The following is a 116,374-nucleotide window of genomic DNA, read 5'->3' as shown; positions in this document are numbered from 1 at the left end:
TGAGAGGGAAACTAATAGGCTTTTATTCACAGAGAACAGGAGCACACCCTTGTAGCTGACCTGGTCTAGACTGAGGCAAGGAGGAGGGACCATCACCTTTATACCCCACTCTGGGTGGAAAGGGAGGGGTCTCAGGTGGAAAGGGAGGAGTCTCGGGCCAGGTGCAGCATGGGTGTGTCCAGGCATATACATGTAGTAACAGTGGTTCACCACAGGATGACAGGAATAAACCTCCACCCCACCCACCATGGAGGTCTCAAGGGCTCCCCTCCCCCTCCCAAACGGAGTCGGCACTTCTCTTCCCCCTGATCATCAGCCCCCTTCCCACCCAGTCATCATCACCGCCCGACAAATATCCGGTGAGGGTGGAAGTCCCGGAGAGAGCGCTCGCTAATAACAAGTTAACGTATTAAAATGAGCGTATTAAAATGAACTTCCTGGGATCCCGTGGCATGTCCCATGCTACTCTGCCGCCAAGGGGGCTGAAAGATCGGAACTTGGAAACTCGGCGGCACGAATCATGCTTTCCCAGTCTCCAGGTGCTGAGCATGCAGACAGAGAGTGTAGGCTCAAAATCACCCCCATTGTTTGCTTTCTGGCAGGCCTACCAATGAACCAAACACTTCAGTGTACATACCCATCAGCTTTCTTCTGTAGCCTGCCCCATCAAAGCGCTCATCTCTCATGTGTGACTCACCCTCTGTCATCTACGCTACTGTTGACCCCTGCCCTTTGCTGCAGGCCACCTGTGCCCAGGGTCTCACCACGTGTATATCTCATCTCTAAGCTATGACTGAAGTAATTGTAATATCAGTATCTGAGCTGATGACTGTGAGTGTGATACTTAATAATGATATCACCTCTGTCTTCTTGCACCCAGGTTCTCTGGGCTTGACACCTGGTGTTGGCTATTAGGGTTGTCATGTCCTAATACCTTCTGAGGGTTTGTCTGGAAGGCCCCGTGTGAATAAATAACATCTACTCCTCTGCACCTCTTAGATCAAGGCCTCCAGTACAGTGCCAGAAAATCTTGGAGCCTGCTCTTTCCCATATTGTGCCATTCTTGCATCTTTCTCACGTCAGAAGAAATTGTAGATTGGCCTCTAGCATTTGCTCCAGCCACAATGCATCTCCCCTTTAAGAGGTGTAAGTTGATTTTAAGTACTGTAGGTGTGAACCTCTCATGATTTTGGGCCCCCTCCTGAACTCATTTTTGGTGTCATCAAACTTAGTCCTCAGTATCTCACAAAATCTGATGAATAATTATTGCAGTTGTCAAAGATATTTCCATGGCTGCATCCATCGTTTCTTCAAGTTCTCTCTAACTTGTCAGGGATCTCATGTGAATGTCTCCTTTGAAGACAAGATTGTGGATAAGGCAGTGAACCATGATAATCCTTGAAATTTTGGCTGCTCTGCTGCATATCTGCAGGTCCTGCTCCAACACGTTAACTGGCTTGATCATAGCCTTCATGGTAAATTTGAACCTGTGAAGGTGTTTTTCTCTAAGGTATAAACAGTACCTTTGTACACAACAGAGCAGACATTTGACCTCTGCCCAGGTGTATAACTTGTGTTTTGAATTGGCTGCTTATTAGAGAAACCGCTTGATTTTCATTTTTCCATTTTCCCATGTCTCTGCGGAGAATCCTTTCCCTGCACCTAGCAGCTAGAAGTCTTATTCCCAGGCAGCTTGGAGCTGTGAGTGATGCGTGAATTGATATGTCTGAGAGTGAGAATGATCATTTTTGATAAGGTTTGGAGGAATATAGAATAAAGGCAGATGAATGAAGTTAAGGTACAGATCAGCCAAGGTTAAATTAAATGGTGGAACAGCCTCAAGGGACAGAATGGCTTACTCCTTTTAATGTTTCCAGAACTTGTCCCGTCTCCTAGGTGTCTGAAGGAGAGAAATAAATCAGGAAGATAAGAATAGCAATATGATCATTTTTCTCATCTTGTAAGATAACTTTGAGCATATTAGAAAATTAACGCAGAAGCAAAATATTGCAGATAACAGAAATCTGATCTAAAAAATTGAGAAAATTGGAAATGCGTACCGGTCAGGCAGCATCTGCAGAGAGAAACAAAGTTAACATCTAAAGTCAATGACTTGCTGAGTCTTTTCAACATTTCTATAAGAAAATTAACAGCCTCATGTTTTGTTATTGCGCAGAGGGTTCAATACTTAGGAATAACCTTTTTTGTGTGTTGGGAGAAGGGGGGACATCTTTAATTGCTCCACTTTCTTGATTTCCACTACTCTTGTAGGGAACCACCAGGTAAAGCGTGCGTGCTTCCTCTATGGGGTTGAAGGCAGACAGGAAAGAAAACAGATGACATATTTTTGTTCAGGAAGTAGCGGAAACTTGGATACGTAGCTGGATACATAGTGGTGTCAGCCAGTAATGCATCTTGAAAAGGAGTTAGTTATTTCTGACTGTATGGAACTGCTTACTGATATCTGCTGAGTGAATCCCTGTTGAGATAAGTCTGAAAAGAGAGGCTTCAGGAGGCTTTGCAAATAAGATTAAAATTAGACTATGGTAGGAGACATTTTGATAAAGAGGAAGTATACTTCACATTGAGAGTATCACACCATGCAATTACTTTTAACTTTGTCACTTTGGATTTAATTAATACCCGTAGGAACACAATAACAGATTGTCAGCAGTGCTGAAACTCATACTGTTTTACCAGATTTATTTTATTTCTAATTAAGGAAGGCGTTTTAAATCTGAGTTCTGCTCTTCAAAATGGAAACAGAGCAATTTTCAACTGCTGCTCCAGTTTTTCAGCTGAACAATGGCAACTCAGGCAGCAAGGTTGGGTGGGAACCATGGATGCTCAAAGCCTGCCAACAACAACAATGCCCCCCCCCCCCCCCCCCCCCCCCCCCCACCCAGATCAGCTTTGCAAGTAGAAATAGCTGATTAGCCATATGTGTGGCTATGGCAACACTATTTAATTATATACTCTACTTTTTAGTAGAAAAAGACTTGTGTACACTTAACAATACTGGCAAAGGTATTTCCTGTGTGTGTGATTACGTAACAAACATCTATTGCCATCCAGTAACCTAAAGATCTCAATGATCAGAAGTATTGACATACTCAGCTTTTCATCACCATTTACCAACAATGTGTAAAATAGGTGAAAGTACAGATGGATATGCTTTGTGACTCTTGAGTATTGCAGTTTGCATTAGTTGTGAGTTAGTTGTCTATTACTCCATTTTTATTTACTAATAGGCAGTATAATCCATCACATCTGGATTCCCAGTTCACCACATGGCTAATGACCAATGTATTGGATGCCACTGCTTAAATATGAAAATTATTGGTTGTGAAATCCTGATTACCATTTTCATGTCCAAATGGGCTGAATGCATGCAATGCATGGTAGGCCCAGCTGTTTATGGCCTAACTGTCTACCTTTAAAAGGATTGTTCCAAAAACAGCTTGGAAAGATCCTTTTGTATTGCTGGAGTAAGTTTATTCCTTCAGTACTCCTCTATGTTGCAGTAGCTTGCTGCTGGGCTATTCTTAATCTTTAGATGAAACAGTCCACAATCACTCTCAGCTTCCAGTGAGTTCACTTCTCTCAATTTTACTTAGTCGAAACATTTTGTGATTGTCAAGGGTCCTCTAATTCCTGAATGGACTATCAGCAGTTTACTCGATTCCAGTGATTCCTCCTTGTCATGACAACCACGAAGGCCACAAGAAATCATTAATGGATCTACACCTCATGGGCTTTGTGGAGTATAAGCTGCCTTATTGAGTGAGCGTAGACTCACCTGATGGGAAACAGCCAGCAAGGGTTTTTAAGCCTGTAACTTTACCCAAACTGGGACTGTATGTCCCGAGGTGAAAACGACCTGACTGTAAGGCACAGGAACTGTCTTTTTCTTTGGTGTACAATAAAGGCTGTTGGTGACTGGAAACAGTCATGCGGCTGAATTACTACATTGGTGACGAGGAGGGAAATAAATCTTTTTTCCTCCATCTTTCCCTCCGGTGATAAGTCTGACCTATCCAGATACCCAGATTTAAAAACGCAATTAACTGGTAGACCTGATAAAAAAACTACTACGATCTGAAGCCCACGGCAATTCTCCAGCGATATTGCTTCAACATGGCTGGAAGAACCCCTGGGGAACCTGTCAATAAATTTTTGACTAGGTTGCGGAAACTAGCTGAACACTGCAAATTTGGACTGCTTCTTAATGAAAAATTGTGGTACAGATTGGTATGTGGCATAAATAATCTAACCATCCAAAAGAAGTTGTTGGCAGAAGCCAATTTGGACAAAAACGCCTTGTCACTTGAGAACACAGAGAAAGGTGCTCAGAAGCTACAAGGGGTATTAGGCAGCAATGTCTTCTAACTAGGTGTGGGGGGGGGAACCTCATGAAACCAGTCCTTAATGCAGAATGCTTGTGTCAATCAGGTATTAAAGGGTTATATCCGATATAGGAACCCTAATGTCACCACCAGTTAAGGAATCGCAGGGCCAACTCCAAGAGTACTAAAGAACATACTCTTGGAGGGTGTAGTTGCCAGCTGATGGGAAACAGCCAGCAAGGGTTTTTAAGCCTGTAACTTTACCCAAACTGGGACTGTATGTCCCGAGGTGAAAACGACCTGACTGTAAGGCACAGGAACTGTCTTTTTCTTTGGTGTACAATAAAGGCTGTTGGTGACTGGAAACAGTCATGCGGCTGAATTACTACATTGGTGACGAGGAGGGAAATAAATCTTTTTTCCTCCATCTTTCCCTCCGGTGATAAGTCTGACCTATCCAGATACCCAGATTTAAAAACGCAATTAACTGGTAGACCTGTCGAAAGACAGCCACAGTGATGTTTCAGGAACAGGCAAACTGAGTGCTACCTAGGAGGAAAACCGAAGCTGGTACTGGAGTGTACCATGCAGGTAGCCCCTCTTCCAGAGGTCGGGACATGACAACTGAATTGTATTGTAACAACTAAAGGAACCCTGATAATGGTGAAATTACTAGTGAATGGTCATCCCTTAAAGATGGAGGTGGACACGGGAGCCGCAGCATTCATTATCAGAGAACAGACCTATAAGCATCTCCAATTAGGCTTCCAACTCCTGAGATTGGAAGATACAAAGGCCAAGCAAACTACCTACACAGGGGGATCTTTACAAATAAAAGGCACCAGAGTGGCCCCAGTGACTTATAGACAGCAATCAGCTTGCCTCCCACTCATTGTTGTATGAGGGAACGGACTAATTCTTATGGGGAGAGATTGGCTCAAGAAGATTCAGCTCAACTGGTTCAGGCTAGGCATGGGGGGACTGTATGAGGTTATCAGTAGATACCCTGGAGTTTTTCAGGAGGAATAGAGGAAAATAGAAGGTGCCAAGGTCAAGATCTATGTTGACTCCTAACACTACACTAGGTACTTCAGAGCCTGGCCAGTCCCTTATGCCATGCTGGAGAAGATGGAAACTGAACTAGGGCGCCTTGAAAGCTTGGGTATAATAAGGCCTGTGCAATTTGTGGAATGGGCCGAGCCTGTAGTCCCTGTTCCTAAGCCTGACAAATCAGTTCATCTTTGCGGGGACTATAACGTGATGGTCAATCAGGACTCCAAACTCAATAGGTATCCAATGCCCTGGATCAAAGATCTGTTCTCCAAGTTAATGGGTGGCAAGATGTTCTCCAAGTTGGACATGAGACACACCTATCTCCAGTTTGAATTGGATGAGTCCTCCCAGAAATATGTGACAGCCAACGCACGCACAAGGGATTCTATGAATATACCCGTTTGCCTTTTGGGGTCCTGTCAGAATGTGCCATCTTCCAAAGGGTTATGAACTAATTGATGGGGTGGAGGATGCAGGGGTAAGGGGAATTACAAAATTAATGGTAGAGGAGAGGGTGCAAGTGAATGAAGGCGGTAATTTAGATAAGGGAGTAGAGGGAGAGGGTGTTCGCGACTCATCAAAGCGGGTCCAGATAAAAGCTGGAATAAGGACACTTTGCCTGAATGCACGAAGCATTCGGAACAAGGTAAATGAGTTGATGGTGCAAATCAGCACGAGTGGGTACGATCTAGTGGCCATTACAGAAACGTGGCTGAAAGGTGACCAGGACTGGGAGATGAATATCCAGGGGTATCAGGCGTTTAGGAAGAATAGACAGGAAGGAAAAGGTGGTGGGGTGGCGCTATTAATAAGAGATAATATCAGGGTAGTACTGAGGGATGACATAGGCTCTGAGGAACAAAACGTGGAATCATTATGGGTAGAGATGAGGAATAGTAGAGGGAGAAAGACACTAGTAGGTGTGGTATATAGGCCCCCAAATAATAATGTTGAGGTAGGGAGGGCTATAAACAAGCAGATAAGGGATGCGTGTAAAAACGGAACGGCAATAATCATGGGGGACTTCAACATGCACATTGACTGGCAGACTCAAGTCGGTAAGGGTGGAATGGAGGAAGAGTTCTTAGAATGCTGTCGGGATAGTTTCCTTGAACAGCATGTTACGGAACCGACGAGGGAACGAGCTATTTTGGATCTGGTATTGTGTAACGAGGTAGGTAGAATTAAGGATCTTATTGTGAAGGACCCTCTTGGGTCTAGTGACCACAATATGGTCGAATTTCTGATTCAGATGGAAGAGGAGAAAGTTTGGTCCCAAACCAGTGTCCTCTGTTTGAACAGAGGGAAATATGATAGGATGAGGGATGAATTGGCTAAAGTAGACTGGGAGAGCAGGCTGGCAGGTAGGATAGCTGAGGAACAGTGGAGGATTTTTAAGGAGATCCTTTTCAGTTCTCAGCAAAAATATATTCCAGCAAAAAACAAGGATTGTAAGAAAAGGGAGAACCAGCCGTGGATAACGAAGGAAATAAAGGAGAGTATTAAAATAAAAACAGCTGCGTACAGAGTGGCCAAAAATAGTGGAGAAACAAGTGATTGGGAAAAATTTAAGAAACAACAAAGAGAGACTAAGAAAGCGATAAAGAAAGGAAGGATAGACTATGAAGCTAGGCTAGCAATTAATATAAAAAATGATAGTAAAAGTTTTTATAAATATATAAAAAGGAATAGAGTGGCTAGAGTGAATGTTGGACCCTTGGAGGACGAGAGGGGGGAGTTAATAGTGGGAAATGAGGATATGGCTGAGTCTTTAAATAAGTTTTTTGTGTCGGTCTTCACGGTGGAGGACACAAATAGTTTGCCAAATATTAACGATAGAGGGTTGGCAGCAGGAGAAATACTTAATACAATTAATGTTACCAGAGAGGCAGTGCTGGGTAGACTAATGGGACTGAAGGTGGATAAGTCCCCGGGTCCGGATGGAATGCATCCCAGGGTATTGAAAGAAATGTCAGAGGTAATAGTGGATGCGTTAGTGATTATTTATCAAAACTCGTTGCATTCTGGGGTAGTGCCGGTTGATTGGAAAACGGCTAATGTTACGCCGCTGTTTAAAAAAGGAAGGAGACAAAAGGCGGGGAACTATAGGCCGGTCAGCTTAACGTCTGTAGTAGGGAAAATGCTGGAATCCATTATTAAAGAGGAGATAGCAGGGCATCTGGATAGAAATGGTTCGATCAATCAGACGCAGCATGGATTCATGAGGGGAAAGTCGTGCTTGACGAACATGTTGGATTTTTATGAAGATGTGACTAGGGCGGTTGATGGAGGAGAACCGGTGGATGCGGTGTTTTTGGATTTCCAAAAGGCGTTTGATAAGGTGCCCCATAAAAGGCTACTGAAGAAGATTAGGGCACACGGAGTTGGGGGTAGTGTGTTAAAGTGGATTGGGGACTGGCTATCCGACAGGAAGCAAAGAGTCGGAATAAATGGGTGTTTTTCCGGTTGGAGGAAGGTAACTAGTGGCGTGCCGCAGGGATCGGTACTCGGGCCGCAACTATTTACCATTTATATAGATGATCTGGAGGAGGGGACGGAGTGTAGGGTAACGAAGTTTGCAGACGACACAAAGATAAGTGGAAAAGTGAATCGTGTGGAGGATGGAGAAGATCTGCAGAGAGATTTGGACAGGCTGAGTGAGTGGGCGAGGATATGGCAAATGGAGTATAACGTTGAGAAATGCGAGGTTATACACTTTGGAGGAAATAATAACAAATGGGATTACTATCTCAATGGAAACAAATTAAAACATGCTACCGTGCAAAGGGACCTGGGGGTCCTTGTGCATGAGACGCAAAAGCCCAGTCTGCAGGTACAACAGGTGATCAAGAAGGCAAATGGGATGTTGGCCTATATTGCGAAGGGGATAGAATATAAAAGCAGGGATGTCTTGATGCACCTGTACAGGGCATTGGTGAGGCCGCAGCTGGAATACTGTGTGCAGTATTGGTCCCCTTATATGAGGAAGGATATATTGGCATTGGAGGGAGTGCAGAGAAGGTTCACCAGGTTGATACCGGAGATGAGGGGTTTGGATTGTGAGGAGAGGCTGAGGAGATTGGGTTTGTACTCGTTGGAGTTTAGAAGGATGAGGGGGGATCTTATGGAGACTTATAAGATAATGCGGGGGCTGGATAGGGTGGAGGCGGAGAGATTCTTTCCACTTAGTAAGGAAGTTAAAACTAGAGGACACAGCCTCAAAATAAAGGGGGGTCGGTTTAAGACAGAGTTGAGGAGGAACTTCTTCTCCCAGAGGGTGGTGAATCTCTGGAATTCTCTGCCCACTGAGGTGGTGGAGGCTACCTCGCTGAAAATGTTTAAAGCGCGGATGGATGGATTCCTGATCGGTAAGGGAATTAAGGGTTATGGGGATCAGGCGGGTAAGTGGTACTGATCCACGTCAGATCAGCCATGATCTTATTGAATGGCGGGGCAGGCTCGAGGGGCTAGATGGCCTACTCCTGCTCCTATTTCTTATGTTCTTATGTTCTTATGAATAACATCCCTTAAGGGCTACCCAAGGTAACAATATACTTAGAAGATATCTTGGTCACAGGGGCTTCAGATCAGGATCACCTGGCCATCCTAGAAGAAGTGTTGCAGGAATTTTCCAAGGCGGGAGTTTGCATGAAGTGGGAGAAGTGTGATTTTCAGGCTACCAAAGAAACGTACTAGGCTATTGACTAGATGGCAAGGGGTTACATCGGGTAGAGGATCATTATTCCCAAACTTGGGAAGCTGGAATCCCAACAGGAAAACCAAAAACAGAAATTTTGATTGTACAAATGCCAGTTAAAGGGTTCTATCCGATATAGGAACCCTAATGTCACAACCAGTTAAGGAAAGAACTTTTGCCATGGGTGATCTGTTTCATGTAAGGAACTCAGGGGATGGTCCCAGATAGGTCCCTGGGATCATTATGGACATCAAGGAGGCACTGTCTCTGAGGAACACTACAGAGTTAAAATCCTTCCTGGGGCTGGCCAATTATTACGGAAAATTTATCCCAAATTTGGCTTCCACACTGGCCCCCTTGCATGCCCTACTATGAAATACCACAGATAGTCTTAGTAAGCTTCGTAGGCAGAGGCTTTTTCTAAGGTCAAACGTCAGCTACTGTCATCCAACTTACAGGCTCATTTTGACCCCAAAAAAGAATTTATTCTAACCTCTGACTCTTCCCTGTACGGGGTTGGTGCAGTGATGTCGCATTGCTGGAAAGATGGAATGGAGAAGGCTGATGCCTCCAGGACCCTTTCAGATGTAAGAATTCTACTGCCCCGCCTACCATGGAATCAGAGCAGGCGAGGGGCGGACAACGAAAATGCCCGTTGACCTCGGGTGTGAATTTTCAGTTTCGATCAAGCAAGGCCATAAAATCCCACCCAGAGCAAGGATATTCTCAAATTGGGAAGGAAGGGTTGGTGGTTGTATTTGGCATGAAGAAATGCCATCAATATGTATATGGTCGGAGCAACCCCCCCACATTGGTCTCCATTTGGATACAGTGCTGGACCTTGTTATTGGAGGCCTATGAATACATTGTGAAACACCGGCCTGGGACCTGGATAGCTAATGCAAATGCACTGAGTCGCCTCCCATTACCCACAAGCCTAGCTCCTGTACCAGCAGTGGAAGAGGTTGTGATGACTTTGAACTTTTCAGAGCCTTGCCAGTGTCGGCAAGGCAGATTAAAGCCTGGACCCAAAAAGACCCAACTTATCCAAAATTAGGCACATGATCTTACATTGTGGCTTCCAACGAAGACCTCTGAGGAAATGAAACTCTACATCCTTAAGAAGTCTCAGCTTATTGTTGAGGAGGGATCATTCTTTGGGAGTCCTGAGTAATTGTTCTGCCCCCAGGATGATACCTAATATTAATGGAACTACATAATGGCCACCTGAGAGTATCAAAATTGACAATGCTGGTCAGACGTTACATCGGTCTTGATTCTGACATCACAGACTTGGTAAAACAATGTGACCTGTACTAAAAAAAATCAAAACCTCCCACCCTCAGCCTCCCTACACCCATGGGAATGGCCTGGCAGGCCATGGGTGCATGTACATTTGGACTTTGCAGGTCTTTTTATGGGTTCTATGTTTTTAATCATGGTGGATGCACACTCCAAGTGGATGTAAGTGCACTGCCTGGGCTGCACGACCACTCAGGCTATGATAAAGAAATTGCGGCAAAGCTTCAGCACACACAGAATACCAGAAATCCTGGTTTCCAATAATGGCACTGCCTTCACTAGCGGTGATCTCCAGAACTTTGTGCTCTCTAGTGGTATATGACCCGTCCAGACTGCACCTTATCGCCCGCCATCAAATAAACTGGCAGAACGAGCGGTTCAAACCTTCAAAAGTAGCATGAAGAAACTACCGGCAGCATCCACAGAGACTAAACTGGCACGATTTTTGTTCAATTACAGGACCACACCACACAACACAGAGCTGTTGCTGGGATGTCATATTCGTACCAGATTGAGCCCATTATTCCCAAACTTGGTGGGGAAGCTGGAGTCTCAACAGGAAAACCAAAAACAGAAATTTTGATTCTGCAAATGCAGAAAGAACTTTTGCCACTGGTGGGTGATCTGGTTCATGTAAGGAACTCAGGGGATGGTCCCAGATAGGTCCCTGGGATCATTATGGAGAAAACAGGACCAGAATTCTAGTCAAAGTTTAGGGTAAAACCTAAAGAAACACATAGACCACCTCAGCACCAGGGAGTCATTGCCTGAGTCGCCCCCAAATTGGGGATGGTGGTGGCGGGGGGGGAGGGCTGGGAGAGATGCGGACCAAAGTGGGAGGGATGTTATGACAAGCACGAAAGCCACAGGGAGTCATTAATAGATGTACCCATGGCTTTTTGGACTATGAGCTGCCTTGTTAAGCGAGTGGAGGCTCGCCCAATGGGAAGCAGCCAGCAGGGATTTTTAAGCCTGTAACTTTACCCAGACTGGTGTTGTAGGTCCCGAGGTGGAGACCACCTGACTGTAAGCCACGGGAGCGGCCTTTTCTTTTGATGCACAATAAAGGGTGTTGGTGACAGGAAACAGGAGTGTGGCTGAATTACTTCAGTGCTCCTGACCCTTGACCTTTGTCAGGATGAAACTTCCAGTGTCCTTAAACTGTTGCAAGTTCCTTCTCTTTGACCAGTGGTCAAGCTTTCCATCAGCATTCTGTCTGATAGTTAACCACAGCAATGGCTTTTTCTGTTCTGTGGTCCCGAGGTCTTGGAACTCACCACCTGAAAAGGATGGGAGCAGCAGAAACTCAACATTATGTTTTTTTTTTTAAATTGAATATGGCATTTGAAATGTCTACAGGGCTGTGGACCAAGAGCTGGAATGTAGGATTAGTTGGATCAGTCTTTTTCAGTTGGCACAGAGGCTGAAAGGCCTCCCATGCCATAGATTTTTTATGTGCTGGATTTTAAAGGTAGGGACAGAGTGCCCATCTCTGAAAGGAAAGTCTAGCTGGCAGCCAATGAACCTGGGAGAAGGCTGCTCCACAGCCATAACACGCTGCCTGCAGGCTAAACTAGCTTGCAGTGGAACTTACACTGCCAGAAGACAGGAAGTCTTAACGTCAAGAGCTACTAGCCAATTTTTGGCTGGTACCTTTAGCAGCCCCAGCAGTGTCAGGACTCAGTAGTGAGTACTGCCAGGGTGGCAAGGAGGAACAGGAAGAACAACAATGGCTGCCAAAGACAGATTTGTCCTGGGCTTTTAGGGTTGGAAGTGATGAGGCCACAGGGAAAGAACTGGGTGGGGGGGGGTGCAATTTTGGGCAGGCGGTAGGAACGAAGTTGCTCCACCCTTCCCACTCTTAAAAATTGCCCCTAAAGGAATTGGCCTGTTCACGCCAATCGTATTTAGCCATGGACAGTGTAATATCCCACCTGATTAGCTGGCTTGATAAGATCCACTGACCTTCAATTATTCATTTAAATATGGTGAATGACTGCCAATTTTGGTGCCCATCTACCTACCATATTATGGCGGACAGCTCGGGTGCTGAGGGAAGGTGGTGTGTGGGCTAGCTGGTTACCCCTCACATTTCATGTGTCCTGACGCCCCTTCTCCTGCTGAAAATTTTATGGGGGCCATAAAATCAAGTCCTCTGCTTCTGTTATTCATTTCCTAAAATTTTCCAGTTGTTTGCTATTGAACTCTGTCGCAAGCTACTCTTCCTAAATATGTAAAACAACCAAATTGGTTTTGAGTTATTAAGTTGTACCATTAAAACATTATTTAATTTTTACAATATTTTGCAATTTCATCGCTTGTCTCCCAGAGATGCTGATTCTTGCTGCAATTTGGCTTCACAGGCACCAGGTGAGAGACGCGGAATCCTTTAGTGAGTAACTCACTTTCCGAGTCCCCAAAGTCTGTCCGCAAGGCACAAGTCTCCACTTGTCTGGATGGATGCAGCTCCAAAAACACTTAAAAAGCTTGACACCATCCAGGACAAAGCAGCCCGCTTGATTGGCACCCCATCCAGAAACATTCACTCCCTCCACCACCGCCACACAGCAGCAGCATGTACTTTCTGCACGATGCACTACAGGGACTCACCAAGGCTCCTTAGACAGCACCTTTCAAAACCATGATCACTCCCATCTAGAAGGACATAGGAAGCAGACACATTGGAACAGCACCACCTGCAAGTTTCTCTCCAAACCACTCACCATCCTGACTTGGAAATATACCACACACACTTCCTTCACTGTTGCAGGGTCAAAATCCTGGAACTCCCTTCCTAACATCACTGTGGGCATACCTACATAATCCGTTATGTACCCATAAACCTACATCATTCATACTGAACAGAACGGATTACTGCAAAGAAGTGTACTGACAACTGAACAACGAGGAACACTACAGACAGTTACCCACAGATCCGACCAAAGAACACACTCGTCAACTCAACACTCTGATCAAGACCTTTGATCCGGACCTTCAGAGCACCCTCCGTGCTCTGCAGGTGCAACAGGTGATCAAGAAGGCAAATGGGATGTTGGCCTATATCGCAAGGGGGATAGAATATAAAAGCAGAGATGTCTTGCTGCATCTGTACAGGGCATTGGTGAGGCCGCAGCTGGAATACTATGTGCAGTATTGGTCCCCTTATTAACGGAAGGATATATTGGCCTTGGAGGGAGTGCAGAGAAGGTTCATCAGGTTGATACCAGAGATGAGGGGTGTTGATTATGAGGAGAGACTGAGCAGATTGGGTTTGTACTCGTTGGAATTTAGAAGGCTGAGGGGGGATCTTACAGAGACCTATAAGATAATGAAGGGGCTGGATAAGGTAGAGGTGGAGAGATTCTTTCCACTTAGAAAGGAAGCTAGAACTAGAGAGCACAGCCTCAAAATACAGGGGGGTCAGTTTAGGACAGAGTTGAGGAGGAACTTCTTCTCTCAGAGGGTGGTGAATCTCTGGAATTCTCTGCCCACTGAAGTGGTGGAGGCTACCTCGTTGAATATGTTTAAATCACGGATAGATGGATTCCTGATCGGTAAGGGAATTAGGGGTTATAGTGATCAGGCGGTAAGTGGAACTGATCCACTTCAGATCAGCCATGATCTTATTGAATGGTGGGGCAGGCTCGAGGGGCTAGATGGCCTACTCCTGCTCCTATTTCTTATGTTCTTATGTTCTCTCATCCCACGTACTCCCCGCGTTGGAGATCTCTACTGCCTCCCGAAGATACACAAGGCAAACACACCCAGCCGTCCCATCGTATCGGGCAATGGGACCCTGTGCGAGAATCTCTCCAGCTATGTCGAGGGCATCCTGAAACCCATTGTACAAAGAACCCCCAGCTTTTGTTGTGACACTACGGACTTCCTACAGAAACTTAACACACATGGAGCAGTTGAACCAGGAGCACTCCTCGTCACAATGGATGTCTCGGCACTCTACACCAGCATCCCCCACGATGATGGCATTGCTGCAACCGCCTCAGTACTCAACGCCGACAACTGCCAGTTTCCAGATGCAATTTTACAACTCATCCGCTTCATCCTGGACCATAATGTCTTCACCTTCAACAACCAGTTCTTCATCCAGACACACGGAACAGCCATGGGGACCAAATTCGCACCTCATTATGCCAACATCTTCATGCACAGGTTCGAACAAGACTTCTTCACAGCACAGGAGCTTCAACCGATGCTATACACTAGATACATCGATGACATTTTCTTCCTTTGGAGTCATGGTGAACAATCACTGAAACAACTATATGATGACATCAACAAGTTCCATCCCACCATCAGATTCACCATGGACTACTCTCCGGAATCAGTTGCATTCTTGGACACACGCATCTCCATTAAGGACAGTCACCTCAGCACCTCACTGTACGGCAAGCCCACGGATAACCTCACGATGCTCCACTTCTCCAGCTTCCACCCTAAACACGTTAAGCCATCCCCTACGGACAAGCCCTCCGTATACACAGGATCTGCTCGGATGAGGAGGATCGCAACAGACACCTCCAGATGCTGAAAGATGCCCTCATAAGAACAGGATATGGCGCTCGACTCATCGATCGACAGTTCCGACGCGCCACAGCGAAAAACCGCACCGCCCTCCTCAGAAGACAAACACGGGACACGGTGGACAGAGTACCCTTCGTCGTCCAGTACTTCCCCAGAGCGGAGAAGCTACGGCATCTCCTCCGGAGCCTTCAACTTGTCATTGATGAAGACGTACATCTCGCCAAGGCCATCCCCACACCCCCACTTCTTGCCTTCAAACAACCGCACAACGTCAAACAGACCATTGTCCGCAGCAAACTACCCATCTTCAGGAGAACAGTGACCACGACACCACACAACCCTGCCACAGCAACTTCTGCAAGACGTGCCGGATCATCGACACGGATGCCATCATCTCACGTGAGAACACCATCTACCAGGTACACGATACCTACTCTTGCAACTCGGCCAACGTTGTCTACCTGATACGCTGCAGGAAAGGATATCCCGAGGCATGGTACATTGGGGAAACCATGCAGACGCTACGACAACGGATGAATAAACACTGCTCGACAATCACCAGGCAAGACTGTTCTCTTCCTGTGGGGGAGCACTTCAGCAGTCACGGGCATTCAGCCTCTGATCTTTGGGTAAGCGTTCTCCAAGGCGGCCTTCACGACACACGAGTCGCTGAGCAGAGATTGATAGCCAAGTTCCACACACATGAGGACGGCCTAAACCGGGATGTTGGCTTTATGTCACACTATCAGTAACCCCCACAGCTTGCCTCCTGGACTTGCAGAATCTCACTGGCTGTCCTGTCTGGAGACAATACACATCTCTTTAACCTGTGCTCAATGCTCCCTCCACTCACATTGTCTGTATCTTTAAGACCTGGTTGGTTGTAGAGATTCGCATTCTAATCAGTATTCTGTAACTTGATTTTGTGTCTCTGTGCCCTGTTTGAGAGCAGATATCCACTCCATCTGACAAAGGAGCAGCGCTCCGAAAGCTAATGGCATTTGCTACCAAATAAACCTGTTGGACTTTAACCTGGTGTTGTTAAAACTCTTACTGGGCATACCTACACCTCAGGGACTCCAGCGGTTCAAGAAGGCAGCTCACAACCACCCTCACAGGGGTAATTAGTGATGGGCAACAAATGCTGGCCTAGCCAACAATACCTACATCTTATGAATCATGCTTTTAAAATTGCAGCATCTCAATTACTGCCTGAATGAGATTAGTCAATTTGTCGCTGACCATTGATGGAATGTGGGATGTTTTGGTCTGTGTGACAGTGCTGCTGTATGACAGTATCTCTAACAACCTGAGCTATTTTTCTCAAATTAAAAGTTAGAAACAATGGGCAGTCAATTAATCTGGAAAAGTAAATATCAGCATGAATCTTTTGATTGTGAGTTTCCAAGCTTAATTATACAGGTGGGAAATAATTTCCATTTTAAAAAATACGACAACTGGGCCCATTAAGAGCTTCTGATGACAATATGTTAATTGTTGCATTTTTTGATATTTTTCTGGAGTTATAAAATAAATACCGTGATTTTAAATGTGCTATTTATTCTAGGTTGACCAGTTGCACTCCTACCATAAGTGTCTATTTCATTAGGGGCATTTATCACAAATGTATTATATCTTGTAATTAATCCAGGAGATTTATCTTGAATGGATTTCCATTTGTCAAGATTTGTATTTGGTCATCCAGTGACTTGCTAACTATGTTTGGGGGCTGGAACTATATAATGTTGTGGTTGAAAGATACGTGAATGGTATAACTAAAATCCATTTTAATTTTAAAATGTTTTTCAGTAGCTTTAAAATCATACAACTGTATATTGCATTACGAAGAAGACCTCAATATTTTTAGAACTTGTGTTCTACTATATTTTGCTGCCATATATTCATTTTTTGTATTTTTAGGGTCTTCTAGCATTTGCAGAATTTATGAATCTTTCTCTATCAATCCATTTTGGAACAGCTGGAAGGTAAATTTGTTTTCTACAGTTTTCTGGTAACACAAAATCTAAAAATGTACATGCTCATTTGCTGGTCAGCGAACCATGAGCTTGTTAATTCTTAAATGTAGGTCATTTATGTTTGTGGCTGATTTTAGCAACTTACATCTATCTGGCAACTTTAATCCAAAAAAAGTCCCAGGATACTTCACAGAGATAAATTCAGAAAAAATAGTTTATGAAACCACAGAAAGAGCTCCTAGGACTGGTCGAGGTGAAGGTGTGGAGTTGGTTGCACAAGAGGCTAGTGCTGAAAGAATAAAGAGTTCAGGAGAAAGGCAATAGGAAGTTATAGAGATAGGTAGAAGAGTGTGTGAAGGGATATAAATATGAGCATGAGAACGTTTAAATTTGAGGCATTGGCAGCTCTGAGCCAACCCTGTCAATAGAGACAGGTAATAAGTGTGTGGGACTTCGTATGGGGTAGGATCCAGGCAGCCAGATTTTGGTTCTGAAGTTAACCGAGGGCAGAGGGTAAAATTTGGTTGGTTAGAAGAGCATTTCATTAGCCAAAATTGAAGTTGACCAAGGCATGGCTGAAGATTTCAGCGGCACATGAGCTGCAGTAATGCCAGAAATGTACGATGTACTGGAAGTGGAAGGAAGCAGTTTGAAACTCAATGGGAGGAGGATAGAATTGGGGGCAAAGGGACAGTGTTTGTCATAGTGTCAAAGATGTAGGCTTTGGTCTTCACATTCTTATGTTGGAGGAAATTGCAGTTCATCTAAGAATGGTTATTAGACAAGCAGCCTGACAGCTTAGAGTGGTCAACAGAGATGGTGGAGAGATAGAATTGGTTATTGTCACTGAATATGGATGTTGACCACAACTTTATGGCTAATGTTGCCAAGGGTGTAGCAAAACAGTGCATGGCCAGAAAGAGAAGTAATTGCTGGAAATACTTGGCCCATGATTGGATAGGTGAAAGTAAAACCAAAGTGTGAGCAGATCTGTTCAATTGGACTGTGAAGAAGAGAGCTTGGAGAAGATGATGTAGTTGATGGCAGGGAGGAGAAGAAGGCTGAGGAGAAATAGGCTTGGAAATTGGTTTGGGTTAGCGATTATTATCCCCATTTCTTGATTAAGTCACTGGAGAAATCTGAAAACAACAACACTTGTATCAGGGCAAGTAGAAGGAGTGATGTTTTGTCAATCTGAGGTATAGGAATCTGGGTGGTAGTTAAAAAAACCTGTAGGAGTCTGTTTTAGCTCCAGCTCCAGGCAACTCTGTTTCTCAGTGTTCATATAGGTCTGTCCCAGTTCCAAGCAGTTCTGTAGGAGAGATACTTTTAAGACAACAGAAAAATAATTGTAATGTGTATTTACATCACCTAATCTAAAATAGAATTTACCTGAAAATGTCATTTCCTCATAATGAGGATCATAAGAAAAGTTGTAAATGAGAAAATGCCATTCAGTTCATCTGAACTTATTCCTCTACAACCAGCACTGCAATCATGGGTTAGAATCTTGTGCTGCTGTGGCAGTGGGAAACAAGACAGGCAGATGTAATTCATTGTGCAGGAGATGAAATGTTAACTTCCTGATGACAGGATGAAAATAGGGAATTAGCATACAGCTGATTGAAGGCAAATTGATCTTCCTAATGGTGAGGGGCAGGGGACCTTTTTGTAATTCATTGGCGTGCATGCACACTTATTAAAACACCATTTCACCAGATTAAATGGCACCTTAGCAATTAACTTTGTTGTGAATGAGATTCACAACTAGCGGCAGGCTTCCTGGTAGATTTGGACAAAGCAGGAGCTGCTTTTCTTTCATCGGGAGCTTTGATACACCTGGGAGAGAAGGCATTAATGCATTGAAATTGGATGGTGGGGGTGCCGGGGGCTTGAGTGATTGATTAAGAGAAGGGTGTTATGGTGGGCTTATGAAGGCTCGTGGAGCACTGAGAGGAAAATGGACTATACATAGAAGGTCAATTTATACAGATGGGAGGTTAAGCATGATTATGGGGAGATCCAGGATTATAGAGGGAAAGCCACTGGTGAGGTCCTGAGAATTGAGAGTAAGAGGGGGCAGGTCAGGGGTGGTAGACCCTTGATATTGATGGACCCTTGATGTTGACGGACAGCAGGTCAAGGGTAATGGGGCAAGATCAATGGTGACAGGAAGGACAGCTCTTAGGATGATGGTTGGTAGCTCAAGGGTCAACAATGACAGGGTAATGGACGGAAGGTCGAAAACGACTTGAGGAAGGAACTACAGTTGAGGTTATGGGGGTGAGGGGGGGGGGGCGCAAGGGAGAAGAGCAGATGGTAGCAGCAGTTTTATCTCAGGGATTGGGGGGAGGATGGTGGGGAAAGAGGAGAGGGAGATCACAAGATTCTAGCAGCAGTTGTAGTCTCGAGGCATCCACTTACACAGCCAGACTAATGCTGCTGGTTTGCAGTGAATGAATGCCTGTTCAGGTGCCCTTTAAGTATGGTGACTGGATCTTTGACCCTGTGAGGTAATGGCAGGGTCAGCAACTCTCTACCACCCCTGTCGCACAATTGGCCAGGCACATGTGCATGAATATCTAATTAGCTGGCTGCCACATAATTGTTCATTGTTTATTTTTATGAAATTGCAAACATTTTTGTTTATGTGATTCACAGGCCAATTGCATTTAGCATTGATGATACGGTGTTTGAAGTTATTTTTGTACTGGCTACGTTAGCTGACACAGGGAGTTGCTCATCATCACAGCACACTCAGACTTTTACCAGTAAGAGGTACATAACAGCAAATACACTTTTGAATGTTTATCCTATTTATTTAAAGATATATTGTCTCTTCAATTCCTATTATTTTCATAATATAAGATCCTTCTGTTTAAGGGAGACATTGTACACTCTTGCTTAATTTTAAACTAGAGACAATTTTAAACTGAAGTGATTTCAATGACATCTGTTCAGTTAAAGTACCACTGGTGTTGATAGAAATATAAACTGTAAATATTTATTCTTTAGTGTTAGTCATGTGTCTTTTTCACATATAACGTAGAAACAGGGCAGGTTCCATTCCAGGAAGCCAGGGGATGAAGACTGGAACTTAACCGTTACACATTATAAGTTTTTATTTACAAAGTATGTTACAAACATACACATCTTGACCCAACAATCATGTGGACCAGTGCTACAAAAGGCCCCAAATGGCAGGATGGGAGACAGAGAGGGTTGGTAAAATGCTGTGGAGCTGTGGCTCCTCAATACAATCCCACTGCCAGGAGAGTTTCCCGGTAGTGGCAGGTTGCTGATTTGGCCAACTAAAGTCACAACTGAGGCAATCTTTCTTTGCCTTGTGAGGCATGTCCCCTGCATGGAGATAGATTCCCTGCTTCCTCCTTGAGGGATGGGGACATGGGAAACAGGCACCAAGGCCCAAGGAAGTCATGGTCAACTCCACAGCTCTGGTGTGACCGCTGAAGGGGTTTCTCCCACTGTAATGACTTTAACAAGATCCACGAGGTGGACCTATTGAAATATGAGCTCCCTGTTTGAGGCAGTTAATGCTGTTCAATCCAGGAGCCCTGCAGAGGTATATAATATGAAGTGTCCAGGTTACTGGCAGTCAGGGTGTATACTCTGTACTGTGGAATACCTGGCTGAGTATTACTAACTATTGTAAATAAATCTAAGTTTGGTGAAGGGACACCGGCCTCTGGAGTTATTTCACTGGTGATGAGGTAAAGCACAGTTCTGAAGGAACTTGCTCGCAACAGTTGGCCTAAGTTGGGGTAAGCCATTCTTATGCATCATTCCTTTATTTGGATGACTAGACTCATTCGACCCTGCCTTCAAGGACTGGGCCCAACCTATGTCCCTGTCTCCTATGAAAGGCAGCTGGTTCGGTTACCAATGATTGTAGTGGAGGGCACAAGCCCAAGGCTTATGGGGCAAAATTGGTTGCGAGAGATCCACCTAGATTGACTCAACATCTTTCAGCTACAGTGAAGGCCTTGGGACTATCAGAGGAGCCACAGAGATCTTATAAGTTGACCAGGAAGCGATTCAGTGATTGTGCAAGGCCCGCCCAGTATCATTTGCCTTTCGGGAAAAAGTTGAAACTGAAATCCGGAGACTGGAGTGTGAAAGGATCATCAAGCCAGTCCAATTTGCAGAAAGGGCAGCATCGGTCATGCCAATTTTGAAGCCAGTGGATCAGTCTGCCTTTTCAGGGATTTTAAACAAAAGGTAACCCATTTCTCACAGCTGGATAAGTACCCAATCCTTCGAATCAAGGACTTGTATGCAAAGTTGGCAGGAGGACTCAGGTCTACCTCAGGTGGCTATTTACCTGGATGATGTCCTCATAACAGGAAAAATGAATAAGGAATACCTAGACAATGTCGAAGAAGTTCTAAGTTGATTTTCCAAGGCAGGCATAGGCCTAAGAAGGGGGAAATGTGTATTTCAGGTCCGCTAAGTGACCTATCTGGGCTACAGAGTAGAAAAGTCTGGGCTACACCCTTTGGAAGACAAGGTGCGGTTGATCAAAGGTCCATCCAGGAGCTAAGATCATTTCTGGGGTTGGTAACCTATTACAGGAAATTTATACACAACCTTGCCTCCATCCTAGCCCCATTACACCAACCACTAAAAATAATCAGCCTTGGGAGTGGGCTTCCACTCCATCCTTGGCTTTCCGTAAAGTAACAGCTTTCCTTGTTGAATGTTCTGGCACATTATGATCCCAGGAAAGAACTACTACTGACCTACGATGCGTCCCCATATGGAATCGGGGTGGTATTGGCATATAGGTGGCCAAAAGGAATTGATATAAAATTGTATAAAATTATGAAAGGCATAGATAGGGTGAACGGTGGGAAGCTTTTCCCCGGGTCGGTGGTGACGTTCACGAGGGGTCATAGGTTCAAGGTGAAGGGGGGGAGGTTTAACACAGATATCAGAAGGACATATTTCACACAGAGGGTCGTGGGGGCCTGGAATGTGTTGCCGGGCAAGGTGGTGGAGGCGGACACACTGGGAACGTTTAAGACTTATCTAGACAGCTATATGAACGGAGTGGGAATGGAGGGATACAAAAGAGTGATCTAGTTTGGACCAGGGAGCGGCGCGGGCTAATTGTTCCTGGTTTCTCGTTTCAAGGCTTCATTCTACGATCATCTTGCTGGTGCCAGTACAGAGTGAGACTGCGGATAGTTGGGAACCTGTCTCGGGGGCAGGGGATTCATATGGTGTTCGTGGAAGTGGAAATGACTAGGGTTGGGAAGCATTTTCCGATCGGGGCCATTGTGATCTCCTGGACTCGTTTCGATCGCCTCAGGGGGTCGGAGAGGAATTTCCCAGATTTTTTTTTCCCCATATTGGCCCTGGGGTTTTTCACTCTGGGTTTTCGCCTCTCCCTGGAGATCACATGGTCTGGAATGGGGGGGTGGGGGTAAGTTAATAGGTTGTAATGAACAAAGCATCGTAGCTGTGAGGGACAGCTCGGTGGATAGGATATTGGTATGTAGATAGGCTGGAAAATTGGGTGGGGATCCTGGATTCAGGATTCAATCCTGGACCGGGGAGCGGCGCGGGCTTGGAGGGCCGAAGGGCCTGTTCCTGTGCTGTATTGTTCTTTGTTCTTTGTTCTTTGTTTGAACACCCAATTGTGTACACTTCTAGGATCTTGGCTATTGCGGAACACAAATATGCCCACATTGAAAATGAAGAGTTGGCGGTGATATTCAGGGTTAAGAAATTCCACCAGTACCTGTATGGGTTAAAATTCGTCATTATCACAGACCACAAGCCATTATTAGGACTGCTAAAGGAGGACAAGGCGCTGCTGCTCTTAGCATTGGCCCGAATCCAGCTTTAATACTGGCTGCCTACAATTGTCGATTAGAACAGCGCCCAGGAGGCAGGGTAGCTAACGCAGATGCGTTGAGTCGGTTTCTGTCAGCAGACACCCCACTGGTGGTACCCCTAATGGAAGAGACGGTGGTGACAATGAACTTTTTGGAAACTCCCAGTGGCAGCAAATAATATTCGGCTGTGGACACAAAAAGACCCAGTCTTCGCAAAATTGAAACAGCTAATACTGACAGGGAAAACAATGACCATTACAGCCCACATTCCATGCATCCTGGAGCCGGAGAGAACAGCTGACTATGGAAGATGGCATTCTCATATGGAGCTCCAGAGTTGTCAGTGCGAACCAGGCTTCCATCCCAATCTGGCTGAACTTCACCATGGCTACCCAAGAGTGACAAAAATAAAAATACTCGCAAGGTGCCTGGTGGCCAAGAATGGATATGGACATAGCTTCTGCCCTTGTTGGCATTGCTGACACTGAGCCACAAGCGTGGCTATCACCAGCAGCTCCTCTGCACCCTTGGGAATGGCTGGCAAGGCCGTGGACTCAGCTACACGTCAACTATGCCGGTCCATTCATGGGTTCAGTACCCCTGGTAATGGTAGATGCCCACTCAAAATGGATGGATGCACACAATTCAAACAACACAAGAACGACAGTGAAGAAACTTTTGCTTCTTTTGGGAAACACGGGATTCCGGACATGCTGGTTTCCGACAATGGACCGTCCTTTACCATCCAGGAATTTGTTTATTTTAGGAAGTCGAACAGAATTCAACATATTAGGACGGTGCCATATCACCCATCATCTAAGGGCATGTCAGAAAGAATGGTCCAAATGTTAAAAGCAGGTATAAAGAAACAGCCCGCAGCCTCCTTGGACAACAAACTGTCTGGATTCCACTAGGATTACAGGATGATTCTCCTTGCAACTTCCAGAATAGCCCCAGCCAAGTTGCTCATGGGCAGATGACTCTGCATCAGGTTGAATCTGATCTTCCCAAACCTGGTTGTGGGGGGGGGGTGTGGAAATGCATCGAGAAGCACAGTGCCAAGCCCACGACAACACCAGTTGGGAGAGACACCTAAAGGCAGGCGATAGGGTGTTATTAAAGAATCGTGGGAATGGCCCTGCATGGTTACAAAGCAAGGTCGACTCAAGGACAAGGACTGGTTTTCTACAAAGTCTGCATGGGAGATACCACCCTCGGAAAAACCCTAGACCATTTAAAAGTTGTTAACCCCAGGCTGTGCTAGAACAATCTATACCCAGCACATCGGGAGCCTCATTAAATTCTGGGACCCGCTGGTTCCCGCTCTCTGGTAATTTTAACCTCCGAGTCCAAAAATGGACATGGCGGACTTAACTGGGTTGATCCCTTGCCACTCAACGAAGAAAGTGAACCTGTGCCTCGACGCTCGAGACAAAAGACGTGAGCTCCAGTCTGCTACACCCTACCTACTTCTGACGCAGAGCTGGAGGAACCGGACCCAGCGTTGATACACTGCAAGAGGCTCGAAAGGCAAATGACCCACAGAGGCTCCTTGGACCTAGAGAGGGAGGATGTAATGACTTTATTGACGTCCACAAGATGGACCTGTTAGAATATAAGCTCCCAATTAATGCTGTCCAATCCGGGAGCTCTGCAGAGATATATAATGTACAGTGTCTGTGTTAATGGCCTCAGGGCCTCTACTCCGTATTGGGAGTATAAATCTAAGTTTGGTGAAGGGACAGTGGCCTCAGTGGAGTTATTTCACCCTCCAAGTGTTGAAACAGCAGGAAAGCGACCTTGGAGGGTACCTCAAAATGGAGGCACCCTTTTTATTTGTTCTTGTGATGTGGTGGATACTGGGCAGGCCAGCATTTATTACCCATCTCTAATTGCCCTTGAGAAATTGGTGCTGAACTGCCTGCTTGGTCCTCTGCTCTTTGTGATTTTTATTAATGACTTAGAGGAGGGGGCTGAAGGGTGGATCAGTAAATTTGCTGATGACACCAAGATTGGTGGAGTAGTGGATGAGGTGGAGGGCTGTTGTAGGCTGCAAAGAGACATAGATAGGATGCAAAGCTGGGCTGAAAAATGGCAAATGGAGTTTAACCCTGATAAATGTGAGGTGATTCATTTTGGTAGGACAAATTTAAATGTGGATTACAGGGTCAAAGGTAGGGTTCTGAAGACTGTGGAGGAACAGAGAGATCTTGGGGTCCATATCCACAGATCTCTAAAGGTTGCCAGTCAAGTGGATAGAGCTGTGAAGAAGGCCTATAGTGTGTTAGCTTTTATTAACAGGGGGTTGGAGTTTAAGAGCTGTGGGGTTATGCTGCAACTGTACAGGACCTTGGTGAGACCACATTTGGAATATTGTGTGCAGTTCTGGTCACCTCACTATAAGAAGGATGTGGAAGCGCTGGAAAGAGTGCAGAGGAGATTTACCAGGATGCTGCCTGGTTTGGAGGGTAGGTCATATGAGGAAAGGTTGAGGGAGCTAGGGCTGTTCTCTCTGGAGCGGAGGAGGCTGAGGGGAGACTTAATAGAGGTGTATAAAATGATGAAGGGGATAGATAGAGTGAACGTTCAAAGACTATTTCCTTGGGTGGATGGAGCTATTACAAGGGGGCATAACTATAGGGTTCGTGGTGGGAGATACAGGACGGATATCAGAGGTAGGTTCTTTACGCAGAGAGTGGTTGGGGTGTGGAATGGACTGCCTGCAGTGATAGTGGAGTCAGACACTTTAGGAACATTTAAGCGGTTATTGGATAGGCACATGGAGCACACCAGGATGATAGGGAGTGGGATAGCTTGATCTTGGTTTCAGATAAAGCTCGGCACAACATCGTGGGCCGAAGGGCCTGTTCTGTGCTGTACTGTTCTGTGTTCTGTGTTCTGTACTTGAACTGTTGTGAAGGTATGCGCACAAGTGCTTTTTCCTGTAGTGGTTTCATATAATGGAGTGACTTGCATCCATTTCAAAGGGGAGATAGAAGTGAACCACATTGCGCTGGGTCTGGAGTAACAAGGCAGCCAATCGAGATCACGTTTGCAGATTTCCTCTTTTTAAAAAATCATACTCTGATCTTTTATTAATGCAGAGTTGTGTAGACATTCTGACCTCCTTCCTGTTGACTTGGCAGATTGTGATATTTTCCCCAACACTTCTTCATACATGAATTTCTGAGAGATTTTCTGTATCTTCATCCAGGGAGACAGATACAAAGTAATTGTTTATTTTCTCCACCATTTCCCTATTCTCAATTACAAGTTCCCCTCTCCCTTGTCTGTGATGGATCTATATTTGTCCTTGCTGATCTTTTTCACATACCAAAAGAAGTCTTTATGTTTCTACATTTATATTCTCTTCTCCCTTATTTATCAGTTTCTTGGCCTTCCTTTGCTGGATTCTACATTGCTCGCAAATCTCTGGCAACTTTATAAGCTTCCTTTGATCGAGGGAAATTTTTAAACTTTTGTTAGCCATAGTTGATTCACCTTCCCTTTTGGGATTGTGTTCTTTTAGAGGAATGTATGTTTGTTGTAGACCATGTAATACTTTGAATACCACCAAATGCCTGTCTACCATCAAATTTTCTAGTGGTCTCGACTACATTCTGTGGTAGTGAATTCCACAGACTCGCCACTCTCTGGGTGAAGAAATTTCTCCTCACCTCACTCCTATAAGTTTTACCCCTTATCCTCAAACTATGACCCCGAGTTCTGAACTTCCCTATCATCAGGAACATTCTGAATCTACCCTGTATAATCCTGTTAGGAGATCCCCACTCCCCCTTCTAAACTCCTAACCGACTTCGTCTGTCCTCATATAATAGTCCTGCCATCCCAGGAATCAACCTGGTAAACCTTTGCTGCACCCTCTCTATAGCAAGGGCATCCGAGATAAGGACATCAAAACTGCCCACTATACTCCAGGTATGGCCTCGCTAATGCCTTATACATATGCAGCAAAACATCCCTATTCCTATACTCAAATCTTCTCACTATGAAGGCCAGCGTACCATTTGCCTTCTTTACCTGTGCACTTACTTTCAGCCACTAATGCATAAGGATGCTAAAGTCTTGCTGAATATCCACCTCTCTCATTTTACACTCATTCAAATAATTTGCCTGCCTATTTTTGCTACCAAATTGGATAACCTCTCATTTATCCACATTATACAGTGTCTACTATGCCTATGCCCACTCACTCAGTCTGTCCAAATCATGCTAAAGCATCTCTGCATCCTCCTCACAGCTCACCCTCCCATCCAACTTTTTATCATCTGCACATAATTTAGTTTCCTGTTCCAAATGATTTATGAGAACAGTTGGGGTCCTAGCACAGATCCCTGCTGTTGTTTGGAAATTAGACATTTTGACCAGTTTGCACTAAAATCTGTTTACCTAGGTGCTCTGTGAGACAAACATCATAGAGGATCAATCTACAAAAATTCTTAAGGGCTGTTGTATCTTCCTTGGGTCCTTCATGATCTGGGCCTTTTTGGGATTTACTTTTAAGCCTTATGATGTAAGGAGGGTCAGCAACTTGGTTCTTTAATTTTAGATGTTCCCCTCTGGTGTCTGTCTGAGATCATTTATGTATTGGATCAAGCATTCAGGTTGTAAAAAGCCTTCAAGCCCTTTAACTTAAGTCACTACTTTGACTACAGCCTGTAAATTTGTACATTCTTCCGCAAGCTCGGCCAAAGTTTTGTGCTACATCTCGATCACGGATTGCATCCTACCCTTCCTGATAAATTCTCCACTTCCTTTCCACAGAATCGCTCCATACAACTGGCTATTGCTATAGCCTTGCTCAGTCTCGAAGTGCACTTCCACACGCTTCCTCCCAACATCGTTGTCCTGCTGGTCCTGCACTCAATACTGGCTTAATGCTCGACCTACTTGGGCCACTTATTTATATATTTCCTCAGTGTTTCTCCCACTGTGGGCAATCTGCCATTTTCCACTCATTCTTTCTAGGGTTTGTCACAGGGGTATAGGAGTCAACTAGGGTAGGGGTGCGGCTTTGGCTAAATTCCCACCCAGTCCCTCCAAGTCAACACACTGGAAAGTATGCCAAGCATCCCCCAGGGCTGATTTGCAGAGTTTCCCCTACTCCTTGACTAGCCTATCCTCAAATCCAGTTGTTTGTTCATCTCACTTTAAAGACACCTGGTTTATGGCCCAATTACCAGTCGAATGCCTGCACTCTCCTTCACCCATTTGGATCCTGGCCAGCACGTGGGCGACTGCGCTCTTAATTCAGGCTCAGGCTGGATGTTGAACAACTTTTGGTCACTTCTTGAAGCCTACCCAGGGACGCCAAATGTTGTCTGGAAATTACACATTTCAACCAGTTTACACTAAAACTCGTTTATCCAGGTGCTCTTAATTGTGAGACAGGAGTTGAGTACTTAAACTTTGGTCTTTATTTCAATACCCGTGGCACCAAACCTCTTGGAGGATAGCAAATGTGGTTCCATTATTTAAGAAGGGTAGCAAGGATAACCCGGGTAATTATAGGCCGGTGAGCTTGACGTCCGCGGTAGGGAAGTTGTTGGAGAAGATTCTTAGAGATAGGATATATGCGCATTTAGAACTGAATAATCTCATTAGCGATAGACAGCATGGTTTTGTACGAGGGAGGTCATGCCTCACAAATTTGGTTGAGTTTTTTGAGGTGGTGACAAAAACGATTGATGAGGAAAGGGCTGTGGATGTCGTCTATATGGATTTTAGTAAAGCGTTTGACAAGGTCCCTCATGGCAGGCTGGTGCAAAAGGTCAAATCTCACGGGATAAAAGGTGAGCTAGCTAGATGGGTGGAGAACTGCCTTAGCCATAGAAGTCATGATGTGGAGATGCCGGCGTTGGACTGGGGTGAACACAGTAAGAGTTTTCACAACACCAGGTTAAAGTCCAACAGGTTTATTTGGTCGCAAATACCATTAGCTTTTGGAGTTCTGCTCCTTCGTCAGATGGAGTGGAAATTGGTATTTGCTACCAAATAAACCTGTTGGACTTTAACCTGGTGTTGTGAAAACTCTTACTTAGCCATAGAAGACAGAGGGTAGCAGTGGAGTGGTCTTTTTCCGGTTGGAGGTCTGTGACTAGTGGTGTTCTGCAGGGCTCTGTACTGGGACCTCTGCTGTTTGTGATATATAGCAATGATTTGGAGGAAGATGTAACTGGTGTGATCAGTAAGCTTGCGGACGACACGAATATTGCTGGAGTTGCGGATAGTGATGAACATCGTCAGAAAATACAGCAGGATATAGATAGGCTGGAACATTGGGCGGAGAAATTGGGCAAGGCAGTGGACGTGGTATATATGGATTTTAGTAAGGCGTTTGATAAGGTTCACCATGGTAGGCTTCTGCAGAAAATGCAGATGTATGGGATTGGGGGTGATCTAGGAAATTGGATCAGGAATTGGCTAGCGGATAGGAAACAGAGGGTGGTGGTTGATAGTAAATATTCATCATGGAGTGCGGTTACAAGTGGTGTACCTCAGGGATCTGTTTTGGGGCCACTGCTGTTTGTAATATTTATTAATGATCTGGATGAGGGTATAGTTGGGTGGATTAGCAAATTTGCTGATGACACCAAAGTCGGTGGTGTGGTAGACAGTGAGGAAGGGTGTCGTAGTTTGCAGGAAGACTTAGACAGGTTGCAAAGTTGGGCCGAGAGGTGGCGGATGGAGTTTAATGCGGAGAAGTGTGAGGTAATTCACTTTGGTAGGAATAACAGATGTGTTGAGTATAGGGCTAACGGGAGGACTTTGAATAGTGTGGAGGAGCAGAGGGATCTAGGTGTATGTGTGCATAGATCCCTGAAAGTTGGGAATCAAGTAGATAAGGTTGTTAAGAAGGCATATGGTGTCTTGGCGTTTATTGGTAGGGGGATTGAATTTAGGAGTCGTAGCGTTATGTTGCAACTGTACACAACTCTGGTGCGGCCGCACTTGGAGTACTGTGTGCAGTTCTGGTCCCCACATTACAGGAAGGATGTGGAGGCTTTGGAGAGGGTGCAGAGGAGGTTTACCAGGATGTTGCCTGGTATGGAGGGGAGATCCTATGAGGAGAGGCTGAGGGATTTGGGATTGTTTTCGCTGGAAAGGCGGCGGCTAAGAGGGGATCTTATTGAAACATATAAGATGATTAGAGGTTTAGATAGGGTGGATAGTGATAGCCTTTTTCCTCTGATGGAGAAATCCAGCACGAGGGGGCATGGCTTTAAATTGAGGGGGGGTAGTTATAGAACCGATGTCAGGGGTAGGTTCTTTACCCAGAGGGTGGTGAGGGATTGGAATGCCCTGCCAGCATCAGTAGTAAATGCGCCTAGTTTGGGGGCGTTTAAGAGATCCGTAGATAGGTTCATGGACGAAAAGAAATTGGTTTAGGTTGGAGGGTCACAGTTTTTTTTTAACTGGTCGGTGCAACATCGTGGGCCGAAGGGCCTGTTCTGCGCTGTAATGTTCTATGTTCTATGTTCTATGTAGAAATGGCAGATGGAATTTAATCCAGATAAATGCAAAGTGATGCATTTCGATAGATCTAATGTAAGGGGAAGCTATACAATAAATGGCAGAACCATCAGGAGTATAGACACACAGAGGCACCTGGGTGTACAAGTCCACAGATCCTTAAAGGTGGCAGCACAGGTGGAGAGGGTGGTGAAGGAGGCATATGGCATGCTTGCCTTTATTGGACAGGGCATAGAATATAAAAGTTGGCATATGTTGTTGCAACTGTATAGAACGATGGTTAGGCCACATTTGGAATACTGCATCCAGTTCTGGTCGCCACACTACCAGAAGGACATGGAGGCTTTGGAGAGAGTGCAGAGAAGGTTTACCAGGATGTTGCCTGGTATGGAGGGTCTTAGTTATGGAGGAGAGATTGGGTAAACTGGGGTTGTTCTCCCTGGAAAGACTGAGAATGAAGGGCGACCTAATAGAGGTGTATAAAATTATGAAGGGCATAGATAGGGTGAACAGTGGGAAGCTTTTTCCCAGGTCGGAGGTGACAAACACAAGGGGTCACGGGTTCAAGGTGAGGGGGGCAAGGTTCAACACAGATGTCAGGGGGATGTATTTTACACAGAGGGTGGTGGGGGCCTGGAATGCACTGCCAAGCAAGGTGATTGAGGCGGACACGCTGCTTCCGTTTAATAGAATCTAGATAGCCACATGAACAGACTGGGAATAGAGGGATACAAAAGAATGGTCTAGTGGGCACATGAGCGGCACAGGCTTGGAGGGCATGTTCCTGTGCTGTATTGTTCATTGTTGTTCTTTGTTAACACAACTTTAAAAATTCATCTTAATTCATCCAAAACCAACATCCACCTAGTACAGGTCGCGAGTCTTTGCTGAGTTCCAAACTTCCTGCTTAACACTGGAGCAATTTAAACTTAGTAATTTTTAATTAAATGCTAAATGCAGACAAAACTACATTTGTAGGCAATTAACCTATTTTGCCCCTCACCCAAACTCCTAGCTGTTCATTGCGTACAATAATACAAATGGTGTTATTGTTCATGGTGTTACTTTCTTGCTATTTAACATTGAACTTCTATTCTCTCCAATGTGAATAGCTAGTTATATTGATTTGCTAACTACAGAATTTATATCCAGCTCTATACAATATGAAATGTCACAATTTTTTAAGGCAGCTATCAAGTCATGTGGAATAAACATTTATATCTGGCCAATATGAAAAAAAATTTATGACAGAGACAACATTACTAGTTTGATTTTCACAGCCCAGAGGTTCTTAGTGTGTATCCTTAACCACCTTTAAAAAGCAGGAATTCAGCTAAAAATGCACAATCCTTATTATGTAGTTATGCAGGAGCAACATCACTTAGTTTTACTTTCTAGTAAGCCACCAACTGATGTTAAAAATGGGAAAAAGTTAATTGTGACAAAAATAAATATTTATATTGCATTATTTTAACCAGATGCAATATCATTGAAATTAATGACTTTTTTTTTCTCTTCAGTGTTGACCAGTGAAGTCAAATACTTTGAAATTCTTTTCCTACAAGGTTAAAATTGCAAGTTATAAAATTGATTCATAAATTGGGTGCCAAATGTATTTCTAATAGAAACTCATAGCAATCAAGTTATGAATAAACTTTGTATAAAAATGTATATAGATGGGTAAATTCTAATCTGAAGACTCGTGCATTTATACAAGTTATGAAGTCATACATGTGCATTAATACTAATTCAAGACAACGGTCTGTTATTTACCAGTAGTGCAGATCTGAAAAACTGCACCAAATATATTAATGAGGAGATGACTTCACCTGTAGTAGCCATAACCACTTCACAGAAAGATGTGCAGTACAGAATTCAAGTAGTAAAAGATGACGGAAGAACCCCGATACTTAAAAACCAGACAAGAAATAAGGCTTCTATATTAAACAATGACTTCGAGGACAGATTGGAAAATGAGATAGTGCTTGGAACTCCACCAAATAAAAAGGTAACATATTGATTTTTAGTGTATGAAATGTCAAAATAAACTTTTAGCTAAATAGAATAAATGTATATTGACACCATAGATTCTTAAATATAATGTATATCAGTCGATATAAATTCATAGGGCTGATCAAGTCTCTATTATGGCCTTCAAATAAATGGGCACAATATTTAACACAAATAAAACAAGGTTATATATATGTAGGAAGAATTGGTAGGTTACTTATCACTTTGTAGGTGCAAGTCTAGACCGGTAGAGGAACAAAGGGAGTACAAAGGCATCGATACTAAAAGTTGTTAGGTCAGTAAGACCTTAAAGAAAACACCAAGCCCTGGGCTTTATTTCTAGTCACAGAATTGAAAAGTAGGGAAGTGATGCTAAACCCTCAAACCTTGGTTAGGCCACACTAAAGAGTACATGCAGCATGCAGTTCAGGTTGCTATAGTATATAAACTAAATACAATGGAGAGAGTGCAGAGAGGATTTACAAGCACGATATCAGAAATGTGTTGATTTGGGATTGACATGATTGGCCTCTTCACTTGGGTATTAAAGCTCTGAAAATGACCTAATAGGAGTTTTTTAAATTACAGAAGTTTTGAGTGTAGATTCAAATCTTGTAGGGAAGAGCATAACTAGAGGCTATCAGTACGAGATAGTCATCACGAAACCCAATGGGAATTTAAAAAAAAAATTATCCAGTGGTAAAAATGTGGAACTCAATACCACAGGCAATGGCTGAAGCAAATATATACATTTAAGGAGCAGTTAGAAAAGCATTTAAAGAGGATAAAAGATGATTACAATGGTGGAAGTTCAAATGGAACATAAACACTAGCATAGACAGGTTGGGCCGAAAGGCCTGTTTTTGTGCCATACAGACCTATGCAATTCTATTAACTTTAATGAAATTGAGGGATGAGTATCTATCAGACACCCCCACACCTCAATCATCTCCATTCTAATTATCAGAACCCGACTTTAGTCTCTTCATAACTAAAGGCTCATTCCTGGTATATTATTAATACTTTCTGCACCTGCCTTGACTTTGAAGTGGTCATTAATGCTGGGCTCAGTATTCCAAATGCAGCCTAATGACTGATGTATGTGGGTTCAGCAGTTCCTCTTTGCTTTTGTAGGCAATGTCCCTACTTATAAAACACAAGATCGCATATATATTACTTCAGGTTTATCTCCCCCATCAGCTTGGCCTCCTGTGTATCTGAAGTCTGTTCTACAATTTAATTTTCTTCCAAAATACATAATCTCACCAATACATTTATTTGACCTTTATTTTTCTAATCGAGTATCTTAGTGCTGTTCAGTAATTTCCACCATCTACAAATGTTGATGTTGTGCCCAGTTAATCATGTTCAGAACATTATTATATGTTGAGTAAAGCAATTAGGTGCCATAGTAAACAATTTTGCTTAAACTTACAGGCTCAGATGATTTTTCTGAGATGTATTAACCATATTTTTTTATAAAAATGAGCAGTTGTGCTCACTCTTCTTCAGTGCCGTGTTGTCCAAATATCAGAAAAACAGTTCTCAAACATTACTGACCCTAGCAGCTTGCAGTGAAGAGGAGGAGGATACGAAAGAAGATAAATTTATGCAGAATTTCTAAACATTCAGGTGAGAAGCCCTGGAAGTATTCTTGCTGAGCAGCTTCAGGATCTGGAAAATTGAAGGGAAGTTTACATGGAAAAATGCTTCCTCCCCAGAGAAATCAGAGCAAAAGTCTCAAGACACTTTTTCACTTACAAAAGGGCACACAACAAAGACTGTGTTCATTAAGTTATTGTTGATATTACAGCCATTTATTATTGAATTTATCAATTCAAGCACTGAATGGTGAGAAACTTATACCAAGGAATGACATTAATGCTTTATAGAAGAGATACAGTACGCAAGCTACCCACACATGGCCGGATCCTCATTTCTGTTGAGGCAAGGATTTAGATATCACTTTATTGCATGGTTCAATTTTCTTTTAAAGCTTTGAAATTTGAATAATCTTTGAAAATCTGAATGCTCATTCACATTAGAACACTGCTCCAAATTCAAACCAAAATTAAATCTCTCTCTCTCAAATGAATCAATTCCAGGCATCTGCTCTCAAATTGGAAGGTAGATGTGACACCCATAAACTGAATGTCCCCCCTCCCACCCCACCGTGTTGGGGAAGATGGAAATAACTGGATTAGAACTTTAAGACAACTGTTACTTTATCACTTCTGGTTTTTACAATTATCAGTCTCAAGAACCTTGGAACATTACTCAATTAAATAGATAACAGTAGTTTCCTTTGCCCAAGGCTGTGTATTTAATTGGACTGTTAAAATATATACTCGCTCCAATCCAAGATTTCGTAGCAATCAGTGTTTTCTCACTACCTTAAAATACCTTGAATATCTGTCCTAATGATTGACATACAGAAGTTATTGAAACAATCCCAATTTTTTGTCGTCATGTTTGTGCATGCAGTATTTAAGGAAAGGATTATACAACCACAATGGAGCAGATAAAAAGAATCAAATACAGTAAAATGTAAACTGCACCAGTTTTCAACTGGCCCAGCTCTCAAAATCTGTGGGTATACTTGAATCCAAGACAAATTCAATATCTGGAACTTACATGAGCAATTTTTTGCCAATGGTTCAAAGCACTTCAAAGTTTGTTTTGAGACATTTACAAACAAAGTTGTAACAAATGCAATTATTTGAGAAAAAATTCAGGGGAGAGTAACCTTAGCAGAATCAGATTTTAATCAGTTGCTATTATAACTTGGAGCATTAGAAATATGGAGTGCAGTTTAATTGGCAATGGTTTTATCATTACATCTCAACTTTTAAAAAATGTAATACACTGCAGTTTGCAAAAGGTTATGGATGCTTGATCGTAAATGATTAGAACAAAATGTTACTTGCATCATTATCCAAAACCTTTGGTAAAAGAATGCAATGTACATGCTCTGAACAGGTGTCAAAATTTAATGAACAGGCAGTGGAAAATTCAAGCACTGGCTTCATGTGGTTCCAATAACAGTGCTTATAAATAGGACTGTCGATACTTTTACAGCAGAGAATTATGCCATTTGGCCCATGATGCATGCAGTCTTTACGACAGTAAAAATGAAGGTCTGCATCGTGTACAACTAAAATAAGATTCACATGATGTCTTGCACTACCACTAGAGCAATTTGTTTTGCTATTCGCAGCAGTGGAAACTTGGCAGCATAGATACAGCACCATAGAGATGGCCTCTGCTAACAGATTACATTCAAATAACTAGTTTAATAGAATTTGAATTGTATATTCATGATTAACCCCTTATAAAGTGCACACAAAGCAGCACATTTGGACATGCTGTAATACCCTTCATAAATGTGTAAACCACCAATGTCAAAACTATCTATATCTATTGTATAGATGTATATGCTACAAAAGTATGAAAAGCTGCTGTAAATATGTGCAAGTTGGCAAGAGTTGAGCATTAGACAGCAAATAGAATGGACAGGTCAAAAGGCTACCTAGTACCCAAAAGTAAAACTTTATTTTTAGCTTAATACATGGGTAGATTTGACCAGTTGGCTGAAGGGATGAGTACATTGCAAGTTGAAATTGGAACAAATTAAATAAGGATATGTAAAGTGCGTTTGAAATTCAAGCAGCAATCTAGCTTACTGAATGTTGACTTTGAGGATATGGCATTTAACGTTAACAGAAATCCAAGATGTGCAATATTACAAAGTACAGTATTGTGTTTGTTTACATTGTAGTATATGCCATATAATACTGGGGATCAATTTGAACTGTGCAGCCTTACAGGAGGTGGGATTTGTGTGCACTTTATAAGGGGTTAATCATGAATATACAATTCAAATTCTATTAAACTAGTTATTTGAATGTAATCTGTTAGCAGAGGCCATCTCTATGGTGCTGTATCTATGCTGCCAAGTTTCCACTGCTGCGAATAGCAAAACAAATTGCTCTAGTGGTAGTGCAAGACATCATGTGAATCTTATTTTAGTTGTACATGATGCAGACCTTCATTTTTACTGTCGTAAAGACTGCATGCATCATGCATCAATTTGAGAATATGGGGAGGAGGATTTCCTTGCACTGGTATACTTTGTTTTTAACTAAGCAATTCTACAAGGCATCCCTGGAAACTGGCGACATTTCTTCCCCAGCATTTTGCTCCCAAGTGTAAGGCTGTGAAAATAAAGTTCCTGGGATGACTTTTCCCATTCTGCTCACCACGGGAATCGTAGTGGGCAAGGGGAGGACCATGGAAAGGTCCTTTGACCTTGGGAAGTTTCTGGTCTCGAGACAAGCACGGCTGGAAAATCCCACCTCCTGTATTTGGTGTGAAGCAGCAAAGGGGAGAAAAGATACAAGAGTGTGGGGAACAGGACATTGCTTTATTAGGGGTACACTACTATTAACTTATGGGGAAAACCGGATTCATTCTTTGGACCAGTTGTGGGAAACATTTTTTAAAAAATTTTAAAATCAATACCTGAATGATTTAAGAATTGAAAAAACACTTAGGACGTTGGAAACATTGCAATTTAAGGACCATCCAACTTTCAAGAGCTTCAGTAATGTTAAACATTCATTCACAATCCATGATAGATTTGTGGTGTGTATTGCATTGTTAGCAATTTCAGATATTAAAATTTCTTCTTTTAAAAGTTACTCATCGCGTGTTATACAAAATTTCAGTTTTCTGACACAAGTTATATTTCTGTTTCAATTCACTGAAGGTTTGAAAAGATGACAAGTAATTACGTATATATTATCTAGTCTAGACAAGACAAATGGCATTTTAGGTGTAGGCTGTGGAATAGAGACATCAAATCAAGTACACAAAAGTGGTGTACTCAAGCCAATAGAAATTAGCGTAGTTTTTCTAAACTGTATGCCATTCCACTACGTGGTAGCTTCATTCAAGAAATGTACGTGATACTTTTCAATAAACAAAATGTCATAGTATTAGCAAATCAAGTATATCGGTGTTTTTATAGAATATTTGGGACTGACTTACTTTAAATTATACAAGTTACTTTTAAATATGCTTCAGATAAATTATATTCCAATATTCTCCCTTACACACAAAGAAGGAACACTTAGTATAAATACTATACTTTTATTAAATACATCATTTGCACAGCCTTTCAACATATGTACATAACTATTCCTGCATTTATATATACGTTACAGTTAAAGCATATGCTAGCTACAGTTACACAGGTAATTAAAACATCCCCTTTCATTGAGAGGGAGTGTACCCTTTTCTTGCCAAGTTATTACTTCTACATACATACACCAATTCTTCTTCTATGGTTTCTTCATGACAAATCAACTTGATGAAGGACACAATGTGAAATTTTAGTTTTCCTGGTAATTGTGACAATTATAATTGAAAAAGATAGCCTGCTTTAAAGAATATTGTCAAAAGCCCGCTACCAAGACTGTCCAATTATATTTACTTGTGCGCAAGGAGCATTAGTTATTGTTTAATGAAGACTTGGCTCCATCAGAGCAAATCTCCTACATTAATAATAGTGCATTGTAGAACAGAGTCTGAAATTAAAACATTAGCTCAAAGCAGATTTTAAAAAAAATGTTTCAGTACAGTATTGCTTAAACACAGTATAGGTTCTTTGTTTTTGGGGGGGTGGGGGGGGAAGAAAGAGAGGAGGAATTGCATTCTGGTCTTTGGTGTGCACTCAGGACCAATAAAAAGGATGTGAAGGGTATTTTCTGATAGGAATAATACAATCGTGCCTTGATTTTGTTTTGCAATCCAGCATTCAAGTGTGGCAAGCAGTTTATTTGAACTTTGCACTTAAAAAGTCTTGGTACTTGGATCTATTCATACAAAAATACCCTCAAAAAATAAAACAGGAATTAAAGCTCTAAGTCGACAAAACATCTGGTGAATTCTCTACAGTCCCCCCCCTTCCCTTTGGGTTTTGTTTTAGTGAAATGTAAGGCCTCATGTTGCCAAAGCCACTTTAACTTCCTACCAAGAAAGTGGTCAATGTGCATAATCAATGAAGTATAATTAACCTAGTCACATTGACTTTAAAGCCTAAAATAAGCTACTTTCATTTTTGCGTCAGGTTGGGTTGATCTGTACAAAAATAATGTTTGGAACTTCCCTAACGGTTGAACAAGATTCAGTGCATACAGCCAACTCTTGCAACTCCACAAATTCAAATCAGAAAAAAAGTCCACCACTGAACTGTTTTGCAGCTTGTGTGAAAACTAAAAGGTATTTTGCATATCAAGTTTTTAAAAAGGAAGAAATTTTCTTTGGAAAACAATAGCGTTACATCCCACATTTCAATGCAGTGTTTATAAAACAAATTGCAAATAAAGTTAATTAATTTTCCAATCTGGGAAAATGCATTTTTATATTTCAGTATTGTTAGAATCATGGGCAAAAATTTAGCATAGAATCAACATCTTTTGAAATTCATAGCCACCCTATCCTCTGATCCTCACTTTCCTCCCATAAAATACGCCTTCAAACGTCTGACAAGTGTTTGTTTATCTGACCCAATATCTCATGTGGCTCAGTTTCATTTTGAAAGTTTTAATACTCCAGCATCTTGGTACTTTTATGCTAATTGAGTTATCAAACTTGCAAATGTTGACAAAAACAAACGTTTGCTGAATTAAACATTAATGGTATAATCAATAGGCAAAAAAAACGTGTGTATCTGTACACTGTTCATCAAAATACTGAATTTTAGAAAAAAGCAATTCTGTTCCAAAGCATTCAGACAACAAAATTGAAAACAAAACTGCAATTCTGATCCAACCTCTAAACATAAATGCAAACAATTTGTGCAAAACCAGTAATAGAGTACAAATTATTCTGGTTTGTATGTGACTAATAAAATATAAAATGAAATGCCTGTTACAAGCATGTCTATTTAAATAGTAAAATGACATGTACATGGTACATGTAAATGATTTAAATTAAGTCATACTATATACAGTACAGTTACAATGAAAAACATGACTGCACTGAAAAATATTAAAATTACATTGAACACATTTTTCTCAAAAGTTACCTGATTTATCATGTATAAAGTTAAAACATGGCTTTAATTCATGGGTTGCACATTAAAACATTTGATAGTCGTCAATTGTTCTCTATCCAAAACTATTCAGAGCAGCTAAGCTAGTCCATTCAAAATAGTTTTGTGCCCTTCGGGTGCCAGGAAAATTAATCAGTTAACTATTAGAGGCAACAAATTAAATCAAACCCAAATAGTTCCTCAAAGGACTGCACTTTATCAGCAGTGATTCACAATATTTGCACATTTCTTATCAGAAAGGAATACTGAGATTTTAAAGCAGCAGTGCTGGTGCCCATCTGTGCATGTAGCACCTAATTTCATAATGAGCAAGCAGTTATTCAACCACCACCATATATAGACATGGCACCAATATTCAGTCCGTAACGGACTAACATTCCTTCTGAATTACCAATCTGTTGAAGTTGTACTGGAAGGATTTTTGTATTTTTTCCTGTGATAAAGGATATTTAGAAAATCTTGCTGGCAGAAATAGACAGTGTTTTTTTAAAGCATTAAATAGCCATAGGAACTACAGAAGAATTGTGCCGTGGGAATGACTAGCCTTTGAGAAGTTGTAGTCGTGAAAATAAGGTCCTGCCAGCAGGAAACTGGAATAGGATATTTAGGTTGAAGTGTCTATGCCCTTAAAATAGTTAGTCTGTATATTCTGCTACTATCGACAGTAGAACAGTGATGTCATCTGGTTTACCCCCTGGAAAATAAAAAAGGTAATTTGCAACGTAATCATGTTTTCACATAAACATGCTTTTATCTACACCAGTTAAGTATATTTGTACCCTTTAAACTACAGACTACGAACTCTTCAGATTTTTACTCCTCTCCGATATACATAGTGGCCCCGACCAAAACCACAAAGGATCACAGGAAAGCCAAGGTGAAAAATTGTAACGCACCATGGGACAATACATTAAACATTTGTAAACAAGCTCTTTACATCCTTTTTTTCAGGTTCCCTATTTGCACAATAATATTCTTCCGCCAGAACCAAGTGAATACAAGGGCTGTAAACTTGGGTCATTTTAGTGTCGGATATCAAATTTCATCCACCACACCCCCCCAAAAGACAAAAAAAGTTCCTCCATTTATCAGCTGTTCAGCAAATCAGTTAAAATTAGTTAAAGATGCAGAAATGTTATATATCTAACTGAATATCCAGCTATGTTAAAATGGTGCAGAGGTCCCTGTTTTGGCCAGTAGATGCTATATCTACCAGCTAACTGCAAAGTTTTAACCAAATAGTTTATGTTTAATACTGCTATTTGATACAAGGTCCTCAGTATGAAAATTCCTTACCTTGGAGCATAAATTAAAATTTTCTACACAAGAATATGCATAGCAATAGTGATCTTACCTCGTACATTCAGTCCATTATCACAAGCAAATTGTGCAAATGGTGACATATAGTTTGGATCATATGCTAGTTCATGAGCCTGTTCTGCAATGCTCCTTGCTGTTTGTTGAATACTCTCATAATTGGTTTTCTGAAATCACAATTAGATTTAGATTCACCTCACATATCCTTTGGAGATATAAAAAAAAATAGCATCTCTAAAGTGTATTGAGGCATTTTTCTACAAAGTAAAATAAAATACATTCACATAGTGCCTTTCAGGAGGTGAAATAAATAGCAAATTGAACAGAATGATGCCCAACAAAAACAAGTAGAATTTATGTTGAGCATGAATAGTATTTACTTCCATGGAGTTTCTGAAACCCAGAAAATTAATTGCATTCTGTAGAAATCTACAGTGCCTGTGGAACAATTCTACAAATATCAGATTTCACTTGACGTCAAGTGGCTTGGTAGAAAAATTACAGTATATTACATTAGTGTCTTGCAAAATAGCCAATTCTACTATGGAATAGTGGTTTACTCGGGGCGGATTTTTTTTTAAGGGTCACAGTGAATTATGTTACTTTGCACTAATTGGGAATTGATAACTTTTACAGCAGGATAAATTTAACAAAAATACCTTTAGTTTCTTTAACTCCTGTAAGATCATGTAGTCAGGCATGTTATCAAATAAACCATCAGTTGCTGTCAAGATGATATCTCCCAGTTGGACATCAATGGAAGTACTGTCAGCAGCATCAGGGCTGTGAAGACACATTTTATTAGGCAAGAGTTTTTATGTCAGATTCTCAAGAATAAAAGTCCGTACAACTGAGCTCTATTTCAACTATTGCTGGAATCCAAACAAAACAATCAATTTTACAACTATTCAAATTTCCACTGCCAGTTATTTATAATGTATGGAAAATTTGAAATTAATGATTTACAGGAATTTTTCAAACTGAAGACAATAAAATAGTTTGCATAACTTTCCTGGGGTGGGGGGGGGGGGGGGGGGGGGACATGCGAGCGCAAGTTCCAGGAGATCATGAAGTTCCCTATGGAATCCATGGGTGTAGGTAGTCGCCATCTTTGTTGTTCGTCATGCAGGGTCTGCCAAGCATGGGCATAGATTAAACACCCTTGCATCTTTGCAACACAGCCTGCAAGCTTGTCCCCTTGCACTCAGTTACAAGGTACTTGTAAGTAAACATCCATTTGGGAAGTGGAAAATTGAGGCTGACTACTAATACAAGTATGTTATGGCTGCAGAGGGGGAGGTCGTCTTATAAGCCGAGTATAACTGTAAACATGATTTTTGGCACTGAAGAAAATGGGAGTGTTTTTTTACACTGGGTCAACGTATACACCTTGATCTATGGTAAATCAGAAACATGTTCAGAACTGAATACCAAAACTGATGGACAAATTGTGGATCAATGACTGAAATAGGTAGTGGGAATAGTTGTTGGATTAGACTGAAGATTAATTGAAGAAACAACTGGATGTTGTAATAGAAAGATTTTACAGTTTGCATTTTGGAAAGGGATAAAATACCCTAAATTTAACTTTTGTGAAAAGTTCTAACACCTCAAATCTGATCAAAGCAATCATTGCTGCTTAACCACATTGCTTACTAATGCTTAAATCCTTGGAATTTGTTTCCTCTCATGAATACTTCAGTGAAATAATACAAATATTCAAGTAATTCATGTTCAGAAAAGGCATTCAGTCAATTGGTCACAGGAACAGTGGATTTTAATACTTCAGAAAAAATACTAATTCAATTTTATCTTTCTCCACAAGTATAAAAATTTAGTTTATGGAATTAAACTGCAATCAGTAATCCACTACTATTTGGCACATTTTGCCCATTTCTGCTTTAATGGATAGTGCCATATGGAGACTCTCCGGTGTCACTCAGATTCTCCGAAGTCACATACCAGGAACAGTGCCAGATACAGTTTTACTTTCCCTGGCAGTACTGTGCATGCTGTTGGAAAATGTCAGCAGAGTGGAATGTGAACTGGGGATCACATGCTCTCATTTCTGAACAGCCATAATTTCTGACTTCTCCAGAAAATATTTAAGTAAAGAATGCTAAGCAATGCTAATCTTTTCCTTGTTCACTTGAGAATTGCACTAAGGGGTCGGAGTAACAATCCTTTATGCAGTAAGCTAACATAATTGTTTGATCTAGATCTAAGGTAATGCAAAAGTAGGCAAGAGTCCAGTCCTTCAAAAAGGAACTGTGGATTCTCTCCTACTGTTTATTCTCCTTCAATAAATATGGTAACAGTAGAGAGATTTCTCTTCAGCTCCTGAAGATAAATCTAGCATCTTCAAAATTTTCCCTCCTATACTTCATCCAGTGTAGCTTGAGTGTATTACTGTTAGACCTATAAACTACTCTCAATTTACTTATCGCTACTCAAACTGATAGTAGAGTAGATCTAAAGATCAAGATGTGGTGTCATCCTTAGTTAACAGGACAACCCCACCACCTTTTCCTAGCTTGCTGTCCTTCCAAAACATCAAAGACTGCTGTTTCTATCTCAGAGAAAGCATTACATCCTCACAGCACAAGTGAGACACAACCTTGTTCGCAAAAAAGGTGTGGTGAAAAAACCTACAACAAACCTGCAGTTGATGCATTGTTTGCATCAGCAGCAAATTTCCCTAAGCAGTTTCAATTAAGCAGCTTACATTGTTTTTGAAAGAGACTGCAAAACTAATGTAACTTTTGAAACAACTATTGCACTGCCTGTGTGGTACATGCTGGATTGTTATACCTATTATACCTTGCAGAAAGTTTGCAACAACCCCTTTCATACACATGTTGAATAAATTGTGACAAATAGCTATTTGGCCCCAAGTTAGGTCATTTTAGCAAAGTGGCATTATATGTTTATCTAATAGCATCTGGTTACCTTCTATTTCAATGTCCAATCTTGTGTATCCAAGGTTGAGGTTAGAGTTATGGATGCTAAAAGGTCAAGGGCAGGAAAAAAGACTTGAGGAAGAGGATCAGCCATGAGCTTGTTGAATGTCTGAGTCGATTCAAGGGGCCATTTGACCACATGAAATATTTTTTATGGCCAGCATACGGGATCTGTGTCCCTGGGATGGGGACTGGGTGCAAGATAATATCCAACTCTACCTGCTTGTCTGCAATTCCCCATGGCCCAGTAACCTTCCAACAGTGAGTATGTAGGTTAATACAAGAAAAAGGTCGACTCAGGTAAGGTACCACACCCAATAAAAGCTAATGTGACCATAATGCAGTATGTTTGACACCTTGAGGAATGGGACTAATTATCAGTAAGAAATTTGAAAATGTGACCTTACTTTACAAATCTCAATTTCTTGAATTAAAAGTCATTAATTATACTCTTGCACAATATAGCACTTGATAATATTCATGACTTATGTACACCTTAAATAAAGGCTGGTATTTTACCTGTCACTCAGGACAACACCTTCTGCTTCAGGTGGTGCTATTGACAGTTGGAAGGGGGTGTTAAAGTAATGCTGTTGTTCATCTGAACGGTGAACCACTTCGCCACCTCGAACCACCAGAAATCCAGAGTCTCCTAGGTTTGCTGTGTGTAATTGATGACTACTACGGTCCAGAACAACTAAACAAGCAGTACTACTCCCTGCAAAAAAATAATGAGATAATTATACAGTGTGCGCGTGCCCAGAAAAACAAACAGTCAGCAGTTCAATTCAAGAACAAAGAGTTTCAGCTCAGATAAATGTTAATGGGGCCTGCACCTTAAGCAGAGAAAATACTAACTTTATTATTTATTGCATTGAATGTAGTTCAGAGCTTGAGTTCAGTTGGGAGACAGATATTCCTGAGGGGGGCTGGAAGATTCGCCTAGCTTGAAGCTAATCTTTAAAAACTTAAATCATGCCTATAGTCCACTCGTACCATAACAAAAAGGCTCTCTTTGAAGAGTATCTTTGCACTCATTTGCAATTATTCGATCAGTAGAGAACTATGTTCGTTATTTCAATTTGAGGGTGTGGCGATTTGTGGACAGGGCCTATTTCCAGCACAACAAGGGTTCAAGATCATGGAAACCATTTAATGTAACTTGTGCTTAAAATCCCGTAATCTCTAGCATTGATTTGGCCAATTTCAGGAGAATGGTAAAACCAGCGCAAACTCTCCAACAGCTCAATCTCACTCAACATAAATGACGACGATTTGTCTTCTTTGGTTTCAGGTTTGAATGGATTTAAGGTATTTACTGAATCTGGATGACTTTTGCCTTCCTGCTATACAGGAACATTGAAGTCTTGTGTTGAGGATTTTCTATCCCTGGCCATAGGCAAGACAATATTGATAGATGGATAAATTTAAAGGACAGTTGGGAGTACTTTCTGCATATTTGAAAGCATATTGGAGTGCAGGGGGAAAAAAACAAAACACAAAATAGAGCACAATTGGACAAAAAGAATCCCTTTATGCAAAGAATTAGAAGAACATGACAACTAAATCAATAACATTCAAGAGGGAATCAAGAAAGAGTAGGGGAAGTAACTAGAAGACTACAATAGATAGCTCTGAAGAATGAAGCTTGATAGACTAAAAGTGGAGTTTATGGAAAAATCAAGAGCTGTTTCAATAAGCAACAATAAAATTGGCTATAAGGAGCTGAAAGCAAGATGCACTGCCTTCTGAACAGTGTAACAATGTGATTCTATAATTGCATGGACATAGAACAGAAGACTGAAAGCAAGCAATTTAAATTAGTTTACAAATGTAGAATATCAACTGGCTAACCAGTTGTATCTTATTCCAGAGCTTAAATTAAGTGAATAAATGGAGCAGCTGGCTTGAGTTAATACTTTCCTTCCAATAAAACAATGGAAGGTCTTACACACATGCAAAGACCATACCGTTTGGGCCAAGATGCACTTTTTGGCAATCATAAGCACATAAGGCTGTGTTAAAAGAAAGATCATGACAACAAGTTGAGCAATTTATGTAATTGGTCAGAGTAATTGGCACCCAACTCTTGCAATATAATGCAAAAGAATAAAGTTTTTATTAACCACAGTACAGTCAACTGCCACTATTGGCGGGAGTTGTCTCTATGAACTCTGGCAAAGTTTAAAATATCTAATGGCAAACTTGCGTATATGTGGAGTCAGCACATGCGTAGTGCGTGCTGTCTATGTGGGGAAAGTAGGAGTTCAACATTGTAAATCATGGATGAACAAAGTTTTTGGGCCGCAAGCTGCAATGTGTACAACTACATTTGGGTAAACAAATGTGTGATAGAGTGTCATGAACAGAGTCAACTTTACATGAAGCAAAAAAAAAGCAGTAAAATAAGCAAAAGTGAAGATAAGCATAAACCTTTAAAAAAAAACACATCTAGTCAATGTTGAGAACTTACCTAACAATGGTACTTTGTTCTGTAGTAATTCACAATAGCTTGCAGTAAGGATTCCTACAGGGTTGGTTGGTACAAAGCGGCCTTCCCGTACCAGACGCTCACATGTTCGCATCAGGGTCCCTGAGAATTGGGAAGGATCAACTCCATAATCTCTCCAACCTCCAACCCCATCTGCCACTCCTGAGAGAAAAGCAATTTATATAAAGACTTGAAATTAATTTGAGTCTACATACAAAACAAAATGCTGGAAAGCTGAAACTACTCAGCAGGTCAGATACCATCTGTGCAAAGAACAGAGAAGTTAAATAGTGTGGGGGCCCATTGCGGAAACCGGGTGTTTTCAGCATTTACTGTTGTTCGTTTCTCAAATTTATTCTCATGGGAGATGTTTTGAATTGTAACTTACAAAATATTTTATTTCTTTTTGAAAATAGAAGTAAAAGTTGCTGACTAGCCAGAGGTGTGGCTAGTTACACTTTTTTTTAAGTCACATATAGTAATTTTAGTAGATATATTTAACATGTTTTACCAAGGGGCGGCACGGTAGCACAGTGGTTAGCACTGCTGCTTCACAGCTCCAGGGACCTGGGTTCGATTCCTGGCTTGGATCACTGTCTGTGTGGAGTTTGCACATTCTCCTCGTGTCTGCGTGGGTCTCCTCCGAGTGCTCTGGTTTCCTCCCACAGTCCAAAGATGTGCGGGTTAGGTTGATTGGCCATGCTAAAATTGCCCTTAGTGTCCTGGGATGCGTAGCTTAGAGGGATTAGTGGGTAAATATGTAGGGATATGGGGGTAGGGTCTGGGTGGGATTGTGGTCGGTGCAGACTCGATGGGCCGAATGGCCTTTCTCTGTGCTGTAGGGTTTCTAAGATTCTTTCCCACATCAAATACTTTTAAGTGTCTCAAAAAATTTTGGATTTCTGGTGCAAATGTACCAAATACAACACGTCTTATTACAGCTTCAAGTGATACTTTGACTTTATCAGCAACTGAGAATGTAAACTCAAACAGCCAAGTTGAGTCTAACACGAAGCAGTTTGGTCCACAATTTTAAAAACTGGATCACCTCCAGTTAAGCATTTTACAATATTTTCAACAGTCTTGCTGTATATATTTTGCAGTGTAAACAAATCCATTTCCAGTCCACTTGTGTATTGAAACCATTTCCACTATTCAGTTTTGAGCCAAAACACAGGTGTCCTTCTGTGAACTAAAAGGCCAGACTGAAACCGTAGAAACCAGAAAATCTTAGATTTGTCCAGCGTATTTTTAAGCCAAGCAACATAATTACTTTCAAAATCATGCTCACCAGCACATGACTACAAATTTGCCCCTCATTTAGCAAACAGATCAAGTTTGGTCTAAAACTCAGTCACTGTTACTCTCAAACCATAATTTCCTTTCCTGTTACATTTTCAGATATTAATAGTTATGAAAGAGCAAATAACACTTCCTATCATTTAATTTGTGAAAGTTGTCAAGTTGACGTTTGCCAAGAAATTTTTTAATTGTTTGCAGCAGTTTGACAAACTGTTCCAGCGCGTGGTTGGATTCAGCCAGATCATATTTGTGACGTACACAATTTCTGAATAATGGACACCAGTCTTTTTCAACAAACTGGCAAAGGTTTAGTGCATAGGATCTGGTAAAAAAACGTCTGCAACAGTTTCCATATGAATCGCCAACTGCCATCAAGCATATAGTTCTTGAATTATTCAATGAAATAGTGCTGTATGCTTCCAATCTTTTTTCAGCAATATGACAAACCAGAGTTCTGGCCAATTATAGACAATCACTGTGGTGAGTGAAAGCAAACAATCCAGGATTTCCTCAAATCTTCAATGTTCTGCAGTACAAAAAGCTCTGAACCTCGTGCAATGTTTCAGTCCCATACACACCAACTTTTGGAATTCCAAGTCTTGCTTAACAAATTGCACATTGAATACTATCCAGGCAGTGTCACAAGTGTCTCATGATCCATTCAGTACAAGTGTAAATGCAAGAGACTCTTTCAGCTCAGCTTTCAGAGATTTGATGCTGCCAGACAGATCCAGTAAACAAGAAACAGATAACTCTGCTTCAATTCTCAAATTTAAGTAGTTTGATTTTTGGTTCAGTTTTCCAATAAAGTGCCAGGAGTCAATTTATTTTACTACCATCAGAAAATGGTTTATTTTTTCCATGGAATACAACTTTCAAAAACATTAGAAACTATTTCAGAACAAATGTTCTGAGATTCAGGAAATTGGGTTACCGTAAGGAGAGGAAATGGCAGTGTGAAAGGACAGACAGAGCAGGGTTCCCCTGTGGCCATACCCCTCCACAACAGGTATACTGAATTGGATACTGTTGTGGGAGATGCTTTACCTGGGACAAGCTGCGACAGCCGGAACTCTGATACGGAGTCTGGTTCTACAGCACAAAAGGGTGGGATGAAGAAGAGGAGAGCAGTAGTGATAGGGGACTCAATGGTCAGAGGTACGGACAGGAGGTTCTGTGGTCGGGACAGAGACTCCCGCATGGTTTGTTGCCTCCCAGGTGCCAAAGTCAGCGATGTCTCTGATCGCGTGCACAGCATTCTAAAGTGGGAAGGTGATCAGCCAGATGTCATGGTACACATCGGTACAAATGACGTAGGAAGGAAGAGTGAGGAGGTCCTAAAGAGAGTGAGTACAAAGAGCTTGGAAGGAAGTTAAAAAGCAGGACCCCGAGGGTAGTAATCTCAGGATTGCTACCTGAGCCACATGCCAGTGAGGGCAGGAGTAGGATGCTTGGGCGGATGAACACGTGGCTGAGGAACTGGTGCAGGGGGCAGGGTTTCCAATTCTTGGATCATTGGGACCTCTTCTGGGGCAGGTGGGACCTGGTAAGGATGTAAATGGAAAGTGGGAGGCCTTCAAAGGAGAAATTTTGAGAGTGCAGAGTTTGTATGTTCCTGTCAGGATTAAAGGCAAAGTAAATAGGAATAAGGAACCTTGGTTCTCGAGGGAGATTGTAACACTGATTAAGAGGAAGAGAGAGTTGTATGAAATGTACAGGCAGCAAGGAACACATCAGATACTCGAGGAGTATAAAAAGTGCAAGAAGCTACTTAAGAGGGAAATCAGGAGGGCTAAAAGACATGAGGTTCCTTTGGCAGACAGAGTGAAGGAAAATCCAAAGAGCTTCTATAGGTATGTTAGGAGAAAAAGGATAGTGAGGGATAAAACTGGTCCTCTTGAAGACCAGAGTGGTAGACTGTGTATGGAACCAAAAGAGATGGGGGAGATACTAAATGTTTTTTTTGCATCCGTATTTACTGAGGAAACGGGCATGGAGTCTACGGAAATAGGGCAAACAGGTAGGGAGGTCATGGAACCTTTACAGATTAAAGGGGAGGAGGTGCTCGCTTTCTTGAGGAAAATCAGAGTGGATAAATCCCCAGGACCGGACAGGGTATTCCCACGGACCTTGAGGGAAGCTAGTGTTGAACTTGCAGGGGCCCTGGCAGACATATTTAAAATGTCAGTATTCACGGGGGAGGTGCCGGATGATTGGAGGGTGGCTCATGTTGTTCCATTGTTTAAAAAAGGTTCCAAAAGAAATCCGGGAAATTATAGGCCAGTAAGTTTGACGTCGGTGGTGGGCAAGTTATTGGAAGGTGTGATAAGGGATAGGATCTACAAATATTTGGATAGACAGGGACTTATTAGGGAGAGTCAACATGGCTTTGTGCGTGGTAGGTCATGTTTGACCAATCTATTAGAGTTTTTCAAGGAGGTTACCAGGAAAGTGGATGAAGGGAAGGCGGTGGATGTTGTCTACCTGGATTTCAGCAAGGCCTTTGACAAGGTCCCTCATGGGAGGTTAGTTAGGAAGGTTCAGTCGCTAGGTATACATGGGGAGGTAGTAAATTGGATTAGACACTGGCTCAATGGAAGAAGCCAGAGAGTGGTTGTGGAGGATTGCTTCTCTGAGTGGAGGCCTGTGACTAGTGGTGTGCCACAGGGATCGGTGTTGGGTCCATTGTTGTTTGTCATCTATATCAATGATCTGGATGATAATGTGGTAAATTGGATCAGCAAGTTTGCTGATGATACAAAGATTGGAGGTGCAGTGGACAGTGAGGAAGGTTTTCAAAGCTTGCAGAGGGATTTGGACCAACTAGAAAAATGGGCTGAAAAATGGCAAATGGAATTTAACACAGACAAGTGTGAGATATTGCACTTTGGAAGGACAAACCAAAGTAGAACGTACAGGGTAAATGGTAGGACTCTGAAGAGTGCAGTTGAACAGAGGGATCTGGGAATACAGGTACAGAATTCCCTAAAAGTGACGTCACAGGTGGATAGGGTCGTAAAGAGTGCCTTTGGTACATTGGCCTTTATAAATCGGAGTATCGAGTATAAAAGTTGGAGTGTTATGGTAAGGTTATATAAGGCATTGGTGAGGCCGAATTTGGAGTATTGTGTACAGTTTTGATCACCTAGTTACAGGAAGGATGTAAATAAGGTTGAAAGAGTGCAGAGAAGGTTCACAAGGATGTTGCCGGGACTTGAGAAGCTGAGTTAGAGAGAGAGATTGAATAGGTTGGGACTTTATTCCCTGGAGCGTAGAAGATTGAGGGGAGATTTGATAGAGGTGTATAAGATTTTGATGGGTATAGATAGAGTGAATGCAAGCAGACTTTTTCCGCTGAGGCTAGGGGAGAAAAAAACCAGAGGGCATGGGTTAAGGGTGAAAGGAGAAAAGTTTAAAGGGAATATTAGGGGGGCTTCTTCACGCAGAGAGTGGTGGGAGTGTGGAATGAGCTGCCGGATAAAGTGGTAAATGCTTTTAACATTTAAGAAAAACTTGGACGGGTTCATGGATGAGAGGGGTGTGGAGGGATATGGTCCAAGTGCAGGTCAGTGGGACTAGGCAAAAAATGGTTTGGCACAGACAAGAAAGGCCAAAAGTTTCTGAGCTGTAATTTTCTATGGTTTTTCTATTTAATTTCAGTTGCAAAATTTCATGCATTCTTTGCAAGAAGGAAGTTAGGTAAAGGAGAACCAGTGGACATGATTTATTTAGATTTCCAGAAGGCCTTTGACAAGGTTAAAGTAGGAGACTGTTAAATAAGTTGAGTGCCCATGGTATTAAGGGTAAGATCCTGGCATGGATAGAAGATTGGCTGACTGGCAGAGAGTGGAGATAAAGGGGTCTTTCTCAGGATGGCAGCCGGTGACTAGTGGTGTGCCTCAGGGGTCAGTGCTGGGACCATAACTTTTCACAATATACATTAACAATTTGGAGGAAGGAACTGAAGGCGCTGTTGCTAAGTTTGCAGATGATACAAAGATATGTAGAGGGACAGGTAGTATTGAGGAAGCAGGGGGGCTGCAGAAAGACTTGAACAGGTTAGGAGAGTGAGCAAAGTGGCAGATGGAATACAATGTGGAAAAGTGTGAGGATATGCACTTTGGGAGGAAGAATGGAGGCAGAGACTATTTTCTAAATGGGAAAATGCTTAGGAAATCAGAAACACAAAGGGACTTGGGAGTCATTGTTCAAGATTCTCTTAAGGTTAACGTGCAGTCAGCATCTAGGAATGCAAATACAATGTTAGCATTCATGTTGAGAGGGCTGGAATACAAGAGCAGGGATGTACTTCTGAGGCTGTATAAGGCTCTGGTCAGACCCCATTTGGAGTATTGTGAGCAGTTTTGGGCCCCATATCTAAGGAAGGATGAGCTGGCCATGGAAAGGGTCCAGAGGAGGTTCACAAGAATGATCCCCGGAATGAAGAGCTTGTTGTGTGAGGAACGGTTGAGGACTCTGGGTCTGTACTTGTTGGAGTTTAGAAGGATGAGGGGGGGGGGGGGATCTTACTGAAACTTACAGGATACTGTGAGGCCTGGATAGAGTGGGCATGGAGAGGATGTTTCCACTAGTAGGAAAAACTAGAACCAGAGGCCTAAACCTCAGGCTAAAGGGACGATTCTTTAAAACAGAGATGAGGAGGAATTTCTTCAGCCAGAGAGTGGTGAATCTGTGGAAATCTTTGCCACAGAAGGCTATGCAGACCAGGTCATTGAGTGTCTTTAAGACAGAGATAGATAGGTTCTTGATTATTAAGGAGATCAGGGTTATGGGGAAAAAGCAAGAGAATGGGGATGAGAAAAAAAAAAGCCATGATTGAATGGTGGAGCAGACTCAGTGGGCCAAGTGGCCTAATTCTGCTGCTATGTCTTGTGGATTCTCAAACGGTTGTTTCCCCACACCTCAAAACCAGAATTGTTTAACTGCCCAATCGCAAAATCACTTCCAACAGCATGAGCTGGTTGAGTACAGGCTGTACTCTGCCTATTATGAACAACTGAAGGAACATGCTGTTTGACTTGATTAGCCAAGGACGTATGGCCTACGTACCTGGAACCACATTAGCACTGAAATTCATTCACAATGTTGCTCAATTGTGCGGTCAGCAAAATGTATTTTTGAACTCATGGCAGCATTCCTGCTATTGGGAAATTCCACTAGTGTCGCATTGTAGCAGCATGCAACAACTCCTTTACCTGTTCAATTTTGTTTTTTACGGACTTTGTCTTTCCAGAGGAATTTGAGATAGATGAGGCACTTTTTAGGTCCTAGTGTCCGTGATTGTTCAACAAGTCCTGAAATGAAATCCTAAGTGTACTAATAGGAACACTAAGAACCAATTTAAGATCAGTAGTTCAGTTCATAATGTGGTTCATTTACGCTTGTTGGAAGTTATACATTCATACGCAGGGACCAGCATTCAAGACTTGTCTGTTTTGAATCGCCTGGGAATTCTATAGTTCCATGTTGCTTTCTGCATGGCAATGCTTTAGTCAGAGTTGACTTACCAATCATTGAGCACCCTATTCTCAAAGTACAAATTGTTGTAATAGTTTGAAATTTGGTATTCCTCCACTTGCCCTCATGGGTGCAAAGCAAAAAACTTTGGCAACATGTCTCTTTTTAGCAATATTCAAACCACTGTTTTCTTGATCTATATTAACGATATTTAATGCGGAGAAGTACATTTTGGTGAGAAGGAAATGTCAAAGAATATAATTCAAAGGGGCGCAAGCGCAGAGGCACCTATATGGGCACAAATTGTTGAAAATAGTAGAGAAGGTTGAGAAGGTGGGTAATAAAGCATATGGAACCTGGGCTTTATACACAAGCATGGTGGTCATGGCTAACCTTTATAAAACACTGATTTGGCCTCAACAGGAGCACTATCCAACAATTCTGAGACCACACTTTGGGAAGGAAAGATGTGAAAGCATAACAGAGTGCAGAGAAGATTTATAAGAATGGCTCCAGCATTGGGGACTTCAGTCATGAGGATAGGTTCAAGAAGCTGGGCTGCTCTCCTCAGATGCCCCAAGGTTGAGAGATTTGATAGAGCTGTTGAAAATAGGAGGTTGGGACTGAGTAGATAAGGATTAACTGGTCCCATTGGTGAAAGGGTGGAGAACCAGGTGATTGGCAAAAGAACCAATCTGGAGAAACATGGAAGAACATTTTTATGCAACAAGAGGTTAGGACCTGGAATCCACCATCTGAGTGTGTAGCAGAGGCAGATTCAATCATGGCTTACAAACAAGCATTGGATAATTACTTGCGAGAAAAATTGCAGGACCACAAGGAAAGGTAAGTGGAGATAGCTGAGCTGCTCTGGCAAACTTAAAACTTCAGGCAATGACTAATTTGTGACTCTAGGGGGAAATCTGGAGATTGGGAAGACCAAGACCCAAGTGGAAAACATCTGGTGGGTGAGAGGCGAAAGGGAGGCTAGAGTACAGAAGTAATGGGAGTAAGTTTCATGGCGGGCATGCTTCACTGTAGGAGCAATGAATTGTAGTGTAGTAAGAACAGATGGATATTATAAGCAGCAAGACCACTGCTGAAGCAATAAGAATGTAGAACTGGAAGCAACCCAGGACTTTGACTTAAACAGAGCATAGCTGCAGCAAAATGTTGAGTGGCCAAGTAATAAAGTTTGGCCAGTAGGCAATAGATGCCAGAGGAACACAACCATAATGTTCTTTAACCTTGTGTCACGCTGAATAGTTTCCTTTTGTTTAACACAAATTTGTTTCATCTTAAAGCCAGCTCTTTATCCATTCTGTCATCTGACTTTGCAGCCACCCACCTTATTCATCAATGTGGCACCTTAACTGTGTTTTGGAAATCTAGAGATATTACATCCATTATATTACCCTCACCTACTATCCATGCTCAAAGAATTCAGAGATATTTTTCCAGCAAGACTTTTGAAATCCATTTTGACTAATTATATTTTTTGTTTTTAAGAGGTTTTTCTATTTTTCCCTTTAGTAGGGACGTCATTATTTTTCCATTGACCAATGTTAAGTTGACTGACTGAAAGTTCCCTGGACCAGCAATACCTACCCACTGGTGCTGACATAACACCTGTTCTAATGGATTACTAAATGTGTGCCATAGGTCCGATGCACTCTTTTCCATGATTCTTCTAAAATGTTTGATAGCTTTCCATCCAGACTAGGGATTTCTCAGAGGTCAATCAGTTTACTATTTTTGTGGTTAAGGCATGACCTCCACCATCAAAGGTGGGGCATTTTTGCCCATTAGTCTGATTGTAAACATTTCAAAAACTAATGGATGGAACATTGATAGTGCATGACAGCCCAAGGAACAATAAATTAGTTCTTGGCAAAGATGTAGATCCTGATCCTAGAATTATTTAAAGGACCCATTAATATTGGGAGATGGGAGAAGTTATTGTGGGTTGTTTTATTTAGATGTTGTGGATTGTCTCAGATGCTATGGTGCAATTTGTCACAGCAGTCAAAATGTGAGCAGAAGTTTCAGAGCAGGTTGTTGGATGTGGATTTGCCTGAAGCCTCCTCAGGGAGATGCAAGCTCTTAATAAATATTTCTTTTTTTTCAGCTTTGTAGTTATAGAGCATTGGCCAGGCATGGAAAAGCCTCAAGAGCTGAAAAACTGTAACAATGTTGAGTTAACACAGCATATGGAGGTATACTCTTAGTGCCTTCATTTGTTTTTAACAGCATCTTCTGATGTTATGCCCCCCTGATGTCTGGTTAAAATATTTTGCTTCAATATTTACCATTTCTGCCATTTTGTTGTTGCTACGTGAAATTTCACCCTGCCCAAATTCTCCATCCAACTCTTTTTTAAGTGCCGGCAATGGTTATTTTGTTCCTTGATGATTTAACTGAAGTTCCTCTTCGCTTTCCTACTTTAAAAAAACTTCTCTCCTAATCTCCTTTTACACACATCATGCTCTCCTCTGCTGTCCACAAACTTAGTGCCTCTTTCCGTACCCTCAAATTTTCTCCCAAGCTGTTTATCTATGGTGTCTCATTAGTGTTCATTTTGTTCCTGCCCTTACCAGAATCTATTTGTCCTGAACTGTTGAAGATCATTTGATATGTTTCCCCATGGCACTGTTCTTCTACATCATTAGCAGCCAATATCGCTTTCTATTTCATTCTCTTAAGAACCTAATGATATTTCATAGCAGTCTGCAAAAGCCAAGCAACCTGTGACAGTATTCATTAATCTACCCAAGGAAGTATCAGTAAAACAAAACACTGTAAATACACAAGATCTAAAAAGAATTTCATACTGCACTTAAAACAAGAACAGACAAAAGCCAAGAGCTATTTGATAGGAGTGTATAAATTGCCTGTGAAAACTATAAAGTTGAAAGATATTAAGTAATACTTTTAGGCCAAAGATCACCTCAGTTAATGGAAAGGCAGTACAAGAACAAAAAAGGAGCCAGAAAAATAAAAAGTTCAAGATGAATGCAACAAACAACAAGTGTGTGTCAGGATAACATGGTTTGACATATTCATTTTACAGAACCAAGCCAGTGAAGGAATTGGCAAAAGTTGGATCAAAAATGGGTTTAAAGGCAGATTTTTGAAGAGTAGAGGCGGCGACAGATGAATTTATGGAGGGGGTTTCAGGGAACATAGCCACAGCAATTGAAGGTTCTCCCACCAAAAGTGGGGAGGGGGTGAAAGGAGAGATAACAGTCAGAGAACAATAGGTTGAAGCAAAGGATGATTTTCAGCACCTAGCTGGTTCATTTATTTAGAACATAGAACATAGAACATTACAGCGCAGAACAGGCCCTTCGGCCCACGATGTTGCACCGACCAGTTAAAAAAAAAAACTGTGACCCTCCAACCTAAACCAATTTCTTTTCGTCCATGAACCTATCTACGGATCTCTTAAACGCCCCCAAACTAGGCGCATTTACTACTGATGCTGGCAGGGCATTCCAATCCCTCACCACCCTCTGGGTAAAGAACCTACCCCTGACATCGGTTCTATAACTACCCCCCCTCAATTTAAAGCCATGCCCCCTCGTGCTGGATTTCTCCATCAGAGGAAAAAGGCTATCACTATCCACCCTATCTAAACCTCTAATCATCTTATATGTTTCAATAAGATCCCCTCTTAGCCGCCGCCTTTCCAGCGAAAACAATCCCAAATCCCTCAGCCTCTCCTCATAGGATCTCCCCTCCATACCAGGCAACATCCTGGTAAACCTCCTCTGCACCCTCTCCAAAGCCTCCACATCCTTCCTGTAATGTGGGGACCAGAACTGCACACAGTACTCCAAGTGCGGCCGCACCAGAGTTGTGTACAGTTGCAACATAACGCTACGACTCCTAAATTCAATCCCCCTACCAATAAACGCCAAGACACCATATGCCTTCTTAACAACCTTATCTACTTGATTCCCAACTTTCAGGGATCTATGCACACACACACCTAGATCCCTCTGCTCCTCCACACTATTCAAAGTCCTCCCGTTAGCCCTATACTCAACACATCTGTTATTCCTACCAAAGTGAATTACCTCACACTTCTCCGCATTAAACTCCATCCGCCACCTCTCGGCCCAACTTTGCAACCTGTCTAAGTCTTCCTGCAAACTACGACACCCTTCCTCACTGTCTACCACACCACCGACTTTGGTGTCATCAGCAAATTTGCTAATCCACCCAACTATACCCTCATCCAGATCATTAATAAATATTACAAACAGCAGTGGCCCCAAAACAGATCCCTGAGGTACACCACTTGTAACCGCACTCCATGATGAATATTTACTATCAACCACCACCCTCTGTTTCCTATCCGCTAGCCAATTCCTGATCCAATTTCCTAGATCACCCCCAATCCCATACATCTGCATTTTCTGCAGAAGCCTACCATGGTGAACCTTATCAAACGCCTTACTAAAATCCATATATACCACGTCCACTGCCTTGCCCCCATCCACCTCCTTGGTCACTTTCTCAAAAAACTCAATAAGGTTAGTAAGGCACGACCTACCTGCCACAAAACCATGCTGACTATCACCTATCAATTCATTACTCTCCAAATAACTATAAATCCTATCCCTTATAATTTTTTCCAACATCTTGCCGACAACAGAAGTGAGACTCACCGGTCTATAATTCCCGGGGAAGTCTCTGTTCCCCTTCTTAAACAATGGGACAACATTCGCTAACCTCCAATCTTCTGGTACTATACCAGAGGCCAACGACGACCTGAAGATCAGAGCCAGAGGCTCTGCAATCACTTCTCTTGCCTCCCAGAGAATCCTTGGATAAATCCCATCCGGACCAGGGGATTTATCTATTTTCAGACCCTCCAGAATATCCTGCACATCCTCCTTATCAACTGTAATACTGTCTATTCTACTCCCTTGCAACCCAGTGTCCTCCTCAGCTATATTCATGTCCCCTTGCGTGAACACCGAAGAGAAATATTGGTTCAATGCTTCACCAATCTCCTCCGGTTCCACACATAACTTCCCTCTGCCATCTATAACTGGCCCTAAACTTGCCCTAACCAACCTTCTGTTCTTGACATACCTATAGAACGCCTTAGGATTCTCTTTAACCCTATCCGCCAAAGTCTTCTCATGTCCCCTTTTAGCCCTTCTAAGCTCGCTCTTCAACTCCCTCTTAGCCAATCTAAAGCTTTCTAGTGCACTACCCGAGTGCTCACGTCTCATCCGAACATAAGCCTCCTTTTTCTTTTTAACCAACAAAGAAACTTTTTTGGTGCACCACGGTTCCCTAGCCCTACCAATTCCTCCTTGCCTGACAGGGACATACCTATCACAGACTCGCAGTAGCTGCTCCTTGAAAAAACTCCACATGTCGGACGTTCCCAGTCCCTGTAATCTCCTAGTCCAACCTATGTTTCCTAATTCTCTCCTAATAGCCTCATAATTACCCTTCCCCCAGCTAAAACCACTGGCCCGAGGTTCATGCCTATCCCTTTCCATCACTAAGGTGAACGTAACCGAATTGTGGTCACTATCACCAAAATGCACACCAACTTCCAAGTCTAGCACCTGGTCTGGCTCATTTCCCAGCACCAGATCCAATATAGCCTCACCTCTAGTTGGCCTGTCTACATACTGAGTCAAAAAACCTTCCTGCACGCTTTGAACAAAAACTGACCCCTCTAACGAGCTAGAGCTATAACAATTCCAGTCAATATTAGTCAAGTTAAAATCCCCCATAACAATTGCCCTATTACTTTCACTCCTAAGCAGGATTGACTCCGCAATCCTTTCCTCAACCTCTCTAGAACTTTTAGGAGGTCTATAAAAGACTCCCAACAGGGTGACCTCTCCTCTCCTATTTCTAATCTCCGCCCATACTACCTCAACAGATAAGTCCTCATCAAACCTCCTCTCTGACACTGTGATACAATCTCTGACCAATAATGCTACCCCTCCCCCTCTTCTACCTCCTTCCCTACTTCGACTAAAACATTTGAACCCCGGGACCTGCAGCATCCATTCCTGCCCCTGCTCTATCCATGTCTCTGAAATAGCCACAACATCGAAGTCCCAGGTACTGATCCACGCTGCAAGTTCACCCACTTTGGACTATTTTCAACTATATTCTCCTTGCTTGAAATTATTTAAAATACTTGTGGTATTAAAACAATGCAACATTTTGAAACCAGCACAGCAGTTGCTAATATCACAGCATCACAGACGACCAGTCATGTATAACTACTGACGCACGCCATTGAAATGAAATGAAAACAAAATGACAGGAGGAAAGTTCTGGGAACAGAGTAATTATGATGTGGAGATGACAGCGTTGGACTGGGGTAAACACAGTAAGAGTTTTAACAACACCAGGTTAAAGTCCAACAGGTTTATTTGGTAGCAAATACCATTAGCTTTCGGAGCGCTGCTCCTTCGTCTGCTCTCAAACAGGGCACAGAGACACAAAATCAAGTTACAGAATACTGATTAGAATGCGAGTCTCTACAGCCAACCAGGTCTTAAAAGTACACACAATGCAAGTGGAGGGAGCATTAAGCACAGGTTAAAGAGATGTGTATTGTCTCCAGACAGGACAGCCAGTGAGATTCTGCAAGTCCAGAAGGCAAGCTGTGGGGGTTACTGATAGTGTGACATAAACCCAACATCCCGGTTTAGGCCGTCCTCATGTGTGCAGAACTTGGCTATCAGTTTCTGCTCAGCGACTCTGCGCCGTCGTGTGTCGTGAATCCCGTCTTGGAGAACACTTACCCGAAGATCATAGGCTGAATGCCCGTGACCGCTGAAGTGCTCCCCCACAGGAAGAGAACAGTCTTGCCTGGTGATTGTCGAGCAGTGTTCATTCATCCGTTGTCGTAGCGTCTGCATGGTTTCCCCCATGTACCATGCCTCGGGACATCCTTTCTTGCAGCGTATCAGGTAGACAACGTTGGCCAAGTTGCAAGAGTATGTACCGTGTACCTGGTGGATGGTGTTCTCACGTGAGATGAAGGCACCCATGTCGATGATCCGGCACGTCTTGCAGAGGTTGCTGTGGCAGGGTTGTGTGGTGTCGTGGTCACTGTTCTCCTGAAGGCTGGGTAGTTTGCTGCGGACAATGGTCTGTTTGAGGTTGTGCGGTTGTTTGAAGGCAAGAAGTGGGGGTGTGGGGATGGCCTTGGCGAGATGTTCATCTTCATCAATGACATGTTGAAGGCTCCGGAGGAGATGCCGTAGCTTCTCCGCTCCGGGGAAGTACTGGACGACGAAGGGTACTCTGTCCACCATGTCCCGTGTTTGTCTTCTGAGGAGGTTGGTGCGGTTTTTCGCTGTGGCGCATTGGAACTGTTGATCGATGAGTCGAGCGCCATATCCTGTTCTTATGAGGGCATCTTTCAGCATCTGGAGGTGTCTGTTGCGATGTTGTCAGACTACACACTTCAACCAGAACAAGTTCCGCACACGAGGACGGCCTAAACCGGGATGTTGGGTTTATGTCACACTATCATTAACCCCCACAGCTTGCCTCCTGGACTTGCAGAATCTCATTGGCTGTCCTGTCTGGAGACAATACACATCTCTTTAACCTGTGCTTAATGCTCCCTCCACTCACATTGTCTGTATCTTTAAGACCTGGTTGGCTGTAGAGACTCGCATTCTAATCAGTATTCCGTAACTTGATTTTGTGTCTCTGTGCCCTGTTTGAGAGCAGATTTCCACTCCATCTGACGAAGGAGCAGCGCTCCGAAAGCTAATGGTATTTGCTACCAAATAAACCTGTTGGACTTTAACCTGGTGTTGTTAAAACTCATACTGTGTTTACACCAGTCCAACGCCGGCATCTCCACATCTTGATGACAGAAGCCAGAGGGTGGTTGTGGAGGGTTGTTTTTCAAACTGGAGACCTGTGACCTGCGGTGTGCCTCAGGGATCGGTGCTAAGTCCATTGTTATTTGTCATTTATATTAATGATTTGGAAGAGAATATAGGAGGCATGATTCGTAAGTTTGCAGATGACACCACGATTGGTGGCATAATGGACAGTGAAGAATGTTATCTCCGATTGCAACGGGATCTTGATCAATTGGGCCAGTGGGCTGACGAATGGCAGATGGAGTTTAATTTAGATAAATGCGAGGTGATGCATTTTGGTAGATTGAACCACGGCAGGACTTACTCAGTTAATGGTGGGGTGTTGGGGAGAGTTACAGAACAAAGAGATCTAGGGGTACAGGTTCCTTAAAAGTGGAGTCACAGGTGGACAGAGAGGTGAAGAAGGCATTCAGCATGCTTGGTTTCATTGGTCAGAACATTGAATACAGGAGTTGGGACATCTTGAAGTTGTACAAGATATTGGTAAGGCCACACTTGGAATACTGTGTACAGTTCTGACCTATTATAGAACAGATATTATTAAACTAGAAATAGTGCAGAAAAGATTTACTAGGATGTTACCGGAACTTGATGGTTTGAGTTATAAGGAGAGGCTTGATAGACTGGGACTTTTTTCTCTGGAGCATAGAAGGCTGAGGGGTAATCTTATAGAGGTCTATAAAATAATGAGGGGCATAGATCAGCTAGAAAGTCAATATCTTTTCCCAAAGGGAGGGGAGTCTAAAACTAGACAGCATAGGTTTAAGGTGAGAGGGGAGAGATACATGTTTCCATGCTGTAAACCTCTATGACTATGACAACAGCCTAGGAAAATACAGATTTGAGATGAGGGGCAAAGATGTCGTCTTTGGTCTTTCCATTATTTAAATGGAAGAAATTTCAGTTCGTGCAAGACTGAATGCCAGCTAAGCAGTTTGACAGAAAGATTGGAGGGGTAAAGCTGAGCATCAGTGTTCAAGTTGACTGTTTTTAGATGATGTAATTACACCCTCCTAAGCAATGGCACTGCAGCATTATCACTGGGAGAAGAACAGGAATGGTAATTACAGTGTGACAAATCTACATAGGTATTTTTCATCAGAAACCATGAAAAAAACTGTATACAGTGAAGATTGTTAAATTGTAGGCAAACTATTTCTCTCCCCTCTTTAGTCAAGATACTCTCTCACTGAACAGAATCCGTGTCTCTGATGTGGATCATTTCTGAAATGGAGTAGCACTACAAATCACTGACCACTAGACAGTTGGCTACAAATAAAGTTAACCAAGGTCCGACATAAGGAAGACGGCCATTGGTGCAACCCACACACAATTTGTCACGTTATCTGGTGCATTTCCCTAACTTGCCAGAGGCTCGCTAGGGTGGCACAGTGGTTAGCACTGCTGCCTCACAGCACCAGGGACCCAGGTTCAATTCCGGCCTCGGGTCACCGTCTGTGTGGAGCTTGCACTTTCTCCATGTGTCTGTGTGGGTTTCCTCCAGGTGCTCCAGTTTCCTCCCACAGTTCAAAGATGTGCGGGTTAGATTGATTGGCCATGCCAAATTGACCCTAGTGTCAGGGGGATTAGCAGGGTATATGTGCGGGTTTACAGGAATAGGGCCTGGGTGGGATTGTGGTTGGTGCAGACTTGATGGGCCGAATGGCCTCCTTTTGTACTGTAGGGATTCTATGATTCTTCAAATATCAGTGCAGTTATGAAAACAATTCCAAATTAAACTAGTTGGTTCTCTACTTTTTAAAGAATTGATTCATTTCCTCTTTAGAACAATCTTTAACTCAGACTATAATGATTTTAACATTTTTTTAAACGTACAAATTAAAGTGCAAATCCATGATGGGTTTAAGGCTGGATTTATACAGTTGCTTCAATTCTCAGACTGGTGGCTGTAAAATCAATTCCAAAGCCCTGTTTATGCTGCCCACTTTTCCGGGCTAAGGAGGGAGTTCTAATCAATAGAATCACAGAATTACTACAGTACAGAAGGCGGCCATTTGGCTCATTGAGTCAGTGCCAACTCTCCGACAGAGCATCTCACCCAAACTCACCCTCCACACTATCCCCGCAACCCCATTAATCCCCCATACCTACATATCTTGTGTGGCTAATCCACCTAACCGGCATATCTTTGGATGTTGGGAGGAAATCAGAGCACCCAGATGAAACCCACACAGACATGAGGAGAATATCTCTGTGGAGTTTGCAGTCAAGACTAGAATCAAATCCAAGTCTCTGAAGTAGCAGTGCTAACCACTGTGCCACCTTGCCATCCCACACTTACTCATAAGCAGAGTTCTGCAGATGGTCTCAAATTGTAAAATGCTTTGTGCATCAAAACAAGTGCCCATTTTCAAAACACATTAAAGCAGGTTTGATACTGTACTAACACGAACAGGAAATGTTCTATTCTCTCTCACAGATGCTATCAGACCTGAGATTTTCAGCATTTTGTTTGATTCCAGCATCTGCAGTATTTTGCTTTTATCTTGATACTGTAGTTGTCGTACCCCCTGCAGTATTAATCTAAAGTAAGCAAATTTATTTCCCATTTGCTCTCACTGCTTCACTCTTGTAATTAAAATCTAAACAGCCATGATCTTATTGAATGGCGGGGCAGGCTCGAGGGGCTAGATGGCCTACTCCTGCTCCTATTTCTTATGTTCTTAAACAATCAAATTTTAAATCTGGATATTCGTTTAAGCCCATCTTGGAACTGTCCCAGTAAAATAGATGTGACAGCATAGCTACAACCAAAGGCAAAGAAATCCTTGCAACTTGTGCGTTCTATTTGTGTAGAACAACGCACATGCACAAATACTGAGTTTCATCATTCTGATTTTACTAAACCAGAACGGATCAAGTCAATTAAATTAATCACACTTCTGAATGATGCTTCAGGGTATGCAATCTTAATGAAGTTGCAAGAGCAGCACAGTGGCAAGCACTGCTGCCTCTGCCAGGGACCCGGGTTCAATTCTCAGCTTGGGTCACTGTCTGTGCAAAGTCTGCAGGTTCTCCCTGTGTATACGTGGGTTGCCCCTGGATGCTCCGGTTTCTTTCCACAGTCTGAAAGACGTGCATTGGCTATGCTAAATTCTCCCTCAGTGTACCCAAACAGGCGCCAGAGCGTGACGACTAGGGGATTTTCACAGTAACTTCATTGCAATGTTAATGCAAGCCTACTTGTGACACTAATAAACAAACTTACCAGTAATTGCAACAAACGGTCGATTTCAGATGGTTCAGTAATGTGGAAGTCAGCCTTGTTACATCAGTCCAAATACAGAAGTGATCATCTTTTGCTCAAAGACACGTTTGAAACTGCAGTACGTTAATAGTCCCGAAGCAACAATCTGTGCGCGTTGTTTTTCTATTCAATCGTGGGAACTTACCAAATTTTGCAATGAACAGGAACAGCAATCCCCGACACAATTTCATAGCTAGTCAGTAAAGGTCCCATGCACAGACACGTAACATGAAAAATATACTATTTATTCCCAATTAGAAGCTAACTTGGTCAATAAATTTGCTTTTTAATGATCAGGAAGACTGGAAAAGTTTGAGAATTTCATACATTACGTAAAAACATGGGAAGTGCGACTAAAAATTGAGGCCCACGATTTATCCAATCGGCAGAGTGCGGGCTAACATGTGGCTGACAGCATCAAGGGTAAAAACCAGGTTTTAACACAATATTAAACAACAAAATGGTATGAGCGGTACTTTAACTCGGTGAATGCTGAGCCGGGCCTTTGGTACAAAGCTGGGCTCGCTCCGAGCCACTTGTTCCGTTGTGCGCCGTTTCATAAGTTGCCGTTTTCTGACTGGAAACGAACAATAAAACGATCCACTCACTTACCCAAGACATCGGCGCTCCTGTGCCGGGCGATGAAACACGCGTCGTCTCCGTAACACATTCCCTTCTTCAAGATCCCCTTCCTGAAGTCCTTCCCGAAGCCGCAGCTGGCTGTAACTAGGCTGTAATCCCGGGAGTCCGTCTGAGACAGTCCCCCCAACACTGCTCTGGCCACCAGTCTTCCATAGGACAGAACCGAGAACATCACTGCACCCCCCCGGGGGAAGCTGAGCAGCACCTTACAGCCCACAGGGAGGGAGGGAGGGGGGGGGGGTGCGGACAGAACTCCCCCCCCCTTCAACCCTCACAACAGCGGCACGCACCAACACACAACAGCCCCACTTGCTCTTCCCTCTCGTACTTCAGCCCCTCTCCCAATCAAAAACAATTCTCGTCACTCAAAGTCCCTGTTGCAGGTGGACCCGGCCGGCTCCGTCGAACTGCAGCCCGACGATCGCCATCTTTCCTTACGTAAGACGCATCGGCACCGAGCAAAGGGCAACTTCTCCTGACCGGCTCTCCCGCGCACACCCACCCAGCGCTCTCGTGACTAGCCCAGGCCGTGCGTCATCCGCCGCCCTTACGTCACTCAGCCGGGCTGAGCGTCAGCCCCCCCCCCCGTCCTGACGTCACAATCGATGCCGTCACCTTCGCCTAGCGACCGCCTCGCGCCCCGGAACCTTCCCGAACGCTGGACCGTTATGGCCGTTAGAACTCCTCACGGCCTGTTGACGGACGGAGATTTCCTACGCGGACGAATCGAAACTTAACGCGGCGCTCTAAGTTTTTTCTTTACTGCGGCAGAGAAGGCCTGTCATCTGTTTTATTAAAATATTGTCCCTCGGATTGCGTTCGCATGGACCTCCCGCCTACCGGAAGTCGATTGTTGTTCAATGGTTGCCCACGGTGATGGAGTCGAGTCTCTCTCTATTATTGATGGCGGTGGCAGTCTTGTCAGTCAGCCTATGGATCGATATTGTGGGTAACGTGCTCGCTGATGAGAACTTTACTGGAAGTGTGGGCACCTCGGGTCAGGCTGAATCTGTAACTGGCAGCACCACGGTTCTCTTCGATAATTCGACAGAATTAACAATGTCCTTTTCCAGTGATCCACAAGTGAGTGTGGCCCGGGCAGGTACACTGCAAAACCTTCAAATAGACGGTAGGTTTATGTTGTATTGCTCGGCTACTTTTTTTAAAGGGAACTTATCTGAATGGCCTACTCCTGTTCCTAAAAACCGTGGTAACAAGTCACACAACACCAGGTTAAAGCCCAACAGATTTATTTTGCACATATGCTGTGTTTGTGAACCCATCTCTCCACTCACCTGATTGAAGGAGCAGTGCTCCAAAAGCTCGTGATTCCAAATAAACCTGTTGGACTTTAACCTGGTGTTGTGAAACTTCTTATTGTGCCCACCCCAGTCCGACTCCAGCATCTCCACATCATGCCTAAAAACCGCAGGCAGCGTTCGAAGTGGAACAGAATTTGCTGTGTTCCCATGGACACTCAGTATTACTATTAAACATAACATAAAGAACACAAAACAGTACAGCACAGACAGGCCCTTCGGCCCACGATGTTGTGCCGAGCTTTATCTGAAACAAAGATCAAGCTATCCCACTCCCTAACATCCTGGTGTGCTCCATGTGCCTATCCAATAACCGCTTAAATGTTCCTAAAGTGTCTGACTCCACTATCACTGCAGGCAGTCCATTCCACACCCCAACCACACTCTGTGTAAAGAACCTACCTCTGATATCCTTCCTGTATCTCCCACCACGAACCCTATAGTTATGCCCCCTTGTAATAGCTCCATCCACCCGAGGAAATAGTCTTTGAACGTTCACTCTATCTATCCCCTTCATCATTTTATAAACCTCTATTAAGTCTCCCCTGAATTGATTTTTTAAACTGATTTAGTTCAGTAAATGTTCAGGAGATGTAAGACGGTGAATTCAAAAGAAATTCAAATCCTGGAAATCTGAAAGAAAGAAAATGCTTGAAAGGAGGTCTGAAAAGATGGCTTTTGAGTCTAATAAAAATACTGGATCTGAAATAAAAACCTTTTTCGGGTGCTGATGGAGCTGCTGTGTATTTCCATTATTTTCTATGTTATCGCTAAATGAATAGCTGTGCTGAAGCAGCTAACTAGCTTGCTTGAATTCCTGGAAGATATTTTGTGTATGGTTAGATAGAACCAGTTACTGCAGGAATTATGACTGAACCAGTTAACACTAATCTTGCTTTGAAGTACCTTTTTCAAACACCTTAGTAATTTTTTTAAAAAATCAGAGAGGGGAAAATGAGAACCAGTATGAGAACTGGACTGTGGAGCAGAGCATATTTCAGACACCTCTGCTTGTTGAGATTGTTGTAAAGTTATATTGGAGACTGCTGTGACAACTGTACTTTTTCATCAATGCCTATATTGGATTCCAGAAAAGGAAGAAAGTGATGATGGAACTGTCTATTATTTGTCTTTAAATATTAGAGAGCGAGGAGGAAATGCAGAAAGCCTTTCTTGCAGTGCCTTTCATCAAAGCAAAGTCCACAACTGAAACATGAATTGTTTCTCTCTCCACAGTTGCTGCCAGACCTGCTGAGTATTCCAGCATTTTGTTTTTATTTCAGATTTCCAGCATCTGCAATATTTTGAGCTTGAATTGGTTTGGCAATAGATGTTTGATCCAAATCAAATTGAGCTGGGGAAAATATGTTTCCCCAACTAATTTTCACTGAATTTTTGAATGGGAAGATTTTTTTGGCACATAATTTACAAATATAATAGAACTATTTTGAAACTTTGACCTTCCTGGTTTGAATATATATTTCACTTCATTGCATTACTGAGTCAGTGCTACATTATAAGAGATGCTGTTTTTTGGATAGATCAACATTATCCATCAACCAAATCCACAGGAGCTGATTAATTGGCCATTTTTTTTTTCTTATAACTTTATAGTCTTGTATTCAACCGTATATTTTTGCTCTTTCAGTTTATACTTTATGCGTCTGCAACTTACTGGTGGAACAGTGTGATATAAATTGCTGCTGTGATCCAGACTGTAAAGAATATGATTTAACTACTTTTACAACCTGTGATGTTCAGATTGTCACGTAAGTTTATCTGAGAAATTGATTCATTTATTCATTGCCTAAACTTGAATTGATTGACACAACAGCATGTTTACTGAGATCCAATAAATGTAGATTTTCTTGCCTACTCAAATTACAACTATAATCCTTTTTGTAGTTCACTGATTTCAATAATGTGCGATTTCTATTGTATTATTTTACATTCACCTGTTGTGAGCTAAGACCAACAACCACATTGCCTACATGTAGTATTCACAGTATCTAATTCTTTCCTGCACCTCTCAGTATTATGCTTTTCAGAAGCTCTCCTTTTTAAAACCTTCAATCTTCATTTTGTTTCCTGTCTCTGTGACATTATTCAACTGCACTCCTACCTCAGCTCATCTGCTGCTGAAACAGTTATTTTTTTTTTGTTACCTTTGACCTTGACTATTCCAATGCATTTCAGGCCATCCTCCAATGTGCTACGCCCCTTGTAAACTTAAGGTCATCCAAAATTCTGCTGCCTGTGCCCTAGCTCATGGCACATACCATTCACCCATTGTCTCTGTGTTTACTAGCCTACTATTGGCTCTGGTTAAGCAATGCCTTGACTTTAAAATTTTCCTTGTTTTTCAATCGCTTGCCCCTCCCTACCTCCTCCAGTCCTATAAACCTTCAAGATTTCTGCGCTCTTCCAATTCTGACCTCTTAAATACACGGCTATGCCTGCAGCTACCACACCTTAATTTCTGGAGCTCACTCCCTAAATCTCTCCTCCTGTCTATCTCACTTTCCTCCTTTAAAACAGTCTTTAAAACCTATTTCTGTCTCTAATATCTGTTTGTGCAGCACTAAGTATTAAATTTTGTTTGAGAATCCTGTGAGAACTGGCTTGTTATCTTTTACCACGTTTAAGGTGCTATATAGAATCATAATGGTGACAAAAGGTCCCCATTCAGCTTGTGCTCCCCTCTGAAGGAGCAATTTGTCTATTGTTAATCTGCTGCCTTTTCCCTGTCATCCTGAAAATTTTTGCTTTTCAGATAATTGTCCAATTCCTTATGAAAGCCTCAATTAATCTTGACTCCACTACTCTCAGGTGGTGCATTCCAGACCTGAACCGCTGGCTGCATGAAAAAGGGTTTCCTCATGTCATTTTGGCTTCTTTTGCCATTAACCTTCAAGCTGTGCTCTCTGGTTCTCAATCCTTTCACCATTGGGACGGTTTCTCCCTTTCCACTCTGACAGGATGATTTTGACTACAGTACCTCAATCAGATCTCCTCTTAACTTTCTCTTCTCCAAGGAGAACAGTTCTAACTTCTCTATCTATCTATCTATCTATCTATCTGAAGTACCTCATCCCTGAAACCAGTCTCATGAATCATTACTGCACTCTTTCTAATGTCTTCATGATAATATCTTTAAAAATGCAAATTGAGTAGGTATACACGGAGTACTAGCTGAAAAGGGAGAGATCATGAAGAACAAAGAACAATACAGCACAGGAACAGGCCCTTCGGCCCTCCAAGCCTGTGCCGCTCCCTGATCCAAACAAGACCATTCTTTTGTATTCCTCCATTCCCACTCCGTTCATGTGGCTATCTAGATAAGTCTTAAACGTTCCCAGTGTGTCCGCCTCCACCACCTTGCCTGGCAGCGCATTCCAGGCCCCCACCACCCTCTGTGTAAAATATGTCCTTCTGATATCCGTGTTAAATCTCCCCCCCTCACCTTGAACCTATGACCCCTCGTGAATGTCACCACCGACCTGGGAAAAAGCTTTCCACCGTTCACCCTATCTATGCCTTTCATAATTTTATACACCTCTATTAGGTCACCCCTCATCCTCCATCTTTCCAGTGAGAACAACCCCAGTTTACCCAATCTCTCCTCATAACTAAGCCCTTCCATACCAGGCAACATCCTGGTAAACCTCCTCTGCGCTCTCTCTAAAGCCTCCACGTCCTTCTGGTAGTGTGGTGACCAGAAGAACTGAGCGCAGTATTCCAAATGCGGCCGAACCAACGTTCTATACAACTGCAACATCAGACCCCAACTTTTATACTCTATGCCCCGTCCTATAAAGGCAAGCATGCCATATGCCTTATTCACTACCTTCTCCACCTGTGACATCACCTTCAAGGATCTGTGGACTTGCACACCCAGGTCCCTCTGCGTATCTACACCCTTTATGGTTCTGCCATTTATCGTATAGCTCCCCCCTACGTTAGTTCTACCAAAATGCATCACTTCGCATTTATCTGGATTGAACTCCATCTGCCATTTCTTTGCCCAAATTTCCAGCCTATCTATATCCTTCTGTAGCCTCTGACAATGTTCCTCACTATCTGCAAGTCCAGCCATTTTCGTGTCATCCGCAAACTTACTGATCACCCCAGTTACACCTTCTTCCAGATCGTTTATATAAATCACAAACAGCAGAGGTCCCAGTACAGAGCCCTGCGGAACACCACTAGTCACAGGCCTCCAGCCAGAAAAAGACCCTTCCACTACCACCCTCTGTCTTCTGTGACCAAGCCAGTTCTCCACCCATCTAGCCACCTCCCCCTTTATCCCATGAGATCCAACCTTTTGCACCAACCTACCATGAGGGACTTTGTCAAACGCTTTACTAAAGTCCATATAGACGACATCCACGGCCCTTCCCTCGTCAACCATTCGAGTCACTTCTTCAAAAAACTCCACCAGGTTAGTGAGGCATGACCTCCCTCTCACAAAACCATGCTGACTATCGTTAATGAGTTTATTCCTTTCTAAATGCGCATACGTCCTATTTCTAAGAATCCTCTCCAACATCTTCCCGACCACAGACGTCAAGCTCACCGGCCTATAATTACTCGGGTTATCCTTCCTACCCTTCTTAAATAACGGGACCACATTAGCTATTCTCCAGTCCTCTGGGGCCTCACCTGTGTCCAGTGACGAGACAAAGATTTGTGTCAGAGGCCCAGCGACTTCATCTCTCGTCTCCCTGAGCAGCCTGGGATAGATTCCATCAGGCCCTGGGGATTTGTCAGTCTTTATATTCCCTAAAAAACCTAACACTTCCTCCCTTGTAATGGAGATTTTCTCTAACGGGTCAACACTCCCCTCCGAGACTCCCAGTCAACACATCCCTCTCCTTTGTGAATACCGACGCAAAGTATTCATTTAGGATCTCCCTTACTTCTTTGGGCTCTAAGCATAATTCCCCACTTTTGTCCCTGAGAGGTCCGATTTTTTCCCTGACAACCCTTTTGTTCCTAACGTATGAATAAAATGCCTTGGGATTCTCCTTAATCCTGTCTGCCAAGGACATTTTGTGACCCCTTTTTGCCCTTCTAATTCCTCGTTTGAGTTCTTTCCTACTTTCTTTGTATTCCTCCAGAGCTCCCTCCGTTTTTAGCTGCCTGGACCTAACGTACACCACTCTTTTCTTTTTGACCAATCCTTCAATTTCCCTGGTTATCCACGGTTCTCGAATCCTCCCCTTCCTATCCTTTTTTACAGGCACATGCCTATCCTGCAGCCCTAACAACTGTTCCTTAAAAGACTCCCACATGCCTGGAGCCAACCAGAGAGTAGGTTATATTGGACTTGGTATTGTGTAATGTGACAGAATTAATTAATAACCTCTGAGTAAAAGCACCCCTAGATAGCAACGACTACAATATGATTGAATTTTACATCCGGTTTGAAAGGGAAGGGAGTGGGTCTACAACAAATTAAGGGCAACTAAGTAGGCATGAAAGCTGACCTGGCTGAAGTGAACTGGAACACTAGGCTAGGGGAGTGGGGACATTTAATGGAATATTTCAGAATACTGTCATGTACTGGAGGTGTTCAATTTAAACTGCACTCATCCCCCCACTCTACCCATCTGTAAACAATTTTTTTTGTTATCCTGATTTTCCCCCCTTTAAAATGATGGTGTATTTTCCCCACTTTCCATGATTGATAAAGTGATTTACAAAATATTGTGGTTTTGCAAAGCAAGATCTAATCTCTTCACTTTACTGAAAATGGAAAGCTCTGTCGCTTTGCATTTAATACCTAACAATCTACCAGAAATCAGCCATGATTGAATGGCAGAGCAGACTCGATGGGCCGAGTGGCCTAATTCTGCTCCTATGTCTTATGGTCTTAAATGTAGAAAAACACCACTGAGGGAAGTGGTTGAATATGTCTGTTGTATTGGGCTGCAAATCAAACTCTGGTCTTTTGGTAGTCTGATACAGCTTTTGTGTTTTCTAATATTATAATTTTGAAATTTTTTCACCACTTTGTAACTTTTGTTATTAACCTGCATCCTTTTTTTATTTATGTTTTTGTTCTCCATTTGTTCCTTGTGAACTAAACATAGATTTCTAATGTATTGATGTATGGACATTTCTTGAACTCTGTGCAGGGATGACCGTAAACTTTGCAATCCAAAGGCTGCAACGTACTTCTTGGATAGGAACAAATCTGTATCCTTGATTAACCCCAGCATCTTTTGTATTGAGACAAACAACTGTAAGTGCACAAAAGGGCAGCATCTGATCTGTTTTCTTAAATATTTTGTTTTATGTGCATTAAATTCAAAATGGGTCTATCTATAATAGTCATTAGTTGCTCATAAATCTTGATATTTCATATATGCCAATGAAATAGAATTACTCGTACACACTTGGCATAGGAGCATGTTCGAGCAATCCATGTGTAGCAAAAATAGATCAATCATGGGAACTAAAAATCAAAACAGTATTCTTGATCAGTTCATGCTTTGTTTATGAAAAATATTATCATCAGTATAGTTTCTGAAAATGAGACACTTAATAGAATTCTCATTCATAGACATTCTTAACTGTCAATTTTTTGTCAATCTGACTAATTGAACGGAAATTGAATTTTCTTACGGTTTTCAAAATTATTTCTGCATCAACTTGTATCATGCCTCCCAACTTCTGATTTGTCTCTCCTGAAGTTTGGTTATCAGCTGGAGTACAGTTCCATTACTGTTAGTATACCTACACCTTAGCCACTTGGCTATTCTTCTCATATGAACATAGACAATAAGCAATGTTATTATCCTGTCACGTCTTCACTCAACAATCAAATATGCATGCTTGCTGGCATGGGTTTTCAAAAACAATTGAGAATGAAGATCCTGACTGATCTTTATTTTTCAGTCAGGGTTTTGAAAAAATAAAACTCAAAAACAAAAGTTGTGTCTTTAGTGGATATTTTAACTGAAATGAGCTAACTCTGCACAGGTCTTGGATAGAAACTAGCATCTTCCTGATTCCTGTGATTCAGTATTTCACCAGACATTCCATTTATGTATTTAGGCATAGAAGGAGTTATATTTGGATTTCTTTTTAATTTAGTTTATACATATTTCCTGTCATTTAATAAAATGTGGCAAATGCCACTTGTATCAAGTTATCTGTCTGCGAGGAAGGACTGAACCTGACAGAGTCTGATGTCTTTGCCAATGCTAATGTCAACCAAAAAAATTGATACCACAAAATAAATGTTTTATTATCCCAGGCTCAAACAAAAACACAGGTATATCACACTGAAGTAGTAGTTTATTTTAGTAAATGAATAGTTAATGTTCAGTATTTTCATTGCTATTGCAAAAGGTTTCTTTCAAATGGCAATATATTCCATAAGTAGCAGTTTGTTTCCAAACATTTATTTGAATCTAACTATTCTTGTGTTCATGTTTTAATCCTTAGACAGGGCAGGATCATCCTTTGTTGCCCCAGAAGTGCCAACCACTGATAACTTTGACAGTTTAATGAAACAGTTTGGTGGATTTTCCTTTAGTACTGCTGAAGCACCTCCTAATACACGATCTACATATAGATCCAGTTCAACGCCAAGTAGTTATCAGGTAGTAATTCTAAGAGCCTTGGAAATTATCTAAATTTTACTTGGTCTAATTTTTGCCAGGAATGGGGGGGGCATCAGTTACAAGGACAGATTGGAGAAGCTGGAGTTATTCTCCTTAGAGAAGAGAAGGTTGAGAAGAGACTTGATAGAAGTGTTCAAAACCACAGGGAGCAGGGCAGTTTCAACAAGAATGTATGAGAAGAGATGTTCCTTTTGGCGAAGGCAATGAGAATCAAAAGAAATAGATGTATGGTGATTAGCAACAGAACCAAATACAATTTTTTTTATGCAGTGAGTGTTTAGGATCTGCCTGAGAATGTGGTGGAGGCAGATTCAATTGTGCTTTTCAGAAGGGATTTGGACAAGCGCCTGGAGATTTTTTTAAAATGCAGATTTATTGGGAAAGGGTGGGGAAGTGGTACTAGTTGAATTTTTCTTGCAGAGAACTGGTGTAGATTTGATGGCCCAAATGACCTCCTGTGCTATAAACATTCTATGATTCTTTCAAAATATGTATTTTCCATAGAACGGATCAGCCCCATCACAAATGTACAGTTATTCCCAGAATGCAATTTGGGAGCTGAGCATTGATTACAATTGTATATTAAACAATGGAAATGGATAACGTAGGACAGAGTAGAAATGACAGGATATATCGGATAAATACGTGGCTGAAGAGATGGTGTCGGGGGAGGGTTTCAGATTCCTGGGGCATTGGGATCGGTTCTGGGGGAGGTGGGACCTGTACAAATTAGATGGGTTACACCTGGGCAGGACTGGGACTGATATCCTGGGGGGAATGTTTGCTAGAGCGGTTGGGGAGGGTTTAAACTAATATGCCAGGGGGATGGGAACCTATGTAAGGAGTCAGAGAAAGAGGGAGCAAGGACAAAATGTGGGGAGAATGTTCCAACTACATCAAAAATCTGGAAAAAAGTTGAAAGGAAGGAGAACTTAGGAGGTGCTATGAATGGAAATGTTAGAATTCAAAAAGAAGGTACAAAAACTAGCATAAGGGCACTTTATCTGAATGCTCGTAGCATTCAAAACAAGGTAAATGAGTGGACAGCACAAATCATTGTGAATGAGTATGATTTAGTGGCCATTACAAAGACATAGTTCCAGGATGGTCACGACTGGGAGTTAAATATCCAGGGGTATCAGACTGTTCAGAGGGACAGACAGGAAGGTAAGGGAGGTGGTGTAACTCTGATATTTAAGGTAGACATGAGGGCGGTAGTGAGAAATGATGTAGGTTCTATGGAAAAAAAGGTTGAATCCATTTGGGTGGAAATTAGAAATAGTAAGGAGAAAAAGTCACTGATAGACATAGTCTATAGGCCACCAAATAATAACGTCACGGTGGGGCAAGAAATAAACAAACAAATAACCGATGCATGTAAAACTGGTACAGCGATTATTATGGGGGATTTTAATCTGTGTGTCAATTGGTCAAACCAGGTCGGTCAAGGTAGTCTTGAGGAGGAGTTTCTAGAATGTATCCGCGAAAGCTTCCTTGAACAGTGTGTAATGGAACCTATGAGGAAATAAGTTATCCTAGATCTGGTCCTGTGTAATGACAGTAAGAAGTCTCACAACACCAGGTTAAAGTCCAACAGGTTTATTTGTAGCAAACGCCACTAGCTTTCGGAGCGCTGCCCCTTCGTCAGGTGGGTGGGAGTTCTGATCACAAACAGGGCATATAAAGACACAAACTCAATTTACATGAATAATGATTGGAATGTGAGTCTTTACAGCTAATCAAGTCTTAAAGCTACAGACAATGTGAGTGGAGAGAGCATTAAGCACAGGTTAAAGAAATGTGTATTGTTTCCAGACAGGAAAGTTAGTGAGATTTTGCAAGTCCAGGCAAGTTGTGGGGGGTTACAAATAGTGTGACATGAACCCAAGATCCCAGTTGAGGCCATCCTCATGCCCGGAGTGGAGAGGCTACGACATCTCCGGAGCCTTCAACATGTCATTGATGAAGATGAACATCTCGCCAAGGCCATCCCCACACCCCTACTTCTTGCCTTCAAACAACCACACAACCTCAAACAGACCATTGTCCGCAGCAAACTACCCAGCCTTCAGGAGAACAGTGACCACGACACCACACAACCCTGCCACAGCAACCTCTGCAAGACGTGCCGGATCATCGAAACGGATGCCATCATCTCACGTGAGAACACCATCCACCAGGTACACGGTACATACTCTTGCAACTCGGCCAACGTTGTCTACCTGATACGCTGCAGGAAAGGATGTCCCGAGGCATGGTACATTGGGGAGACCATGCAGACACTACGACAACGGATGAATGAACACTGCTCGACAATCACCAGGCAAGACTGTTCTCTTCCTGGTGGGGAACACTTCAGCGGTCACGGGCAATCGGCCTCTGATCTTCAGGTAAGCATTCTCCAAGGCGGCCTTCACGACACATGACAGTGCAGAGTCGCTGAGCAGAAACTGATAGCCAAGCTCCGCACACATGCGGACGACCTCAACCAGGATCTTGGGTTCATGTCACACTATCTGTAACCCCCACAACTTGCCTGGACTTGCAAAATCTCACTAACTTTCCTGTCTGGAAACAATATACATCTCTTTAACCTGTGCTTAATGCTCTCTCCACTCACATTGTCTGTACCTTTAAGACTCACATTCCAATCATTATTCATGTAAATTGAGCTTGTGTCTTTGTATGCCCTGTTTGTGATCAGAACTCCCACCCACCTGACGAAGGAACAGCCAGTTCCAAAAGCTAGTGGCGTTTGCTACCAAATAAACCTGTTGGACTTTAACCTGGTGTTGTGAGACTTCTTACTGTGTTTACCCCAGTCCAACGCCGGCATCTCCACATCCTGTATAATGAGACAGGAATAATTAATGATCTCTTGGCCCTGATGGAATGCATCCCACGGTACTAAAAGAGATGGTGGGGGAAATAGCAAATGCACTCGTAGTAATTTACCAAAATCCACGGGACTCTGGGGTGGTTCCTGCAGTTTGGAAAACAGCAAATGTGACGCCACTGTTTCAAAAAGGAGGTAGACAAAAGGTGGGTAACTATAGGCCGGTTAGCTTAACTTCTGTAGGAGGGAAAATGCTTGAATCTATCATTAAGGAAGAAATAGCGAGACATCTGGAAATAAATTGTCCCATTGGAAAGATGCAGCATGGGTTCATGAAGGGTAGGTCATGTTTGACTAATTTGGTGGAATTCTTTGAGAACATTACATGCACAGTGGACAATGGGGAACCTGTGGAAGTGGTATATCTGGATTTCCAGAAGGCATTTGACAAGGTGCCGCACCAAAGGCTGCTGCATAAGATAAAGGTGCACGGTGTTATGGGTAATGTATTAGCATGGATAGAGGATTGGTTAACTAACAGAAAGCAAAGAGTGGGGGTAAATGGGTGTTTTTCTGGTTGGCAATCAGTGACTAGTGGTGTGCCTCAGGGATCAGTGTTGGGACCGCAATTATTTACAATTCACATAGATGATTTGGAATTGGGGACCAAGTGTAGTGTGTCAAAATTCACAGATGACACTAAGATGAGTGGCAGAGCAAAGTGTGCAGAGAATGCTGAAAGTCTGCAAAGGGATATAGATAGTCTAAGTGAGTGGGCAAGGGTCTGGCAGGTGGAGTACAATGTTGGTAAATATGAGGTCATCCATTTGGTAGGAATAACAGCAAAATGGACTATTATTTAAATGGTAAAAGATTGCAGCATGCTGCTGTGCAGAGGGACTGGGTGTCCTTGTGCATGAATCACAAGGAGTTGGTTTGCAGGTGCAGCAGGTAATTAAGAAGGCAAATGGAATTTTGCCCTTCATTGCGAGAGGGATGGAGTTTAAAAACAGCGAGATTATGTTGCAGCTGTATAAGGTGCTGGTGAGGCCACACCTGGAGTACTGTGTACAGTTTTGGTCTCACTTGAGAAAGGATATACTGGCACTGGAGGGGGTGCAGGGGAGATTCACTAGGTTGATTCCAGAGTTGAGGGGGTTGGCTTATGAGGAGAGACTGGGGCTATGCTCATTGGAATTCGGAAGAATGAGGGGAGATCTTATAGAAACATATAAGATTATGAAGGGAATAGATAAGATAGAAGCAGGGGAGTTGTTTCCACTGGCGAGTGAAACTAGAACTAGGGGGCATGGCCTCAAAATAATGGGGAGCAGACTTGGGGCTGAGTTAAGGAGGAACTTCTTTACCCAAAGGGTTGTGAATCTGTGGAATTCCCTGCCCAGTGAAGGAGTTGAGGCTCCCTCATTGAATGTTTTGAAGGCAAGGATAGATACATTTTTGAACAGTAAAGGAATTAAAGGCTATGGTGAGTGGGCAGGTAAGTGGAGATGAGTCCACAAAAAGATCAGCCATGATCTTATTGAATGGCGGAGCAGGCTCGAGGGGCCAGATGGCCTACTCCTGCTCCTAGTTCTTATGTTCTTATATTACAGTTGGATACGTTTTTTTCAACTCACCTATGTTTTTTGCTTACTTCTGAAGTCTTTGACTCATGACTGGAGTGCTTTTCCATATGCACCATGGTCAAATGGCATTTATTAATTTGAATCATAGATTGATATAGCATGAAAATGACTATTTAGCTTATCGTGCAAATGTTTATATTCTTTTCGTGGAATGTGGTTGTCACTGGCTTGACCATCATTTTTATTGTCCATCTCGTATTACCCTTAAGAAGGGTGAGCCGCCATCTTTTAACTGCTGCAGTTCATGTGGTGTAGGTGCATTCACAGTGTTGACTTTTTAATAGAGCTAAACAATTTAATAGAGCTAAAGAAATAGGGTGGCACGGTGGCACAGTGGTTAGCACTGCTGTCCCACAGCATCAGGGACCCATGTTCAATTCAGCTTGGGTGACTGTGTGGAGTTTGCACATTCTCCTTGTGTCTGCATGGATTTCCTCCCGCAGTCCAAAGATGTGCCGGTTAGGTGGATTGGCCACGCTAAATTGACCATTAGTGTCCCAAGATATATAGGTTAAGGGGACTAGCGGGGTAAATGCATGGGGTTACGTGGATAGGGCCTGGGTGAGATACTCTGTCGGCGAATCAGTGCAGTGCAGACTTGATGGGACTGACCTCTTTCTGCACTGTAAGAATTCTATGATTCTATGAATTTGTCTCACTTCTCCATAGCTGCCTAAAATCTTTCCCTGAAAAATGTAATACAATGATACGCTAAGGTTTCTTCGGCAGCACCTATGGGACCCACAATCGCTAGCACCTAGAAGGAAATGCATGGCAATACAATTTTTTTCAAGTCACACTTCCTAACTTGGACGTCTATCACTATTCCTTCGTTGTTCTTGGGACAAATTTCGGTGTCCCAGGAAATCAAGGGATATGGGGATAGACTGGAAATGTGGAGTTGAGATTGAAGGTCAGCTATGGTTCTGTTGCATAGTGGAGCAGACTTGAGCGGCCTTTTGGCCTATTCCTGCGCTGTTTCTTATGTTAAAATATTCTGGAATTTCCTACCTAACAGCATTGTGGAAGCATTTTTCACCACATGGACTTCAGTGGTTCAAGAAGGTCCACTATCACTTCTTGGGGTCAACTAGAGTTTGGAAATAAATGGAAACCCTGCCACGATTCCCATATCTCAAGAATGAATTTGTTCTGGAAAGGAAGCTGACTTATGGAAAGTAATTGAATAAACAGGTTTTAAGGAGGCTTTTGGAGAAGCGGAGAGATCCAGCAAGCTAAAGGGTATCCAGGAGGAATTTCCAAGTTGTGCAAGGTGATTAAAGACTCTGCCACTAATAGTAAAGTTGTGAAGGGAAATTGTTAGGGATTTGACAGGTTGCAGTGATGGAAGGGGCAAAGTCATGGAGGTTATTTGACGATAGTTCATCAGCACCATCAATGATAATCTGATTTCTTCATCTAAATGAGCAAACAACAATAAATGTATTAGATAATGTGTATGGTTAAAAAATAGATATACATCACAAAGCAGTGAAAGCAAATTGCTGATATTGATCCACTCACTACTTTTTCTTTTAAACTTTAGTATGGTGTTCCTATTAAAATAGTTGATGGTTTTCTGACACTTCCTGCTCCTCTTGCAACATCTGCATGTGCTGACAACAACCCTGCAGGTAAGAGGTATATGTGTTTATATGGAAAATCATTTCATATTTGAAGCTGCATTTAGTTGTCATAAAATTGAAGTGATTTTTATCTTATTTTTTGGATCATTGGGTTGGGATTTGTGTTTGGTGGTGAGTGAATGGGACCTTCGGTTCATGGCACTTATATTTACCTGCTGACCTTGCTGTCATTAGAAAGTCGTTTCAGTGTAGAGCTCTCTTTTTACATTGGAACGGTCAGGCCCTGGCTTTTTCTGGTGAGTTATATCATGCGGGTACAGCAACTTCACACCATTTCATATACTGCAGAGCCTTTCAACGAGGTGCTGTATATCACAGCTTCTAGGGAGAGCAGAGCATCTCAAACAGTAACTTTCTGATTTCATGCTGATATCTTTATCTTTACCCACCAAGCCATTCCTTTCTGCATTGATATTGCTCCTCTGTACCAAATGCTGATCCATGACTGATTGGTGAAGGACCTCAAACATATTGTTTTGATTTCATATAATTCCTATATTTTAGTGACCTTTGACTCTTGTTTCTTTGTATTGTTGTAGGCTTTTTAGTAAATCGGGCAACACGCTGCAGTAGAAGGTTTGACATTGCAACAGGCTGTAGTACGTTTGCAGCATTAAACATAAAAAACTACGTCAGTTCTAATATTTTTCCAGTAAGTTTGCAACATTTTATTTTTTATGAAAGCTGTACTTCATTAGAAATATTTGAGTGTTAGTCCTGAAGTAAAATGTACTAAATAATAATTATTAGTTACTGAATTCCTCATTAACATCAATTATATTCTTTTAACAATTCAAATTGAAACCAGGTCATCTGATTTGTTGACTTCCAAGTGTATCATTATATGAAGCATTTATTATTATCAACGAATTAAATTAATTGTGCTATGACCAATTTATTTATATTTTAATAAATGCATTTTCTGCAATGACAGCACTGTTTTACTTGAGTGGCATTGATGCTGTCTTTCCTTAATTAAGGAAGGAGTTTTCTGGAATAGTGCCCAGATTTGTACGGTGTTTATACTGGTATAAATATTATTGTTGTACTTAGAAAAATAATTCTGTCCAAGCTTTCTAAAACTTGTCCGAGAAACTAATGTCTTTAAATGCATTTTTTTAGAGCCCTAATACAACATTGACCAGGAGTGTAAGTATTTAACTTTTATACCTTGTATGCTATAGAAATGTTGCTCAATTGGTCTGAATTCTTACATTATGTAGGAAGCCTGTAAAAAAATAAAGTAGGTTAATTGTGTTCCGTTCTTTTGATGGCTCATGTCCGGCAGCCCATTGTAGGACATGCAAGACTTGTACAACCGAGGTCTCTGTCTCCGCCGTCTTCTGATCCCCTGCTTGGGCTGATGGGTGGCCGATCCTGACCCTAACCAGCAAGTCCCTGTAGTTCTGGTGCAGTCTCCAGCCTGGGCTAGCCTTGCTACAGGCGGTGGCATCTGTTAGCCGCCACAGCAGCAACGGCAATTACTGCCAGCTCTGCTGACTCAATACCAACATTCATGGTTGCTCTGAAGGGGAGAATGAGAGGGAGAGCCAGTCCGTAAGGTTATCCATCCTGGGTCCCTCAGTACCTCCCAACAACCCGTGTCCCCATGAGTCTGGACACAGACAACCCAACGCCAGCCCTGATGCCATGCACCACTCAATTGGATCATCACCTCAGCGGCCATGGGCACTGCCCATGTCCCCCTTATGGTCGCCAATGGCCTCCCGCATGGCTGTACCCATCCTTTACATGATGTGGCACGATGCTTTCTGCCCTGTTGCATTTGCGTGGTCGCTGGTATGCAGCACATAGCTGCCCAGATGTAGACCCCCTGATACCACAGGCTACTGGCAACAGCATGTGGTAGACTGGGCTTAGCACTCTGGCACTCACATAGGACATAAGGGTGGCTGTGAGAAGGTCCTCATTGAGAAATCCATGAAATCTAAACCTGCATGCATTCATCTGGATGTATGGTGCAAGCTAGCTTCCGGAAATGGCATGCAGTTCAGGCATGGTAGAGAAGTCCCCTCCTGACTTTCATACGATGGGTGCCCATTGTAGAGAGCACTGCAGAGTGCAAGCAGTGTGAGGAGCCGCTTTAACACCTGCCAACTTCCCTTGATTGGGGTGACAGCTGCCAGACCTGGTGCTTGTAACTGTTAGTGGGGCCTAGGACGGAATGTCAGCAATAAACCACGGAGGCAGAGTAATCAGTGCGACGTTGGTGGGATTTGAACTCTACCTCATATAGAATCCCTTGGAGGACTTTCAGCAGGCAGGGAGAATGTGCGCCACACGAGCCCCAACCCAGCCCAAACCCCACCAAGCCACTGCACCCATAAAGGACCTCACCCCATGTTATGGCAGCAGCTGACCCATCCTCTTGCACCCTGGATGTTGTTGCTAAGCACCTCCTCACTTGCTCTCGCAACTAATGCACCTGAACCACACTTCAAAGGACCAGTAGTGAAGTTGCGCCCGTGTGACATCCTGCTGGAGATGTGGGAACATTCCAGCGTGAGGGTGCAATCATGTGCTGACTTTGCTAATCTAATTGAAATCCAGTCAATCTCATGCTAATCAACCTCACGCCCAGAAAGGTCGCAATCCAGTTTGCACTAGTAGAAGGGGACCAAGATGATTGCAAACTGTTTGGCACTGGACATGGAACCAATTTTTAGGCCCGCACGCTAGTTTCCGGGATTGACGCTATCTGCACTAGGCGCAGCAAGGTCAGAAAATCGCCCCCTTTGTTTCTTTTTTTTATTGGGATATTCAGTGTTCAGCAAGAAATGCAATGGATAAAAATAATCCTGAATCAGTACAGCAATAACAGCAATTGTTTTGTAGATAATTGTGCTTTAAAACTACTCTGGATAGAGGGTGGGGATAATGAATAATTTAGAAAGGTATTTTTGTATGTTTCTTCATAGCAATACTTTCATTTAGCTGTTGTACCTAAGAGGCAAGAATCCCATTACGTCATTGGTGGGAAGGCGTGGATAATTGGAATGGTAAATCCTGGCACTGTAAAAGCCATTTAGGAACTCCCATTGGATTCTCCACCTCTGCCACCATTCCCCTCCACCAATAACGGGGATGGAAAATCTTCAAAAATTAAAAGGAGTTTCAATTGTTTAAAATGTATACATTAAAGAGCTAATTGAATGACGACTTTTCCTTTTTTTAGATACAACAACATTTTATTTTTAAATCTAAATGATCCGGTAACAAGACTATATTGTTGCAAGTATATTCTCTCTAAATGTAGTTTTGTGTCCTATATTAAGGATAAATAGATGCACTCACTAATTAGTTTTACCTTTCTTCTAGATCCCATTCTTTGTTGCCTCTGTAACTTTCAGATCTTTGAGTGGAACAGAAACACGCCTAACTAACATTGTTGCGGACACTTGGACACCTAATTTACGTGCTGGTGTGTGTAGAAATGTAGTGCTAGAGGTAAGTTCGTTATTACTGGTTGATTATTAAAGCCCCTTGAGCATCATCATATGCTTTTTGTTTTATTACTACTTCCAAGTTGTTCAGTATGTAACATGCTCAGTGTCTATGAATGTTGAATTTTGCAATAGAAAGCCCATATGTTTTCTGTAATACCATGTTTTTTATTTATCTTGGTAGGTAAATTATATAATTGTGTATAATAATAAAGGGAAAATTGTAAATGCCTCTGCTGCTGTCACTCTTGGAGCCATCACCGTTAGTATGATACCAATACAACAACATTTCCAGATTACCTTCATTCAGGTATTGTAATTGCAAAATTAATTTTTGGAAAATCACTAAGTTGGTGTAATTGTAACCATTTTTCCACCCCTTAAATGAGTAAATGCTCAGGTATTGTTTTTGAAACCTAGGGACTCCTGCACTAGCAACACAATACTCAAAATATATAAAATGTTTGGTTTTCACTGTGATCTGTATAATTTCTTAATTTTTCTCTTATTTGTGCTTAACTTCATATTCCTTAGGGCGGGTTTACTGTTTAATCTGGGAACAGGGTGGAGAGTATGATGAGGACAGGATGTTTGAGAATTTTGCTGAAATTTTGAGAGAACCTCTACGACTTCCCTTTTCTGATTAAAACGTAGTTAATCCGCATGATGATGCTGCATTTTGAATTTGTCTGTACCTTTTTATGTATGAACTGTCAGATTGGGAACTAATGTAAAGATTTATCCCACCAGGATTATGCCCTTTCGAAGATCAATGTCAAAAAGGTTAGCCATGAGCCACTTTTGATGGGCAAGGATGTGGAGCTGTTCTTGGGCCTTTTCCATGCACCTTTTCAACTTTTCAAAATATATCATTTTTCTTTTTTTTGTTTTCAATTGTAATGCAATATCGATATATGGAACGATATTTGATCCAAAAATGTAGAACAAATAATCTCTGGAAATTTTGCATTATTATAACGCTTTATCATCTCTCAAAATATCTTGATGCACTTCACGGAATGCATTACTGTTGTTATAAGGAAAAATATAGCAAATTGTGAAAATAAATTCTATAAACAGTAAGGAAATTGATGAAATTTCTCTTTCATAATTGAAGCAGGAATGTTGGCTAGGATAGAGGGAAAACGCCATGTTTCTTTTATAAGTACTGGAGTTTCCAATGTCAACTGAATGAACTGATGAGCTTTGATTTAATGTCTCATTTGGAAGTCAGCAACTCCAACAATGCTTCTGTCCCTGTAATTGTACTCAAGTCACTGTGCTCAAATCACATGAGCAGCCTGGGAATGGAGGGATACAAACGATTGGTCTAGTTGGACCAAGGAGCGGCACAGGCTTGGAGGGCCGAAGGGCCTGTTTCCTGTGCTGTACTGTTCTTTGTTCTTTGTATGAAGCTCAAACCCATAATAATATGCTCCTAAAGTACCAAAGTTAACAGAATAAGATGGAAATTACCTCTTAAGGCTCCCCCAATATGATTGAGTCAATAGCTAAGAGATACATAATATCCCTCTCAGAGAAACTGCCAGAGGGCTGACACATATTAATTTTAATGTTCTTTTTAATATTCTTCTCTTATACTTGGACAAATTCAGTAGCATTGATACTTTTGATAGACCAACATTGCACTTATTGTAGTTCTGTAGAAGTCATATGGACTCAAAATGTTAACTCTGTTTCTCTCTCCACAGATGCTGCCAGACTTGCTGAGTTTATCTGGCATTCTCTGTTTCCATTTCAGATTTCTTGCATCTGCAGTATTTTATTTTTACTCCACTTAGTCGTGTTTTATTATGATTTTCACTTACTAAATAATGATTCACCCTTATGATGTATCTCATTTCTGATGGTCTAATCTACCACTAATAAAACTGTTTTTTTAACTTTCAGTATAATACAACACCACTTCCTCTCAGTGGAAATCCAGGCTATGTTGTTGGACTCCCTCTAGTGGCTGGATTTGGACCAAATGCCTCATATCCTTCACATACTGCTCTTCAAATCATAAAATAAATGCAAGTGATGAAGGTCTTTCAGCTCATCTGAAAATGCAGGGTCTTTCTTGATTAATTGTCTCCCCCACCCCACACACATGCACACACACAACCATAAGGCTTTGAGTTGTTTCTTGAATAATTCTACAGCTTACCCCTCTGTACCTTGCCTGGAAGTCCATTCCATGTATTTACCTTCAATGAATGGGAATGTGTTTCAAGGTTCTGATGAAGTATGTATTACTTCATTCTCAGTAATTATAACCATTTTTAGGACCCCATCTTTAGAGGTACATATTCTTCCCCTTATTTTCAACTTGTTTTTCATTGTCACCTTTTTGGTTATTAAGTTAATTCAATTTTGTATTAAACTTGGCCTGTACTTCTGCATCAAGTGACATAAATAAAAGGCTGTTACTTTTGGTTTTGGGACGGTTGGAAAAGGAATAGTCCTTGTTGTCATGTCCAAAGCCTTGTAGAAAATTAAAACAACCTTGAAACTGAAGAAAAGTACAGAATTTCTAAAGTAGATTTATTTTAAACCAGCATAGTTGAAAAATATATATTAGTTCAACATTCATTTTATTATTGATTGCAGAAATCTAATCCTTCCATACTTTGTCTGGAAACATCCTTAACTGACTCTTTCCACATTTGGCATAATTCAGAGCAAAAACAGACTAGGACAGCTGACTGTCATGAAGAGTTCAGCCAATCAGGATTGTTTACAGATGGAAGGTCTTCGAACACCAGTACTTTTTGGGTATAATTTAATGTCTGGTTGTATATTGCGGTAGGTACTATAAGATCATTTTACTGTGTTCATTAACACCCCTTGAGATGTTCAATGGCGGCAACAGTTCAAGGAAATGCCACTAGTACTATAGAAGTGTTTAATTTACATCAAATAAATTAGTGCACCAGAAACCTTTAGACTGGAAAAAAACACCAGACTGTTTAGAAAAAACCGCCTGTGGGTGGATTTTCTATCATTGATTTGATAGTGGGAGAAAAGAGCAGCCTGATGTTACCTCTGAACCCCTTTACTAGCTAAATTTCTCTTCTTCAACTGCACCAGGAACAGTTCAAGTCCCCTCCAGCCCACCTGCCAGCAGGTAAGGACAGTAGTGAGGCAGGGTTAGTTTCCTGTGCCATTTCCTTCTAGCCTGATCCGTTACTGGTTCTGGCCAAGTGTGCGCGATAGCACAAGGGTCTAGAAGGGGCTTCTCTTCCCCTCACCTGGTCCCCAATCTAACTTGGTAGGCTCTAAGTTTGGCGTGACCTACAAAACTGCAACTCCAACTTGTTAATCTCCAGAAAGCCAGTGGGGGAGGATAGAACAGGATCCAGTCTTTGCTCACTTTTATGATCATTAATTCATAGAGATACACATTACTAATACACAGCTCCTAAATTAAAGCCAGTTCCAGTCTGTTCTTGCGTATTGGAGCCTAAGTGAATACCAAGTTTAGAAGAATGAGAGGTGATCTCATTAAAACATTCAGATTCTGAAGGTGCTTGACAGAGTAGATACTGAGCCATTGTTTTTCCTGGCAGCATGGTTTCAGGATAAGAGGCTAATCACTTAAGACTGAGATGAGGAGAAGTTTCTTCAAAGGATTTTGAATCTTTAGAATTCTCTAATCCAGAGGGTTATGGATATATTGCTGCATATGTTTAAGGCCGAGATACATGGATTTTTTTTCAGTTTTCACATTTTATTTTGCAGCTGTACATGCACAGTACTACAACAGATTAATATACAAGATCTTCTCATGACCAGCATCTAAGTTGCCTCTAAATTGTTGGTCTTAAAAAAGCACGTATAACCAGAAGTGTCAGAATCCATTTGTCATGTAAGATTCAACAAAGCCAGAATGTACTATCAGATGGGAGAGTAGAGTTGAAGCCCAATATCAGCCATGATATTATTCAATGGCAAAGCAGGCTTGATAAGCCAAATAGATTTCTGCTGCTAGTCATTATGTTCTTGTGTAGTTAATGCCCACCACGTGTCCAACTAATTAATATTAGTTTAATATTAATATTTATTAATGATCTGGATGAGGGTATAGTTGGGTGGATTAGCAAATTTGCTGATGACACCAAAGTCGGTGGTGTGGTAGACAGTGAGGAAGGGTGTCGTAGTCTGCAGGAAGACTTAGACAGGTTGCAAAGTTGGGCCGAGAGGTGGCGGATGGAGTTTAATGCGGAGAAGTGTGAGGTAATTCACTTTGGTAGGAATAACAGTTGTGTCGAGTATAGGGCTAACGGGAGGACTTTGAATAGTGTGGAGGAGCAGAGGGATCTAGGTGTATGTGTGCATAGATCCCTGAAAGTTGGGAATCAAGTAGATAAGGTTGTTAAGAAGGCATATGGTGTCTTGGCGTTTATTGGTAGGGGGATTGAATTTAGGAGTCGTAGCGTTATGTTGCAACTGTACACAACTCTGGTGCGGCCGCACTTGGAGTACTGTGTGCAGTTCTGGTCCCCACATTACAGGAAGGATGTGGAGGCTTTGGAGAGGGTGCAGAGGAGGTTTACCAGGATGTTGCCTGGTATGGAGGGGAGATCCTATGAGGAGAGGCTGAGGGATTTGGGATTGTTTTCGCTGGAAAGGCGGCGGCTAAGAGGGGATCTTATTGAAACATATAAGATGATTAGAGGTTTAGATAGGGTGGATAGTGATAGCCTTTTTCCTCTGATGGAGAAATCCAGCACGAGGGGGCATGGCTTTAAATTGAGGGGGGGTAGTTATAGAACCGATGTCAGGGGTAGGTTCTTTACCCAGAGGGTGGTGAGGGATTGGAATGCCCTGCCAGCATCAGTAGTAAATGCGCCTAGTTTGGGGGCGTTTAAGAGATCCGTAGATAGGTTCATGGACGAAAAGAAATTGGTTTAGGTTGGAGGGTCACAGTTTTTTGTTTTTTTTAACTGGTCGGTGCAACATCGTGGGCCGAAGGGCCTGTTCTGCGCTGTAATGTTCTATGTTCTATGTTCTAACTCAAATAATATACAACTAGCAGGTTGCCTTTGGGTCTCTTTTATTACCCTTTTAACCTCCCTCATTGTCTCTTTGCTGCAGCTTTTCCTAATATTCCTCCTCCATACGGGGCTTTTCTTGGAAACAAGAATCCTGCTATAAGCCTGACGTTCATGAATAATATTTTTTAAATGAGGAAAATTAATCTAGATTGCAGCAATGCTGATGGGGCTCAGATGTCCCACTGAAGAACAACCCAGCCCTCTGAAATTTAAGTGCATAATGCTATGTTCTACATACCATGTAGTGATTTGTGCTTGAGTATTCCCAGACCTTTCTTGACCACATTCAACCAGTTACAATAAGCAATGCTTGTGGTGTCTCATCCTCTGATTTTTTTTTTCTCTGTACATTTTGGGAAGTTTATTTTATGTAGAAGATCAACGTACGTGTGAATGAGTTTCTGTGATGACTCAGTTTATTAACCGTATATTAATTGAGTGTTTATATTCCAATGTGGGCATTCATTGGGGATTCACCTATGTTTGTACATATAGGAGTAGGTTGAAACAGCAGGTTGTTGGATTGGAGACATATGATTTATAAGGCATACCTCTGTAAATAGAAGCTTGAAGGTGTATAACAGCGTTATCCAACCTCCTGTCTGAGTTCAGATCAGTTAGATCAGATCAGATCAGATCACTTCAGATCAGCCATGATCCTATTGAATGGCGGGGCAGGCTCGAGGGGCTAGGTGGCCTACTCCTGCTCCTATTTCTTATGTTCTTATGTTCTAACACTGCTCGTTAATGCAACCTGGATATGAATTTTGCTTCTGATGTTCTTTCCACCCAACCTAGTGCCTCTGCAGCTTCCATTTTTTAAAATTCATTTTTAGGACGTGAGCATCACTGGCAAAGCCAATATTTATTGCCCTTGAGAAAGTGGAGGTGAGACACATTCTTGAATTGCTGCAATTCATGTGATGTAGATGCACCCACTGTGTTGTTAGGAAAGGAGTTCCAAGATTTTGATTCAATGACAGTGAAGGAACAATGATATTGTTCCAAGTCAGGATGATTTGTGACTTGGTGAGGGAGCATACAGGTTGTGGTTTTCCCATGCATCTTATGCCCTCGTCCTTCTAGCTGGCAGGGTTGAGGGTTTGGAAGATGCAATCAAATAAATTTTGGTGAATTGCTACAGTTTTCTTGTAAATGGTACACATTGTTGCCACTGTGCGCCAGTGGTGGAGGAAGTAAATGTTGAAAGTGATGGATGGGATGCCAATCAAAGCAGGCTGCTTTGACTTGGACAGTATCAAGTTCCTTGAATGTTGTTGGAACTGTACTGTTCTAAATAGTGGAGAATATTACATCACTTGTCTGACTTGTGCCTTGTAGACGGACAGGATTTTGGGAGTCAGGAAGCGAGTTACTCACTGCAGAATTCCCAGCTTCTGACGTGTTGTTGTAGCCACAGTATTGATATAGCTGGTCCAGTTCGGTTTCTGGCCAATAGATATTGATGTTGGGGAATTGACTGATGGTATTACTGTTGGATGTTGAAGAGAAATAGATTATCTCTTGTTGGAGTTGGTCATTGTCTGGCACATGAATGCTACTTGCCACTTATTAGCCCAAGCCTGAATGTGTTTCAGATCTTGCTACATACAGGCACCTACTGCTTCAGCATCTGACGAGTTGCAAATGTCATGGAACACTGCAATCAACACTATTTTTGATGATATATTGAAGGAAAGATGATTGAAGCAGCTGAAGATGCTTGTGCCTGGGACATCACCTTGAGAAACTCTTGCAGCTTTGTTCTGAGGCTGAGGTAATTGACCTCCCACGACTGCATTTGTCTTCCTTTGTTCTAGATATGGCTCCAACAGAGGAGAGCATTCACTTGATTTTCATTGACTTCAGTTTTGCTGGGGTTAATGCCACAAATGGTCAAATGCTGCCTTGATGACATCTTGCCTCTTATGTTCAGCTCTTTTGTCCATGTTTGGTGTAAAGCTGTGTGAAATCTGGAGCTGAATGGCCCTGGTGGAACCCAAACTGAGCATCGGTGAGCAGGTTATTGCTGAGTAAGTGCTCGCTTTATAGCACTGTTAACAACATCTTCCAGCTGATTACTGAGAGTAAACAGATGGTACGGTATTTGGCCTGCTTTTTAATGCAGTTTAAGTGGGGAACTAACCCGAGAGGTTAATACACTCAATACAGTAGAAGTCATACCGACTCAAAACTTTAACTCTGCCTAAATGGTGGCCAGCCAGCGATGCCCATGTCCCATGAATGAATTAAAAAGAAAGATGGTGCCAGATCTTTCCGAGTTTTCCAGTATTCTGTTTTTATTTCAGGTTTCCAGCATCTGCAGTATTTTTCTTTTAATCCATAATACACTTGTTTAGGTCTCCAACCAGGTCAATTTGCTGGGCCTCTATTGAATTCAGGCAGGAAATGTGAATGCTGCTTTAGATCACTCGCCATAGCTGGAAATTTCTAGCTGCTGCTGGAAAACAGTCAGAAGCTCTCCAATGTTGATTATCACTGTAGAAGCAGTAAGCAAAAGGTGGTACAAAAACAGAAAATGATGGAAATACTCAACAGGTCAGGCAACATCTGTTGAGAGAAAAACCAAGTTAATGTTTCAAGTTTGTGACTTTTTATAAAAACAGCAAAGTATTTGAGGTCTTATTGGCCCTTCCTTGTCTTTTCCCCCCTCAGACTATTTCTGCAGCTGAGCACCCTGCTGACAGCCACAGAAAAATCAGGCAGATGGACTAGGAATGCCCCATCGTGGATCTTTTGCAGGCATTGTCCCGACCATTAGCAAAAGCCTGGAAATCCCTGTGCTGCAGAAAGAGTGTGGAGATTTGTCATAAAGAGGCTCCAATCCCTTCTTAAATAAAAGCAAATTACTGCGGACGCTGGAATCTGAAACCAAAAGAGAAAATGCTGGAAAATCTTAGCAGGTCTGGCAGCATCTGTGAGGAGAAAAAAGAGCTGACGTTAAAGTCCAGACGACCCTTTGTCAGCTTAGACAAAGGGTCGTCTGGACTCGAAACGTCAGCTCTTTTCTCTCCTCACAGGTGTTGCCAGACCTGCTGAGATTTTCCAGCATTTTCTCTTTTGGTTCCAATCCCTTCTTGTTGAACTTTGGAATTTGCATTCTCTGGATGCTGACCTTGAGTAAAATCAGATCCATAATCTCACTGGCTGAAAGGGTTTATTTGTAGCCTTTTTGAGAAAAAAAAATTCATTTATAAGTTATCAGGGTTTTTCTTATTTATCCTTAAAGAATAATCAACAATTTAGCATGCCAGCAGTGGTCACGAATCATCAGAAATCTGTTAATTGGACAAAACGTTCCTCAAATTGTGGCATCATTTGGAAATACTCCAGTGCAGAATATGAAAGACTGGGTGACCATCGAGCAAGTTACCTCTACAACTGAGGTAAGTAATAACCTGAATAAAATATGAAGAGTGAAAAAGATCACCACTTTCATAATCCTTTCCATGAGGATATGTAATATGTTAGGAAATTAATCAGAGCAGCAATGATATATATGGATACCAGCACTACAGTTGAAAAGGCAAAGATTTCATCAATTTACTTATATAAATGAATGTGTTTATTGCTATCTTTGAAAGGCTTATAGTCTGTGCTTTCAAAGGCTTTACAAACAATTGAAAATTACGAGGAAGAAACCTTTGAATTCTTTAACCTGCATGAAATAAATCAAATGTTTCAATGTTTTTTCCTGACAATTTGTGAAATGTATTTCTTGTTGAAAGGGAGCCTGCAATTACATTGGAACCAACCTTATGAATTTTGTTAGTCACAAATTGTCTCGCTGTGAACCATGCTCTTAAAATTACCCCTACTTAAAAGTAAAAATGTAGCACTAAACTTTGTTTCGAGGGAAACTTCATTTATTTTCTCGTTTGTTCTGAACGATACTTCTACTAATTATACTTGGTTATCTACTCTTCAGCTGAAAATGTTTTTGTGGCATGATTTGTATGAAGTACAATCTAGCATTGATGTGGCTGTAACAGTAGGATTTCTGTGATTTCATGAACATCGAGACCATTACTGAACTGTGCAGAATCTGAACCAGAAAGTGGCAGTTTATATGTTTAATTTATGATCAAATCAGATACCAAAAGCGAAATAAAGGGAGGAAAAGAAAGATTGAATTGTGAGAGAGAGCGAGATCAGAGACAAAAAATAATGTAAAATGTTAATTTTTTGAAATCTTCAACAGTAATTAAAACCTGAACGAATGAGACATAGGCTTGTGAAGGTTAGTTTTCAGAGCCAAAGAGGCTGTCAGAACATATAATCCTTAAACAGGTACCTGCTACATTTGGGCTTGTTCTTTACAGTGTGTGTGTATATACCAGGTAAATACAGCAAACTCATAACTTCCATGTATTTCATTCGCATGCCTCTGTGAGATACCATTATAGTGCAGCTTCTGAAGGAACAAGGCATTTTGACCAACAGTTTCTTAATTTCCTAACTGCGCATGTATGGTTATTGGAACTTATTATTTGGTTAACTTTTACTATAAATTCAAACTTGTTATAATCCAGCCCAGGTTTACAGTAATCAATTAAGCTGAGACCAATCATTGTGTAGTGATGCACATACTGCTTATCAACATGTCAACCAGCTGATTAAATTGTTTCTCAAGCTCTCTTGCCAGTGTGCTTTTCAGACTTTGTGGTTTTAATTTTGTTCTGATCAAGCAATTTACTATGATAAAACGATAAAAGTGTGATTATTATAATTTTAATTGAGTGCAAATTCTGCAATGCCTTCTGTCCTGCCACAGAAATCATTTTCGAAATCTTGTGTGTGGACTTGTAGCACAGAAAAGGTCCTTTACTTTCCATCACTTATTTGTAATCTGCAGAATAATTAAGTCGTCCTTTATATTTTTCATTCAAGGAATTATAGAGTATCTTGACTCAGCGTTGGCTATGAATACTAGTAATGTATGTCCTGTAAGGCCATGTAACAATCTTCTATATATCCAGAAGTCTCATGTGGTGAAGTGCTGGGGAAGGTAGCTGTAAGCTTTTAAAATTATCCTAACTTTAGTTTTGTTACAAATGGAAGTTTGCATGATTTCATGATTATATTCTAATCAGTAAAAGTACAATTTGCCTGCAGAGTTGTGATTGTGAAGTTCCTCAGTCTTTAGCCCTGGAGGTGAAGTGGACAAAATATGGATCCTTCATTAACCCCCAGGCCAGAATAGTAGCAGTCACACGAACAATAAGAAGAGCCTGCATTTTGGTATGTGAACAATACTCTTGAGCAAAAAGCTATTTATTTTAAAAGACAGTGTAGTACCAACTGAAAAAAACACTTTGAAAACTGGAGTTTATTTGCGAGAATGAGAAATGTAAGAACACAAAAACCTCAAGTGATGACAAATGTTAAGATTGCTTAAATCAGCATTTTGGCTTTGAGGCTTATTAATGCATTCAGCATAGTCATAACAAACCATTCATGTAGGCTAAGCTTCCCTCTAGATTACTTTCGTGCTTTGAATATTTTCTATCTCTTTCCTTGAATCACAAATGTGCTTGAGGGAAACCTGAACCCTTTCAGATCACCAAACCTTGTGTACTAATTACATTTTTTTTGCTACTGGAATATATCCATAGCTCCTTAGGATCTCCATTCAAGTGGCAGAGCTTCATCTTAGACCTTGTTTAAATTCAAACAATTAAACCAGACTTTATTTGCTTGCTCATTGCTTACTATTGAAAATGGTTTTAATCTCAAGTCCTATCTTAATCTCCCATATCACAACTGCACTAACTCGTTTGTCTTGGGTTTTTTTTAAACACTGGGTCCCTATATTAACTTGAAAAGTTTTCATTTTAAATTTTGTGCTGATATTTGACTCTGTGGTTGATGATGAGGAAGAAAACTGTACCCTGCAGGAACATGTCAATGTCCTAGTGAAGTAGGGAGAAAAGTGCGAAATGGAACTCGGATCAGAGAAGTGTGAAGTAATTTTAGGAAGGACAAACAAGGCTGGGGGAAATACACAAAAATTGGTAGCTTATTGAGAAATTTAGAGGAACAGGAGCACCTTGGAGGACATGTCCACAGATCTCTTAGAAACAAAGTAGAAGCGGGGTAGGCCCTTTGAGGCCTGCTCCGTCATTCATTTTGATCATGATTGATCATCAAATTCAGTATCTTGATCTCCCTTCAAATCCTTTGATCCCTTTAGCCCCAAGAGCTGTAGAAACATAGGTAGCAGGGTAGGTAGAAGAAATAATTAAGACATATGGAATATTTCCTTATAAGCCAGGGTATAGAAGAGCCGGGGAGTTAGGCTAGAACTGTATATATTAAATAGCCACTGCTAGGGTACTGTGTATAGTTCTAGTCACTGCCTTACAGGATGTGATCCCACTAGAAATGGTACAAAGGAAATGTTGCCAGGTAAGAAGAATTGCATTGAATGAGGAAAGATTGGATAGGTTGAGGATGTTTTTTTAAAATTTTAAACAGAGGAGGCAGAGGGGAGATTCAATTGAGGTGTGTATAGGAAGGTCCTACAGATCAATAACTAGGGAGCATAGATTTGAAAGAATTAGCTGGAGAATGAGAGAGGAGTGGAGATTCTTCTCATCCAGAGTGGTGGGAATCTGGAATTCACTGCCTGAAAGGGTGGTAGAGACAAAATCCTACTTGCATTTACTAAATTGTATTTGGATAAGCGTTGTGACCCACAGAGCTACAGACCAAGAGCTGGAAAGTGAGGCTAGGATGAATTGCTCTATTTCAGCCAGCACCACTGATGGGCCAAATGGCCTCCGCCGTGCCATATATTTTCCACATATCAATGGTATTACTCTGAAAAGTTTCAAATTAAGGGATTCTTTATCAAATTTTCAAATAACTCTTAAATTAGAACATAGAAAGCCACAGCACAAACAGGCCCTTCGGCCCACAAGTTGCGCTGATCATATCCCTACCTCTAGGCCTATCTATAGCCCTCAATCCCATTAAATCCCATGTACTCATCCAGAAGTCTCTTAAAAGACCCCAACGAGTTTGCCTCCACCACCACCGACGTCAGCCGATTCCACTCACCCACCACCCTCTGAGTGAAAAACTTACCCCTGACATCTCCTCTGTACCTACCCCCCAGCACCTTAAACCTGTGTCCTCTCGTAGCAACCATTTCAGTCCTTGGAAATAGCCTCTGAGAGTCTACCCTATCCAGACCTCTCAACATCTTGTAAACCTCTATCAGGTCACCTCTCATCCTTCGTCTCTCCAGGGAGAAGAGACCAAGCTCCCTCAACCTATCCTCATAAGGCATGCCCCCCAATCCAGGCAACATCCTTGTAAATCTCCTCTGCACCCTTTCAATGGCTTCAACATCTTTCCTGTAATGAGGTGACCAGAACTGCGCGCAGTACTCCAAGTGGGGTCTAACCAGGGTCCTATAGCATTATCTCCCAACTCCTAAACTCAATCCCTCGATTAATGAAGGCTAGTACGCCGTACGCCTTCTTGACCGCATCCTCCACCTGCGAGGCCGATTTAAGAGTCCTATGGACCCGGACCCCAAGGTCCTTCTGATCCTCTACACTGCTAAGAATGGTACCCTTCATATTATACTGCTGCTTCATCCCATTGGATCTGCCAAAATGGATCACTACACACTTATCCGGGTTGAAGTCCATTCAAACAGAAATTGGTCTTTTTAAAATATAATATATTGTATAGTCCAAAACATTTACTATCTAACAGTATAACTTTAAAAAGAAACAAGTCACATATAAGTTGACCCAGTTATTCAATGTTGTTTGGCATATTTCAAGCCTGTAACTGATGAGATTTGCAGTGGTGCATTAGGTTATACTTGGTACAAGAATATGAACTTGTCATGTTCTTTCTAAGTTCTGAATTTCAAAGAATGGCCACTAAACCAAAATGAGACAACCATCTTCATATGTCACTTGTGCTCCTGTCTTCATTTAAGAAATTTCACGAAAACTACAAAAAGCATCTTTTTTTTTAAAAAGCAGCATTTTGGGAAGAGAAAGATGAAATTAATTTGGCCAGTCTCCTTTGCAGAATTGATTTGGGAAAAATTAGGTTTGCATTTTTCATCATTTTGGAATGAAGGTAGCTTTATAACATGGTTTAATGATGCCAATACAACTCAAACAATTAACATATACAATATCAGACCTATGCTCTCTCTTGACTTCAGTGACCTACGTTCTAAGTCTAGATGGATTTATAGGTCTCATTTCTCTCCAGGTGATAGTAAGTTACAAAGGTACCAAATATGAGCTCAGTACTTATAGGTTGCATCTTAAAACTGCCCATAATTTGGCAATCCTCCTAGTGAGGCTGGCTGGTGCACAGCTGAATTTTCCCTGTATTATCTAATGCAGGAAGTGTATAACACTGAGTAATAAAAGCCCACACCAGTGACATTACTTAAATTTATTTTTAAAAACTCTTCTACCAACAAACCATAAAGAATTGATGGAAAAGTGTAAAGTTAAAAGTTAGTAATGCATTCATTTTTTTACTGATATTTATCTGTTACATGATGAACAAAGGGACAGCACTGTGGCACAGTGGTTAGCACTGCTGCCTCACAGCGCCAGGGACCTGGGTTCGATTCCAGGCTTGGGTCATTGTTTGTGTGGAGTCTGCATGTTCTCCCTGTGTCTGTGTGGGTTTCCTCCAGGTGCTCCGGTTTCCTCCCACAGTCCAAAAGACATGCTGATTAGGTGCATTGGCTATGCTAAATTGTGTCCCGAACAGGCACCAGAGTGTGATGATTAGGGGATTTTCACAGCAACTTCATTGCATTGTTAATGTAAGCCTACTTGTGACTAATAAATAAACTTTAAGAAGGGCAGCACAGTGAGCAGCAGTGAGGGGATTAGCAGGATAGAAACAGATTGATGGGGCCTGGATGGGATTGTTGTCATTTGCAGGCACGATGGGCCAAATGGCCTCTGACTACACTGTCGGGATTCTATTCTATGACTCAGCATTCAGCAAGATCTCTTAATCTAGAAACAATTAACACCTAGGAATGAGTAGTTCTAGGAAATCAGGTCTACTCAGACATTACACCAATTAATTAAAAAAATTCCCAGTTAACTAAACCCAATTTTTCAAGCAGAGACCTGCACTGAACAATAATTACAAACATTCCAGTTCTCAGAAAATGCCGGAGCCTCTTGGGTATTTTACTTACACTACTAAGTTGTAAGCTAACTGTTTTTTTTCCTAGATGCCTTTGAAAACTGAAAAAGCTTTACACATCTCTACCTCAGTTACTTTTACAGATGTGTCGGCATCTGCCCAACCCGGATACAAAATGCAACCAATAATCGATGCCAAATTACCCTATAATTTCTTCTTTCCTTTTGTGTGAAATATTCTGAGCTGTTTTTGTGGGGGCAGGTTTATAACTAAACTGTAACCTGGAATTATTCAAACAGAATGAGTGTCTGCTTTGTAAAGTAATTTTGTACTGACTTTTTCAAATGTTTGAACTTAGAGCTGCAATTCCCTAAAGTGTCATGTTCTCTTTTTAGATATCGAATCAAACCATTTTATTTTATATGCATTTTTATTTAACTTTTGTCATAGCTTCAGCTCAGGTTTCCGAATGGACTGCATTTATGGAATAAGAATTGCATCAATAACTAAAGTAACAAGTATACTTTAACAACACTGAAACACATACATGTAAAGCACAACAGAAGTACTGTAAAATTTATATAGCATTAGTCATTTTTCTAAGGAGGACATTAGACTATTTAAACTGCATTGTAAATGATCTGGTACCATTATTTTCTTGCTTTTTTACAAATGTTTTCTATGCATTTTCTGAACTTAATAATTTGCATTTTTAGAATTTATACCTGGTTAAGACACAGCTTAGAACAATAGTATGTACGTACCCTACATTTTGTAAATCAATGTATGACAGGTTTCTTAATAAATTCGATCATCTATTCCAAAAATGAATTATTATATTTTATAATAGTTTCTGGTTTCCAGAACTATATCTAGAAAGCTAATCAATTATAAATAAATTTGAAATACTTTAATGTTGTGATTGAAAAAATATTTTGACATGTTAAGATTCACTTCATCATTCCACTGTATATATTCACCTGGAATTAATTATTTTTTTCTTTATGAACTAAGTTATTTGTATTATCTTGAATAATAAAGCATGTATTTAATTTTACACCTGTGCACAAACCACAACTGACAACTAGTCAATAACCACAAGCAGTTTAACACTCATCACAATGTACTTGACTGTAAACATTCTTGAACAGTATTTACTTGAGACATGATAGCTATTTCATTAGTAATGCTTCCTATGAAACAGCAGTAACCTTCAAGGAGTGCAACTGCGTATCATTAGGAAATTCAACTGAAAAACAAGATCCACCATGTCCTTTTCCCCCATCATGGGTGTTGACAAGTATCTCAAAAATGAACGATCCCGAATGTCAGAGACAGATTTCAGTTCATCAAAGGTACCAATTTTTGAAAATGTGTTTTTCCTCCATGGCATAGAAGCCACACTGATTTTATTCATAGAATCCCTGCAGTGCAGGAGGCCATTCGGCCCATTCAGCCTGCACCAACAACAATCCCACCCTGGCCTATCCCCATAACTCCACATATTTACCCTGCTAATCCCCCTGGCACTGAGGGGCAAGTTAGCATGGCCAATCAACCCAACTCTCACAGCTGTAGACTGTGGGAGGAAACGAGCACCTGGAGGAAACCCACTCAGGCATAGGGAGAACATGCAAACTCCACATAGTCAACCAAAGTTGGAATTGAACGCAGGTCTCTGGTGCTGTGAGGCAACAGTGCTAACCACTGTGCCACCATGCTGCTCATTCCGTTTAAAACCTTTCACAGAAACAGCATTGACAGTTCTGTTAGTAAACGTGGCATGTAATATATACTGATATGAGAGAGAGCGTAGGTTTGATTTTTGGTCTGAGTTAAAGCAGTGATCAGGACTAGGGATGATACAGTTGACCACAACACCTGCCGCTTGGATAGAGGCAAATATCTGTGTTCAGCAATTCTTACTGGAAAGTATGGGATAAACTGGGCTCAGTAGGCAAGTGTCTCAGACACAGATGCAACAGCCGGTTGATATCTTTCCTCATATTTGGCAAATGGCTGAAAAACTTTTCATTTTGCACACATTACAACAGAAATGCTGGAATACCCAATCTTAAAGGGAACAACAATTTATACTGTATGAAAAGAGGACCAAGTGGACTGATTGGTGCATTCTCCAGGGCAAAACCTCTACCAGAGAGCAGTTAACTGCCAAGCTTTTGTTCAAATTCAAACCAGATAAGTTGACTCTAATTGGAGTTGAATCAGAGAATAGCCATTCCCCCCTATTTTTGTTTCAGTGAAAAAGGTGCAATGCATGGACATGTTCTTTTTGTTTGCTAAGGACTGGGCCCTGTGTATAAACGTAAGTGAATCACACTGCAAGCCCCGATTTTTAATTCTTTGTGTAATTCTTAGCACAATTGAAATTGTTTAATAAGTGTTGTCCAATCAGAAAGTATGTTTTGAATTTTGCAAGCACAGGCTTGAGTATGTCAGTACATTGCTTGGTCCAAACAGTCATGGGGATATGCTGTTTGATACAATCCACCAGTCATACAGAGATATGAGCAACACATCTGAGATCATACCAGCACTGAAAGTTTGGTGCTGAAGCGTGCCCAGTCTACCTCAACTCTGAAAGGGCAAGGTGTCTTAAAAATGTGAGTAACAGGTGAAGCTAGCTGCTTCACACAAGTAGCAGCAACATGAATGTTATTCTCCACTAATAGGATACCGCCATCAAGCCAAAAAGGATGCTCTGCCTCACACACAAATGAGTAATGTGATATATGAATTTCAGTGCCAACATGATGCCAGTTATGTAGGCCATATGTTCCAACGACTGGTGGATCATATTAAAGTGTAAAACACTGACCACATTCAACCAGCCTGTGCTTACAAAATTCAGAACATAGTGTCCAACATTAGATGTGATTCCGCAATTGGACAACACTTGCTAAACAATCCCAACTGCACCAAGAATTACACTAACAATGAATTTAGGATTATCAGTCTGGTTTACAGTGTGGCTCACTTGCACGTGCTGGATGCTATACACATTCACACACAGGGCTCTGTCCTTTGCAGGCAGAAAGAACATGTCCACACATTGCTCCTTTTTTAATTAAAACAAAAGCTTGGGGGGGGGGGGGGGGTGCACAGCCTGGTTCATTCCCCAGGGAAAATTTGACTAAATGGAGTCAACTCACCTGGCTTGAATTTAAACAAAAGCTTGGTAGTTAACTGTTATCTGGCGCATTCTCCATGGCAATGCCTCTACCACTTGCCAACCACTCAGCACCTTCTTTTCATGCAATATAAAATGTACTTATTCCCTTTGAGATTTGGTATTCTTGCATTTCTGTCCTTATGAATACTATTGAAGGTCTTTTATTGCATGTCTTTTCTTTCAGCAATACTCAATTCTGTACTCCCAAGAAATTGTTCATGTTTAGAACATTCACAGGTTAAATACCAGAGAGTAAAAGCAAAATACTGTGGCTGATGGCAATACTCAGCAAATCGGGCAGCATCAGTGGAGAGAGAAACAGAGTCCAATATGGAAGGTAGAAACAGAGTTGATGTTGAGTCAACAATATAAAACCCGTCACATTTGACTCTTCACTGCCAGAGATATGCTGAATATTTCTAGCATGTTGTTTTTATTTCATATACCAGAAGGTGACTGATGGTGGTGGAATGATACTCCAATAAGGAGTCCAGCACCTTCAGAACAGAAGAGATAATTAAGTCTTTTGTGACAATCACAAGTCCATGTTTATGGGAAAATATTTATTCCAATACACAGTGAAGCATTGCCAGATTTGATAGTGTTTCTGATCTGAGTCACAATGCTGTGGGTAGGAAAATCTGCTGTGCACGGTTCCCAGAAGGCTGTAAGGTGTGACATTCAGAGACCTTAGTGTATTTACTCTTGGCTACAGTCAGTTCATACTCTGGAGATGGGGAGCAACAGAAAATAGGATTTTATCCCAAACAAAATTTACCCAGAAATCAGTTGTTGACAAATAATCCTTAATAAATTATGTTTAGATAACAAGCTGATATTCAAGAACAGAATGCTAATTGACATGTAGATAGTGTTGTAACAACTGGGGGATTGTTATTTTAAAATATGAAGATTAATTAATGAAAAGATACAGGGCTAATCATCATTGTTTGGTCCTGCACCACTCTTAGAAAATATACACAAAATTATCATCCAATGTACACAAGAAGAGCTGTGCCTTATTCCAAAGAGACTCAAGTTAGGAGTTTGCAGGGTATGTTTACAAAAATAGTTTCAAGTGCCATTTTAAATTCAGACTACGTTCAACACCTGTGTATAAAACAGTTTCTTAGTTGACCTGGTAGGTTATGCTATGCTCCTGGAGTAATCTGCGTAGTCTTTCAACTTCTTGTCTCTATAAAAGGAATTGGACAAAGTTAGAATCAACTTTTTTTTTAAAAAAATACTTTGTAAGGTGAATGATCTTACCAGTTCTGTGCACTCATTCTGGAGCTCGCCAATTCTTTGCTTGAGGTGGTTGTTGGCATGTTTGAGCTCAGTTTCTTTCTTTGCAGCACGCGACTTCACAGTCATCAGGATTCCTATACAGCAGCAAATTAGAAACATGTTAAGTGCACGTAATGGTCAGTTTTACTCTTAATTTTGAACTCATTAACCAATTTGATTAATTTAGCATTCCTGCAAAGCAAAACATTTACAATGATAAGACTGCAGGTTGCTTACAAGAAACTCTAGCTTTCTCTTTTGCCACAATCCTCCACCCCATGACCAAGGTGAAACTGGAAAATCACTGGCACAAAGCCAATGGCGCACTTATTCCATGATGTGGACTGGGGTAAACACAGTAAGAAGTTTAACAACACCAGGTTAAAGTCCAACAGGTTTATTTGGTAGCAAAAGCCACACAAGCTTTCGGAGCCCCAAGCCCCTTCTTCAGGCGAGTGGGAATTCTGTTCACAAACGGGGCATATAAAGACACAAATTCAATTTACATGAATAATGGTTGGAATGCGAATACTTACAGCTAATCAAGTCTTTAAGATACAAACAATGTGAGTGGAGAGAGCATCAAGACAGGCTAAAGAGATGTGTATTGTCTCCAGACAGGACAGACACTGACAATCACCAGGCAAGACTGTTCTCTTCCTGTTGGGGAACACTTCAGCGGTCATGGGCATTCGGCCTCTGATATTCGGGTAAGCGTTCTCCAAGGCGGCCTTCACGACACACGACGGCGCAGAGTCGCTGAGCAGAGACTGATAGCCAGGTTCCGCACACATGAGGACGGCCTCAACCGGGATATTGGGTTCATGTCACACTATTTGTAATCCCCACAGCTTGCCTGGACCTGCAGAGTCTCACTGTCTGTCCTGTCTGGAGACAATACACATCTCTTTAGCCTGTCTTGATGCTCTCTCCACTCACATTGTTTGTATCTTAAAGACTTGATTAGCTGTAAGTATTCGCATTCCAACTATTATTCATGTAAATTGAGTTTGTGTCTTTATATGCCCTGTTTGTGAACAGAATTCCCACTCACCTGGAGGGGCTTGGGGCTCCGAAAGCTTGTGTGGCTTTTGCTACCAAATAAACCTGTTGGACTTAAACCTGGTGTTGTTAAACTTCTTACTGCAGTTATTCCAAGCAGGTTTGAGCCACAATATTTCGAGATCTGACTTCCTCAAGACTTGTCATTCGAAAGTTTAGGCACAAATTTGGGGTTTATAACATCTGATTCTTCAACTATGAAAACCACAAAATTCTCTTTTGTGGAAAAAGGTAGGAAAAAAATAAATAACTTGTTGGATAATGAATCAATTTTTAAATTAGGAAATATCAGTTAAATTACAGTTTGCAAAGCGGGGAATTGTCCAATAATCAATAAATGGTGTTATTTCATAAAATATGTTCCCCCAGTGGCTGAATACATCTGGTGAATAGTATTAAGGTAAAATAAATCCATCTCCCCTCTTTCCTCATAATAGGTGATCCTATTTAAAAGACATTCAATTAAGAACTGTACCATTTATTATTCTTGCCACTCTCCACAGTCGTAGTAGTATGAGTAAGCCCATACCGTCAAAAGCATCTTCCCGGGAAATGTAGACAATATCAAGGATGAAAGATACAACAACAATTACTCCATCCAAGACTTCAAACTTGTGCCAGAAAAATTCCCAGCGGAAGGCATACAATTTAGCAATTAGCTCCAGAAGAAAGAATGTCAGTATAGTAATACTTAGGTAGTGAAATACCTAGAAAAGAAAGAATATCTACAGTCAAAAAACAACTCCGATCAAACAAAACACAGCACAGCACAGATAAGACCCTTTTTTCAGATGTCCAGAAGGACCTGAAAACCAACTACATTTGACAATAGCAGCCTGGGTACTTCATTGAGTTGCCACTGATTCCCATACTGACTACACACCACTCAAAATCCATAAAATCTCCAGTAGCAGGCTTTCTGGATATGGGGTCCAGTACCTATACTGATTTAGCACATTTAAAAAATCACTTTAAAGTGCAGCCAGCCTTATTGACAGTAAGTATATTACAAAATGATTGAAACTTTATTTTCTGATGAATTCCACATTTGCCAATTCACTGATAAAACAATGTTTTAAAATTAGTTTGCACCTCCCCTATTAGCTGCATTCGTAAATGTATCAAATATTTATGGCTCAGTCCCAAGTACAGGGCTGGGAGTGGTGGGCTAGCAGGGGGAATGGGCAGGAATAACTTCCAAGGATTTTGCACCTAGTGGCTTCACAATAGCACCTGCAGAAGATTTGCATATGGACAAGACAAAATCAGCTCTGTTGCCTCTACGCACAAGGATAAATCCCTTGTGCAAGATAACTAAGAGCTGCAAATATTCATGAAACCATATGAACAAAAGTTCCTGCCTTTAAAGGAAAGGGAATTATAGGGGAGAGAGACAGAGCAAGTCAAAAGGCCAGAGTAAGGAATCCTGCAGGCAAAATTAGGAAGAGATGTATAAACAAGTACAAAGATATTCATATTGGGTAAACATGGAACAAAATGAAAGCTGGCATGTATAGAATCAGCTCTAATGAAGGATCATCCAGACTGGAAACGGTTCTATTCTCTCCCCACAGATGTTGTCAGATCTCAGCATCCACAATATTTTTGCTTTTATCTTATGTATAGAATCCATCTGGTAGTAAGGCTTATTTTAGGATAAGAGACAGGTTGAGTTGACTTTACGTAGGGGAAAAAACAGGCTTGAGCGGTTTTCCAAGAGAACACCAAGCAAGTCAAAGTTTGGAGGTGACAAAGGCACACATGAGGGCTTCAGATTAAATCATGGAGGCAGGCTGTCTTGGTGATGGAAATTATATCCAAATCAACGAGGACACTGAAGTTCTCATCATTGGGTTAAGTCTGGGTGAGTAGCTGGAAGAGGAATGGAATTAAATGCTAACATGAGGAATATTCTGCAGGGGTCAAACAAGATGGCTTCAATCTCACGGAATATCCCCACTTGTCAGACAATGAGTGGGATTACTTAGTGATGATCTTAAATTGAGGGTGATGCACAAATAAAGCAGGAAACTGGCTCTGTCGCTAATGGGTAATGTTACTCAGGGATAGCATGTACGTAAGGAAACATAGAAGGATAATAATGGAGCTAAATAGTTGTGCAGGAACAGGAGAACAAAATCAGAGATGGTGGTGTGCTAGTTATGTTGGCATTGGACAAGGCAGTGCCATTAGAGGCTCAGAGGAACAGTATCCAATAAGCACCATCACTAAGTTACATTGTGGCTGACCTGAATCTCCAGTCCATTTACCTCCATTATTTCCATATCCTTTGGATAACCCTTATTTGACAAAAAATCAGTTGATTCAATTGTTCCACAATCTTTTACGGGAAGATAATTCCAGATACTAGACTTTGTGAAGAAATGCTTCCGACTTCTTTCCTAAATGGCCTAGCTCTAACTTTATTTTAGAATGATGTCCCCTCATTCTTAATTGGCCCACCAGAAGAATAGTTTCTCTGTATCAATTGAATCCTTTTAACATTTCAAACATCTCAGATCACCCCGTAATCTTCTAAACTAAAGGAAATGCAAATCAAATTTATGCAATTTGTCACAATAATTTAACCCTCTAAGCAGACGCAAAATTACAGGATCCCCCTCCTTTGAAATGGGAAATTATTTTTTTTAAATTGCTGTCTTAAGAATTTAAAGTGACCGTACTCAGAATTGCCATTTTACATTGTCCAGTTCATGTTTCCATTCATTTCTGATGACAAAACAAGTTTAAAAATAAAAAATAATCAGGAATATCATATTTTTAGATTTTCCGTTTACCAATTTTCTCCGCTCCCCTCCATTATTGATGTTATTGAGTATAATTCACTGAGCATTTGCCAGTGTACCCCATCTAGATGAACAAGGTGTCAGTCTGGTCAGTGAATTATATGTCTTCTCATCTACAAGGACATCACTGCTCTTTCAAAGCTTTGACAAAGGGTCATCTGGAGCTCTTTTCTCTCCTTACAGATGCGGCCAGACCTGTTGAGATCTTCCAGCATTTTCTCTTTTGGTTAACTAACTCAGCATTCCTAGGACCTTACTGGTTTTAATAATATATTGGATCAAAACTGGGCCACGAGGAGCCTGAATTCCGATGCTATAACCTTAAAATAATGAAACATTTCTGTATATAAATTCCAAAAATTGGACTCCATTCCTAGTTAAAATTTTAAAGTATTATCTTCCTTAATAGAACCAATAAATGGTGGATTCAAGATGCATTCGAGCAATTGTGTTGTTCCTGATGAATGTTATTCTAGGGTAGAAAGGCCTAATGAGATGACTGTGCCTATGTGATTAAATTATCAAAGAATCAACCGAAAAGATTTAAAATATATTCATTGGCACTGCAGATTACTCAGTAAATTACTCAGCAGTTATTTCACATTTTTTCCAGTTCCTCCTGTTTCAATTCCCTAAAGCAATAAAATCTGTAGGCTAGAGAAAAGATGGAGAGAGTGGAACGAGGCGAGTTGCTCTTCCAGAGAGTTGGTACAGGCACAATGGGCCAAATGGCCTCCCTCTGTGCTGTAACCATTCTCTAATTTTATGCATGTTTAATTTCCATAATGTTTCTTGGTGATGGATGTACTTTCACCCAAATACACATTTTAAATTTTTCTAACTTCGGGTTAACACTTAGTAAAATTATTTGCAAATCTGATTGTTCACAAGTTAAAATTTGTGGAAGAATAATTGATTAAATCCAAAAGAAACTACATTAGCAAGCTAAAAGACAACTGGGTGTTTTTTGTAATATTTAAGTAAGTTTCTGCTCTGTAAATAAGACCATGAATTCTAGTTTTTATTTCACAATTGTCTCCATCAGAAGCAGGTTTGGGGAAGAGAATTCACTGGGAAAGTCTTCATTCTTATTGCTATTCGATATATTTTGCTCTAGACAGGATGAGATTAATTGGGAAATGAACTTCTGAAGCACCCAAAGTCAACAGTGACACTCTGATGAAATAGAGCTGAATAAATGAGCTGATCATGAAAGAAGGCTCCTTATAAACAGCACTGGATATCAGCATTCACTATTTATGATCCTTCTAAATTTGAGAAGTGGAATAGAGTCAGCCATCCACGTATGTTTAATGTACTCTGCTAGCACAGAGCTTGCATAAACAATCAAAAACTAATCCTGAACCCATGATCTCTTCTGATAGCAAAAACGGTCCTTGCCTTAACCACACCCCTGTGGCAAAGCTATCAAAACTTCCTATATATCAAAATTATTCAATTCTCTCTTTCTTTAGTCGGTGATCATTTTACATAAATAATCCTGCAGAAAGTCCTCAACCAGAGTAAACATTTTCCTATTTGTCCATAAAAATGCCTTCATTTAAAAAAAACTCAAATTTCTTCTTGGCTTTTTCTACTCCAATGGAAATAGTTCCAGTTTCTGAAGCCTCTCCAAATAACTACTTTCTTATTGCTGACATCATCCTGGTCAATCTACTCTTGGCGATGAAGATTGGGACCTGAATATTCAAGGATATTTAAACATTCCAGTAGGACAGGAAGTTAGGAAAAGGTGATAACTGAGGATGACATTAATCCAACACTGAGAGATGGTCTTTGTTCTAAAAATCAAGATGTAGAATTAGTTTGGGTAGAGATAAGAAATAGCAAAAGCTTAGGCAGATACAAAATGCCAGAAAAATTCATTAGGGCAGACAGTATCCATGGAGAGAAACAGAGTTAACAAAGACTATTTCCTCGGGTGGATGGAGCTATTACAAGGGGGCATAACTATAGGGTTCGTGGTGGGAGATACAGGACGGATATCAGAGGTAGGTTCTTTACGCAGAGAGTGGTTGGGGTGTGGAATGGACTGCCTGCAGTGACAGTGGAGTCAGACACTTTAGAAACATTTAAGCGGTTATTGGATAGGCACATGGAGCACACCAGGATGATAGGGAGTGGGATAGCTTGATCTTGGTTTCAGATAAAGCTCGGCACAACATCGTGGGCCGAAGGGCCTGTTCTGTGCTGTACTGTTCTATGTTCTATGTTCTATTTCAAATTGATGACGTTTCAGAGGGGGGAAAAAGCAGTAGCATAGTGGTAATGTCACTGCAGCCCAGAGCCCAGGTTATATCTCTGGGGACACAGGTTCAAATCCCACCACAGAGCTTGAAAGCTAACCTCAGTAAAGTAATGAAATTGTCATTTTAAAAAGCCCATCTGGTTCATTAATGTTTTTTTTAATGAAAGGAAATCTGTTGGCCTTACCCAGTCTGGCCTACCTGCGACACCAGCAATGGCCCAGCAAGCCATTACGTTCAAGGGAAATTAGGGATGGGCAACAAATGCGAATTTTGTCAGCAATCCCATTCAAAACTAAAAATATTCAGAACTGAAGAAAGATGGAAATGAAAGTTAAGAGTGGATGGGGTGAGGAGACAGGAAGGAAAAAGGAGAAGGCTTGTGATGGGATGAAGGCCAGGGGAGATTAAAGAACAAAATATTTCATGATGCAACAGCCAAAGAACAGTGATGGGTATAGTAAATGTAATCATGTAGCCCAATCCATCACGCAAACCAGCCTCCCATCCATTGACTCTGTCTACACTTCCTGCTGCCTCGGCAAAGCAGCCAGCATAATTAAGGACCTCACAGATTCTCTCTTCCACCTTCTTCCGTCGGGAAAAAGATACAAAGACTGACTCAAGAACAGATTCTTCCCTGCTGCCGTCGGACTTTTGAATGGACTTACCTTGCATTAAGTTGATCTGTCTCTACACCCTAGCTATGACTGTAACACTACATTCTGCACTCTCTCATTTCCTTCTCTATGAACGGTATGTTTTGTCTGTATAGCGTGCAAGAAACAATACTTTTCACTGTATGTTAATAATAAATCAAATCAAAGAAACAAAAGCTGTGCCTAAATGAGGCATGAATTGCTACATTAAAAAAATCTGAATGCAACATGAAGGGATAAAGAAAAACAAGACAGACCCAGCAAAACAAAAACACAGAACAAGATAGAAGCAGAGGTTATGATCACAAGTTGATGAATTCAATGTCGAGTCCAGAAGCTGTCGAGTGCTGAGTCAAAAGTTAAGGGGCTCTTCCTCGAGCTTGCGTTGAGTTTTATGGGAACACTATAGGAGGCTGTGTATACAAAGGTCAGTAAGAAGTCTCACAACACCAGGTTAAAGGTCAGTAAGGGAGCCAGGTGGAGAATTAGAATGACAAGCACCTGGAAGTTCAGGATGTGCTTGGGGACTGAACGGAGGTTTTTTTTTTGCAAAGTGATGCAGACATGATGGGCCAAATGGCCTCCTTCTGGCCTGTAACAATTCTGTGGTCTCACATTCTGCATTGTGTCTCCCTGGTATAGAGGAGGTATTTGTGGGAGTGGTTGATGGGCCCCTAACAGTAACAACACTGTAGGACAGTGTGTACGAGAATAAATAATGGGGCTTGTGAGAAAGGTACAAGAATAATCATGGGTGATTTTAATTTACACACATGGATCGGATGAATCTGATCAGAAAGGTGGCCTGGAAGATGAGTTAATAGTGTTTACAGGACAATTTCTTCAAACAGCACAATCTAGAACCAACTAGAGAACAGGCTGTTTTAGTGTGCAATTAGTTACTGCATTGTAATGGAGCCTCTAGGTAGCAGGGATCATAACAGAATTAAATTTTGCTTTTGTGTCCTCGCTGAGATTAGAGGAATGGTTAGCTAACAGGAAACAGAGGGTAGGCATAAATACAGCATTTTCAGGTTGAGAAGATGTAACAAGTGGAGTGCCATTGGGACTCAGTGCTATTTACAATCTATGCCAATGATTTGGTTGTAGGGACTGGATGTATGGTTGCTAAACTGGCCGATGACATGAAGGTAGGTAGGAGAGTAAGGTATAAAGAGGACATAAGGAGGCTCCAAAGGGGTTTAGATGGTTTGAGTGAGTGGGCAAAAAATTAGCAGGTGGAGTATAATGTTCGAAATGTGAACTTGTCCACTTTGGCATGATGGAAAGCAGTGAACTAATGCAGTGCAGAAGGATCTGGAGATCCTGGTACATGAATCAGAAAAAGATAGTATTTAGGCACAGCAACTGATTAGGAAGGCAAATGGAATGTTGTTTATTGCAAGTAAAATGGAATATAGAATCCCTAAATTGCAGAAGAGGCTATTCATCCCATCGAGTTTGCACTGACTGTCAGAGTGTCCCTGCCCTATCCCTATAACTACACACATTTAACATTGCTAATCCCCCTAACCTACACATCTTTTGATGCTAAAGGGAATTTAGCATGGCCAATTTACCTCACCTGCACATCTTTGGACTGTGGGAGGAAACCGGAGCACCTGGAGGAAACCCACGCTGACACGGGGAGAATGTGCAAACTCCACACAGACAGTGATCCGCGGCTGGAATTGAACCCAGATCCCTGGTGCTGTGAGGCAGCAGTGCTATAAAAGTAAGGAAGTTTTTGCTAGTTGAATAGGGCATTGGTGAAACCGAATCTGGAGTATTGCGTACAGTTTTAGTCTCCTTATTTAAGAAAGGGCATTACTGTATTAGAAACAGATGAAGAGAAGGCTCATTCAACTAATTACTGGGAAGAAGGGATTAACAAATGAGGAAAATTTGGACAGGTTGGGCCTGTATGCATTGGACTTTAGAAGATTGAGAGGTGATCGTATTGAAACATTAAAGATCCTGAGGGGACTTGACAGGGTGGACATTGAGAAGGCATTTCCCCTAATGGGAGAGACTAGAACTAGGGGAGACAGTTTAAAAATAAAGAGTCTCCCATTTAAGACAGTGATGAGGCAATTCTTTTTCTTTAAGAGGGTTGTTAGCCTTTAGAATTCTCTTCCCAGAAAGCCTCTCACCAACTTTTACAGATGCTCCATAGAAAGCATTCTTTCAGGTTGTTTCACAGCTTGGTATGGCTCCTGCTCTGTCTAAGACCACAAGAAACTACAAATGGTTGTGAATGAAGCCCAGTCCATCACGCAAACCAGCCTCCCATCCATTGACTCTGTCTACACTTCCCGCTGCCTCAGAAAAGCAGCCAGCATAATTAAGGACCTCACACACCCCAAACGTTCTCTCTTCCACCTTCTTCCATCGGGAAAAGGGTACAATAGTCTGAAGTCACGTACCAACCAACTCAAGAACAGCTTCTTCCCTGCTGCCATCAGACTTTTAAATGGACCTATCTTGCATTAAGTTGATTTTTCTCTACACCCTAGCTATGACTGTAACACTACATTCCGCACTCTCTCTCCTCCCTCTCTATGAACAGTATGCTTTGTATAGCACGCAAGAAACAATACTTTTCACTGTATATTAATGCATGTGACAATAATAAATCAACTCAAAGAAAGCAGTAGAAGCAGGGTAATTGAAAATGTTTAAGGCTGAGTTTAAGTCCCAGTATTGATCCTTGTGGTACGCCACTGGACATCGGCCTCCAGCCACTAAGACAGCCTTCTACCACCATCCTGTGTGTCCTATTACTAAGCCAGTTTCGGATCCATCTTGCCAAGTTTCTCTGTATTCCATCTGCTTCAACCTTCTCCATCAGTCTCCCAAGTGTGACCTTGTCAAAGGCTTTGCTAAAATCCAGAAAAAACTACATCAATTGCACCAGATGGGTTTTTACAACAATTGATGATTGTTTCATGGTCAGACTTATAATTCCAGAGTTTTTATTGAATTCAAATTTCACCATCTGCTGAGAGATTCAAAACCAGGTCCATAGAGCATTACCCTGGATCTCTAGATTACTAGTCCAGTGATAATACCACATCACCATCTCCCCTGTATAAAGTGCTTTCTGTTGAAAACTGATTAAAAATATGAATGCGTGTCACCATACCTGGGGCGCTATTTTCTCTTTGTCCATCTCAATGACTGATGTGTCCATTAGCAACTCACACAGCACGAACAATGCATCCAGAATGACCAAACACACAACGGCAATCTGTTTTTAATAATGTAATCAAAAGTAAGTACATTGTAACAGCAGGTACAGCAAACATGACCATAGCACAGTATTTGTACTAGTCCTAGTCACAGCATCTTTGCTACAATTAAATGCAACTTCTTCGCACTCCTGGAAACGGTTGTCTGGTTTGCAAACAGTCAATATCTGGCTCAATTATGCAACATATACTAAAAGACAGGAGTACCAGCGTGCAGCTTCATCTGTTTAAAGAATATCTATGGCAAAATAAAGGAAGTAAAATGTGAATTGCATCGCCATTCTAATTTTAATTCACTGACTGACTAATTTAATAATTAGCATATGATTGCTAGCAGCTGGCATTAGTGGTTAAAATAAAGAATAAACTGATAACTGGCTCTGTCATCAGAATTTCAACATTTTCCTTTGTTGCTGAACTTAAAATTTCTCCCAAGAAATACAAATTTCAAAACGTCAGCATTGAAAAGCTTATCCGGTCCAATAGAGAATTACTATTGGCCACTTTGGTCTAGTTTTTACAGTTTCAGTGACATAAATGTTAAACATTACTGATAGTACGGTTAATAAATTGATATCTTTAATATGCAACCTGTGAGAATTTCTTGAAAATAATTACTTCTGCTGATTCACTGCTACATGGATAAATTGGAGTCAAAGAACTGAAAACTATTTTTTTGGGGCTACATAATAACTAATTACAATTAGTTTTATCATTTTGTAACCCTCCAAATGTTGTAAATAAAGTAGGTGATGGCCAGCATGATCCAATAGATATCTCAATTTACAAGCCAGGCCAGAAACCACCCGTGTTTCCATCCATTAGAGTTACCTAATCAGCCTCGCTATCTCTCATACAGCAACTGTTGCTCATGATAATTTCGCCATATCTACAAATGGCAAGTCCAGAAAACCTAATCTTTATAGGATTTCAACATTTACTTGGGATTTAAACCAGTCTTCAATTGCACGAGATTTAAAATCAATTTAATATAGGAATTTCATAAAGTAAGCAAAATTATCCTTTAATCTGACAACAAGATCTTTTGTTCAACAATGTTGTGCTGATTTGTTGGTGAAAACAAAAACAACATTGATATTTATTGGAAATGGTACATTCTGGTTAAGACATGATGTGTTTCCATGGTTCTCGGGTAGACCACAACAACACTGCCGTTCAAGTCATGAGGGGATAGATGACAAAACCACAGCAAAGATCTGCTACAAAACTAAATTGTAAAGCGGTTTGCAAACTTTGATCTCATGGCTCTTTGAGCACAGTTCGTATTGCATAAAGATGCAGCTTGTTCTACAATAAATAGGGTGGTGAGAACATAAAACATTGAGAAGCTCAATTACCCAACAGACAATTCACACTGGAATCAGCCAGCCCCAGTAATTCACTTTCCTGAGGGAACTGGATAACAACAAAAATAAAGCTTTGCTCCAGCCCCAAAAGTTGATCCATTAGATTCCAGCATGCTAGTTTAACATTACACCTGTCGGTCTTCAACCTGGACCTTAGAACACCGTTGAATATTGTATATTTATGAGGTTTGTAATCCTCAATCCTGTCTTTAACTGAGCTCTTTCAAGCCAATAAACTGGTTTAACTGTCAATTCACAATCTGATCTTTTCTATGTGAACTAAACATCTTCTAATCTCAAGCCTCATTTCAAATTTGCTAATTTAGTCCTTGTGTTCTAATTCTAAGATTGCAGTTTAAGATAAATAGCTCTTTTTTAAAATCATCAAATATCATGCCAGGCCTGGATAGACAAGAGTTTGGGCAGCTCGATCAATGTCATGGTGATACCTGAAGGAATCACACAAATCAATTTTTTATTTAAGCACAGCCAACTTTTATTAGACTCAGTAAAGACACTGGGCATTTAATGAGCATCAAGCCTGATGTGCTACAGGGAAGGTTTAAAATACTATGAAAATACTTCCTGACTTAGAACAGGTTATGTAACTTGTTTCCTGCTGTAAGATATCTTTTATTCCCCCAAGTTTTAAATTTTAGTGGGAAAAAAATCCAGGATTTTTAAAAAACTTCTTATATCTGCATTAGAGGCAAACATAGCCTCATTAAAGACAAAACAATGTACTATCTGACAGAAGGAGCCTTCAGTTTGCTTGCCACAGTTTACATAGATAACTACTTCTAATAAATAAACCAGGATGAATAATTCTATCTATCTTGTGAAGCTCTTTTTATCCAGTCCGCAACACTTCTACAACCCTGATTTTTCTAATGATTTTACTAATGATACATAACATTAATACAATTGTTGAATATCTATCACTATTAAATTTAAGATGAGAGGTCACAGAACACCAGGTTATAGTCCAACAGGTTTATTTGAAATCACAGGCTTTTGGAGTGACGAAGGAGTAGCACTCCGAAAGCCTGTGATTTCAAATAAACCTGTTGGACTATAGCCTGGTATCATGTGACCTCTCATCTTGTCCATCCCAGGCCAATACCGGCATCTCCACATCATATTACATTTTTTTTAAAATACCTGAAACTTGTTTGAGTTAAATAACCACTTGAGAGCATCCCTAAAAGAGGTGAATTCAGAAGGACGTTTTTCTTCATCAGCATCTTCTGGATGGTCATGCTCTTCCTCCTCTTGCCACTTTTGGTAGTCATCCCCCACAGTGGTGAAGTACTTTAGGTACTTTGCCATGGCAGAATCCTTTAACAGCAATGTTAGTCCTATTAAACCCAAAAGATAAATGACTCAAAATTTGCAAACCTACCTCCAATAATTGCCAAACAATATTCTGAAACAACTTTCATTTTAATTCATATAGTGTTATGTAGAATATCTGGAATTCATGGTGTTTACATTAGTTTAATAATTTAAAAATATCAATGGCACTGAGCAATTAATGTCCACTTTGTAACCTCTGATGGGGTTGCACGGTGGCACAGTGGTTAGCACTGCTGCCTCACAGCAACAGGGACCCGGGTTCAATTCCAGCCTCGGGTGATTGTCTGTGTGGAGTTTGCATGTTCTCCCTGTGTCTGCGTGGGTTTCCTCCGGGTGCTCCGGTTTCCTCCCACAGTCCAAAGATGTGCAGGTCAGGTTGATTGGCCATGATAAATTGACCCTAGTGTCAGTGGGATTAGCAGAGTAAATAAGTGGAGCTATGGGGATAGGGCCTGGGTGGGAGTGTGGTCGGTGCAGACTCGATGGGCCGAATGGCCTCCTTCTGCACTGTAGGATTCTGTGATTCTATGATTCTAAACTTTCCAAAGCCAATTCCAATGTGTAGAAAGTTATCTTAAAATAAAAATCAAATCCTAAGTTGAGATACGTGTAATCTGCAACAAAAATTGGTTGGTTGTTTCAAAGAAGGAATTGAATCTTTCGTTATTATCTCATTTGGGAGATCATGCAGCCAATACCATTTTTGATCCATCTGTGAAGTGCAGAGATTGCTTCAACCTGCTGTCCCACCCCATCTGGCAGCTTTAAAAGGAACAGAAATTTGTGGTGTGGTGAATCACATGTACAAACATTGTACATGTACAAACATTGTACATGTACAAACACCTTCTGTGGCACATTAATCCGATAACGAAGATCTGAAGGTGCGATGCCTCAGTGAGTTTACTAAGTGAATGGCTATTGTTAGGAAGTTGGAATTAAAAGTAAAGAATTGGATAAACAAGAAACTGATAAGGATTTAGCTACATTGAGGACCTGAGGTGCAGATTAGCATAGCAGCAGAGTGAGATAGATACTTTGTTAAGCAAAGTGACGACTAGCAGTCTAGGGAGCTAGATCATAGCCAAGCCCAGTTGCAAAGCAGAGCTCTCTCTCAGAATTAAGATGCTGGGACAGAAATGAATACAAAATTCTGTCTGTGTTGGACCCCATAAGTTGTACCCTAGACTAGAAGAACAGTTTCCAAAAGAAAGCTATAGCCTGTGTGGTAATTGTTTGCTTGATTTGGCTCATAGTATTAAAACTTTTGGGATGTTGTTTTGGGGGATCATATATCCTCAGTTTAGGAAGGTGGCTAGATTTGGATTGAGGGTAATTTAAGTATACAGTCTGGGTAAGCATTATTGCAGTTAATTGTAAATGTTCATGGATTATAGAATCCCTACAGTATAGAAGGAGGCCATTCGGCCCATCGAGTCTGCACCAACCACAATCGCACCCAGGCCCTATCCCCATAACCCTATGCATTTACCCTGCTAATCCCCCTGACACTAAGGGGCAATTTAGCATGACCAATCCACCTAACCTGCACATCTTTGAACTGTGGGAAGAAACGCACGCAGACACCGGGAGAATATGCA

General features: G+C 41.5%; 3 protein-coding genes across 6 annotated transcripts; 1 reads left to right on the top strand and 2 right to left on the bottom strand.

Moving 5' to 3' along the window:
* Positions 1-37,945: 37,945 nt before the first annotated feature.
* On the bottom strand, positions 37,946-65,267 carry LOC144502991 (protein phosphatase PTC7 homolog). Its single transcript, XM_078227458.1, has 6 exons — positions 64,719-65,267; positions 46,149-46,328; positions 44,195-44,393; positions 41,375-41,498; positions 40,753-40,882; positions 37,946-40,092 (listed from the first exon to the last, which is right to left on the bottom strand). The coding sequence occupies exons 1-6, from the start codon at positions 64,918-64,920 to the stop codon at positions 40,034-40,036; spliced, it is 894 nt and encodes a 297-aa protein (XP_078083584.1). The 5' UTR covers positions 64,921-65,267; the 3' UTR covers positions 37,946-40,033.
* Positions 65,268-65,374: 107 nt separating this feature from the next.
* tctn1 (tectonic family member 1) lies at positions 65,375-98,580 on the top strand. 4 transcript variants are annotated; one of them, XR_013499406.1, is made up of 15 exons: positions 65,399-65,877; positions 67,716-67,836; positions 72,208-72,314; positions 73,523-73,680; positions 79,730-79,817; positions 80,369-80,481; positions 80,952-80,978; positions 83,169-83,297; positions 83,478-83,603; positions 85,205-85,290; positions 85,961-86,101; positions 89,952-90,130; positions 91,604-91,760; positions 93,490-93,615; positions 97,613-98,580. XR_013499406.1 is itself a non-coding variant. In XM_078227455.1 (14 exons), exons 1-14 carry the CDS (start codon positions 65,625-65,627, stop codon positions 97,754-97,756), a joined length of 1,776 nt encoding a protein of 591 aa, XP_078083581.1. In that variant the 5' UTR covers positions 65,375-65,624; the 3' UTR covers positions 97,757-98,580. The 4 variants fall into 4 exon arrangements, 3 of the variants coding, with proteins under 3 accessions (XP_078083581.1, XP_078083582.1, XP_078083583.1); XM_078227455.1 differs by lacking the exon at positions 89,952-90,130 and having other exon boundaries at positions 65,375-65,877; XM_078227456.1 differs by lacking the exons at positions 83,478-83,603; positions 89,952-90,130 and having other exon boundaries at positions 65,505-65,877; positions 85,205-85,292; positions 85,963-86,101.
* Positions 98,581-101,846: 3,266 nt separating this feature from the next.
* Positions 101,847-114,746, bottom strand: hvcn1 (hydrogen voltage-gated channel 1). Its single transcript, XM_078227682.1, has 5 exons — positions 114,579-114,746; positions 111,945-112,049; positions 103,542-103,773; positions 101,987-102,099; positions 101,847-101,912 (listed from the first exon to the last, which is right to left on the bottom strand). Exons 1-5 carry the CDS (start codon positions 114,744-114,746, stop codon positions 101,847-101,849), a joined length of 684 nt encoding a protein of 227 aa, XP_078083808.1.
* Positions 114,747-116,374: the final 1,628 nt, after the last annotated feature.

Source organism: Mustelus asterias, chromosome 13 (genome assembly GCF_964213995.1).
Source record: "Mustelus asterias chromosome 13, sMusAst1.hap1.1, whole genome shotgun sequence".
Classification (NCBI taxonomy): domain Eukaryota; kingdom Metazoa; phylum Chordata; class Chondrichthyes; order Carcharhiniformes; family Triakidae; genus Mustelus; species Mustelus asterias.
The sequence above is the reverse complement of the archived record's forward strand: the minus strand, read 5'-3'. Positions and strand labels throughout refer to the sequence as shown.

Bases quoted from the DNA above. Each gene is read 5' to 3' on its own strand.
- LOC144502991 (XM_078227458.1), bottom strand. From the start codon at position 64,920: ATGTTCTCGGTTCTGTCCTATGGAAGACTGGTGGCCAGAGCAGTGTTG. The intron at 46,329-64,718 runs GTAAGTGAGTGG...CTTTTCTCTCAG, and splicing joins CAGGAGCGCCGATGTCTTGG to GAGTGGCAGATGGGGTTGGA. The intron at 40,093-40,752 runs GTAAGATCACTA...TTTATTTTCCAG, and splicing joins TAATGGACTGAATGTACGAG to GGGGTAAACCAGATGACATC.
- tctn1 (XM_078227455.1), top strand. From the start codon at position 65,625: ATGGAGTCGAGTCTCTCTCTATTATTGATGGCGGTGGCAGTCTTGTCA. The intron at 73,681-79,729 runs GTAGTAATTCTA...TTTAAACTTTAG, and splicing joins CAACGCCAAGTAGTTATCAG to TATGGTGTTCCTATTAAAAT. The intron at 80,482-80,951 runs GTAAGTTTGCAA...GCATTTTTTTAG, and splicing joins TCAGTTCTAATATTTTTCCA to AGCCCTAATACAACATTGAC.
- hvcn1 (XM_078227682.1), bottom strand. From the start codon at position 114,746: ATGGCAAAGTACCTAAAGTACTTCACCACTGTGGGGGATGACTACCAA. The intron at 102,100-103,541 runs GTACAGTTCTTA...GCTGCTGTATAG, and splicing joins AGTGGCAAGAATAATAAATG to GAATCCTGATGACTGTGAAG. The intron at 101,913-101,986 runs GTAAGATCATTC...TTCCTTTTATAG, and splicing joins AGAATGAGTGCACAGAACTG to AGACAAGAAGTTGAAAGACT.